General features: G+C 45.7%; 5 protein-coding genes across 12 annotated transcripts; 3 read left to right on the top strand and 2 right to left on the bottom strand.

The window, feature by feature from the left end:
• Positions 1-4266: 4266 nt before the first annotated feature.
• Positions 4267-5606, bottom strand: LOC115609603 (cygnin-like). Its single transcript, XM_030490019.1, has 2 exons — positions 5483-5606; positions 4267-4502 (listed from the first exon to the last, which is right to left on the bottom strand). The coding sequence occupies exons 1-2, from the start codon at positions 5538-5540 to the stop codon at positions 4369-4371; spliced, it is 192 nt and encodes a 63-aa protein (XP_030345879.1). The 5' UTR covers positions 5541-5606; the 3' UTR covers positions 4267-4368.
• Positions 5607-9671: 4065 nt separating this feature from the next.
• On the top strand, positions 9672-10339 carry LOC115609605 (small basic protein 1-like). Its single transcript, XM_030490021.1, has 2 exons — positions 9672-9729; positions 10184-10339. The coding sequence occupies exons 1-2, from the start codon at positions 9672-9674 to the stop codon at positions 10312-10314; spliced, it is 189 nt and encodes a 62-aa protein (XP_030345881.1). The 3' UTR covers positions 10315-10339.
• A 7421-nt stretch (positions 10340-17760) lies between these two features.
• LOC115609604 (cygnin) lies at positions 17761-19433 on the bottom strand. The gene is made up of 2 exons (XM_030490020.1): positions 19169-19433; positions 17761-18021 (listed from the first exon to the last, which is right to left on the bottom strand). The coding sequence occupies exons 1-2, from the start codon at positions 19224-19226 to the stop codon at positions 17888-17890; spliced, it is 192 nt and encodes a 63-aa protein (XP_030345880.1). The 5' UTR covers positions 19227-19433; the 3' UTR covers positions 17761-17887.
• A 14899-nt stretch (positions 19434-34332) lies between these two features.
• On the top strand, positions 34333-71540 carry MTMR9 (myotubularin related protein 9). Of its 4 annotated transcripts, XM_030489687.1 has the most exons (14): positions 34333-34386; positions 34706-34895; positions 37845-37953; positions 39756-39881; positions 47636-47809; positions 49822-50039; positions 50818-50979; positions 53502-53643; positions 54253-54473; positions 56634-56785; positions 57496-57633; positions 68030-68107; positions 68205-68234; positions 71465-71534. In XM_030489687.1, exons 2-14 carry the CDS (start codon positions 34711-34713, stop codon positions 71473-71475), a joined length of 1746 nt encoding a protein of 581 aa, XP_030345547.1. In that variant the 5' UTR covers positions 34333-34386; positions 34706-34710; the 3' UTR covers positions 71476-71534. The 4 variants fall into 4 exon arrangements, with proteins under 4 accessions (XP_030345547.1, XP_030345549.1, XP_030345548.1 ...); XM_030489689.1 differs by lacking the exons at positions 68030-68107; positions 68205-68234 and having other exon boundaries at positions 34341-34895; positions 71467-71540; XM_030489688.1 differs by lacking the exons at positions 68030-68107; positions 68205-68234; positions 71465-71534 and having other exon boundaries at positions 34341-34895; positions 57496-61420.
• Positions 71541-71735: 195 nt separating this feature from the next.
• Positions 71736-93170, top strand: LOC115609442 (L-threonine 3-dehydrogenase, mitochondrial-like). 5 transcript variants are annotated; one of them, XM_030489692.1, is made up of 11 exons: positions 71736-71845; positions 72802-72891; positions 81862-81973; positions 85399-85600; positions 85967-86009; positions 87241-87311; positions 88055-88204; positions 88294-88466; positions 89280-89370; positions 89842-90111; positions 90342-93170. In XM_030489692.1, exons 1-11 carry the CDS (start codon positions 71736-71738, stop codon positions 90479-90481), a joined length of 1452 nt encoding a protein of 483 aa, XP_030345552.1. In that variant the 3' UTR covers positions 90482-93170. The 5 variants fall into 5 exon arrangements, with proteins under 5 accessions (XP_030345552.1, XP_030345553.1, XP_030345556.1 ...); XM_030489693.1 differs by lacking the exon at positions 71736-71845 and having other exon boundaries at positions 72792-72891; XM_030489696.1 differs by lacking the exons at positions 71736-71845; positions 72802-72891 and adding an exon at positions 79508-79652.
• Positions 93171-119785: the final 26615 nt, after the last annotated feature.

Below are 119785 nucleotides of genomic sequence, written 5' to 3'. Positions count from 1 at the left end.
CATCAGAGTGAGATATAAACGAGTGTCAGGAAGGCAAGTGCCTGAGGACTGTTTTTAGCAGCTTGGTAACACATGCCTAAACCATGGTGAGATCCTCCAAAATCGGGTCAGCATGGACAATTTCCAGGGTTTAGGATGTATTTCCCTGACTATTCCTTTTATTTTCCAAGCTCTGCACTGCACAAGGTCAGGTTCTTTGCTATTGTCAGTGGCTGCAGTTCTGCCTTCACCAGTGGGTCACAGATCACTTTCACATTCACCGGATTTTAGTCCTTCATGTGGACCTAGTGATGCTAAGAGATGCTGCCTTGGCCAAGGATAAGTGGTTGAAGGGTAAGTTCCCCATGCTGCTTCCTTGGGAAGAGTCTCCTTGTGATCCAGAATGGATGCCATGGGCTATTTACCTCATCGTGCAAACTCTGAGAGTTACCCTGCTTTGGAGAAAACAGGGGCTGATGAACACAAGACTGCTGAATGGGAAAAAACTAAGTCCATCTGGGGACAATACTTAATTGCTGGTGGCAATTTGCATATTCAGAAGCCGCAGCACAATTTTTAGTCTGTACCAGCCCCAGCTAGGTCCAATCTGTTATGTGAGATGTGACAGATTGCGTCTCTCTCCTCCTGCTTAATTCTCCAGCTATTCAGTACGAAGGAGGCTGCGCTTACAGAACGCCTCTGCAGCACGGCACAGAGCTGCTCACAAAGCAGTGGTCATTACTGTATTTCCCCTCTCATTTTAGTCTCGATCTTACACCATTTAAGCCAATGAGAGCTTTGCTCATGTATTACTGACTCCAGGACCAAGGCCCTGCTGCAGTCCAAACCGAAGGCTTTAGCAGGAATTTGCTGTCTTCTGAGCTCCCTATGGACAAACAATGGGGGAAGAATGGGGGAAACATCAACATCATGGGATACAAATGCTTTAGAGAATTGGTTCCTAATGCATTGGCGGTGCAGGGGGATGAGGGCTGGAGCTAGGACATCCCAGATGCCTGGAAGGTTACTCTCATGTTGAAGACATCTTCTGAAGAAATACAAAGGGGCTTTGGAAACTGAAACCACATCACCTTCATTGGATTATGTCTGGGCTGCTGGGTCAGATTGTCTGGCCCAGAAAAAGAGGTAATGAAAACCTATATAGATGTCTCTGGTCCTACAAGGCAAAGATGGTGTTGGCAGTGTACTATACATCTTGGTGATCATAGCTTTCAGCCAATGCTGGCTAACTGCTCCGAGTATAACACTTAGTGGTTTTGTGGGACCTACTGGAGTCTGATGGCTTGTACTGCAACTTGGCCAGTAAGTAAGCATGAGCTCAGAGGCCACACCTCAGAGTTACCAATGGGGCATGTTTGGTGATGGATACAGAGAACATGCAAAGCCTTGGTGATGGTCATTGCTGATAGATCAATCTCAGTCCAAGTGTGGAACGGACCTCTGGAGGAGAGTGACAGGGCATACAGTGGATTTCTCTCTGATACCACCCCACCATCTCTGCAGGATTTGAATCACACAAAGGCACAACTTCACATGAACAGTCTACTAATAAATTCACTTATGACCCCTGTTGCGAAGAGGTTGGTATGAGAAAGTGCCGTATCTGCGTTTGACTGTATAATCTCCATTAACATGAACCTATCTAGCAAGACTTACCAGATCTTTCCTGATACTTTACACACAATATTTTGTAAGTCAATGGACCATACGCCACATTTCAGGGTGACAACTGGTATTTTTTAATGAGAGGAGCAAACTCCATTTCCAACAAACAAGAAGAAACTAATGTAAACATCACTGTCTCCCTCCTCTCATCACCAAAAATCTTTGCTCTACTTCTTTTTCCTGTGTGTCAGGCAACAGTACATCCTTCTGCAGTCTTCAGTGTGCTCTTCCTTCTCTCCTTTAGCACATGTCCTGGAACAATGCCCCCTGCAGCTCTTTTTTGGCTGGCTTTTGCCTGTAAAAGGAAAGAAAGCTACATCTGCATTGACTAATTCATCATGGTCAACAGAAATACCACCACCACCACACAGTAAAATCTCTCTTTAAAACGTGTCCACATCCACACTGATACTTGGGAATGGACCCTGGCCACTGTCAGCACTTGTCTTGGGAATGGTTTTAGTCCATGTTATTTGGCCAAGAGCAAAACTGAGCCAGTGACAGAGCTGTCAATTAAAAGTGTGGAAGATTTAGTTTGAATGTCAAGCTGAGACCTCAGTCCTGGCACTGCTGAATTTATCAGTATAGTCACACCCTGGGTATTTAGCTTGAGATGAACTGAACTCCTCTGACTCTATCCAATGACCATGATGGGACCCAGTTCATATGGAGACCTCCAGATAGGGGAGGTTCTAAATCTAGGCTGGTGTGGTTCCAGAGCTGAATTCCACTCCAGAAGCCTCATGAGCTGAACCCAACCAAAATCTCCATACAAGACTCACCACCCACACCTACTTTCCTGGGAAAGTCTTTTTTTTAACCTGAATACCTTTACAGTTCACTATAATCTCTCATTTCATCTCCATATAATTTGCCACCTTACCTGGGGTGGCTATCAAAGCCATTAGAAAAACAGCAAACACAACATAGATGATCTTCATGACTGGATATCCACCAGGGTCACAGCAGGTCTGGGATGCAGCTTTGCAGAGAAGTTGCTAAGAGAAAGGCTGGAGACCCTGATATTTATAGGCATTTCTTGACAGAGAGGACAGTGTTAAGGAGGAGTGTGACTTTGCTGTTGTACAAGGACACATTGTTTGCTGCTTAGCATGGTATTATGTCACTCCAACCCAGTGGCCATCTGACAATGAGACGTCCACTCTGTGCCCATTTGTCACTGGCTCTTTGAAGGCATCTTATGTGGCCTGTACAGGCATCTCTCCCTTGAGACCTGGACTCCTTTCAATCTGGCTGCCAACAGACAATTGGGACCATTAGCCCCTCATCAGGAGATGCGGTGTTGACTTGTAGGAATGGTTGTGGTGGACAGTGTTACAGCAACAAGTTTTAGACCTCTTCTTCTTCCCTTCTAAAACAGAGACCTGAGAGGGCTGCAATGGACATACAAGTTGTTATAAAGCTGAAATGTCTTTCCTGCATAAAAAGCTCTGACTGTCTGAAGATGAGTCTAAGCTAATCATTTGGGTCTCAATTCAGTTTCCTAAACACAGACAGCACTTCTGAAATGCCCCAAGTTTTTCCTGCTTTCCTACATCAACTATGTCCAATAGATTTGGAAGCTACTTTCTGCAGATAGCATAAATAGCAACTCATTTTTCATCTCTGAGTGTTGGACTTTGTAAACATAAATGAATAGAATATAGCAAAGCACTAAGTGCAGAGGTGACCAAAGAAGAGTGGCAAGTATCTTATGCTTTTATTGCCCACCTAAACCCTCCTTCACTACAAGCTGGGAAGAAGAATTTACATTTATATCAGATTGTGATTGATGAGTTTCTTCCCTCACTTCCTGCTCCCTTGTGCAGAAGCAAAGAAATACCACAGCACCTCCAGTCCAAGAAGAGACTGAACCCAAGTAGAGACAGTGTAGATTGTGTTCCCTGGCAATGAGTGAATATTTGAGACTGAACAATATTGGCACAGGATTATATCTTTCCCTCCAGAACTGCCTGTGAGCATGCTGGGGCTATCTGCCCTGGAGAGCAAAAATTGCAGAAGCACTTGCTCCAAGTCTATCCACCCTGAGCAGGATTAATTCAGAGATAAATACACCTGTATTCTTATTTCTCATGTGGGTGGCTCCTTTTGTTCTGGATGTCTGCACTCTTTTGATAGTCCATGGAGACCTACTCAATAAAGCCCATCGCATGAGGCCTGTGAGGGCCTATTTGCTTCTCTGTAGCCCACTCCTGGGCATCTGCTGAAATTTTCATGGAAAGAGGCCTGTCTTATGCTTAAAGGAGACATTGCTGAACTACCCACATTTTTCAAGACATCCTCATAAAGCCTGTAGCCTGAAAAAGCAGTAAAGAAATGAAAGATTCTCCCTTCTCTCCAGAGGGTTGTGTTCAGGGCCATAGAGAAGACAAGAGAGAAAAAGATACCTTCTTCCCAATTCCCTACCCCATAGACCATGGGCAGCTCTGCAGGTTGTCAGTGGATGTTCAGGCTCCTTTTTAGTGCTGATGAGCCTTTGGGCTGTGCTTGGAGAACCTGTGCTAATGCTTTATATGGGATCATGGGGACACCAGTAACCACACCACACACTGAAGTTCCATCTCCTTTTTTTCTCTTTTTATTTATAGAGAGGAGGGGGTGACAATTGGGTTGGGCAGTTGAGAAGCTGCTCCCAAAGCCACCGCGGTGCCTCCTCTTCCCCAGGGGCTTCCTTTGCAGCTCCTATTTCCCCTTCCAGCCGGGCGGGAGGCAGCAGTAGTACTTGCAGTCGGAGGAGAAGGACCACACGTCCGCCTTAGAGCACTTGCTGGAGCAGTAGCCCACCTTGGGGCAGTGCTTCCTGATCTGCCCATAGCCTGCAAGGGGGAGACAGAGGGAGAGTGGTTGGATCAGGAGAGATGTCTCTGTGCGCCACTGTCTTGCCCTCCTGTCACCTCCAGGTACAAGTGTGGCACAAGTGGTCACAAGGATGAGACCCTGCTCATGAGGAGGTCCTGGTCCATACTCCCACACATCCACATTCCTACCCAAGCCCAGCCCCAAAGCAGGAAAGGACCTTGAAGAGCACAAGCCTGAGATGGTCCTGGTGCATCTTTCTTCCCCCAGCTGGTGACTAGAGGACCAGTTGATAACACAGGTGTGGTTCTGGAAAGAGATGCTCCTAAGGAGAACACATTCATTCCCCTTCTGAGAGACAGCCCAAAAGTAAATTTCATAAAGATGCTCATCTATGCAAGACTGCGCAGATGTTGCACCTCTCTTTCAGAGACAGAATCAGTGTTCTCAGAGCAAAACAGCAAAAGCAACATCAAGCATTTTTCAAATCTTAGCTGTCAACTCAGGTCTCTGTACTCACGCTTTTAAAAATTGCCCTCTTACTCAGAAATGGCTGAAAGGATGCTGCAAAGGTCTTGAAATTGGCCCCACAGCAGCCTTGCAGTCCCAGAGACAGGTATAAGCAGTAATATCTATGTCACATCAGTAAATCAAATGTCCCCAGGATTAAGCATTGGCAGAGAAATCGATTTGCATAGAAGAGTCCCTCTGCTACTATGAAACTCTCTGAGTCCTCAAGAGAAGTGGCCACATCTAGCCTCTTGCCCAGCCTGCGACTCAGTCCCGAACTGCATGGTGAAGTTTTAACCTCAGTTACTCCTACACAAATCTCTCTAAGGTAGTCCTTATTTCATTGTCCTTTGAAACAAGTTATTAAAGTACCCATCCAGGTTATAGCAGGCACCTCAGATATTCATAACTATTTTCAGGAGCTAAAGATATACTTTAAAAGTAGCATAGAGCTAGTATAAAGCTCATCTCACCCTATTTGTCATCTTACCTGGAGTGGCCAGGGAGACCAGCAGGAAGACAGCGAAGACAAGGTAAAGGAACTTCATGGCTGGAGTTGATGCAGGATCTCAGCGAGGCTGGAGAGAGGAGATTTGGAGAGAGCTCGAAGGGAGGAGGTGATGTACAGGGAGGCTGCAGCTGCTGGGTTTTATAGAGCATCTCCCTGCAGAGTGGAGGATGCTGGGGAGACACGGGAATCCATCCAAGTCGTGCTGGACGGGCAATGACGGCACGAGCACCAGAATTGCCCATGTGTGCCCAAGTGTGAAGGCAGCCACCTCTGTCCCCCAGACCTGGTTACCCAATATCAGATACGATATCAGCATGCTGACTTTGATGAGAGCACAAATGAATAGGGGTTGTCAATAGCAGAGTTGTTAGGACTGTGCTGATGGGTCAGAAGGACCTGATGGAGATCTGCAGGTATAATGATAAGGGGAGAACAAGATGAGTATCACGGGGTTTCAGGCCTTTCCCAACCTCTGGCAGGGATGCAAATGCATGGAATAGCACTGAGTTGTGGCCACGATGCACTGATAACTCTCCCTCTATTGTCCAGACCGGTGACCATGCGGGGCTGTTGGTTTGGAAAGGACCCCTTGTTCCCATCTCCACTCGAGAAGGGAACCATGTCTGCAATATCTCTCTGATAAGTTTAGCAAACATCATGTTCAATGTAGTCTCTATTGTTGTCTCCTCTTGCCCTTCTGATGAATGACAGACAGGAGCACTGGGGCTGACAGCTCTCAGAAGCCTGGATGAGCTGACCACTTACAGACACTTTGATCATCACCTCTTCCTCACAAATCCTCCAGGCAGACCTGAGGCTTCAAATTTGAGCAGAGCTCTGCAAAGGAGCTTTTCCAACCCCAGGTCACTGGGCTGTTTAATAGCTTAATAAACAGCCAGCAAAAAAGAGAGGTGACTGGTGAAGGGGCAGAAGCTGCTGCAAAATTATTGAATACCATCAAACCCAAAACTGCGAAGGGCAGCAGATGGATCTTACAACACTGAGTAACAGGGCAACAAAATGTCAAATGCTGAACTAGTATCAGTTAGTTTAAGGTTGTGAATTTGGAAAAAATATATAATCTCTGTACAAATGACGGGTCTGAATCACCTAAAGCTGGTTAGGAAAAGGTTTGGGAGCCCTTGAAGAGAGTGCTCTGAAAAGAGAAGATGAGAACCAAAAACCAGAAAATTGTACATTAAGAAATCAGTCTGTGGGGTATCACACTATGGTGTGTGCACTGCTTATCTCCCACCCCTGATGGCCTATAGTTGGCAAGAAGAGGTTTGTCAATTTTATGTTTAAGACCTTTAGTGATGGTGTTTCCACACTCGCCCTATTCAATCTTTTCTGCTGTACAAAGGCTTTCCTATAGCTCAGGTGAGGACCTCTTGCTGTGACTGGAGTCGTGGACTTCTTTTTCTGGCCACCAAGAGTAGAAGATATCCTTCCAGTGCATTTCCTTTTCTGGATTTAAGGACTGTGATGTTTTCTGTCTTCTCTTTCCTCATCATTATTATTCCACTTGCTTCAGTCTTTTTTTGCTGGTCACATTTTCATAGAATCATAGAATATTTTGGGTTGGAAGGTACTTAAAGCTCATTCAGTTCCAACCCCCTGCCACAGCAACCTTCCACTAGAGCAGGTTGTTCCAAGCCCCACCCAACCTGGTCTTGAACACTGCCAGGGATGGGGCAGCCACAGCTTCTCTGGGCAACCTGTGCCAGGGCCTCACCACCCTCACAGGGAAGAGCTTCTTACTCAGACCTCATCTGAATCTCCCCTCTGTCAGTTTAAAGCCATTCCCCCTTGTCCTGTCCCTACAGGCCCTTATCAAAAGCCTCTCTCCATGTTCCTCGTTGGCCCCTTTAGGCACTGGGGGCTGCTCTAAGGTCTCCCTGGAGCCTTCTCATCTCCAGGCTGAAAAAGCCCAGCTCTCTCAGCCTGTCTCCATAGCAGAGGCGCTCCACCCTTGGAGCATCTTTGTGGCCTCCTCTGGACTTGCTCCAGCAGCTCCATGTCCTTCTTATGTTGTGGTCCCAGAGCTGGACGCAGGGTTGCAGGGGGGTCTCCCCAGAGCAGAGTAGAGGGGTAGAATCCCCTCTCTTGACCTGCTGGTCATGCTGCTTTCTTCTCATACTTTTGTTGTTTTGTTTCTTTTTTTTTGACTTTCTCTTTTCTTTGTCTTCTTGCTTCCCTGTCATTTTCTGATCTCTCTTCACCGCTTTCACTGCTTTATTGAAGCACAGTGTACAGAGCAAGATGGATACACTTTCCAAGGGGTGTGCAGTGCAGTGGGTACATCCCGTGTTTTATGAACTTAGCTTTTGTTTATACTTGTAGTACAGTTGGTGCTGGTTTATCAATACCATAACGTTGCTCATTTGTGCCTACCTATGATCTACTGCAACCCTAATTTTCCCTTAAGAACTGCCACACAACCATAAACTCCTTGTTCTGTGTTCTCCAGCTAAGTATTCTTGTCTGTATAGACAAGGTAGCTTTACCTATTACTTAATTTAATTTTTTTTTACTATCTCTTTAGCATGAAATGATCCACTGGAATGCTAATCCTGTCCTCTTTGCAGCCCCTTGCAACTTCTTATCTGTGAATTTAGTAAGCACACTCTAAACAACCATGCAAATGATTAGCAGGATAGAACTGGACTCACAACAGATTTCTGATCAAATGTTTTATGGCAATTCATGACTTAGCTTCATTTACATGTTTGCCTACACCCCTTTTAATCAGCATCATAGTCCTTTCTGAAAGACTTCAGGCAAAATACCCAAACATGTCTCAGGACAAATCAACGTGATGATAGTCAGGCCAAGAGCAAGGTCCTGCACCTGGGTCAGGGCAACCCCCAGTATCAGTACAGGCAGAGGGATGAAGGGATTGAAAGCAGCCCTGAGGAGGAGGACTTGGGGGTGTTGGTCAATGAGAAGCTCAACATGACCCAGCTTCAGTGTGTGCTTGAGCCCAGAAACCAACCGTGCCCTGGGCTGCATCACCAGCAGCATGACCAGCAGGTCGAGGGAGGGGATTCTCACCCTCTGCTCTGCTCTGGTGAGACCCCCCCTGCAGTCCTGTGTCCAGCTCTGGGGCAACAATATAAGAAGGACGTGGAGCTGTTGGAGCGAGACCAGAGGAGACCACAAAGACGCCCCGAGGGCTGGAGCACCTCTGCTATGGAGACAGGCTGAGAGAGCTGGGTTTGTTCAGCCTGGAGAAGAGAAGGCTCCAAAGAGACCTTAGAGCAGCTTCCAGTGCTTAAACAGGGCTTAGAAAAAAGACGGGGACAAACTTTTTCGTAGGACCTGTAGGAACTGGAAAAAGGTAATGGTTTTAAACTAAAAGAGGATAGATTCAGACTAGACATAACGAGGCACTTTTTTACAGTCAGGGTGATGAGGCCCTCACACAGGGTGCCCAGAGAAGCTGTGGCTGCCCCATCCCTGGCAGTGTTCAAGGCCAGGCTGGACAGGTCTTGGAGCAACTTGGTCCAGTGGAAGGTGTCCCTGCCCATGGCAAGGGGTTGGAACTGGATGAGCATTAAGGTCCCTTCCAACCCAAACCAGTCTATGATCTTCAAAGATGTTGCAGAGCACCACACTGGGGGGAGACCCTTGAGGAACCTCACTACCACTGTTTGGGGATGGATGCACCCTGAAAACTATTCCCCATGATGGATCTATTCCCAGTAATGTCCATTGTGTCTGTGCCTTGCAGACTGTGTCCAGGGCTTATCAGGAAGGTGCCCAGACTGAATTCCTGCACCTCTGGGCAGCAGCTCTGTTGTTGGCAGCCCCTGCTGGCACTGGGTTGAGCAGAGCTGAGCCTGGCGGCTCTGTTTGTGCTGGCGGCGGAGTCCTGGCAGCTGGATCTGGGAATTGTCCCCATGTGAGCAGTGAGGAGAAGCCACTGGAGCATGGACCTTTCTGGCAGATGCCTTTGTGAGCGGGACCAGTGGGTCGGGGTGACACTGCACACACCGGCCAGCTAACAACGCCTCCTTGGAGATGTGTTTGCTCAAGCTTCTCCTCCTGCCACACTGCTTGTGGCAGGAGTCCCTCTATAAAACCCAGGACCTCCGAAGTTCCCCACTGTGGCCATCTCACACCCACTTTGCTCCCAGTGTGCTGAGGTCTCTGCTAGCCTCCAGACATGAAGGTGCTCTGTGTGGTTTTTGCTGTGCTCCTGCTTTTCTCCTTGGCCACCCCAGGTAAGATGGCAATGAATGGGGGTGAAGAAAGTGAGGCTCGGGAATGGGTTGTTGTCCCCTCTCCAGCCTTTTTACATTGGGGTGGTGGGAGGTGGTTCATCTCACCCGGGTTTGCGGTGGAGATCAGCTACCCGCGGCTGGCTCTGGCTGATGGTTTACGCAACCTCGCACAACAGATTTGAAGTAAGATGAATGCAACACTGCAAAAGCCTGTGTGTCCTGCACATCTTGCCAGCAAGCTGCAGTGCTGACATATGTAGAGGGATGACTTTTAGGAATCCAGCTCAATGGGGACAGAAAGCATAGGTCCTATTCTATGTTGGTCTGAACCTGAAGGTACCCTGTGCATCAGTACCACCCTGGAACCAGCAAGGAGATAACTTCTGGGGATCTGCCCTCCTATGATACCTGATGTCTTCTCTTTCAACCCATTTCTCTCTCCTTCCCATCACAGGGTATGGGCAGTCCAAGGGCAGTTGTGGTGGGTACTGTTCCCACATGTGTGCCAAGAGGGATGAGTGGACTTTCAGCCAATCCTGCGGGAAGATGTACTGCTGCATCCCACCACCCAAAAAAGGAAAATGATTGTGAAAGTGCCCAGCCATGGAGGAAGAGCAGCACTCGCAGTGGAGCTCCCAGCACTGTATTCATGGTGTGACAGACACGGTGTTCACTGCTTTGAAGTAAAGATGGGCAGATACGATTTCTGTGTGCTGTGTGGTTCATTCACCTCCTGGGTGGGGAATGCCAGGAGAGGTTCTGCAGCCAGACCTCTCTGAACTGTGATCAATACACACCTCTGACAGCCCCACACCCATGACACCAAAGTGATACACGGGAAGAGAACAGGATTTAAGATTTTCCCATTGTCCCATTGCTTCAAAGCAGGGTGGTGACGAAGCCTGGGGAAGAGCCAATTGACTGATATTTTGTCTACCTTCTCCACAAATTGCAACCTAGTTTAGTTTTAGGGGACACAACAGCCCCCAAGTCCCCATCAGTCCCATCCAGCCGCTGCACTGGGGACCTCAGTCCGACTGGGGATGGGTAGAGACTGGAGCCACCGCATTCTCCTTGCACCCCCAAAATCCCATTCCTGGGGTCCCTATAAAGCATCCTTATCCCAGTGCAGCCCTCAGGTTTTGTGGTCCCATGGCAGTTCTGGACACCCTTGCATAAAGCAGGTAACAATTCAACATAGCCAGTGACCAGATTATTCCGGTGGGAGTCACTGATAATGGAAGAACAGACAAGGTGATTTCTTCGGTGTCCTGTTCCCTATGATAAACCATTCACTCCAGGCTTTCTGCAGGGAAAAATGGAGCAGTCTAGTGTTGGTTGGCTCAGAGCACCCTGGCAAAGGGCAGTCAGACAAGCATCAGGAGCAATACTGGAGGGTGAAATGTTCGTGTCAGAAAGGGTCAACTCCCTAACTGGCTCATGGGACACAAAACAGCCCTGTTTCTCTGAAACCCTCCAGGAAATAGAGTAAGTTTTCAGTCATGGGTCCTTTCAAGCCCAGGGAAAGGGTGCACTGGTATTCACTGGACTGAAGGATACTGCAAAAGAAGAGAGGAGGTACAGACCACTCCCTCTTACAGAAAGACTGCTTAATTTCTGCAGGGGAAAGGTCTGTGCCTCCTCTCTTCTGCAGCATCCTTTGTGGTCAGCAGAGATTTTGGCATTACAACCAGTACACGGGGGGGGGGGGGGGGGGGTGGTGGTGGTGGAAGTAATTTCTTCCTAAGGCTAATTTCTGCCTTGTTCAAAATGCCTCTGATTGTAATGGGAGTCTGAATACACAGTGCCTGCAGGCATGTCTTTGCTGACAACCAGAGAGGTGAATCCACCCTTTGTGTCTGTATGGGCAGCGTAACGTGCTGCAAGGGGCTCACTGCCAACCACTGCAGTGCAAATGACTGTGCACCAGGCAATTTTGGCGAAACGGATATAACCTAGTGAGCAGCTTTATGCTCCTTTATTTTATCCATAGCACATAGAATAAATGTGTAATTTGATAACTTTAAAAACTTTATCAGTTTAAAGACTGACCAGGGATACAGGAATCCTGATAAAGCTGAGGGATTTCTCTTGATATTTTTGTTCTTAAGAGGAATGAGTCTGTTTTCAAATGAGGTGCATAGTGTGAGATACTGGGTGTGAGGGGGTTAACATCTAGTCTATGGAGGCTGAGGTCAGGCAGGGATAGGCAGCAGGCAAATGTGACACTTGGGACAGGATGGCCCATCAAGAGCCACAGACTTCAAGCTTCACCTGACCCTGTACAACAGGGTATGAAAGAAGGGAAATTCACCTGAAATAACCATGTGTTAGTAACAAAAGTTCACAGACATACGAGGTTGAAATTTTGATAAAATAATAAAAATTTCAAAAGGAAACACTGAACAACAACAACTTTTACTGTTTCTTGCCTGTTTTTCCCCAAGAAAAAAGTAAGAATTATGTGAGGGAATGAAAAGCCAGGTGAAAGCGAAGGAACTACAAAACAGGTTTTGAAGTGGTGTCTCTTGCTCTGCTGCATCTCCAGGTTTCAAAATGTTTCTGCAGCTAAAGAAAGTTTCCAGCACCAGTAGTTTATTTTCAGTTTCTTTTGTTAGGAGAACGACTGTTCTCCCCTGTTACTGCCTCTGTTATCTGCAGCTGTGCATCTTCCTGGGGCACCTTGTGGCAGCTTTTGGGGAGTACAGGGACCCTCCAACTGCACTAAACAGGAGGGAAGACATGGGGTTGTTTACCCTGGAGAAAAGGAGGCTCAGGAGGGACCTTATCGCTCTCTACAACTACCTGAAAGGAGGTTGTAGTGAGGTGGGGGTCAATCTCTTCTCCCAATTAACAAGTGATAGGACAAGAGGTAATGGCCTCAAGCTGCGCCAGGGGAGGTTTAGGTTGGGTATGAGGAAAAACTTCTTCAATGAGAGGGTTGTCAAGCATTGGAACAGGCTGCCCAGGGCTGTGGTGGAGTCACCATCCCTGGAGGTGTTTAACAGACATGTAAATGTGGTGTTCAGGGACATGGTTTAGTGGTGGACTTTGCAGTGCTGGGTTAACAGTTGGACTCGATGATCTTAAATGTCTTTTCCAACCTAAATGATTCTGTGACTCTGTGATTCTATGGGTCCTGTTTTGGGGATTTCAGACTGGGATTTGACATGGGTGTAATGCAAGGAGGGAGGGAGACATGCTTCATCTTCTCCTTCATCTCCAGATCCCACCTCTTCTATCAGCAGAAGATTGGATTCTCCAGAGGAACCCAGCGCTCCCTGTAGTAGAGAAGCTCTTGAAGACATGGCATGTGCGCTAAAAATATGATCTCTCTCTAATTTAAATTTGTTCATATTACAAATTCTAGCTATGCCAAGAAGCAGATTTATGTCTTGGAAAGCATCTTTTACACGAGAAATAGTTGAATATTTATACCTTACCAAGCCAGTACTGATAATTACTGAATTACAGTGTTTTCATATGTTTACAGAGAGAAAACACCAGCTACAGTCTCACTGACCTAGCACTAGGAGACAAAGACATAACAACTGATTTCTCAGCACTGCCTTTGGTATGCTAAATAACAGATAAACAGCAATCAGTTCTGAATAACATACTGTGCTTGGTTCAGAGTTTTATCCTGGGAGAGCTACTCTGCAGCACAGATCATATGGTACTTACACTCCACATCCAACAAGGGATGAAAAGGCCACTACTTCTCTGCTTAATTTCAGTAAGGAAGCTACATAAAAATGGGGAAATTGTTAAAAAGAAGACAAAAGGGACAGCTAAAAAGACTTAAACCCTTGCAAATAGATTTTTTGCAAGCACTGTGGGAGCTATTTAAGGCCACTATATCGGAGACTCGGAGAAAATGTATGACACCTATTAAAAAAAACCCTGAGAAAGAGCAGAAGAAAAGGTCATAGCAGAACAGTGGGATGAGGGTGGTTGTTAGAAAGAAGCAGCTAAAATTGTGTCCAAACACAAAAAGTAGAAAAGATAATCAACTGTGCCTGACAAAGTGTAAAACACAATAATGCACTCAGCAGAGAATTGTAGAAAGAACTTGCAAAAGGCACAGAAACCTCTTAAAAGAAGTCTTTATTTTTCAAACACATCAGGAACAGGAAGCCTGATGAGGAGCACATAGGGCAGGAAATGGTTAGAGCTGTAAAGCTAATAAAAGCTAAGGCCACTCCATGGATGCTAAATGAAATATCGGCAGCTGAGTTCACCTTAAAAGAAAGAAGGGAAGATTTCATACTGAGCTTTCCTTTGTGGGGACTCATCAAAGGATTTGTCTTAAATGTAAAAGAGGTGGAAGAGGGGGAATAAACAACAACAAATCAAACAATCACCCAGATCTTTTTCCCCAAAAAACTCCTATGGGAATTCAAGGATTAAATAGGTGTCCTCCTGATGGCAGTGTGTGATCTATTGCTTAACAAAAATCTACTGTGCAAAGATGGAGAGATGCTAAAGTTATGAAAAAAAAAAAAACCCAACAAAAAACCCCCCAAAACCCAAACCTACACTGAAAATGTCCTACAGGATTGCAAGCCAGGAACATACCAGTTATAAATTAATAACATGGAGGAAAACCAGGAAATTCTGTCCTAAAAACCTGCTAATACTCCCTGAAGGAGGCAGTGGATTTGAGCACCAGAGAGACTGGGATGCAGAGGGCAGGGACCAGCACTATGGGGCCAAGTTGCCTGAGAGTGAGATCATGGGCAGCACTGGGGGAGGTCATTGTTGGGACTACAGTGGTAAATTTGATCATAAAAAGGTCTGGAAGAGTGGTTGAATGGGAAGGTGGCAAGATTTGTTACTGGAGCTGCATTGCTCAGGGTAATAAATGTGATGGCTATGGAAGGACCTCACTGTTTTGTGTGGCTGGCTCACAAACTGGCTGATGAAATTCAGTGCAGATCCATGTAGAGTGATGCACATAGGAAAAATCAAACTAATTTTATATGCCAAATGAATGGCTCTCTGTTGGCTATTTCATTGCCCAGTAGAGACTGGGATTCAAGTAATCAGGAGAGGAAGAGAGTGCGGGGAACGGCATCGTTACACTTGTTTGGGAATTCCAGGCGCACATTTTGGGACCCTTTATCTGCTCTTTAATGATTTTCCCATTTCAGAGAAAGTGTTTGTTTCCTTTTAATGACAGCTAATGCCCACGTGCAAGAAGAAGGAAGAGTTAGAAGCACCAAAACTTCTATGTGCCATTCCAAGAGTGAAACCTGAGGATCTGGTGATCCTTCAGCCTCCCTCATATCAGGGAAGCATCAACTAGAAAAAGCCCTGATGGGTCATTGCTTTGTTATTTATACAAGCTGCACCCCAGCAGAAAGGTCCATGTCCTAATGCAAGAAAAGCCGGTGCAGGCTCTGCCCCGATTGCAGTCTGTGACTATAGGTAGGTACGAGTGACAGAGAAGCAGATGGGCATATTAACACGAATCATTGGACCAGACGTTTTCATTATGCCTGGCATTCCTCTTTCTTCCAGGGCAGATGTACTGACTGTCGCTACAAGAAGAGACAGATCTTTAAAATCTACAGCACCAGACAATATGGTAACTCCAGATTTGTGTGGAAAGTGGGTTTTTGCTGCTCTGTGCAGCTTGTTTCCTTTAAAATGCTTCTGTGGAAGTCATATTTCACTCAAAATAAGATATAGAGGAAAGCAGTGGGAAAAAGTAATTCTTACAACCAGGATCCCATTTATTATCACCCTACAGCTTCTAGAAGAGGTGCTCAGAAAAACACCCTTTCCTTTGAATCTGCAATTTATGGTGCTGTTTTAATTGGTACTTACCATAATTCCTCAAGTTACTCTGGCTGAAAGACATATGAAAGACAAAGCGTTTTTTTCTTCAAATACCTGTCCTTTCAAGATGTGGAATGCTATGAAAGCTTCACACAAGAGGGGTGAATAAATGACTGCATTAAAGTGACGTGGTTTTAAATGAAAAACGAGCAATTCATGTTCACTTCGTTATTCCACTCCTGCACATGTTCTGTTGCAGTCTATAAATATGAGGGTTTCTCTGTTTTCTCACTGAAAAATATGGTTTCTTTTCCAGATTTGCCTGGAGCCCTGTGAACCCCAAGTCTAAAGCCCTTCACTTTTCTTTTACTTTTCTTACTAAATTCACTGGTCAAAGTAAATGTATTAGAAGGGAAATACAGATGATGACTGAGGAAGGATCCTTTTCTGAAAGAGTGAGAATTTCCACAATGATTTCAGCGTACCAAGACACACAGGTGTCTTGTAAGATACTTGGGCTCACATACACCAAATCAAGTCCTAGACCACAGAACATCCTAAGAGAGATTATTAACAGTGGCCTAATTGTCTAACAGAGAGAGCTATAGTTCCTCCAGAGTTGGTGAGAAGGTATTTTGACAACACCAAAGTTCACCAGTCAGAGCTGATGTCAGAGATGTGTTCTGTTCCCCAAATTGTTCCTTTCCTAGGGAAAATGAAGCGGGCAGCTCGCAGCCCCTTTTCTAATCTGCTGCAGAGATTTTGGTTATATTAATTCCTCATCCAAGGTCCAGAGAGTTCATCAGAAATGGTATTGGCTTTATTCAGGCTGTCTATGTATTTACTGGAAGAGAAGGAGATGGAAGCTTGCCACAGGCCAGTGTGGGTTTATCCTGCTTGTAGGTAGCTCCTTGAATGCCTTCTGCAACTGCTGGTCATTACTAGGTGGTCTCTCAGTGCTCCCTTTTAGGTCCCTCTATCTACATTTTTCACTTTTACAAGTCCCTGCTTTGTTGCATTGTGTTCCCTTATAATTCTTGGGTTTCTCCAACCTTGTGGATCTTTCTCCCCACAATCCAGGGACACCTTCAGATGCTACAAGATTTCAGCAGACCTGATCATTACCAGCACTCACAAAACCACAGCTAGGACACAGGAACATGAAACAGGACATCACTAAACAGACAATGACCCAGTTCTTTATATGGAAGTTTGTATTGGGTTTGCATGGCAAGCTTTTGGTACCAGGGGGTGCTACAGGGGTGGCTTCTGTTAGAAGCTGCCAGAAGCTTCCCCCATGTCCAACAGAGACAATGCAGCCGGCTCCAAGACAGACCCACCACTGGCCAAGGCTGAGCCCATCAGTGACAGTGACACTGACTCTGGGATAATGTGTTTAAGAAGTGGAAAAAAACCCTGCTGTGCAACAGCAACTGGAAGAGTGAGAATATGTGAGAGCAGCAGCTCTGCAGACACCCAGATCAGTGAAGAAGGAGGGGAGAAGCTGTTCCAGGCACTGGAGCAGAGATTTCCCTGCAGCCCATGGATATCCCCCTGCAGACCAGGGAGGATCCCACGTCAGAGCAGGAAAGAGACTGACCCTGTGGGAAGCTTGTGCTGGAGCAGGCTCTGCAGGAGCTGTGGCCAAGAAAGATGAGGGTGGACATAATCATCACATCAGAAAAGGCTGCTGCAGATAGGCCCTTTACATGACCTGCTAGGGCTGCTGTATTCACAGGCACCTGTGAATGACTCAAAGAGATGCTGTTGTAGGTGGTCTCGGCAGAGAAGTATCTGGGAACTACGGGACATGAATGATGCTCTCCCAAAGATCCTTTCTAGAGAAGGTCTTTGGAAGATTCTGAAGGGAGTGTGTAAGCACTGCAGCCATCCCTTCCTGCTCGTTACCCAGACATGGTAACAAGAGTCTTGCCAGTATCTCGGATGGATACTGTTTTTTTGAGACCCAGGACTAAGCCAGGTTCCTTCCCACACATGAGACCCTTGGGTTTTGCTATGAGGCTCAGGTGTGTTATTCCAACCAGACCTTTTTCACCCACCATTGACTGAATCCACTGTGGGAACCAGAAAGGAAAACTCCATATGTTTAGCACTTTTGTATGGATTCTGTACAAAAAGAACAATGAAATGAGCTGCTAATGGGCCTCTTCGGCTGTGCTTGGAGAACCTGTGCTAATGCTTTATATGGGATCATGGGGACACCAGTAACCACACCACACACTGAAGTTCCATCTCCTTTTTTTCTCTTTTTATTTATAGAGAGGAGGGGGTGACAATTGGGTTGGGCAGTTGAGAAGCTGCTCCCAAAGCCACCGCGGTGCCTCCTCTTCCCCAGGGGCTTCCTTTGCAGCTCCTATTTCCCCTTCCAGCCGGGCGGGAGGCAGCAGTAGTACTTGCAGTCGGAGGAGAAGGACCACACGTCCGCCTTGGAGCACTTGCTGGAGCAGTAGCCCACCTTGGGGCAGTGCTTCCTGATCTGCCCATAGCCTGCAAGGGGGAGACAGAGGGAGAGTGGTTGGATCAGGAGAGATGTCTCTGTGCTACTGACTTGCCCTCCCATCACCTCTGGGTAGAAGTGTGGAACAAGCCCATCCCCAAAGCAGGAAAGAACCTTGAAGAGCACAAGCCTGAGATACCCCTGGTGCATTCCTCTCCCCACAGTTTGTGACTAGAGGACCAGTTGATGACACGGGTTCAGTTTGGGAAAGAGATGCTGCCAAGGAAAGCACATTCATTTGCCTCCTGAGAGGGAGCCCAAAAGCAAAGTTCATAAAGATGCTCATCTATGCAAGACTGCGCAGATGTCTTGCACCTTTCTTTCAGAGACAGAATCAGTGTTCTTGGAGGAAAACAGCAAAAACAACACCAAAGTAGTTTAAAAAAACTGAGTTGGTGTTCCAAAAACTATGGAGGGTGTCTCAGGTGACAGTTCCTGTGGTAACCAGAAATCTGACCTGCATGTGTTAAAATAAGGCTCAAATGCCAAACACAAGGCACCAGGGTGGGATACTGTTGTCCTAAAAGAGCTGGGAAATTATGCCCAGCTATTTTAGGATATGGAAAAATATGAATGGATATTGGACTGGGAACCCTTTTGAGCCCCAAATCTCCCTTTTGTTCATTGAAGAGGGAGGCAACAACTATAACTGGAGGGTTATTTGTCAGCACTGCACTTTAAAATTACTGAGAACTGGACTGAAACATCCAGGAGGCTGGTGCCTCTGAAAAACACCCAGTTCTCACTTGATGCTTCATGGCTAAAATCATTTCAGCAGGGCTCAGCTCACCTTGACCTAGAGGTATAAAAAATTCCTAAACCATCCTAAATGTACCTCTGACAGTATTTTAAAGTGATTTTTTTCTTTAAAGACTCATTTGTCTGCACATGAACATAGAGCCCCATTAAAGACAGCCTGGGGGTAACCAAGTCATCCGCACATTTGCAGGAGACCAGCACCCATCTGCATATACAAGGACTAGACACATTTATGAAGGCAATAAAATCACAGCATTTAAAGCCAATAAAGACCAGGTTTCTTCAAGATGCCTATCGAGCATGGCTCACCCTGATTCCCATCACTCTGGTTCTCCCACCGTTGCTCTGCTCACCTTTTAATGCAATTCACCCCCTTACCTGGGACAGCCAGGGAGACCAGCAGGAAGACAGCGAAGACAAGGTAGAGGAACCTCATGGCTGGAGTTGCTGCAGGATCTCAGCGAGGCTGGAGAGAGAAGGGATGGAGAGAGCCTGAGCTGGACTCTGCTGAGTGGCAAGGCTGGGGATCCTCACATTTATAGTGTGCTTCTGAGCAGAGGATGGTGCTGGAGGAGGTCTCGCTGCTCATGGGACCTCTCATGGTTCACCGCACAGCACCGGCCCCTCCACCCTGCACCTGGGTATGTTGGCAAAACTTTGCTGTCCCCACATCTGGTATCAATACCCAATTCAAATGAAAACCACTGAGTGTGCCAGGAGTGAACAGTGAGTAGATAGAACAGATCTGCTGGGGCAGAGGGACCTCTGAGGAAACAAGATCAATATCAAAGGGCTTCAGGCCTTTCTCAATCTTTGGCAGGGATGCAATTGCATGCAATAGAGCTGAGCCACAGCCACAATGCACCGATAAAGTCTTCTGCCATTGCTTAGGCCTGTCTTCATGAGGGGCTGGACAAGCTGAGAGAGGCTACTGGTATGAGTAGCCTTGGCTTGGGAAGGATCTGATGTCCATGTATCACCCTCTTGGGAACCATGACTGAAAAATCCCTCGGATAAATTTAGCAAACACCATGTTCAATGCAGCCTGTTCTGTCACCGCCTCTCATGACACTGAGGAGCTGAGATGAGTGTCAGGAGCTTGGATGAGCCGACCTCTTGCAGACACTTTGATCATCACCTCTTCCTCACAAACCCTCCAGACAGCTCTGGGGTCTCAAGTGTGCTTAATTCTGGGTTGGAGATAGGCTGATCCCTGCTCCCTGGGGAGCTCTGATGATGACAGAAGGTGATTCAGAGCACTGAAATGAAAGCTGACTGCACAGAGTCTGCAAGGCAGAAGGATCTCAGCACTGAGTGGCAGCGTAAGCAGATGGCAAATAAGACTCAGTGATTGCAAGCTTACTTCCACCTTCCAGGAAAGAGGTGCTCCCAAAGAACACTAAAGAAAAAAAAGTCACCTCTGTGTACAGAAGCAGTTGGGAAGGAAAACTGAGTATTAGGATTTGCTAGAATGGGCACTGACAAAAATCAGTGGGTTCCTGTATCAGTTTTAAGAGCACTTCATGCTGGGTACTGTGCATGCTGCTGGTGTCCCTGTTTCCACACACATAGACAGGACAAGAAGAGGTACAAAGGGTGGTAGCAAGGATGGTGAAAACTGGAGACTCATTTTCAGACAATGAGACAGTAATTATACTGGGAATCTTCCACTATTGGAGGAGAGGAGTATGTGGGGATATATGACAGCAATATCAAAAGTGTAAATGTCCTGATGAAGAGAGAACTACGGAGATGACATACAGAAGTATGATGCACTGAACAAAGAAATTATTCTTTCACACTACACGCAACGAGACAGTGCAAATCATTGCCATGGATATCATGGAGGAAGAAATTGTAAAGGTGTTCCAAAAGCAAGAAAAGTAGTCAATCTAACTTTGAAGTTTGCTCTGCTCTGAGCAGCTGGCTGGACCACATGACCTCCAGAGCTCCCCTCCACCTTATATTATTCTATACTTCTATGGAATACATAAAATTAACTAAGGGGCATTCAGCACAATGATATGGATCCATACCCAACTCAATAACACCCAAACCTCAGACTGGTGGAACTGGATGTGTTTCCAAACACATGCTACTGCATGTTTGCCATGTTCTTCCACTCTTCTAAGAATCAGCTTTTCGCCCCTGTCAGACTAAAGACACTTGGCTAGATGGGTCCCTGCTACACAGGGAGCAGCAGAGTTGGTGAAGGGTCTGGAGCACAAGCACTGTGAGGAACAGCTAAGGGAAGTGGGGGTGTTCAGTCTGGAGAAGAGAAGGCTCAGGGGAGACCTTATCGCTCTCTACATCTACCTGAAAGGAGGTTGTAGTGAGGTGGGGGTCAGTCTCTTCCCCCAACTAACAAGCATAGGATGAGAGGAAATGGCCACAAGTTGCACCAGGAGAGGTTTAGGTTGCCTATTAGGAAAAATTTCTATAATGAAAGGGTTGTCAAGCACTGGAAGAGGCTGCCCAGGGCTGTGGTGGAGTCACCATCCCTGGAGGTATTTAACAGACGTGTAGATGTTGTGCTCAAGGACATGGTTTAGTGGTGGACTTTGTAGTGCTGGGTTAACAGTTGGACTTGATGATCTTAAAAGTCTTTTCCAACCTAAATGATTCTATGATTCTATAGCATGGTTTACTCTTCTGTGGACGACTTATACTAATAAATAAACTGCGCTGAAGCCTGACGCTGCAAGCTGGCTGCCCCACTGGTAAATTTTTAGCACAGCCCTGGCCATGTTTTTTTCTGAGGCCACTTGACACTTCTGCAAACACATTTCCCACCTCACCTCATGCGTCTTTAGAGGACAGGTATGATTTCCAACATGACTGGGATGTGGTCATCCTGCTGTGAATGGAGGAGAGTTTAGTACCAGGTATGTGGCCAGTTAAGCCCACCAGCCTCAGGACCATAGAGTGGGCCCTTGTACTATTCAGTTTACCAACAAAAACACAACCATAATGATTTGTTTTGTGTTGTTACCAAAACTGCCAGGAACCATAGATGTCCTCAAAGTCACTTCTCCACATCCCTAAGGCAGAGCTCCTTACAATCCTAAATCACCCCTCTCAGAAAAGTGTTAAACCTCTTGGGGAATACCACCAATAACTGGCCTTCTCCACATCATTCTACCTCCTTCAAGATACCTTTCTGCATCCCACTTGAAATGCCATCCTATATACAATACAGAACTTCACTGTTGCAGTTTCAGACCACTGTTTCTCATCCGAACCACCCTAGTTGTGGGAAACATTCTCTCCCTATGTACTCTTTATTTCAGATTTGAGTAGCTTTATGGGTCCCACCTCTCCCCCCATCATCTCAATTCTTCCAGATTTTTGTTATAGATCATATTTTATTGGTCTCTTAACAATCTCAGCTCTAGGCTCTCTCCAACTGTTCCACCTCATCTTGAAGTATGGTGCCCTAAGCAATAAACAACACACTACCTGAAAGTCTAGCAGTTTGGAGCAATAAATGGATTAATTTAAGTGCCTGACAAGTCATTACCCAGTTGTTCATTTGTTTTTTTAGAAATAATTATTTCTGCCTTTTCCATAACAGAACGACATCGTACCATTACGTGCACCTTGTTGCCCACTGCAGCCCCATACCTTTCCTGCAGAATCTCTGCATTGCCAGATATTGCTCATTCCACCTTCACCAATTGTTCCTGTCTTTCGCAAAAAAATGCCAATCCCCAGTGTCCCCCAGCATGCTGCAGTCCCTTTCAGCCTGCTATTTGCAAATTCAGTAAGCACAATCTTTATTCCATTATGCAGTTTGTTAATGAAGACCCTGGATAGTTCAGAACTCAGAACAGCCTTCTAAGATGTCCTTCTACCATCACCATGGTAACTGGAAATTTATCAAATCCTGTTCATAAACTGTTTTTTTCTTCATTTCCTTTAGGCCATGATCAATACTGAAAACAATACTGAAAACAATACTGAAAACCAAAATTGAGAGAAAATACCAAATGAATGTGATGAAAATGTTGCAGAGCGCCACACTGCAGGGATACCATTGAGGAACCTCACTGCCAGTACACTGGTCAGGGATGGATGCACCCTGAAAACTATTCCCATGATGGGTGTGATTCCCCAGTATTGTTCATTGTGTCTGTGCCTTGCAGACAGTGTCCAGAGCTGATCAGGAAGGTGTCCAGACTGAATTCCTGCACCTCTGGGCAGCAGCTCTGCTGTTGGCGCTGGGTCGAGCAGAGCTGAACATGGTGGCTCCATGTCTGCTGGCGGCGGTTTCCTCGCAGCCGGATCTGGGAATTGTCCTGTGTGTCCGGGTTGGTGAATGCAGCCAGCGAATGGCAAGGAGAAGCCACTGGAGCATGGACCTGGCTGCCAGATGCCTTTGTGAGCAGGACCAGCGGGTCAGGGTGACATTGCACACACTGGCCAGCAACAACACCTCTTTGTAGATGGGTTTGCTCAAGCTTCTCCTACTGCTGCTCCGCTTGTCGCGGGAGTCCATCTCTAAGCACCAGTGTCTCTATCTTTGTTTTGGATGAGCATTGCTCTTTACTCCCCGCACACCAAGATGTTCCCTGGACTCCAGACATGAACATTTTCTACAGTGTTGCCGTTCCCTTGTTTTTATCCATGCCCACCCAAGTTACACGACAGCTATGAAGCCAGATTGGACAGAGAAGAGCTAGGAGGTTAAAATCAAGAAATACCACCTTCAGAGTCTTCTTGTCTGCACAACCTGCAGTGGGACAACTTTGAATACAGACTCCAATGGCCTTAAATTTTCCATGTTCAGATTTCTGAAGAGTAAACTGGAGAAAAACCCTTCCTACTCTCTCATCTGTCACCCATTTTCCCACTTTCCAGATTTCTCCATTCCTTCTCTCTTTTTTATGCCTCACCCCAACTATTTGCCACTACATTTATACCCTCCTAGACCTCTTCTTCATTCTTTGTTTTTTAACCTTGGCTCTTCGCTCTATCTTTTCTTGCTTCCCATCACCACTACAGGGTGGTCATTTCTGCAGCTGACTATTCATAACCTTTTAAAGCTAATAAATCAATTTATTGGAATTTTGAAGGAAAATAAATTGTTACACTTCCACTAAGTATCTTCTTTCTTTTTCTTGACAAGAAATTGGGTTTTTTCAGCTGCAGAGTTTATTTTATAGATACTGAATGTGCATGCTTCTATAAATGTTCAACAGGGAATCCCTCGTTCAAGCTATTCACATTTGAATTCAAACAAACACCACCACTCATTGCTAATGTTGGCTCAGCATGAAGAGCTGCAGTGTTTGTGTGGATTATTTTTCTCTGGATGCAAAACCAACAGCTATAATTTACTCCTCTGAGTTAAGGCACAAGGCTCAGAAAGGATGAGCCTGGATGAGTCTGCAGACGCATGAAAGAAACCACTGCCGGGAGATGCTGAAGCACTCTGCACCATAGGAGAAAGAGCAGAGCTGGAGAAAAGCCAGCAGAGGAGGGGAAGGATCTTTTATGTTTCTTTACAAAACATATTTTTCACTGTATTTTTGAATTGGATATGATCTAGCCATGATGTATTTACTTTTCTCCCCCAGAAATTCTAGAGCCATTTGTCCCCAGGCAGATCTGTCACCTTTCACAGATGTTTTCATGGGGCTTATTTCTTTCCAACTTTTCCCCAGAGAGACCTTTGTGATCCTCATATTGTTTACCCAGGCTGCCTCTGTACCAGTAAATTAAATATTTTCAAGAGTGGTAATAAGAAATGAATAATCCATCATCATGATATAAATTTGGACTTATTTTCCCTTGTTTGTTACCTTGCAATTACGACTTTTTGCAAATCTTTCCCAATATGCTTAGCAGTGAACACAGACTTGGTCTAGCCTACTTCATAGTCTTAGGTATGAAGGATTTCTACTTCACACCAATGGTAATTGGCATATGAATTAGACTCATGATACCGCTAAAGAGGTTCTCCAGGAAAGGCACATGCAACAGATGCAGTTGTAGAAAGTGGGTACCTTGACAGCTCTTTAGAGATAAATTGTCCAGCAAGTTAAGAAATTATGGTCTTTGCTGGTTTTAAGCTAGACTCCTTGTTTTTTGCCTATATTAAATTGTGTTGGGCGCATTTTCAAGGGAGAAGAAGAGCAGTAAGGGAACTGTCCTGTCCTATCCCGTCCCATCATATCCTATTGCCTTTCAAGCATATCACACATGAGCTATCTGTGAAACTTCCATTATCAATTTTCACACAAGCAGATGAAAGTCCTCATCTAGTTCTTCCAACAAGATACGATTTGTTATTGTGGCTCATGGTGCCCAAAGGACCTCCCTTTTCCACTGCTCTTGGTTCATCCAGAAGAGGGAAAGACAAGAGGGTGAATGGCTCAGATAGTGAGACAGCAAAGGAAACTGAGATCTCTTGACTCCTCTCCTTTGACTCTTTGCAGTTGAAAATGTGAAGCCAAGTCTTTGGCATGTCTAAGTCAGCTGAACCTTGTTTTGTGAAGCAAGGAGATGTCGAAAGTATAACTTAGCTCAGCTGTGGAGGCAAGGACATTTGCAGCATTGGTTCATTTTGCTGTCTGTTTTTCTGCTGAGCTGATCTTCACTAAAGCGCATTTGATAATATCTGATGCTTTCTCTTGACTAAGCAACCCTATTTCATCAGGTTGGTCTGTTGAAACCTATTCAGCACAGAACTCACAATGCATATTATTTTGTGTTCTTGCTCACCTGTTTGTTCTCAAAGCCTTGCATAATATCATGATCGGATCATGCTCACCTGGATGATTTAGTTTTAATTCTCACTCTGAACTATAATACTGTGTTTGCTGTTCTCAGATTTTACAGTGGGGTCACAGACTGAAAAGACTCCTGGGAAGTTCTTGTTATTCCACCCCAGGTTTATGGACACTTTTCTGAAAGTGGGGAAGGATGGTATTGAATAAGGCTCTTCCCTTCTGTGGCACTAGCTTCCACTGGGACCATTCCCAGTTATTTTAGATTTCTGACCCTACTTACTCCTGAACACCACAGCAAAATATTCATCCGTTGACTGTGCCAACGCTCTCCACAAAGCCATTGTATTACAATAGCAGCTCTGCTTTGCCTCTGATTTTGCTGCCAAAGAGACTTTTACTCTGCTTCAGCACTGTTGGTGAGTTATAGCACAGCTTGGCTTTTTTCCAGTGCTCGCTTTCTCTGTGTCCTTTTTGATTTCTGACATGAGAAGTCATTGCTTTAAATTTATCCACTCCTTACAACAAGGAGTGGAACAAAAGCATGTTCAGGAGCATGCCTGACCCTACTGGGCTACCCTATCTCTAATCTCTTAGTCACATATAAGCATGGGTACTCTGGCCATTTGTTCTTTATTAACTGAAGCCATTAATTGGATTCTGAAGAAAGAGATTTTCACTTCTGAACATCCAGCAGAGAGAACATTTACTCTCATGCTGAGCACCCTTTTTTCCCTCACAAGCAATGCTTCAGACATAACCTCAAGCTACTCTAGACACTCAGCCTAGCAAACCCTAATTCAGCCTATTCATATTTGATCTTAAATGCTCAGCACAACCTAAGCAGTCACTGCTGAACTTACAACACCGGCATGCGGTGCCAGCTCCTGATATTTAAAACCATTTTTCCTGGTTGAGAGGTTCATGGGACCTATGGACACACAGTGAAGAGTACAGAGGTGCCTATTGTAACCCAGTGTGCACAAATCTATGGATTTTGTGGGAAAATGCAGCTGTGGGAAGCATGGCTGATATATAGAGATGTCGCCTCAGGTAGCTTGGTGGCCAAGGAGGGTCCATAGAGGAAGGTGGTCGGCTGCTCATGCTACTCTAGCCTTGTTTTCCAAAACAGGTTGTTCACTGCTCTTTCTGCATTAGACATAAGATGCCTTAGGTCTCTGTCCCCTCTCTTTGGGGAGGCTCATATGGGTCTATGAAGCCTGTAGCTCCTCAAGTCCCCATGCCTACTCAAGCAAAACTTTCTAAGCCTTTGACTCAGAGTTTCATGCAGGTGGATTTGAGCACCGAAAGGGCATCCTGGAATTAGTTAAATGGTTCCTCAGGTCCTGTTGGTGTTACCTGTTTAGCTGACTGTGAAATGTGGTCTTCAGAAAACACTTTAGTTGGAGACTTTCCTCCCTGCCCATCAGCACTGTGATGGAGAACCACTGCTATATCAGAAGTATCTGCAGCATAAACAGTGTTGGATACACAGAGAATATAAACGGGGAAGAAATGAATTCTGAAGTCCCTTTATGCAACCATGACAAGCCTGTTCACTTTGTAGGGATGAACTAATAGGCACACAGGCTGCAATTACTTATGAGGCAACTTGCAGGTTTCACCAGTTCTGATCTTCCTGCATAAAACCCTTTGGGTTTTTTTTGAAGCAGAAGCCCTGATCAAGTCTCCATCAAGTCCAGGAGGGTTTGGTTTTGAAAATATATTAATTTGCTCAGAGGTTGCCCAGAGAAGCTGTGGCTGCCCCATCCCTGGCAGTGTCCAAGTCCAGGTTGGAGAGGGCTTTGAATAACCTGGTCTAGTAGAAGGTGTCCCTGCCTTGACAGAGGTTTGGAACTAGATGATCTCCAAGGTCCCTTCTGACCCAGTATATTCTATAATGCTATGATTAATTTATATTCTTCAAGAGGCAATTCATGGTGTAGCTTTCTCAGGAATGACCTGGTAACTTCCTAAATTTGGTCAGACCCCAAGGACCGAACTTTGAAGTCATGAAGAATTACTCCAATGTAGGCACCTCCTAAGACACAGAGACCCCAACCCATATCCTATGGAAAAGCATCCAGAACTATGTTTTCAAAGAACCACAGCTTTTAAATTAAACAATTTGTTTCATCACCTCATATTATCCTCATTTTCCCTTTCAGATACATGTGGAAGAAGAATCCTGTTCACTTGGATGATATAATGATTTCTTGTAGGTTCCAGAGAAACCATAGTTGTCTCAATTGCAAACTGTAGTCACTGTATAAATGTCTGTATGATTATTTGTCCACTTAAAACCATGTGCTGGTCAAGATAATTTCATTAATGCCCCCTTTTTCCATGCTGCTGTCCAAAGGAGAACCCTTATAACAGTAGGGCTTTCTCTTCTCTGCCACTAAGATCTCTTTCTCTCTGTTTTTCTCCCTCCACACTGACAGACCTTGGGGTCCCCCAAATGTTAAATCACATTCAGAGCTAAACTTTCAAAACCACCCATGCTTCTACCTCGTAAAACAGGTCATGGCACATCAGCACTTGAAATGTTTATCAGACACGTATACAGTGGCCTAAATTAATGTTTTCTTCAGAATTCAGTATTTTTGAGTCTATGAAAAAGGTTGGGTTTTTCCTCCCTAACAGTTTCTGGAAAAGCCAAACGCAGACCACATCAGATATCCTACCCTTCCCACACAGGTAGTAATGAGTGCTGGGGCAAGTTTGGGGGACAATTTGTACCTTAGCAATTGTTCTCACTCACTCAGAATAATTGCACTGCTTTGGCAGCAAGCTGTCTGTGTGTTTCAGATGGCAGCCCTAAAGATATTGAGAGCGTAGAGACCTGTAGGTTTGCCCTTGGTGAATGCCTGGCGAATTCCATGGCAAAAAAAGGATTTTCCCAAAGTGAGAAGAAAGCCAGAGTTCCTTTTTTATTGCTCAGGCATTTCCCAGGTTGACAAATAAAAACTAAAAAAAACCCAACTTTGAGGTGGAAAAGCTTTGCAAAATACGTCACATTTTTAGATGTTACAGAGTGTCCCATGATTCCTTATGACAAAATGGAAAACATTCACCAGAAACTAGCTATTCCCTGCAAAACAAAGCAAAACAAATATGTACTCTGCTAAAAATAATTGATTATGGAAACTCAGACCTGAGGAACACTTGTGTCTGCAGTGCTGGGTACATGTCTGCTCTATCACATCCTGCCAGCCTCCTTCTTCCTGTGATCTGACTTCAGACTTGCCCACTCACTCTCTGGTTGACGCATCTCCAGTTTGATGTCGCTTTGGTTTCAGTAGAGCTAACTAGGAAGCTCTCCCACACCTGCAGGCTCCCTCCTCCCAGCTGTCAAGAGGATGAACCCGGTTTGCAGGAAACCATGTATTTCGGATAGGGGTTAGTGAAGAAGTGGGGATGGCAGCCCTTGGAAAGTGCTGTGTGCTCAGATATACTGGCAGATATCCAGTGGAAAACAACATAGCTGACTCCCATGCTATTGTAGCAAATGTATAAATAGGGTAATTTATCTGCTTCTTTATGCGAGGGTTTTGCTCTCCACATCTTTCTCTTCCAGACCCCCTGGCTACATCCACACCAGTAAATGGAGCAGTGCCAGGACCAGACTAAGACATAAAATTTAGCACAGCCTCTGGCACACTTGGTCTGGGCAAGCCTGGCTCCTAGGCAGGGCTCAAGAATTAGCACAGGGACTAATACCCAGGAAGCTGCCCACTGTGGATCCCTTTCTGGGAAGCCAGGAGACCTTAATATCCTGTGTATGGCTTGGCCATGCCAGCTGGCCTCACAGCTGCCTTGGATTTACCCCGATGGATGTGGTCACTGCAATCACAGGTGATTTCCAGCTACAAACATCTTTCACCTTGTGCTTGCTGATCTTTCACTTCCCTTCCTAGGAAAATATGAGAGGGTAAAGCAGCTGGGTGTTTGGATAATAAGATCACAATCTATTTCAGGAATGAAAACAAGCAAATAGAGAGCCCTAAAAAATACTAATGCTTGTCCAAGAGACAAATGGTCATGGGACTGCAGCATATGGAGGGTGATTCTCTGCTATTCTGGAGCCAATTACTTCTTGGATTTCACAGACAAAACCCTGCTGGTGTGAATGCATGTGGTGGAGGAGAGCTTGCTAGATGAAAAGCCTAAAATCTTGATAATCACTTCTGTTTTGGGAGATGTGGTCTCACCAGGGAGTCCAGACCAGCTGTATGCAACCAGGGAGAGGAACCTCTGCTCCTCAGGGTCTGCCCCGTTGCCTGAAGTCCTTCAGGGTGATGCAGAAGAGCAGCCAGAGACCCAGACGGTTCCTGATCCTGCTCTCCAGCCAGGAAAGGAAGACTTGGGAAGAGCCCCTTCTCCTGCTGAGGCCAGACAAATATCTTGGCAACCTCTTCAGGACACATTATGTGGCAGGGGGAAGCAGATGGCCGGGCGTTTAGGGGTCTGGCAGGAGGAATCTCTGGGCATTTGGCAAAGAGCACTGATTTAGCTGCATTCCCTTCTGCTCGGACACTCTCTAGATGTGTGTGCTACTCCTGCTTGATAGGAATGTTGTTTCTTAGGAGACTTTACCAAGGCAAGTAAAAGAATATGGTGCATGAAGCTACCTTCCAGAAGCTGGCAAACCTTCATTAACCCATTATCTGTTATTATGAACCAAATGTATCCTGACAAATACCTGTATAACTTCTTTTCCTCATTCAGGGAGGTCTGTACCCCCTTGCCATAAGGTTATATTAAAAATGTTGGAATGGCAGCTGTGGGTTTAGGAATGGGAATACAAGACAAGGATAATTTGTGCAGGACCAATAGAAAAAGTTGCCAGGCCAGTGTGGCTTTATTGCACAAGAGGCATGTTGTACTCTTCCTGATGTCCCGTACATCTTGTGTTCTCAGAAGACTGTAGTAATGTTTACTGACTGATATCAGGGCTGTATTGTGCCAGGCAGTGTTGAAATAGAGGAAGGGAAGGAACCTGCTCCAAGCATTACTGATCTTTATTTTACAGGAGGAAAAATGAGTCCAAAAGAGCAGGATGACTCTCACTGCAATATTCAGAGGCTCCTCTGGAAGAGATGAGATTTGAGCCAAATTTTTTTGAGTACCAGCCCTTCATCTTTGCCACAGAGCAGTTCATTTTCCCTAAAGCACATGGCAGGAAGACAGAAAAAGGCAGGCACTGAAGCCCATCTGAGTGCCAGCCATTTCTTGTCTTAGACACCCCTTATTCCTTTCTCTTAGTGTAATATCTGATATGCCCTCAATTGGAGGACTATTTCTGACGCTTTTTCCTCCGAGGTGGGAGAAAGACGATTCACTTCCACACATCGCCTGGGAGTTGCAGGGTCATCAGGACTAACACAGGGAAGCTTTGGGTTTATAATTAGTCCTGCAGTATGCAGCCACTGCCCAAAATTTCCTTTTCCCTCCTTCACAGAGGCAACAGTGCTGTTTCCCCGCTGGCCACAGGGCTGAAGCCTTTGCTTTCCTTTGCAGCGATTCGTCATCCTGAAAACCCATCCCTGAAACCATTCGAGGCCAGGTTGGACAGGGCTCTGAGCAACCTGATCTGGTAGAAGATGTCCCTGCTCATTGTGGGGCTTGAATTAGATGAGCTTTAAGGCCCTTTCCAACCCAAACCATTCTATGATTCTACTGAGGATGCTCTTAATAAATATAACTGCCCACAGCACCTTCAGTGAGATGGAGGCCAGGCCTCAGAGAAAGCAGCTTGTGGGGAAAGAATTGTGGGGTCTGACTGTGCTTCGTGAGGAGGGGGGTGGTGGGACCCATGGAGATGAAGGGGGTGGACCACGAGAGCCCAAGCAGTGTTTCTTAAGAAGTCTAGTATGGTTAATACCCATAAGTTGATTGCAAGGTTGCTGTATGGAGACCCCAGGCAACTCTCCTGAGGATATCCCAAAGCACTAGCCTTCCCTATGCAGTTGCAGAGGGAGGTCCAGCGCTACTGTGCATGGTGAGGGGCAGTGAAACAGCTTTTCGTCTCCAGCCAGGATGAACTGCATAGCTGACCAGCACTTAAACAGTCCTGCTCATGCCCCAAAGGTGGGAGTTTGTATTTACTTCTGGATTCATACCAAAGGCTTCCCAGTCTGAATGGCAAAATGCAGAGTCCTGTGCTGCTTCCAGGACACCCCAACACTGGAGTGAAAGCAATGTAGACATGTTTTTATTGTAAGTTACAGATCAGATTCCCATGCTCTGTTAGCTCCAGACCTAGGAGAGACCCCTCTTCTCCTTTGGAGAGGTTGATGATGTGGATCAGTGTAAACTGCTGTAAGGGGAGAATTAATCTTCCTTATTATGAATCTTTGCATGTATCTGTGAGAAGAAAATGTCATTAATTAGACTTTCAAATCATTCTCAGATATTGAAATCACCTAAACTGCCAGCATTAATAAGACATACAAGTAACAACCTGGACAAACTCCAAATGAACTCACCACCAGAGGTGAGTATAATAATTCAGGTCACCATACCTAAACACCTATTCAATCCTTCTCTTGTGCAATTGCCTAGAACAGGCTGTCATCAAAAGCAGCCTCTTTACATCTGCACAGATAGTTCCAGACTGTTTCCATCATGCAGAGGCTGAACAATCTTGAACTTGCACCATGAAAACAATCATGGGCAGGACAGTACCAAACAGCTATTCATCTCCTCCAGAAAGAGCCCTAAAAATGTCTGATGACCTGATTTTCATGCTTTGTTCTTATTCAGAGATAAAGCAGATGGAGGCTAAGGAATCACAGTTTCTCCAGGTGAGCAAGACCTGGGGTTCTGCATCAGAGCCTACATCTACCCTCCTAGCGCAGTGTCCCCTTTTAGGAAGCAATGTGGCCAGCGCAGCTTACAGAGCCCCTCTTCAGGACATGTCTGGTATTTGCTGTCAGCATGAAGAGTGTTTCGTCTTCTTACCGCTGCTTAAAAGTTTGCTTTTGCTCAAAGCACAGGGGTTTGCAGGGAGCCCTTCATAGACTCGCAAATACTCACAGGGTAAATGCTGCATTTCAGTGTTACAGCTTTGAATTTGGTTTTTAATCTTGCTAATTTACCAGTTTGGGGGAAACCCTCCTCGTGAACCATAGAATCACAGAATGGTTTGGGTTGGAAGGGATCTTAAAGCTCATCCAGTTCCAGCCCCCTGCCATGGGCAGGGACACCTTCCACTAGAGCAGGTTGCTCCGAGCCCCGGTGTCCAACCTGGCCTTGAACACTGCCAGGGATGGGGCAGCCACAGCTTCTCTGGGCACCCTGTGCCAGGGCCTCACCACCCTCACAGGGAAGAACTTCTTCCTAAGATCTGAATCTCCCCTCTGTCAGGTTAAAGCCATTCCCCCTTGTCCTGTCCCTGCAGGCCCCTGTCACAAGCCCCTCTCCAGCTTTCTTGTCAGCCCCTTTAGGCACTGGAGGCTGCTCTAAGGTCTCGCTGGAGCCTTCTCTTCTCCAGGCTGAACAAGCCCAGCTCTCTCAGCCTGTCTCCATAGCAGAAGTGCTCCAGCCCTCGGAGCATCTTTGTAGCCCTATGCCAGGGCCTGTCCTCTGGACTTCAACTTAATCTGGCTATGTGAGCTGCTCCTTGGCATTGCCTGGGTCACTACTGCCTGCTGCAGACCACATCCCTGCCTGCACCTCTGCCAACAAATTCAGTGTAGACACTTGAGTTTCAGCTGTGCCCAAGATCTGCGGCTTTCCTAATGAGGATGTACTTTACAGTGATAACCCAGGGAAAAGCTCTTGAGCTTATGCTGATTCCCTGCCTCCTCCTCACCACCACTTGTGGGATGCTGGCAGTGTAATAGGGGAAGTTCAGGTTAGATCTGAGAACCCTTCCCTGTGAGGGTGGTGAGGCCCTGGCACAGGTTGCCCAGAGAAGCTGTGGCTGCCCCATCCCTGGCAGTGTTCAAGGCCAGGTTGGACGGGGCTTGGAGCAACCTGGTCTAGTGGAAGGTGTCCCTGCCCGTGGCAGGGGACCCCCATGTCCCTTTCCACAGAGCTGCTCCCTGGCCAGGCAAATCCCAGCCTCTGCTGCGCTCCTGGATTGTGCTTGCTCAGGTGCAAGACCTGACACAACGGTAACTGAGAAGGAATGGTAACTGGGCTCCTCTGTGCTGCTCTGGATAGCAGGGCTGCCGCCCTTCACCCGCTGGGGTCCATAAAACAGAAAATCCCGGGTGTTGCCCACATGGAGGGGGCTCTGTGGGCATCCCTGCAGCGCGGGGGGCAGGCAGCTCGGGTGGGACACTCTGCCATGGCCGGTGCTCCCGGAGGAGAACCGCCTGTGCTGCTGAGGGCATTTAGAAGACGCAGGGCTGGGGCGGTAGGTCTGAATTTGGGTTCTTTTCTAGGAGGTAGAGAGGAGCCGCGGCAGGCACCTCTGCAAAGACAGCGCTTCGGTCCAGGCAGGTTCTGCCTACTGCCTTCGTGGGCAGCAACTGTCACCAGAGTGCTTCAGCAGCAGAAACACCCCGGCTCTGCCCCGCTGCCCGCTCCCCGCCAGCCCCGGCTCTGCCCCGCTGCCCGCATCCGGCCCCAGGCTCTCCCCCTCTGCCCGCTCCCGCCCGCGCCGGCTCTGCCCCCCTGCCCGCTCCCCGCCTGCCCCGGGTCCGCCCCGCTGCCCGCCCTGGACCATGCCGCCACCGTCCCGCCCGTTCCCCGAGCCCCGCCCCTCGCCGGTTCCCCATCCCCATTGGCTCGTCTCTGATTAGGCCCCGCCCCCTTACGCCCAGCCCCGCCCCTGCTCGCCCGCTGAGCCCGCGGAACGGTTGCGGTGGGGCCGCGGGGCGCGCCGGGCCGCTTGCGGCAGAGGCGTTTCCGGTAAGGACGGCGGTCCCGTTCGGAGGGCGGGGATCGGCTCCGGTGCATTGCGTGAACGGTCCACATCCGGGGACGGGCCCGTGCTCTTCCGGCACCGCGCGGCCCCGGGGGACAGCGTCCCTGTGAGGGCGCTCGGCCTCCTCCGGGCGGGCGCGGCGCTGTGCCCGCTCCGCGCTTCCCCACGCCGGGAGATGCGGCCGCCCCGTGGGTGATGCCGCTGCCTGCCCGCGGTGGCGTACCGCTGCGCCGTGCCCGGGTTCCCCGTGCTGAGGTTACCGCAGTTCTCCCCGACGCGCTGTTGCGGCTCCCCGTTCGCTGGCAAGCATGGAGTTTGCGGAGCTGATCAAGACCCCCCGAGCGGATAACGTGGTCCTGCACCGCCCGTTCTACCTTGCGGTGGAGGGGACTCTCTGTTTGACCGGCCATCACCTCATCTTTTCTTCGCGGCGTCATGATAACGCGGAGGAGCTGTGGCTGCTGCACTCCAACATTGATTCCATCGAGAAAAGGTATGCCTGCCCATCTCCCTGCCTAATCGCTTGTGTCTCGGGTGGAAAAGTGGTTGTCAGGACTGAGTTGCACCTTGGATGTCTCCAGTTGAGGTCTAGAGAGATGAAAGGGTAATCAGAGCACAGGCAGGTTAATTCTCATTCTTTTTGGGAATTGTTGTTTGACAGGGGAGATTTTTGGTCACATACAGAGTCAGAATTTTTACGTTTAAACAGCTTTATCAACAGTACTCTGTTAATTGTTTAGTGGATTTCGTCAGTAGCTCTTGAAGCACTTTATAAAGGATGCATCTTTATCACCGTTCAACGGAGATGGAAGCTGAGGCACTGATGGAGTGATTTCCTTGGGTCACCCACCACAGCTGATGGCTGAAGTGGACTCTGGACTTTCTCAGCCCCAGATCAGCCTCCTGCTGCTCAACAGCATCATCCCCTTACTTCTCTAACTGCTCATGGAAATCACTAATGCTTTAACAGCATATTCCTTATGGGAACGATGTGGGAGAGCTGAGTTGTAGCTGCAGCGCTCTGTTCTTCTTCTTGCCCATCCACTTTTGTTGCAGGGACTGAGAGATTGATCTTCTTACCATCACTTCTACCTGGTTTACTTGTACTATTGCCCCACTGTGCTACTGTCCTTGAGTGGCAGTCCCACCTCATCTGGTCATTGTCTTCTGCTTCCTTGCCTTGGTCCTTTTTTCAGTTTCATAGAATCACAGAATGGTTTGGGTTGAAGGGACCTTAAAGCTCATCCAGTTCCAACCCCCTGCCACGGGCAGGGACACCTTCCACTAGAGCAGGTTGCTCGAAGCCCCGTCCAACCTGGCCTGGAACACTGCCAGGGATGGGGAAAAATCAAGCAGCAGCAATTAAAAATATCAGATTGCCTCAGAATCAGAATGGGTGAAGTACTGGGTGCTGATTAAGTTTGTTCCCATGTTCCTCATATCTCTGAATGTTTCTGAGAAACGCTGCATCTTGGCCTGAGGGTGGAGAGGAACAGAGTGGTGGAAACCTCAGGAAATCTGTTCCTATCTAGCACTGCTCAGTCATCAGCATGGTTTGGCCTCGTCCTCCTTTCTGTGGGTACTGAACCAGCTGTAGCTGTTTTGAAAATTATTATGGCCAAGCTTTTCTTTTGTTTTTGTTTTTGTATGAGCTTAGTTGCAGTTATAATGTAAGTTAATACCGAATAAGCAGGGAACACTTGTAAGTTATGGTGAGGGAGCAGCACACTGCTGGCTCAGTACGTGATTTATAACAGGGTTAGCTACGTCTGCAGATACTTGCAGCCCTTATTACCAGCCCTATTTTCTAGAAGGTCTCTAGAGTAGACATATACCTCTGTGAGAGTAGCATTGTGTGAATATAACTGCAATGAAGCTTTCCCATGAAAAAGGGTTAGAATATATTCTTGATGCGGGGGAGGCTGGAATAACAACACTCTTAAACTGGTAGAGGTTGTAGAATGGTCCAGTTTGGCTCTACTTCAGGTTATTAGTGCACAACAACTGTGATGTTGTGCCAGATTCATAAAAATACCTTTTCCCACTTTCATGTTATGAGTGCCTTTTGTACATAACGGTGTTTTCCCTGATGATCAGATGGTCGTCAGACTGCTTCTTAAACATTTGTAGCTTTTTAAACAACTTAGATGTGACCTGTAGGGTTTGTTGAGAAGTGGAACAGTCTCTAGTGATTTCCTATAGTGTTTTTGCTTGAAGAAAACACCGCCCTGTTGATGTCTTGTAGCTTCACTGTGTTATTTCCTTGGAGATCTGTGAAACAGCGCTGCAGCAAGGGCAAACCATGTACAGACTGGCTCTGCTAGAGCTCCAGAACTCTTCTGTCAAAAGGCCTATAGTTCTTCCTTCAGCACTACCCAAATTATAATGGGTTCTGCATGTTAACCTTTGTCTGCACACAAGAAATAGGTAATGACCTTTCAGCTGTAATGACAATTCCAGAGTAAATTGCAGGCATCTCTTGTAGCACAGGTGAAGCAACCCAAAGCTTAGCAACAGGTCTCTTGGAGTGTGCACAGCTCTGCCCTTCCTTGTGCAGAGGGTCAGGCCACAAAGGGCTGAAGCTTGGTCCTTCAGGTCCTGCCTGCTTCTGCCTCTTGCATCACCCCTGGCTGCTGCAAGCTCTGCTGTGGTGTCTGGGAGACTCTGGTCCTTTTCCTCAGTTTACTGCTTTATGAACTAAAATCTGTCACGTTCCTGTGAACGCTGGTAGCTAGTTAATGCAAATGAAACACTGTTCCTGCTTGGGCATCGTCCTTCTTTTGGGTTTGTAAGGAAGACTGACAAAGCACCTGTGAGCTGTGTTTGCTGTGTAACATACAGCTTTTTCTGGGTCAACTTGTGTTGTAACCAGAAGTGATAAGACCAGAAGTGAGCAACTTCTCAGAGGTCTGCAGAGCAAATAGCTCCATAGTACTGCAGGTATCAGAAACCAGGCTTAAAGAGTTAAAGACAGGGGAGTGTAATGTAGCCAGACAGAAATGTTATCTTGAACATTAAGCTAAATTCAGATGTTTTTAGCAATCCTCAAAGTTTCAATGCATTACTTTAATGAAACTGGAAACTGCCAGCTGAAGCTTACAGTACTGCCAGAAAATACCTGAACACACCTTTTCTCTTTCATCTTTTAAAGAAAAGCTGGTAGGAAAACCTCTCTTTATCTCGTACTACTTCCACTTCCACTCACTGCTGCATCAAAGGATGGAATTTCCCTCCCCACCCCTCCCCCTCCAAAAAAAACCCAGCTTGCAAATACCAAATAAAGAAGTGGGTTTATTTAGTTTTTTGAAAGGTTATATTGCAGGCAAATTACTACTGGTGGAATTTTGTCTTGTAGACACATGTTGTAGGAAAAGCTGTAATACCTCATCTTACCTTAGATGATCCTGTTCTTAAGAGATTCTTTCTTTGTGTCTTGCTGTAGGTTTGTGGGCTCATTGGGTACCATTGTTATAAAATGCAAAGATCTGCGAATTATTCAGCTGGATATACCTGGAATGGAGGAGTGTTTGAACATTGCAAGCTCTATCGAGGTAAGAATTCATAATAATAACACCTGGGTTCTCAGATCTTGGTCTGACCTCAGCCTTAACAATGTAGCGCAGGCTGGAGAGGGTCCAGAGAAAGGCCACAAGCACTGGACAGCTGTGTAAGGAAAGGCTGAGAGAGCTGGGCTCATTCAGCCTGGAGAATAGAAGGCTCAGGAGAGACCTTATCCCCATGTTCCAGTATTTAAAAGGCAGCTACAAGGAAGATGGAGACTCTCCTTTTACAAGGAGGCACAAGGAAAAGATGAGAGGTGACAGGTGCAAGTTGCTCCTGAGGAGATTTCTCTTGGACTCAAGAGAACAATTTTTCATGATGGGAACAATCAGCCATTGGAATAATCTCCCCAGGGAAGTGGTGGACTCCCCAACACTGGACACATCTGAGATCCAGCTCGACAGGGTGCTGGGCCATCTCGTGTAGCTCATGCTTTGCTGAGAAAGGTTGGACCAGGTGATCCCTGAGATTCTTCCAACATGGAATTCTATTGTCATGGTTTAAGCCCAGCTGGCAACTAAGTACCACACAGCCACTCACTCACTTTCCGCCCAATCCCCAGTGGGAAGGGGAGGAGAATCAGAAAAAGGTAAAACCCATGGGTTGAGATAAGAAGAGTTTAATGATTGAAGTACAAGTAAAATACAATAATAATAGGAAATATATAGAGAATATAAGCAAGTGATGCACAGTACAATTGCTCACCACCTGCCCCTTCCAGCCAACTCTCCCCAGTTTCTAAACTGAGCATGATGCTCTGTGGTATGGAATACCCCTTTAGCTAGTTTGGGTCAGGTGTCCTGTCTCTGCTCCCATCCAGTTTCTTGTGCCCCTCCTCACTGGCAGAGCATGAGAGACTGAAAAGTCCTTGATCAGGGTAAGCACTACTGAACAACAACTAAACCATCGGTGTGTTATCAGCATTGTTCCCAGACTAAAGCCAAAACACAGCACTGCACCAGCTAGTAGAAAGAAAATTAACCCTATCCCAGCTGAAACCAGGACATCTATGATTCTATCAACTTTTCATCCAGTTAGAAAGGTTTCACTGATGTTCTGGAAGGCAAATGAGAGTTAGAGGATATTTCCTTCCAATTTTTTAAATATTGTTTATTGCTTGTGGGTGTGGGCTTTGGTTGTTTATTTTTGTTGCAATTGTTCTCTTTTTTTATTTTTAAACAAATAAAAACACCACCCCTCGCAAAAAAAACCCCCAAATCCTTCCCCCCCACACCCCACCAAAAAAACCCACAAAAAAGCCAAACCCACTAAACCCCACAACTTTACTTTTTTTAATCAAGTATTTTGCTGTAACGTTTGGGAAAATTAAGCTCAGCTTCGTTATGCTGGAGTATGAGGGCGTAAAACCAAATCAGACCACTTGAGTTTCGTGTGTCTTAAACAACATTAAGTGACTTCTTGAGTTTAAGCTCTGTTAGTAATCAGGTAAATGCCATGTACGATGCGTCCTGTTAGTTATACTTGTTCAATGTGCATCTTCCTCATGCTTTCGTGTGTTGTTACATAGTGAAGCCTACAGAAATTGCATCCTGTACAGACTCCCAGTTGCAATTAGATTGCTATAACCTGCTTTTGTTTGTGCTGCGGGGTTTTATGTGTTCTAAAGTACCTTGTTGGTAATTTAGTATCTCAAGATTAATGGCTGTTCTCTTGTGTCCTAAGTTTGCATCACCAATATTAGAGGAAAATACGATTTGATGTATGGGGTTTTTTGAGATAGAATAGCAGTTTAAATGAATTAAGTAGCTGTTTATTTCTCTTCCCTGCACAGGCACTTTCCACCCTGGACTCTGTCACTCTCATGTATCCCTTCTTCTACCGGCCCATGTTTGAAATCGTTGAAGATGGCTGGCGCTCTTTTCTGCCTGACCAAGAATTTGAGCTTCTCAGTTCAGTAGTAAGTTGGATCTTAAGGATTTGCACAGGCACTAGGATATGCTTATGCAAGTAGTTTGTGAAGTTCGTCACCTGATAGTGTCTGAACTGGCAATCCTGGATGGTAAAAATAGCTGTCTGGTGCCTGGGTGAAATGTGTGTTGTTCAAATACTCTGTAAACATCAGACATTTCTGTTTATGTGCTAAATATTCCTATTTAGCACTTGTGTTTCACCTTGTACGAATGGAGTTTTGAGGCCTATTTAAAGTTCCAACCTTCATGTCCTCTCAGGTAAATGTTTTTGTCCTTTGGGGATGGCCCTCCTTGTTGTAAGAACAAATTTAAGATCTCTGGCCTGGGTTTGTTGTACTTAGCTTTCATCCCACTCCACTTCAGATGCAATCTTCGTCAACCCCTTAATTGATATGAGGCTATTCTTAAAAAAAAAAATCAGTAAGGATTTCTTGGCTTTCTAGGAAGATGACAGTAGATAAAGATGCCTAATTTGAAACACTCTTAGCTCTACTTCATGCTGGGAAAATACTAAGAGGGTTTAGAAAGCAGGAAATTTCCAGTCCTAATCTTCCTGGTGCTGTGAGGACTTGTTGGTATTATTTTGGTACCTGTAGGGTAGAAATTGTTCTTCTGACATTGCCTGTTGTATCTGTTATTCAAACTTCATTTTAGGATGCTGAATTTGGTGTAGTGGGAACTGACTCGGTGTAGGAGCCAACCTGTTTTAATAGTGCTTTGGGTTGGCATCTTTGTATTCCAGGTTTTTGTTTCACATTAAATATGTGCACTTGCTGCATCATCTTAGGTTTCTGAGACCACATCCATTAGTACAGCACCAAAGAACATTGATTTTTTTTTCTTTTATCTGCAACCCAGCTTGTCTGCAGCATTTATCATTTCCTGTTTATGACTAATATCTGAATAATATGATCCGCTTGACCAGATTCATATGATGAGATCACTAGAAAATTAAAGGAGTTGAGAGATGTTTCTATTTTTGGCTCATAATTAGAGTACTCTCACATGTCCTATCTTCACCTGCTGTCAAAAGACATACAAACTGACCTGTTACAATAACTAGCACCACAGTTTCAGCTTTAATTTCAGCTGGGAAGTCAAATGTGATCAGAGTGTTCAGATCTGAAAGCAGCAGACACTTTCCCAGCTCAGCAGAGGAAGCTTGCAGGCATTTCAGTGAGAATCAAAAGGCCAGAAGCTGGAGTGCTATCTGCTGAGAAGAGTATGAGAGCAGGATTGATGCCACCAGAAGGAAATCCTTCAGAGCTCATTTGAAGATTGCAGGAGATAGTTCTGCTCCTGTTCATGTTTTGCTTTCTATGTGTAGCTGAAATAGTTTTTAGATTTCAGGGATCCAATCATTTCTAATGACTGCATTTACCAGCATGATACCTGTGCTAGCATGGCTTAAAAATGCATTGGCAGCTTATTTGTAAATGTCTTGACTTTCTGGACATATACTCCTTGGAAGGCTTACATTTAAAAACCTGATTACTTTATAGCTCTACGTTTCAAGGGCAATAACTTTAAAATAGCGTCTAACAGATGTTGAGTAATTCTTTGCTTTTAACCCAAACTTCAGATGTAACTCCCTTTTTAACAAAATGTGACAAGCATGTGACAAGCCATCATAGAATGATTTGGGTTGGGAGGGACCTTAAAGCTCATCTAGTTCCAACCCCTGCCACGGGCAGGGACACCTTCCACTAGAGCAGGTTGCTCCAAGCCCCGTCCAGCCTGGCCTTGAACACTGCCAGGGATGGGGCATGTTCAAATTATTTACATTTCCTGAACAACAGATAAATACATTGTTGACCAAGTATTTCTTCTTCTGTAATTAAACTGTCTTATGTGACAGGCTAGAACAAGTAAATGGCTGATTTATTTTTTTTCCTCCCATAAGTCAGCTGAGTAGAATACAGAAGGTTACTTCCCTCTCCATTAAATCATCCGCCTGAATCTGCTATGCCTTACCTTCCCCAACATGGTAACAACTTGTTAAAAACTGCATTTCAGCCACACTGCAGCTCTAATAATGTATTAATTCCAATTTGTCTGCTACAGAAGAGTTGTTTTTAAACTGACACATTCTATAATGGCAAAGTAAAACTGTAAAAGTTAAGATTAAAAAAAGTTCAGTAATATGTTAAAAATCAGACAATATATTATGTTGTTATACTTTATTATAATAATTTATATGTTTATCCCTTCAGTTACCTGAAGGGAGCTTACAAGAAAGCTGGAGAGGGACTTCTTATAAGAGCAAGTGGTGACAGACAAGGGGGAATGGCTTTAAACTGACAGAGGAGAGATTTAGATGAGATCTTAGGCAGAAGTTGTTCCCTGTGAGGGTGGTGAGGCCCTGGCACAGGGTGCCCAGAGAAGCTGTGGCTGCCCCATCCCTGGCAGTGTTCAAGGCCAGGTTGGACACAGGGGCTTGGAGCAACCTGCTCTAGTGGAAGGTGTCCCTGCCCGTGGCAGGGGGTTGGAAGTGGATGAGCTTTAAGGTCCCTTCCAACCCAAACCATTCTGTTATTCTATGATTATCTTTGCATATGTTGTGCCAAATGTGTTTTTCTTCCAACACACGTACCCCTTGCATGATTTCACTCCATTGCATTGATCTGACAAAGTGTCACCTAGTGTTGTCTCTGGAATTTGATAGCAAACACTTCAGCACTTTGCCCCTGTGCTCATCTCTGGCGTTAGGGAGGCTGCTGTACTGTCACAACATTCTTGCATTTGGTGCATGAAGGTGTTAAGGGAAGAACTGTAAGACAAATGTCTTTGATCTAAGGAAATTGGAGGAATTAATTTTCAGTGGGCTGTCATTTGCTGATGGCTGTTGGCATGTGTGCCACCTGTTTATTTTCTTGGGAATAACCTACAGCACAGGTCAGCAGGGCTTCTGTCACGTGACTTTCCAAGAACTGCTCTTCAGGTAAATCCGACGTATCAACAGAGTTGTTCAGCTGAGAATTAAGTCATATTAAGAAATCAGCTCAATGTTTTACTAAATGTCACAGCAAAACCTCCAAATTATTGTACTGTGAGATGAGACTTTAATGATACTACAGACAAATACATGAATGGAGTAAAAGATGCACAGGATAATTAATGTTTGCTCATCCAGCTTTAGACTGTGTTTTGTGTTTTTCTTGAGGCACTGGGTAGTACATCAGATCTGGATTGGTTATAGGTATGTCAGCTCTTCCTAGACAGTTCAGTTCAGCTGTGCTCTACTGCACTGGAGCTTCTTAAAAAAGGCTGAATTTTCTGGTTTGGGGCTCAGTTTGCGATGGTGTGGATAGCCCATATTTTGCTCTTATCAGGCAAGCATCAATCTTTGCTTGCATCTGTTGTTATGTTTCTTGTCCACGCACAATCTGTTGCTAACAGGGCTTGTTGCCTTCTGCCTGTTCCTTGGGAATAGCCTCTCTCATTGCTGCTCTGCAGGATCCTTCAAGGTCTCTGGTTTCCTAACTCTTCTTTTAAGGCTTACTAATAAAGCTTGAATTGTTTCAGACAGTTTTGTGGAAAATGACTTCTAGCCATTTCAACTTTTAGAAGGATAATAGTTGTTTTAGCCTATCAGTAACATTCAAGAATCAATTTCTCTACACAAGTACTAAGACAAGAAAAGTACAAAAGTAAGGGTTAATTCTGCACTGCGTTTAAGAAAATATTTCAAGCTACTTTCTTTTTTCTTTGAAGCCCTCTCTCCTTTATACTCTGCCCCAATTCTTTGCTACTTCTAACTTTAACTGGAATTAATTTTTTCTGATCCCTTAAAGTACAGATTTCTTGCTGGGAGAAGTAAATGTTAACTTTGTACTTTGAGTTTCCCACAGCATACTGGTGATACCTGAAGATGAGGTCCATCTCTTCTGCTTCACTACTGTCCTTACTGCTTCCCGTATCTGCATCTACTGCTGCACGTAGCTGAATTGCTGTTACCTTGCTCTTCCAGTTAGTAATGGCAATTTTTTTCTTTCAAGTTGCAAGACAACCCCAAGCAACAGCCAAGTGACTTGCACTGTCAGGTTTTACTGTCACCTGATTTGCGTTGTAGTGTATTTTAGCAGTCTGAAGCCAGCAGAGGTTAACTGGGTCTCTGCAGAAGTAGCTGCGATACAGAAGACAAATGGTGCTAATTGTTGCCTCCTTCCTGTGTAACAGTAAACTATCAGTGGGTGACAGAAGAGTCATCTGTCCTGTAGTTATAAATGGTGAGGAGAGTAGGTTATGGGCAGAGTTAAATTACCAAAGTGGGAATAAATCAGGTCTATACTCTTCCATTCATAGAATCACAGAATGGTTTGGGTTGGAAGGGACCTTAAAGATCACCCAGTTCCAACCCCCTGCCACAGGCAGGGACACCTTCCAGTAGAGCAGGTTGCTCCAAGCCCCTGTGTCCAGCCTGGCCTTGAGCACTGCCAGGGATGGGGCAGCCACAGCTTCTCTGGGCAACCTGTGCCAGGGCCTCACCACCCTCACAGGGAAGAACTTCTTCCTCATATTTAACTTGAATCTCCCCTCTATCAGTTTAAAGCCCTTCCCCCTTGTCCTATCTCTACAGGCCCTTGTCAAAAGCCCCTCTCCAGATTTCTTGTCAGCCCCTTTAATCACTGGAAGCTGCTCTAAGGTCTCTCTGGAGTCTTCTCTTCTCCAGGTAGAACAGCCCCATCTGTCTCACCCTATCTCCACAGCAGAGGTGCTCCAGCCCTCTTGTTATCTTTGTGGCCGCCTCTGGACCCACTCCAACACCTCCATGTCCCTCTAGTGTTGGGAGCCCTGGAGCTGGATGCAGGACTGTAGGTGGAGTCTCACAAGAATTCCTTCGCATGCTAGTCAGTGGCAGCCAGTGTCTCAAAAAGCATACCACAGAGTTGTGATTTTGCCTTCTCTACCTCCTGTGTGGCAGCAAGATATTTATCAGTTCTATATCCATGCGTATTTTTTTCCATTGTAAACAAATTGCACACCATTGTATGAAATTTGCTGTAATTTAATGTTAACACCCTAAAAAACTATGAAAAAATATCATTATTGGTGAATTAAAAGCATGAGCTTTTAATGGAGGACCAACCGGCCTCACTTATGTGTTCCAGAACTACTTGCATCTCCAGCTAAGACATGATTGCCAAAGGCAATTTAACTTTGCATCTGGGAGAACCTCTGCTTTTTATAAAACATAGATGTTCAGGGAAGCTGTTTTGAGTCTAATGAATAATGAAGTAAGCTTACAACAGGGACAGTGCAAAACAGGATAGGCCCCTGAACAGAGGTAGCAACTAATATTCGTGATAACTGTAACGCACACAGCGTGTACCTTTCTCGGCATCCTTTTCTTAGGCTGCCACCAAAAAGTACACTTTTGCTGTCTCCTTTGCCACTCATCCCATGTGTTGCATCTACTGCTGATGAAAGTGGTGTGAATCAGATCAGCTTTTTCATCCGATGAAATGACTTCATTGCCAGAAAACCTTTCTCAATTGATCCTAGTTCTCCAATGGGCCAGTGACCCAGTCAGATTTGTATAACCAAGTACCAGGAGGTGTAAGGCAAGAGGTAGTAGCCTCTGGAACAAAGGAAAGAGGAAGAGAGACTTACTTGTTGTCAAGCTATGTAATTAATGCATGCGAAACCAACCTTCCTGAATTCACGTGGGGTTTTGTGTATTCTGTTACAGCATAATCTAACTGTTGTGCTCTTCTCTTGCTGTCTGTGACACCTGCTTTATCCCTCTGCCTTTTTGTCTACCTGAAACTTTCTTTGAACACAACTGAGCAGAGTTTTTGACATCTCTGAGGTCTCTGCCTGCTGCAGTGGTGTGTAAATGCTTCCCAGTCTGTACCAAAAACACTTCAGCTGAGTGAGTTAAGGTCTTGTTTACTCTATGACACTTGTGTCATGTTTAAAGCACAGGAACTAGAAGGGAAAAAAAACCCAACTATGTTGAAAGCAGCTCCTTGTTTTCTCTTCAAAAGGTTTTTGTATTTCATTTAAACTTCATTGTGTCTGGAGCTTTTACAAGCAAATTTGACTGCTATTTTGCTGCTACTTTTATGAATTTAATGCTGCTGTTAAAATCAAAACATGCTGTAGGGGCTTCTGGGTCATTTTCCTCACCAAAGCTGCTGCTAACAGGTTTTGTTTGCCATAAGAAATACAGGATAAGGATGCACTGACTGATGCAGCCCAGCCACGCTATCCTACTATCACCTACTATCACCATCCTACTATCAAGGGCCATGAGCTAAGTTCCCTGACAAACTTTAGGCAAGGTTTTCGTGTGTGATATGCTCCCCTGGGAAAAATATATGCGTTTGTGACCATCTGATGTACCTAGATGATGTCCTTAATGCAGGACGCAGTGGTGTGGTACCAGCCCAGAAGCAGCAAGCCTGCCATGAAGGCTGGGTCTGTCTGAGGCTGCAGTTAGGGCAATGTCAGCTCTTCCAGCTGGACTTCAATAAATGAGGACTCTCCATCAGTGAGGCTGCTAGTTGACATTCGCCTGAGATGAGGCAAAGTCCTGTGTCTGACTCTGGGTATCAGGTAGCCTGAGTTCTCATGCCAGGTGTCTGTGAGGGTGCAGGGTGCCAATATTCAGCGCTTCTTTCACAAGCGTTTGACTGTTGGAAACTGAAAAATTATCCAACAAGAATTTATGATGAGACCTGTGTGCTTAGATGCTGTGCTTGGTTCCAGGAGGTGCTTTTGGATGAAGAGCTGTAATGCTTTACATAGAGCCCATAGGAAAGAACCAAGCTGGAAATGTTAAATTGAAATTTTAACCTCTAAGCAGCTTCATCATCTGGAGTTGGTGGACATTCTTGCCTTTTGGGGCCACTTTTGTCTTGTGGGTAGTGTTACTAACCCTGCTTTCAGCACAGGTACGGGTTTGAGCCCATGTTACCTCTGTCTAAATCTGCTGATGTGGAAACATGTTTCAGTTCTGAGGTCTCTGAGAGACAGACATACCATGTTCTTACTTCCTATGAGATTGAAGCTATCTGCAAATGCAGTTATGTTTTATTACGTACTGCAGACATGCTGCCTGCTGTGTCTGAAATAATTAAAAGCCACAATCACGCGTTTCTGACCACGTGGGCTTATTTCGTGCTGTTTGTTGAGGAAGTGGATAAGCCAGATGGGGAATGAACCATTGTTCAACAAGTCCTGCACCTCAAGGAGCAGAGCCACCTGATAATTTCTTTTGTTGCTTTTGAGCTTTATCTGCGCTCTGGGTAATGAGCTTCTGGGAGCTGCTGCAACAAGATGATGTGATTGCAGGCAGCATCAAGAGGTGTGGGGAAAAAATAATCACTCGACAGACTTATAAATGGATACTAAAAGGATTAGGCAGGGATATACCTTCTCATATCTAAAATACAGCATCTGAGAGGTAGGGGATGAGGAGTGCACTGCAGAGAGTGGGTGGGCTTCTTCGCTCTTGAATAGCATCTCTTTTGCCATTTTTTTGTTGGAGACAGGATAATAGTGCTGGGTTTGATCTGACCAGTTAGGGTAGTTATGGTATTACAGGGGATCCAGATTCCTGCATGAACAAACATGATTATGCCAGTACTGATAATTGAGCTTTCACCTGTGGTGCAAATGGAATAGATCGTTGATATAACTCTGAACACGGAAGGTCCTATTCCGTAGTATGTTAAGCTGTAACAGCAGTGATCTGTTTTCTGACCCAAAGCCTGTATGTTCTGATCTCTTTCAGACAGATGAATGGCGTCTAAGCTGCATCAATAAGGATTTCTCTGTCTGTCCGTCCTACCCTCCAGTTGTCATTGTCCCCAAATCCATCGATGATGAAGCGCTTTGGAAAGTTGCCATGTTCCGCCATGGTAGTCGCTTCCCAGTCCTCAGCTATTACCATAAGAAGAATGGGATGGTAAGCTGCATTTGAGTAATGGTTCTACCAGAAGGAAGTGTGTGAATCTCTTTGTTTAGTGAAAAAAACCCTGTGCTCTAGACTTAATATAGTTCATGAGACGTTCATTTGGTTTATTTTCCAAGTTACTAGGTGTTTGCAGTGAAACTGGTTCTGGGTGATGGAATGAGTAATCTCCATCCTAGAAAGAGCTATTAATCCACTCACTTATGGAGCGTATGTGGCATGAGCTTGCTCACAGCAGTAAGAGCAAGATGAGACTTGTAAAGCTACCGCTGGCACCCTTACTTGCTTTGTCTGCCAAGAGGCTTCATGCTGAAAGGATGGCAGAAACCACATTGTCCTGTCTCAGGGTGGTGGGCTGTCTCCTTCGTAATAGTCATGATGACAGCGAGCGTGCCCAGAGCCAGCACCGCTTCTGCTGTGTAGCTGTCGAAGGAGTGATCAGAACAATCTGTTCCATGAGCCTGTCAGTATAACATGTTTCAGGAGTAGCAAACTCTTGTTGTTGCGCAGACTTCGCCACCTTCCGACAAGCCGAAATGTAATTAACTGATATGCTATAATTAAGAAATGCACTTTATGAAATTGTTGAGAAATTCTATGTATCTTTTGCTGATGTAACCAGTTCTGAGGATGTTGGGATATCCAACCTGCAGCTTATAAACTTGATCCAGGCTTCTGAGTTAAATACTCTAATGTCTTCTCTCCTCCTGTTGCCAAGATTGTTAAGCTCTGAATTAGAGGACATCTAGTCTGACCTAGCAGTACCTTTGTGGTTTTTTTGCTTTGCTTTAAAATCAGCCATTCACCAATTTCATAAGTTGTGCTTTCTGCTTTTTCTCAGCTTGACTGAAAACCATTAGAGGAAGATTTGTTCCATTATCTCTCTGGATTGTGCACGTTTCAAGTTGTGAGGAATGTAATAGTGTTTGGCTAGGAGTGCTTGAACCTGTGACAGTAATGCTGTCTGTCACATTGTTCTCCTGACTGAGTTCTTGAGCATAGCTGGGGTTGCTGGCTGCCTGGCCTCACGTTTTAGTTATCATTTGAGCTGCTGGGATGCTTTCTGAATTGAAAGGCATTTATAAAGAGAAACCTCAGCTTATAAATCTGTGGACCTAAGGTTTATTAGTCTAGCCAGTGGGTAAAACTGAACCTTAGAGGCATCTTTAACACATGAATGACTTGAGAGTTTTAAAAACAGAGTTGGGAAGGCACCTTAAAGATGACAATCCTGAATATCTTGGTTTGTAAAGAAGCCATTAGCAGGAAGCCAGTTCAGTGGCTCACAAAGATGGTACTACAGGAATAAAGGGATAAAGCGTCTGAGATGATGTCTGTAATTTAGAAAGTGGCCTGCCAAATGATCACTCAATTAAAGGATTTCTAGTTTGTTTTTTAAATAAATTCAGTCCCTGCAAGGGATTGCACTTAAAAACTGAGGGATTCAGGGCAAGGGAGAACAGCAGCTGTAGGAAGAGCTAGAGAGACGTTTCTGTGCAGCAGTCATGCAGATCAGGGTGTTCACTCGTCTGTGTCCAGGCATGGTGGATTGAACTTGAAGCAGGTGGAAGTAGGAAGTGCAGTAGGGTGAGAGCTGCACTTGCTGGTGAAAATTCACAGAGAAGAGCTGGAGATCCAGGAGGACCCCAGTGGAATTTTACCCCTGAACTCATGGAGGAAGCTTTTTAAGGTTGATCTGTCTCACTCCAATAAGCATTGTTACAATGGCCTGAGTTGTAAAGGAAAACAGGAGCATCCTGTGTGAATTTCGGCAGCAAGCCTCTCTAGGAGATGTTCTCCGTGCCTGGAGTTGAGACACAGCCATCTCTTCCATCAGTTTTTGCAGTCTACATTTACAGACCTTGAAGTAATCCTCTAGTGAAGAGGTGTCCTTTGTATAGTGAGCTTAAATCTCCATTTTTGGCTTGGAGCCCAAGTAATCAATGTCTTTCAGTCTTAAGTCTCTCCATTTCCCGTGCCTGATTCATGGTTTTTTGTCTCTGCAGGTCATGATGCGAAGTAGCCAGCCTCTTACAGGTACAAATGGGAGACGGTGTAAAGAAGACGAGAAGCTTATTAATGCCACGCTACGGCCTGGCAAGCGTGGCTACATCATTGATACCAGGTCCCTGAATGTTGCCCAGCAGGCCAGGGCCAAAGGAGGGGGCTTTGAACAAGAAGCGCACTATCCCCAGTGGAGGAGGATTCACAAATGTATTGAGAGGTGAGTGAAATTACACAGGCTTGGCTTTGTAGGGTTACGTTGGCAGAGCCGTGCCAGCTCCATAAAGTATTTGGTTCTGTAAGAAGTGGCTCTGTATCCTGGTTCCTGTCAACAGGGTCACATTCTTATTTTGACAAAATCAGGGTATGTGGATGATAAAGGTAGTTGGCTTCGGAAAGCTGTGTTTGGTTTCTTGTTCTGATAAGCCTGCTATTGTTTCAGACATCAGGTAATTTTCTTGTGCCATCTCTTTGACCATCTATAGCTGCACTCCAGCCTTCCTTTTTGCCAGAAAACTTCTGCAGGTGAGGATTTGTTCTGTGTCAGTCACAATCCTCTTACCTAGTAATTTTCTCTGGACATCTAATATTGTTTGGTCATTTTGGAACAAGTTACTAAGTTAAATAGACTTTTAGCCTGATCTCATTCAGCTGCGCTTAAGCCTTAGTTCTAGTGAATCCTTCTCATGGGCATGCAGTAATGTTACTGGAGATACTGGAAGGCCCTACTGTTGTAATGCCTTATGAAGCAATTTGTTCTGAAAGGTAAGAGGCTACTTACATCCAAAGAGTAGTGTTCTGCTGACAGTTAGCCATGGTGTGGCATTACCAGCAAGAGCAGGTTTGCTGAATGAGGAGACACAACTTCTATATAGGGTCATACTTTTTGAAATAACTCTGTATAAATCATAGTGCTTTATTTTGAGATCAGTTAAGCAAGTTGTCCTGGTTGTTACGTTACTGCTTACGTTTTCAATAATGTTTTGCTTTTCCCAAAGGTTTAATATTCTGCAGGAAAGCCTCATCAAACTTGTGGAAGCTTGTAATGACCAGTCACACAACATGGACCGCTGGCTGAGTAAACTGGAAGCTTCCAACTGGCTGACTCACATCAAGGAGATACTAACTGCAGCTTGCCTAGCTGCACAGTGTATTGATAGGTAAATCTTCAGAAAGCCTTAAGTTACTCACTCACTCATTACAGATTGCTACCCCTATTTCCAGTTTAAATATTAGTAACTGGCCACTGTGAACTGCCTTGATCGTAACCATGCAAGATAGTGTTTCTTCATGGTTAAGGAATGTTCCTCCAGTAAATCCTGCTTGCATTTTTAGAAGTACAAGCCTGAGGGAGGAAATCTTGACTAAGAATATGTATATAGATAATCTAGTTAAGGTACATTCCTATGTCTGATGCAACCAATCTACTTTAGTTAGTTTTAAGGTTTTGGTTAGAATGTGCCCACCTGAAATGCTGTTTGGTAGCTTAGTAATGTGAGAACACAGAGAGTTTGGTTTTTTTTTTTAAAGTCCTCTGTTTTTGGCTGAAAGTTTCCAATACCTGACTTCTGGAGATTAAAACAATGGCGTTTCCTTGTTTTCCCCAGGAATTAGCCCAGTGCTTTTTCCTCTTGAATTTTTTATCCCCATAGTCTTGTCTAAGCAATCCTGTTCATCCTTTATAAGTGCTTTTAACCTGACATTTCATTAATAAATACTGCTGACTTGGCTATCTTGTCTTTAGACCTCAGGCTGGAGAGCAAAAGCTGCCAGGTGTCAGGGTTTCTAAGACCAAACGCAGGGCTCTAAATGTGATTTCTTTGTGAGTCTGAGGGGAAAGCCCTTCTCAAAATGCGGGGAAAACCTAGCTTTTCATACCAGCTAGGGAGTGTGTTATACAGATACACAAATAGGCTGAAATGCATCCTTAATGCAGTTCTGGTGTTTTACCAATAGAATATGAGCTGCTGTGCTTTTTAAAAGCACTGACAGTGCCTGTTTAGTTATTGACTCTGTCAGAAAAGGATTGCTGTTGATCTATAGTTTTATCTATAATTCTTTCCTGCATGTGTATAATGGAAGGTGTGTATAATGACTAAGATTGGTGATGAAACTCATCCGGTTTCTTTGGGCAGTGGACAATTTCATCATTTTTTAACCTCAGCTTTGCTTTTTCTGTTTACCCTGAGCTATGGCAGGCCAGGTCAGCACTGGTGCCTGGCCTGCCTCATTCAGAGCCTTGAGATCGTAGCTGAGCTGACAGGGATGGTTCAGTTATATTGGCTGCAGGGAGGGAATGACTGGGACAGATCTTGCAGCATCTTAAAGGTCTGAAGCCTGAAAGATGAAAGGTGAAAATAGTGTTATTCTGGTGTGCCCCATTTTGAGGAGAGCATAGGCTTGCAGTTAGCCTTTGCAATTGTGCTTGGCTGTTAAGCAGCCTCTTTATCTGCCACTGCCTGCAGCAGGAGAGAAAGTGTATCTGAAGATTATGTATACCTCAAAGGCACTGGGTTTGTTTTAGACATAGGACTATAGACAAAGGTGTTGCAATGCTTAAGATATAGATTCTTAGGGTTTTCACTTAAAGCAAGTAATATCTGCAGGGTTATTTGCTTGGTATATTGATCTTTCTTACGCATGCTTTGCTGCATACCTTGGATCTCTGCACAGAAACAGATACAATCTGCAGTTAATTTCCTTTCTAGGTGTACAGATGTTTGTGGAATAGAGATATTTGGTTAAGGTTTGGGAAGGGTAAGAGAGATGAATGGCATTTAATACCATCCAGTCCTTCCTTCAGGAGCATATGGATGAGATTCTGGTGTTGTATCCAAATACAGCCTAGAATAGAGAAGAGGGGAGGCAGTCAGTTGTCCTGGACATTCCCCACTGGACTGTGGGGAGTGATGGAACGTGGGCCCCTAGCAATGCACAAAACCTTCCTGCCCCAGACTCTCTGAGCTCTTCACATTGTTCTGCTTCACTTATGCTGGCTAGTGAGAGAGGAGCCTTTGGGCTTGCCTCTTTGACAAGCTTCCTTGCTCAGCACACTAATTCTGCTGCTTTTCTGGAGGCCAAGCTCTGCCTTTTCTTTCTTTCTTTATTTCTTCTGACCTGGCTTATTGGCTTACTTTTCTTTCAGTAAACCCCTATTGAGACCCAAATTCAATTAAGGTTTGAGCAAGGATCTCATAGTATTCTTTTGCATCTGGTAGGATGATACGTCTTCATTGCAGTGCTTATGGGAAGATTTCAGAATACCTGGCAAAACAATAAACGACACAAGCAGATTTTGAGATGCATTTCCATGCTATGACTCAAAGGGTTACCAATTCAAAACAGCGAGAACCACAAAAGAGATCTCATGGTGCATCTTCTGTCAGTGTGGCAAAGGGTCTTGATTTCCACAACGCTTAGCAAGAAACTAAGCCTTAAGTGATGCAGAGCTCTGGTTAGTGTTGGCAAGGATCTGGGTGGGGAAGGTGGTACAGTTCCATGCAGGGCAGGGAGTAAGCTTATGGGAAGGAAGACTGGATAAAGAGCCAGCAAAACCTCAGCATCATCAGGGTGGCAACTCTGGTGTCTGTGGGATGTAATGGCATCCATTAAGATGCATACATCCTTGGGATGTGCTCTGCTCGCTCATATTTTTATTCCTTTCCACTTTTTTCTTTCCCAGGGAAGGTGCATCAGTGTTAGTCCATGGGACTGAAGGAACTGATTCGACACTCCAGGTAACTTCTCTGGCACAGATTATCTTGGATCCGAGGTGCAGGACCATACGTGGCTTTGAATCTCTTGTCGTGAGGGAGTGGCTGCAGGTAAGACATGCCTATGGACAAAAAGGCAATCTATTCCAGTGACCGTTGTATTGAGAAATAGCTCAGAGGCAACAAACGGGTTGGGCCTTGTTGCAGCCCTGCTTAGTATGAATGGCCTTTGTCCTAAGAGCAACATCATTAACTGAATCATTTGCACCTCTGGCACTCCATGGGGCTGCTGCCTCTCATGGTAATTCTTTGGGTTGGGGGAACTGCCTGTTTTGCATGCTTAGGGTGAACATCTCTTTAGAGAACACTGTTCAGACTAAACCACAAAACCTTAGTACTCATTGTATGAAGAAACTAAAAGGCTCCTTATGGTTTTGTAGCTAATATCCTCAGCCTGGTGCTTTGAACCTACACCAGTTTGTTCTTGGTAAAATTCTGTGATCAAATATGGGGCTATTTACATAGCCTGAAACAGCCAGCAAAGTTGGTCATGGTTGCTAGCAGTCTGTTACCAGATGCTTGATGAAATTACCATTGTAGAAAAGAATAGTAGTTCTGTCCAATAGTTGCATGGATAGAACTAGCTCTGAAGTCTTTTTGCTACATATACTCACATCCCAGTACTTTGTGTGTGATGCTTTCTCTGATTCTTACGTACAGGCTGGTCACCCTTTTCAACAACGCTGTGCCCAATCAGCCTATTCAAATAGCAAGCAGAAATGGGAGGCCCCAGTGTTTCTTCTCTTTTTGGACTGTGTGTGGCAAATCCTTCGTCAGTTCCCTTGCTCTTTTGAGTTCAACGAACGGTTCCTCATTATGCTCTTTGAACATGCTTATGCTTCACAGTTCGGGACTTTCCTGGGCAACAATGAAAATGAAAGGTTGGTAAGAATGCTTGCTTTGAAGCCCTTAAATATTGGGCTGTATTCGACAAAAAAAAGAAAAGTTTTTTAGTTTGAAAAAGGGTGAGGGTGCTTGTGTGGTCTGCCTTAGCTCAGGTGAGCTTCTCGTGCTGCAGTTATGTAGTCTGATGCAATATTAGGGAGCTTGTCCCTCTTACAAGTGGGTGAGTGTGACTAAAGAAATCTGTGCCTCAGTGTCCAGCTGGAGACCAGTGGTGTCCCTCAGGGATCGGTGTTGGGACTGATCCTGTTCAACATCTTTGTCGGCGACATGGACAGTGGGATTGATGCGCCCTCAGCAAGTTTGCCGACGACACCAAGCTGTGTGGTTTGGTTGATACGCTGGAGGGAAGGGATGCCATCCAGAGGGACCTTGACACGCTTGTGAGGTGGGCCGATGCCAACCTTATGAAGTTTAACCAAGCCAAGTGTAAGGTCCTACACCTGGGTCGGGGCAATCCCAGGCACAGCTATAGGTTGGGCAAAGAAGAGATTCAGAGCAGCCCTGCGGAGAAGGACTTGGGGGTGTTGGTTGACGAGAAGCTTAACATGAGCCAGCAGTGTGCGCTCGCAGCCCGGAAACCAACCGTATCCTGGGCTGCATCAAAAGAAGCGTGACCAGCAGGTCAAAGGAGGTGATCCTGCCCCTCTACTCTGCTCTTGTGAGACCCCACTTGGAGTACTGCGTACAGTTCTGATGTCCTCAACATAAAAAGGACATGGAGCTGTTGGAGCGAGTCCAGAGGAGGGCCACGATGATGACACGGGGGCTGTAGCAGCTCCCGTATGAAGACAGGCTGAGAGTTGGGGCTGTTCAGCCTGGAGAAGAGAAGGCTGCGTGGTGACCTCATAGCAGCCTTCCAGTATCTGAAGGGGGCCTGTAAGGATGCTGGGGAGGGACTTCATCAGGGACTGTAGCGATAGGACAAGGGGTAATGGCTTCAAACTTAAACAGGGGAAGTTCAGGTTAGATAGAAGGAAGAAGTTTTTTACTGTGTGGCTGGTGAGGCCCTGGAATGGGTTGCCAAAAGAAGTGGTAAATGCTCCATTCCTGGCGGTGTTCGAGGCCAGGTTGGACAGAGCCTTGGGCGACATGGTCTAGGTTGAGGGATCCCTGCCCATGGCAGGGGGATTGGAACTAGATGATCTTAAGGTCCTTTCCAACCCTAACCATTCTATGATTCTATGTTTCTATGGTCTGCTGCTTAACTGAAGACCACTGAATGAGTAGAAGGGAAACAGAACTGCTATTACAGTTATGGAAGGCAATTTGAAACTCTCTATCAACCTCTCTGCCCTTAAAATAATGTTTGCTGAGAAGAGACTCTTCTGTCTTCTACAGGGCTGCTGAACAACTGCAAAACCAAGTTAGACTTGAAACCAATAAGATGAAATTTGAAAGAGTATAGAATGTTACATGTAATAACCTGCCTGTCACATCTGATCATGTCAGCCTGTGAGGACAGAAAATGTTTGAAGTCTGATGTTAAGCTTGTGCTGCCTGAAGCATTCACAGGGATGGTGAATCTCCTGCCTGGTGGCAGTTCAATTTGCTAGCGTAAGCAGAATGAGGTCTGCCAGAATCTAAGGATTAGAGAGCCCTGTGTAACTCCTGGAGGTGGGTTTGACCCAGGGAAACAGCACTGCTTTCTCTCTGTGCTCTGATGCTTCCTGCCACCAGAGGGACCTCATCAGACGTGCCCATTGCACAATTCCAGCAGTAACGCTGCTTTAGTGTACTCAGAATTGCACTACCATCCTTCCCTGATGCAGACTTTCCACATCCCCCAGCTCTGTCTTAACACAGGAGTTCAAACCCTTTCCTAACCTGGCAGTTGAACTGCTTTGGGGAGGTGACTGATTCTTCATCTGGACAGAAGGCAGCTAACTTCCACCCAACTTATAAATGTTATTTCCCCATCCTTTTCTTCAAAACTAATTGTAATCGGCCAGGTGGAATAAGTTGCTTTGGGTTTATACCCTCTGCCATGTTGATGAGGGGTATTGAAGGGATTAGCCTGAATTGTCTGGGCTAGTAGCACGTGGAAAAGCTTGAGGCCTTCTAGTCATCAGGATTCTGACAAAATAAGTCTTTACAGTACAGAAGTGAAAACTAACTTGCTCCTATGGGTTTGTTAGGTCTAAACTGAAGCTGCCACAAAAGACTATGTCCCTGTGGTCCTGGGTGAACAGGTCTGAAGAGCTGATAAAATTCCAGAATCCTCTTTTTGAGGCCAACAGCCTTGTCATCTGGCCCTCCGTTGCCCCACAGAGCCTGCAGCTCTGGGAAGGTAAGCCAGGCTGGCTTTTTCTATTACAGGCAATATATACTTTGTGGCTACTTGTAAGGCTTCTTAAGGGTTTGTTCCTGTTGTCTGTGCTCTGTGCATAGTCTGTCTCAGCTGATGGAGGTCTTTGAAATCTGTTCCAAAATATTTTTGGCATGTGCCATCTCCAGAGGCATGATGCTTTGTCCTTCTGAGGTTTGGTACATGCTACTCTTTGCCAGGGAACCTTTCTAGTACCATTTTACAGTACAGTACAGTATTTCTGCAGTACCTAATCGACACATGTTCTGCAGACCTCAGGCTTTTGTTCTCTATCAACCAAGGCTCCCGTTTCTCTGTTACTGTCTATGCTGGCCAGGATAATCTGTGTGCTGTAGGTTCCCTGCTGCAGAAACTTTCTTCATCTCAGGTACAGTGAAGCAAGCAGGCTGTCATGGCAGGGTGGAACCTGAATATAGATTGGTCTGACCAGTTATGAGGAAAAAGGGAATGAAATAACCTTTTTTTTTTTTTTTTTTTTCCTTTATTAAGCTTCTTTAATAGAATGGTGAACTTGGAGAGTATTTCTTGGTCAGTATTTCTAAATGCTATTTGTAGGGGAGGGTAAAATGCATAAACTGTATGTGCATTACTTGAGAGCTGGTGGAATATGAGTAATGTTTCTTCCTTGTAACAGGAAACCCTTCTGACTTGTGCTGTCTCTGGACTTTCAGGTGTCTTTCTTCGGTGGAACAGACCTTCCAAGTTCCAGGATGAAGCCCAGGAAGAAATGATCAACATTATAAAATACAACAAGCAACTTCAGGCAAAGGTTAATGCATTGAGGAGGCAGATAGCAGAGATGGGAACAGATGATAGGATGTAGGAGAACCTGTGAGCTGGCCGGGCTTTGCCTCAGGTCTTTCCTTTCCAGTCCCCTTTATGTTAAAGACTAAACATGGAAAGTGCATGTATTGCAGAGCCCTCAGGGTACAGCTGACCCTCAGTCCTCCCACTGCTGAAACCTCCACTTCACACTATGTACCTCTCTGCTTTTTGGGAGGGCATTTTGTTTTGTTTACAGCAGACATACACGACTGGGCACAGTGTCCTCCTCTCTTGGCAGCTTTTGTGTCTTGATACTGTGTACAGTGGCAGCAGAAGCTGGAACTCTTACCTCCAACCAACTGTGTGGATGACCAGGATGGGCCAAGAGACGGGATGTTTCAGATTTATTTTGGACTTATTCTGGTCTTGTTGAACTCTCTGAACACTCAGCAGGATGAAAATACAAAGTTGTGTATAGATAGGTAAAGGCATTTTGTCTGAAAGCACCTTTTCTCTCCAAGAGTAAGTAAGGCAGCTTAGTTCTTTAGTTTCCCAGAAAAACTAGAGAATGGTACAATCTATCTACAGGTTCTACCAGTCTATATGATACCCTCAGTAGCCTTCACGTCTAACACTTGGGGTTTTTTTGTTAAGCATTGGCTTGGGAGCAGTAAGTTGAATACCAAACCAGAGTGAGAAATTTCAGTGCAATACAGAACCGAAGTAGGGATTCTGCTGCTAGTGTTTAAGCCATGACCTTCAGGTAGAATTGTCCCACATGGACAAACATCTAAGGAATAAGAAACTTTTTTATTCTACCTGGAAAGCAAAAGGGTTAAGTAGTTCACAGAGGTGTTCACTTGCAAAACAGTGGCTCAGAGTTGTCCTTTTAACTAGAATCAAGCTGCCTTCTTGAGACTTTGAACTGCACTGGCTGATTTTCCACACTTGAACAGGTTCTCAGCATTGCTGGGGTGCAAGAGCAGGGCTTAACCTGCAGCTCAACAAAACACTTTTGCTCCACCTGGTGTGCTTTTCCCTTCATGCTCTTGCTATACATTTTGTGAAACATCAAAAGCAGAAGTTGGAAGTTAAGGTGATCTAACATACCAGGTAGCTGCTGCAGATGAAGAGGCCATCACTACAAAAACGCTAATGATTTAGATCATTTTTAGCTGCTAAAACTGCTTGAAGACTTCAGGGATAAGCTTTTTTCCAAGTAACTGTATTTTGAAGCTGGTCTTTGTGTTTCTGTGACTGAAGTCTGCTTTTATAAAATCAGAGGTTTTGCTAGAAATTTTTTTCTCTTAAGGAAAAAATACAGATAAGAGTGGGTCTGAATATTAACTTACCTAGGCATTTGTTCAGCTTGATTCCATTGGTAGCTGTACATGACTGAGAAGACTTGAATTAATGACAGTGCACATGGGACTGTCTAAAAGGGCTCTTGCTGTTAGCCTGTTCTACTGAAATGAATGGAGCTGCATCAGGTCAGCATTGATCTCTTTGGAAACTGTTGAGCTTCTGTGACAGTTTAAGCTCTTTTAGGAATGAAGCTGCCTTTATTTAAAAGCCACTTCATATAAAGATAGATATATGTGGGAATGCAGGATCTTTAGCTGTCATAGAAGTATCTGGAGAGTAATTGCAAAAATCGTGTAACCACTAAATATATTCTAAGGTAAGTTCTATAACCAAGAGCTATGTAAAATTATGTGGTAGTGATTAAGTGCTACCTTAATGCCTTTTGCTTCAGTCCTTATTTCTTTAATTGTTTTCTTCTCAACTAACCTAAACTTAGTCCTAAAGTCATCTGGCTTAAAAAAATAAAGATCCCTTTTAAACTGATGTTCACTTAAGGCAGAAAAGTAATTCCCCCTATTTGTAATACCAATTTCTTTTTAGGTTTGAAGAGTGACAGTCTTGTTCACTAAACCCAGCCTGACATAGGGAACGCTTGTCAGGGTAGCTGGTGACCTGTACTGCGTAACGGGGGGGCACAAGTTGGCCATGCCTTCCTCCTACCTCCAGACTCTGGCTTCTGGAGCTGCCTTCTGGGTATATTGCAAATGTAAGCCCCTAAAATTATTCCTCACCCTTCAAAATTATGTCTGTGGGATCTGCACCTGCCTGGGTGCTGTATCCATATCCAATTCAGAATTTCTACTGTTTCTGTACATCTGAAATGCATTATCGCTAGCCAGATGGGAAGGATTCAGAAGGCTTTATTTTCCCCATAATAGACTATACATAAAGCACACTTAAAGGTTATGCAATTTCCTAACACAGTAATTATGTATTGAGCTAAATAATAGAGAAGCAAAGAGGGGTTTTTTTTTTGATCTAATTGCCTGGCTGCTCTAGTCTCTCATGCAAACTGCAGGCATCTGAGGAAATTGGGTAACCAGCTGTGACAGCTAACAAAAGGCAGCAAATTCTCTCTGAGCTGGCATTTCATCCTCGATGGGTGTATCAGGACTGAATCCACACCCCAGTGCTGTGTGCTTGCCTCAGCTTAATGTGGTTCACAGCCTCTGTGTGAAAATGCTGGTGTCGGTCTGAGCAGCCACAGCGGTTTCTTCCCCGATCCTCTGCTGTGTATTGCCTTGTAGGCACTGCAAACAGCAGGAGCTGGAGGCTTGAGTTAACCTGCAAGTCACCACCTTCCTGAGACGTTACCTGGAGCAGTCCTGCAAGGTATCGCACATGATGTGTGGGCCCTTGCAGGTGGTCCTGGGAAAAGACAGTTCACAGACCTCTCATACCAGGCTACTTGCATGTTCTCTTTTAATGTTTTCATTCCCAGGCTCCAGTCTGGTAGCTACTGGTGTAATACACAGTGGAGCACTCCAGAACTTTGCTTACCTGTGTGTCCACCATATTTATTCACATATTTAGTGTTGATGATCAGCTTACTTCCTCTTAGAGGGGGATATCTGCTGGACTCTGCCCCGTGAAGTCACTGACACCCTGTTTGCAGGTCACCTGCACCTTCCTGAGCTGTAAGCACTGTGGCTCTGCAGTCCAACACTGCCTTACACTCTTGCTGACAGCTCTGCTTCTGCTCTTTTGCACATAGCTGTTTGTGTAATAAGCTGGACACTGAGCCCCCTTCCCCAGATGCTGGGGTAAATCAATGCGGACGCTCTGCCATTTACCAAAATTAAAAGCAAAAGGGAAAAGGAACTAACTTGCACAGTGTTCATAAGGGAATATGTACCTTCAATATTTTGATTGTATCGATCTAACTCTTGAATGTGGTGACTGGTTTAAGTGCACTATTGTCCATGTTGCATATGATATAACTTAAACTGCACTGTACAGCATATTGGCATCTAATGTATGCTTTGCTAAAGCCATGGGAAGTGCTGTTGTGTACAGGTTCCTGTATGAAGGGAAAACATCTCTACTAGCACTCCCTTTTTTGTAACTGTGTGACACTGAATAGCACTGTGTGATGTGTGCTATGTATCTGTTAACTAGTACAAACTTAAGTGATGAGTGCACTTCTGTCCGAACATCTGGAATTGCTAATTGGACTTGGCTGCTGCATCAGTCTTGATATCATTTTACATGAAATAAGTAACAGAGCTGGGAGTTGTGTGCTATTATTAGATGTATGCTGTATGTGTACAGAGTCCCAGCTGCTGTGGTGTTGAATATATTGCAAAAAAAAAATCACAAATCTGAGAAAAAAAACTACCATGGCTGAAATTGGGGGAGGAAAACAGACACAAAGTGGCTGTAAAGTTTGCTGTAGATATCTTGAGAACATAGTAGAAATGTCTGTTCAAATTAAAACCTTGAAGACTAAAAAACTCTTTAATTACAGTGCTGAATCTTCTTTATTAGTAGTGCCTTCGCTTTCCATTGGAGGGATGTGTGTGTGACTTGGATATAAGCTCTGCTTGAAACTTCGGTTCTTTTCAGCTCACACATGTTCTTTTACAGCCAAACACATGCTGTGGTGGTAAAAGAGGGGTTTGTGCTGCAGTGCTGCATGGAAAGGAGAAGGTTGAGACCCTGAGTCTGTGCATTGCTTGCAGAACTCTGCTGTCAGGAGTTTGGTCCTTTGACACCAGCTCTGCACATGATGGCTCAACAAGTAGCTAAGACTTTATGCTTGTGTTGAACTCTCTAAAGGAAGGTAGGCAGATGTCTTCAAAGGGAGAGTGGCTCGGAATGAAGCAAAACTTTGCAAGAGGCCCATCAGCAGGCGTGGGGTCATGGTTATCTGTGGCTTTTTAGGGGAGGTGGGGTACTTTAGTGTACTTGCCAAGGGAAGGAGTGGAAAAAGGACAAACAGCTCTTGGGAAACAGAGGCTGTGAACCAGGGAATCTCCTGGATCTCTTCTGGCTGGTGGGTCAGGAAGCTGTGTACCACTGGGCTGTCTGTTTGCCTGTGGCATCATTCTTGGTCTCTGCAACTCCCCTGCACGGTGAAGAATTCCTGTGGCTTTTGGTATTTCAGCAGATGGAGATACGTGTGTGTGCTGCACGTGTGCAGTTCTCTAATAACACAGTGAAGGGTGCTGAGGGTTTTGATGTGAAAAGATTGATTTCAGTCCCTACTTGAGCAAAATGTTTGCAAAAGTCCAAGCTGAAACAGAGTGGGTCTAGTTTAAAACATTTTTAGCTGTTATTGGAGCAGCCTGATTTGGTTTAAGCTTGCTTTTTGGAGGGAAGAAAATAACTGACCCAAGTGTTGAAATTCCTTTTTATTTAACTTCCCTTCTTGTGTTTTTATTTGAGTATGGATAAGAAGGCATCACTAGTCCAACAGTTTAAAACCAAATACATAAGGGCTCTGGAATATTTAAAAGGACGTAAAGCCATGTGCTGGATTCAAACTACAATTGAGATGCCGCTCATGAAAACACAATGACTTTAAAGAGCTTGTATGTGCAAACAGGCTGCTCAGGGCAGCTGTGACGGATTTATTCAGCCCATATTATCTGCCTGTAAAACACCATGTTTTGATTCAATGTGTGGAAACACCTTATGGGAGGGAGTGGAGAAGACAGAGGCAGACTCTGCTTGGTGCCTGGTCAGTGACTCAGTTGAGCTCTAGCCTGACTTTCTAAGCCTTTCTTTCTGAAGTTGTCTGGCATTGAGTCTGCCCATCTTGCCCGTTTATAACCTCTTCACCACCTCTGACAAGGCTTTACAAGGTAGGAGGGGTGATTACTTTCCTACAAAGCAGCCTGGCAAGGAAACAACCCCTGTGGGTGAATTGTCCATGGGCTTACCTCATGAAGTACTGGTGGTGACTGCATCATCCAAATCCCAGTATCTTGTACATGCTGTGGCATGAATAGTTCTGGAGGAAGCTAAAACTCAGCAGATTGAGGCCACTGGCATTTCTTCTTTGAAAACCCAAGTGGTTTTACTTAGTGCCATTGTAGGGCTCTCTTCCATGTTGCCAGTTGTTCCCCCAAGCAGGAAAGAAAACAATGAAGATGAACTACTATTGTGCATTAAACGTAACTCAAGGATGCTGGACTGTGTTGGGTTGCTCACAGTTTCTCCTGCTGTGTAAATGTCAAGACAAGCCTGCGGCATTTATGTATTAGAGCTGGAGATGCTGATCCTTTGATGCGCTGTTGCAAGAGTGTTGCTGATTGCTTTATCTGATGCTGCAGGTCACGCTAACTGAGGGGTTTACTCTTAAAGCTCAAAATCTGCTCCCTCAGTATCTTAAAGTACTGGCAGACAACCGGGGCGCTGCAAAGAACAGAAGAAAACCTGCTTCTCATATAAATATGGGGGGGGTTTTGGACAATTTTTGCCTGCTAATTTAGTAAGCAAAACTTGCTTGGGATAAAATGATTGGGGAAAAAAAAAGACTCAAAGTTGTTGAATTCCTAAGGGAATTCACCAGGTTGGGTGCATAAATTCACAGTGTTTGCTTCTGCTGTTTTTTAGGGAAAACGTACTTCTGTTCTCATTTACACAAAAGGAGTTGAAGTTCTTTCTTTTGTGCTGCCGTTTACCTTTTACCCAGTATTAAGCATCCTGGGTCATGGCTGTGCCGTCACAGCACTCTGCTGTAAATGCTGAAGGCTTTTCTGTTGCTGTGCAGTGTGCAGGAGGGCTGTAGCTCTGCAAATGTGGGATGCCATAAGAAAAAACGTCCATTAAATGGACCGTTTGACTTACTGTGGTAAAATGCATAGAATCACAGAGTGGTTTGGGTTGGAAGGGACCTAAAGACCATCCAGTTCCCACCCCCAGCCACAGGCAGGAACACCTTCCGCTAGAGCAGGTTGCTCCAAGCCCCGTCCAGCCTGGCCTTGAACACTGCCAGGGATGGGGCAGCCACAGCTTCTCTGGGCAACCTGTGCCAGGGCCTCACCACCCTCACAGGGAACAACTTCTTCCTAATATCTGAATCTCCCTTCTGTCAGGTTAAAGCCATTCCCCCTTGTCCTGTCCCTACAGGCCCTGGTCAAAAGCCCCTCTCCAGGTTTCTTGTCAGCCCCTTTAGGCACTGGAAGTTGCTCTAAGGTCTCCCCGGAGCCTTCTCTTCTCCAGGCTGAACAAGCCCAGCTCTCTCAGCCTGTCTCCATAGCAGAGGTGCTCCAGCCCTCAGAGCATCATCGTGGCCTCCTCTGGACTCACTCCAGCAGCTCCACATCCTTCTTGTGTCTGGGCTGCAGAGCTGGACGCAGGGCTGAATGGGGAGGTCTCACCAGAGCGGAGCAGAGGGGGAGAATCCCCTCCCTCGACCTGCTGGTCACGCAGCCCAGGACACGGTTGGTTTCTGGGCTCAAGCGCACGCTGCTGGGTCATGTTGAGCTTCTCGTTGACCAACAGCCCCACTTCCTATTTAATCAGTTATTTCAGGGAGAGAACAGCAATCTAAACTACAGTGGGGTAAGTACAGGGCTCTGCTTTCTACGTTTTCCTATGTTTGGGAAGGAAAATAAATAAATAAAAGGCCTCCCTGGGAAAAAGGTTTTCTTCCACAGATTCTTAATGGGTACTTGCGCAACATCAAATACACAAAGTACCCTGGCTGCACTGCCAGCAGTTGGCGAGGCTGTCATTTCACAATGGGAAAGGCTTTGGCAATGCTGAATTCAAATGCTGCTGTTGTCCTCCACCTCTTTTTCCTCCTCACTTGTGTCAGTCCGTCTGTTTGTGATTCCACATGGCACGTTGGATTGGAGAAACTGGTAAGGGACCCGGCCAAAGGGAAAAGCCCTGCAGCCTGAGTCAGCATCTGCGGTGTTAAACATTGCAATTTAGATGCTTTTAGTAATTGAGTCACAGGGAAGATGCGTAATGTGGTTTAATGAGCGGTCATCTAAAGCTCTGTCACTGCCACTGGATCCTCATGTGAACTGGAAGGATGATTGATTTTTATTTTTGTATTATTATTTTTATGGTTTTTTAGACATTTGACTGGGGATTGTGAGACTGAAGTCCTGGTCCTGCCACTGCCACAGATTGCTGGTGTCATCCCAAGTCATCTGCATCAGTCTTGGCTGAAGAAGTGCACTTTCTGAGTGAGTCCAGGCAAAGTTCCCTGTTCTCCTGTGCCTCTTGTCTGTTTACTCTTTGGGACAGAAACTGCTTGGCTATTGTACAGCTTTGATCAAAGCTCTAGGCACTAAGCCAGCTCTGCGCTACCAGGCATGCAGTAAAGCCCAGGTAGAGCTAAAAGGGGAGATCAGAAGGCATACCTGAAACCTTGGTCACTGCTAATCTTACAGAAAGCCGTGTATTTAGTATCTGCATGATTGTCAACAGCACTAAAAATAGCTGGTCTACAGAAATACTATACCCTGTGGGCATGAGCCTTGTATTGGGCAGAGCATTAAACCTAAGGGGTAGCACATCTCTATGGCAAGAGCTCCGCTGTGTTTCCTGCAGATGTCCTGCAAGGCCAGGAAGAGCTCCTTTTGCTTAGCTGTCCAGGAACAGTAGGTTGTACTAGAGTGGAGGAGGGAGAGTGACAAGAGCACTCGTGGAGCCATTGGCTCCATGGCACTGTACTGCCTAGGATTCCTGGGAGAGGGTGGATGGCTGTTGTCTGCTGCTGGAGACTCCCAATAGCAGCATTCCCTGGTCCTTGCCCTGGCCCTTTTGGCAGTCCCAGCTTCGAGGAGTGCCTCCCCACATGCCGTGCAAAGGATGCTCCAGAGTTTGCCAGCTTCTGTGTTCTAATAATCTGCCCCCTCCCCCTGCCCCGAAAAAGAGGATGGCCTGTACACTGCCATTGCTTGGGCTTGCGTTGTACCCGAGCGACACCGTGTTAAAATTGTTGCTGTTTTGGAACAGCTTGAAGGGGGAAAGAAAAGAAGTAGGATAAACTACCGAAGAAGCAGATCCCTTAGAGGATGGTGCATATATTGTTTTCCAAATTAGGAGCATTCTTAAATCTGTAACTCAGCTGCTGTTACAGGATGGCACCTCCTGTATGAGTGAAGACGGTGCTGTGCTGTGAGGACCAAGCTGTCCCCCTTCCTGAGTTAAAATCAACCTTTTGCTGTCCTCTCTCTCTTTCTTCAGCTCCCTGGATTTCTTCCTGATGAGAATGTTGCCTTAACACCCGGCCCAGATCTGACTTTCCCTTCCCTGTCATCACGGCCTTGAGAGGCAGAGCAGCTTGTTGGAACAGGTCCTACTCTCTTCCCCTTGGCTCTTTTAATTTGCATTTCCAATATTCCTCCATATGCTGTTTCTGAACTTGCTTTTCTTGTTGGCAGTCTTTTGGACATGGATTAAAAAACCCCAAACAAAACAAAACAAAAAATCAAATAAACACAAACCCAAAACAAAACAAAAAACCAACAAGAAAACAAACCCACAGAACCCAAAAACCTAGATACCATGAAAAATATAAAACATATAAGCAACCTAGTAGTTGGTAACTCTCCCTGTCTCCTTGGAGCTGTTTTGGGGGCATCTTTTATCATGCACAGGGACTGTGAGCAGGATACAATACAGGTGAGGACTAGCGAGCTACAAGGCTGTGCTGACCACTGAGAAAGACACCCAAAGGGTCTTTTCTGTGCTGATGGGTGCTCATCAGGCAGGAGGGTCAGCCTCAGCTGCTTGCTGGAATGGAACATCCATGCTGCTGAGGTGCTATCTATGGGGGATTGCATTTTCACCCCTTCAGGATTTTCTGCCTTCCTGTGCTGAGGTTCTTCCTCTTGCACCTTGGAGCTGCTACCTTTCAGGTCTTGACAATCTTTGACAAAATCTCTTGACAAATCTCTGTCCTTGGTTTTACCTTTGTTATCTCGCAGGGCTCTGTGCTCTTTCTCACAAGTTGACAGTCTCCTTGGTTCTCAGAGGCAGGGTTACCCAGCTGGGCTGTATCAGAGAGGCCTTGGCTCACAGTTGAACCAGGAGGACAGGGTGGCTTCAGGGTCAGCTTGCTGGAAGTGCCATATAGCTTGTGTTTGTCCCAGTTTAATGCTCCAGATGGTTGCCTTGGTGCTGGAAGAAGTAACTGGGTTATTAAATCACTCCTGCTTCTTGTCAGTCCAATGGATCTGCCATTCTGGCATGGTACTGGTCTAGAAGAGAACTTTATAGAGCCAGGCTAGCAGATAGAGCAAAACCACTACTACTCCATGCATCATCCTTCCTGAGTGGAAAAAGCCATTTGGCTCAACGTAGATCAGGGCCCTGGAGACAACAGGATCTTTTCTTTTTACCTCCAGCATGCCAGGTGAGGTCTGTTTGCCCTCACTGCAAGGCTGGATCCATAGTGCCCTTCCTGAGAGCAGCCGTGGAGTCATGCTAGAGGCTCTGCTCTTCCCTCTCCTTTGATTTGGTGGTAGACCCCTCAGTGTGATTGCTGAGGTGGTGATATGATGGAGATCTCAGATATATTGGCATGAAGAAGGTGAAGAACAACAATTTTCTCTGCCTCACACAAGAATTAAGGTGCACTAGAGGAAATCAGCAGGTGGCACTTGAAACAACCACTGGTGGCATTTGGCAGCGTGTGTGGTTCAGCTGGGAACCTCACGGCCATGGAACATGGTAGACGGCAAACATGACACGGGTTCAAAAAGCAGCTAAGCAAGGGAAAGAAAAATCCATCAAGGGTTATTTAACACAAAGACATCAGCTGTGACTCAAAGTCCCTGAGCAATATGACATCAGGATGCCAGGGAAGCATAACTCTTAGATTTTCCTCTGTGTACTGTGCCCTGGCTGGCTGCTGGTGGCCTTTGAGGCATCATGTAGGATTCAGGTGACCCTTTAGTTTGTTGAAGATACCTCTCAATCTACAGCAGGAGTGATACTGCTGATACTCCCATAGTTTTGCTTCCCCAAGGGCTTTCAATGCCTTTTTTGAGGCTTTGCAGTCTAACAAGAGACTTCTTTGTGTTTATTTTCCTGCTGCAGATTTCCCTCTTTTAGAGACAGCTGGTTTTGTGAATGGTACTTAACAATTCTTTCAAACTCAATTAGGCACTTGGGAGCCAGGAGTTGTGAGCACTCAGCTTCTCTATCCAGCAAAGGATTTTCCCCACCTGCAGCCTCTGTTACACCATTTGCATAGAATTATAGAATAGTTTGGGTTGGAAAGGACCTTAAGACCATCTAGTTCCAAGCCCCTGCTATGGGCAGGGACACCTCACTCTAGACCATTTTCCCAAGATGTCCACACTTTGTGAGCTGAGGTTTTAAAACTGGCCATTTGTTAGTGCATGAAGGCCTTGAAAAGAGTGGCCAGTCCTGCTTTGTTTCCTCACCTAACTTTGTGATGCTCTGAAACAATTTCGTTCATCACTTGCCTTTGGAGGGGGAGTGGAATTAATAAACTCAGAGTCTGTCTCACCCCTGAACTGACTCGAATCTTGTACCTATAACAAATGCCATGTTTGTTTTGGGGTTTTGTTGGCAGGCTTGACAACAATCCATTTGAAACAGCTGGATGATGAAACTGAAGTGCTTTTTCTTTCTTTTATAAGTGCATATCAGGGAGCAGTGTTTTGTGTAGGGTCTTCTGCTCATGCCCTGTAGCTGTGCCCAAGTACTGCCCAGCCAGGCATTCAGTGATGTGATTAATAGCTGTCGCATGTGGTTGAGCCTGCCTCTGATCTCTAGGCTGGGGAGATCTCATGTGCAGTGGAGGGTTTTATTTTGCTCGCAGAGCTCTGTGAAAGGTTTCTCTCTCAGGAAATTGTTTCTGATACTTTAATGCTGGTCTTTGTCCTGGCTGAGAATTAAGACCTAAAAATAAAGCATGCACACATATTTTTGTGTGACACCTTTTTTTCTTTATTTAGTTAAGCCTGACGGAGTATTTCCTTTAGGCACCTTTAACAAAAGCATTTTAATATATCAGGATTTCTTTTTGGGCTGCAGAGCTAAAGGTTCCAGCTCAGTGAGCCATATGCTCAGAGGGGCCTGGGATACTTTATGTGTTGTATTTTCATGCTCTGGACTCCTGCCCAGACAATGTCTCCCAAGAGCAGGACACTGCCATGGGAAAAAGCCGAGTTGGCTTAATGCAAGCATGTAAGAATGACCATGCTGCTCAGAGTGGAGGTGCAAGCATCTCTACACTTGGTCTCCAGCAACCAGCATCAGTGGATATGTAAGGAGGGAATATAGGGAATGGGATATTTCCCAGACTCCAGTCAGAAGCAGTTCAATGACTACTTGAGGCAGAAGTTGTATCTGGATTGTCACGTTTAATACTCACTATGGAGCTATCCTCTGCAAATTGCCTCTTGAATTCATGTTCCCTTTGGGTCTTGGTGATCAAGTGCTTGGCTTTCTTGTTTAATTTGGAAAGGCTACAAGTGTACAGCACCCAAAGCTGCAGTCCCAGCAAGCAAACAGCGGCCCGAAGTCATGCAGCTTAACAGTGATGTGACTTGAACACTTTGCATCTATCTCAAGAAAATGCTGACTTTTGATTTAAGGGTAATGAAAAAAAATAAGTTGAATGATTTAGGCAAAACCCCCTTTTTGACCCAAGGGCAATTTTAATGCATTTTTTTTATTTTTTTCTTTTTTCTTTTGCTGAGATTGCTCTTTCTGTGGATGGAAAATTCCCAACCTGCTGGAGTTGGCAAGCTCTTGTTTTTAGCTAAAGCATATGCTGATGTACATTTATATCTTACTTCAACAAAAAGCTGTGGATAAATAAAGAGCTGAAGGCAGCATGCAGTTCCCTTTTCCCTTCCAACAGTCCTCATATTGCCAGGGGGGGATGGAAAAATGTCAATTACAGCTCAGCCTGCAGGAATAACAACAAAATTGTACTAATTGAAACATGGAAAATATAATTCCAACTCCATCACCTATGCTAGAGGGGACTTTACTGTAAAGGCAGAAAGATCCCCAGAAGTTGATCTACAACACCCATTGCCTGAGAGACATCAATTGAGAACGAATGAACCGCTTCTATTTCAATCAGAGGACTATTAAACTTCAAGAGCAAAGGTTTTAAACTCATCATGCTAGATTATGGAGATTATCTAATGACTCTGTATGGAAAATGGATTTCTTCAATGCTTTTTGCCTCTCCCTCACTCGTAACACGGCGCCTCGTTACCCTCCAGCAATGGCAAGTAGCTCTTAAGCCGATTTTTCACTGACACTCTGCACGCTGCTGCTGGCTGCTCTGCTCGGTCTGAACAGCTGCGAGAGGTTGGTGAGTCTGTGGGAAAGGTGTCTGCCTGTCCTTGGACGCATCAAGCACGCTCCTAGCACTGGATAAATGATTCTGCAGCTGTGGTAGTGGCTCCATTTTGCAGAGATGGCCGCTTTAGATTCCATCTGAAATGCATTTTGACTTGTCTGTCCTGAAGTTTCCCTCCAAGGTCTTTTGCCAAAAGTCAGCTTTGTTTTAGAGTGAAAGTTTCGAGGTTAACTGAACGTCACTTTGGAGATGAGGGATTTAAGTCATGAGGCCTTGCAGATTTCATTAAATGCACTGCTGTGGTTTTAGCAGGCTTTTTGCAGGTCAATTCATGGAAGTTGCACTCTTCAAGACCAATGAAACCCAGTGGTTCCCTGGACCATAGTGAGCTACATTGCGCAGTTGTGCCACTATTCCCAGATCTGGCAAGTCACAGATTTTGGAGCATCTGAGCCCCTGACAGAGAAGCTTTACATTACATTATCAGATAAAACCCGAGTGCTTTTCATAAACCCAGTATTTATTCTCCAAAGTCTATTTAACAAATGTTCTCAGTAAATACAGTTGGGAAAGTGCCATTAACCTGATTACAGGGGTTTTCTCCTCTGCTTTGTTTCCCTACAGAAATGACTCTGATGAATGGTAGGTTGCTTTTGCTTAGCGAAGTGCCCCATCAACTGCAGGGGTTGCCTCAGGTTGGTACAGCAGATGCTGCCAGCCTCAGACGGACCCTGTTTGGTTTGGAAAGTCCTTTCCAATGAAGTCTTCCCTTTCTTATAGGGCTTGAAACCTTGCCGTGTTTTTGGGTATGCACTAGCTCAGGTACACACTGAACAGCCCAGCTATAATGCTAGAAGGCCAGATCCAGATGAACCTTGATAGAGGAGAACAAGTAAATTCATTGCATTAATGACCGCTGTTCTTTGTGCTGTGTGATAAACTTGGTGTGAGGCTTTGTCTGAATTTTTAAGATAGTCTGGGTTTCACATCTCACAGGGTACATTCCTTAACCTTTACACTGTTTTGCAACATCTGCTCATCTCTGAGACCTGTATGAGCTTGTTTTCATACCGGGTTGTATGGTTTTTAGAACATACAGACCTTTAGAAAAGCAGACCATGATTTACTGGGCAGAGAAGATTTACTGTGAACAAACTGTCTTCTACTGCCCTGATCATTGTTCGATGTGACGTTCCTGTTTAGACTGGAAACTTGTCATTAACTTCACTAATTATGTATCTTGTTTCCATAGCCTACTTGAAATGAACCCCTGTGTCTAAACCTGCACTGTCAAGACCGATAAGGAAAGAAGAAAATTGGATGCTGTGTGCATGCTAGACACTGTTAGTGGGTTGAGTTCTGCAAAACCAGTTGCTGTATATAACATTTCCATTCTGCCTTTGGTTTTGGCTGTGGTTACTTATGTTTGTTACAGGATGAATGCATTTGGCCCTTATAGAAGCTGTGAAGAGCAGGGAGATTGGTTGGGACTCACTGTTTGTGTCCTGAGCCTTCCATGTGATGTTCTCAGGAGCTCTGCTGGAAAACCTGGAAAGTCAGCAAAAAAGAAGTGAGAGTCACTTTGAATTAGGGCACCTGCCTGCCCCTGAGAGCTCTGTGCATCCACTCTGTGGTGTGAAAGCCCTGCTTAAGGGCACTCAGCTTGCTGTGGATTTCTTAGCAACATTACGGCCTCTGTACAGGCAAATGTTCATGAAGGGTATGACTTGGGCCCTGATTTTTCCCTGCTTGGCTTGTTAGCTATACATGCAAATATATCTCAAATCATTGTTCTTGTATTTGTGGTGTATCCTTCATCCATTTGTTTGCTTGAATGTGAAGCTGCGAGACAGTGGGTAAATGGGCATGTATAGGAAAGCCTTCAGGGAAAAAATGAAGCTGTTTCCTTCCCCAAAATAATAAGCACGTCTCTTCCCGAGATCTAGGAATTCCTACTAGCTGGTTGCAGCGCAGGTCAGGGCTCCTTGAGGATTATGTAATATTCAAAACTTGAATCAATGACATTTTTGGTGCATTCTCAGGATAAACAACTGTCCCCTTGCTGTTTTATGTTTCTTGGATATTAAATCACGAACCAGTCTACAGGTGACACCAGAACTGGAGGATTGCTTTATATGTAAACAGAGCTAAACGGCAAAGGCTTCAGAGCTGCAGAAGTAGCAAGCAATGGGGAGAGATTTTGATGATAAGTATGAAGAGAGGAGGTCTTTAAGCCTCTCTTTTGCCCTAAGGCAGGATCCACTAAAGGTATATCTTTGTCCATGGGGCTTACCTAACCTGCTCTTAAATGGCTTAGCAACTGAACCTCTGCTCCTTCTGCAAGTGATCTTTTTCAGGCTTGGAACTAGATGAGCTTTAAGGTCCCTCCAAACCCAAACCATTCTGTGCTTCTGTGATAATGGTGTCTCATATCTCTTGTAAAACCCCTCACCATGAGAGTGGAAATTAGCATCATGGATATAAAAAAAAACCCCATAAAAAGTATCTTGCATCAGTGCATTAGCAATATTCGTGTGTCTCGCATTGCGGTAGAGAAATGTCTGCCTCTAACGGGAGCTGCTCTCATGGGATTGCTATCCTGTGTTCCCAAAAAGATGTTGACTATAAGAAGGCAGCAACACAAAAGCATCTGGGGAGCACTGAAGGCTTTATCCTGGTACATTACTGTGCAAGATGCTGTATACTCCTCTTAGGCAGAGAAATGTGACTACAGCCACTGCAGTCACTAAGATGTGTGTACCCACTGCTGGAGCTAAACCTGATGCAGAAACTTGGGCTTTCTCTGACCATCCTGCATGGATAAAACACTACCTTTCAGGCTGCAATCTAACACAGTGTGTTGAACAGTCAGCATGTGCCTCCTCAGCCTGTCTGAAGGGCTAACATCTGTGTTTACACTTTGTGGGAGCTCACCCAGTGCTTCACCTCTCATCTAAAGAAAAAGTCAAAAAAATACAAGGCACAATCTAATTGAAACAAAGAGCATCAAGCTCATTCTTTTAATTAAAAGAATGACTTCTAAATAACATCTTCCCCATTTATTCTCCTCCAAGGAAATGGTGACATACATGTTCAGGTGCAAAAGCAATGCCAGTCACTCACAGAGGGGTAGAGTACAACTGACTTTGATCAGTACGAGGTTCTCCTTTGCCTGCCAACACAATGTGACACCTTCTTGTGCACAAGCACAGCCCGTGTCAGATCTGTTGGGGATAATGAGCATCAGGGTTAAACCAGTTCAGTGCCACAGGGAGAAGATGTTTCTTCTTTTCACATTCTGTGTGGCTGAGCTGTCATCAAAGTGAAGTTCAGTCTCCCTCCTTGGTGACTCTTTGTGGCTACCATGGCATGTTTGGACACAATAGGAACAACTCTAGAATTGACAATTCACTCAGTAGGACTGGCTGCTATGGTCTGAGGGACATAAGATCAGATAAAGTCAATGCAAAAGTCCTTGGTAACCTGTCTCTTGACAGTGGGCAGTGGCAAAAGCTTGTAGAAAAAACGTAAGAACATAAGAATACAACCTGCTATACACTGATCTTATAGTACTACGTGCCTCTTGTCCTCTGGTGATCATGTCTTATTACATTCTTCAGTTCATGTGGGTCTTCTGAGCCAACCTCCCAGCACTATTTCCAGATCAGTATGATTCCATACAGTGATGTTCCCAGCAACACATTTTCTATGAAAATTATTAGGAGAAATAAAATAAATCAGGCTGTACCACTTTTTCCTTGAGTGGAGACTCTGTAACTTCCTTCCCCTCTTATCTGAGCTGTTTTGTTTTGTTGGGTTTTTTTTGTTTTTTGTCTCTCCAAATTGCATGTTATAGTCTTCAACTGTTGCATACACTGCCTCTTATGGGAATCACATATTCTTGTCTGAGGGCAGAAATGGGATCCAAATCAGTATTCATCAATAAACATGGTGAATCATCTGCCATTCCCAGTGAGCATAGATCAGTATGGCTCTTAGGTTTATCCAAGTGACTGACCTGGTCATGGAAGAATCTGCTAGTATCTTAACTGTGATATTGCTGAAAGGCTGCATCTTGTTCTTCCTGCTTCCCATGAGCTTTGCCTGGATCAGTCCATGTGCTCAAAGCCTGTTCTGCACCATCCACACTCCTGGTCAGGACTGCAGCTCATTGATATGACTAGTTCTCCTAGGCTATATCACCCAGTCCTTGACTGCCCAGACATCAGAGAGGGCTGTAGTACCTAACCAATTTTTCAGTTGTCAATCATCACCTTTGCATTTCAAGCTTCCTCTGCTGTCTCTCCTGACAATGCATCCTTCCAGTGGCTCTTCTGCATGAACAGCCACTAAGAGTTTTTCCTCCTTTGTTAGACTGTTGTTTCCAGTGTTCCCGCTCTTACTGAAGTCACCAGCCCAGTGGCAGTGTAGGGCCCTTAGGTTATATAATATTTTTTGAGCAAGGTTGTGCTTCTTGAAAGAACAATAGAAAGAGACAGCTCCCCCTTCCCCAGCCAAGGCCAGTGCCTCAGCTATATGCAAAGTCCTAACTGGCTTCACTAACTGAGGCCACAGCCCAACAGAATGAGTCACCTGGTTGGTCTTAGGTACAGAAACCAGTGTAGGGGGGACTCCCTTAAGTCAAGAGAATCTTTGCTGCAACAGAGACTGTAGGAATTGTTGTGTTTGTGCTATCTGGACAGCCTGGCAGTTATGACACCATGCTCAAAGCTGGAGATACATCCTATCAGTACATACTCACATTTACAGCCCCAGCTGACAGCTGTTCAACAATCTCTTGTGCAGCTTCCAGCATATCGTGCAAGAGAGTCTGCTGCTGATTTTGGCAGGAGATGGGGATAGCTATTCCAAGAAGAAAACTCATCCTATCAACATGCTCTTCTAAGTAGGAGGCCATGTAGAGAGTAAGGTTAGTGGAGCTGCAGGTCCACAGCAAGGATCCCACTGAGTGTAAGACTCCGGGCTAAGGCTAAATAATAATATATTATTATTTATCAAATATTCATATACTGTTAGAATCTACATGTGAAAGTTAAAATAGTCTTAAAAAGAGAATTCACTTGGTATCAGGTATATTGAGCTGGGCTAGGATAGCACTTCCTGTTGGAGGCATTTCTTTTTACGCTGTTTTCGAACACAACTGGTAGATTTCTATATAGGACAAGAGTGTAAGACTGAATGCTTCATGGGTTATTAACCTGGGTTCAACATTTTTGGATCTTAACCACAGGAATGTGTCCTGTGAGCTGACAAGCCCTCTGAAGAAAATGCAGTCCTACATCTTCCCTTCCCATGTCCTCCAAAGCTATTTGTGCTGAGGTTCTGGAGCAGTGCTGATTGTTTACAAATTCTGCCCCTTCAATTTTCTTTCTGGGGAAATTAGCTTTGTTTAAAGCACCTGCCCAGGTGTTTCACACGAACAGCAGAGACAGCAACTTCTACACATCTCTTCCTTACACCCAGTGCACCACTGTGAAGTGGGCTCTGGGGTCTCAGATGCCTTCCAGATCAGAGAAGTTCCAAAACTTTCAGAGGAAGCCTCATCCCTGGCAGTGTTCAAGGCCAGGTTGGACGGGGCTTGGAGCAACCTGGTCTAGGGGAAGGTGTCCCTGCAGGGGGTTGGAACTGGGTGAGCTTTAAGTTCCCTTCCAATCCAAACCATTCTATGATTTAAGTTGGTTCCACATCAATAGCCATCTGTGTGCAAGGGTTCTGGACTGTCTCCCTTGCCCCAGGTTACAGTTTGCATCATGCAGTGCTGATCTCGGTTGCATTTTAGCACTGGTGTTTTTCCTTCTTCCCACATGACTGGGAGGTGCACAGGTAGCTGGAGCAAAGGGCTCCCTCGGGGGTAAAATGAGGGCCCAGAAGGATCCCATGTGAGAGCCTGGGATTACACAGGAAGTGTGTTACTTGAGGTACCAGCATCCCTGCTGGCACTTCTCTGACTGGAAAGCCATGGAGCAAAGCCCACGGTGAACTCTCCTGAAACAGCTGCTAAGTCTCCAGTAAGAAGTGACTGCATACAGCAGCCAGCTCATAGAGTCATCTGGGACCTCAGTACACTAGTTCTGCCCATTTTCTCCAATGGTGTCCTTCACTCAGTCTCTCCAGAGCTTCTGTGCACTCCTCTGCCTGCCCCGGGGCTGTGAGTCTCATCTCTTCTGCTTCTCAGCCCATCACATGCCATTCATTGTCCCCATCTGTTGTACTTCTCCTCCCCAGCCCGCCTCTACGTGGTTTACTTAGAGCAAGTGTCCTGAACTGTCTGTTCTTGTTTGAAAGCCAGCCCACTGAAAGGCAATTCTATTTGTTGGGGCTGACACGCAGACACTCCCCAAACTGATGAGATGATACATGGAGGCAACGAGGACAACGCTGCACCTTTCTTGGGGGTTAATGGCCAAACATCTTTCTAGAGAGGGACCTTACTTGGCCAAAACTGCAGAAACCCTGTAACATGTCATGGTTCAATGCAGTCCAGGTACTCCTCATTTCCTAGACAACTGGGAGGACAACATAGCAGGAGGTTCTTTACTGAGCAGCCAGGAGTACTAGGATGGGTTAGAGAACCTGGAGCAGTTTATGCAAATATTTGGGCTTAAATTTGATCCTGGGTCACACTTTCTAAAACTCTTAGTCTTGGTGTGCTAGGTTTTCCTGCAGCCGAGGAAGCAGGGCTTGGTATGGGAATCCCGCTCCTAAATCAAGGTTCTTCCGTTGTTTCTGGCTGAGGAAGGAGGTGGCCTCCGACAGCAAAAGGTGCTGCCAGCAGGGGAAGCTTGCATGTTGTTCCCCTTCTCAGGGGAGCATTGTAAGTGGATCAGTAGGATGTCCTCTGAAGGACAAAGGAAACAAGCTGCTGGTAAACAGGACACCGTGTTTGATGGATCATTGATTTGATGGACCACGGCAAGTCTTAAACAGGGATGCAGCCAGCAGTGCCCGCTATCCAACAGAAGTTAACTGAATCCTCCTTTCACTGGACTGATCCTCACAAGTCTTCTCATTGCCAGCAGCATTTGTACAAAGACCCTTCTCCTCCTTTCTTCTGTTGAGATGTACTTCCAGCAAACATCACTACTTTCCGCCCTCCCCTTATTCCAAGCACTTCTAGCTTTCACAACCATAAACAACATTAACTCCCAAGCAATCTTGAAGAACAAGGGCTTTGAAATAAGATTAGCTTGCCACAGAGATATTTATAAGACTTTTTTTTTTCCCTCTTCCCTCCTGCTTTCAAATTTCACCCTTTGGCAGGCAGGTTGGGGATTGTTCTGTAACAGCTTAGCTACATATAATTAGAGGGAACAAAATTACGTGTGAAGCAGGTATATTATCCAGTGTGGATACCACAAGCTTACCTGAGTTTGAAAAGCATATGGGTGAGTTTGTGGAGGAGAAAACCATTAATGACAAGTGACTGTAGATATACTGAATGTACAGATACCATGTCTGGTTCATAAAGTCCTTCAGGTGTCAATCCCAGAGGTCTGTGAGAATATCGTGGGGAAAGAGCTGCTGTTAGAGACAAAAAAATAATGGACTAGGATGGTCTTTGCTTGATTTGATGTGGTTGCTTTTATGTCTTTGTTCAGTTCACTTTGTGATGAGCAATACCTGCCTAACTACTGCGAGGAGCAGATGAGGACCTCACAGAGCTTTGCAAACTAATTGCTTTCTATAAAAATGCTGTTTTTCAAGGCCACTTATTATAAGCAGAACACTGAGGCATAAGGAAGCTAAGTGCTGTAATTACATTTGTTAAGTATGTGTCATTTCTGTTGGCTGGACCCACTTGATTGTTATTCATACAAAGGAGTCATTTTTGTATGGGATTGAATTTATCAGTTACTGTTTTAAAAATGGTTAGTGCTGGAGTCATGTTTATCCTCACTCTCAGCAGCACTTACTTGTGTTTGAAGGCACTCCTGAAGGCAAACTGTCCTCCTCATTTGACCTGGATTTCACATTTAAACATCTTGTTCGAAACATTCCCTATTTTTTCTGAAGTCTGTTGTATTTCACAGTGTTTGGCACATGATTGATAGTCTTTCCATCTTGCCTAATTTCTGCCCATAAATAGGTTTTAAACTCTTCATAGTGGAGAAGTGTGGACATAAAATACCTTCAAGCTTTTGCTTTTTTGTCTTCCTCCATGTAGAAAGGCAAATGTCTAATACTTTATTTATTCCTGAAGTCTTGCCATCAGTGTTCTTCCATTAATCACCACAGAAGATAGTTACCATGGTCTTAGAGATCCTCCCCTTCTATCTTCTTCATGATGGAGTTCCTGATTTTTCTTTTTTTTATTGTTTGAATACTCATTTTAACTCTGATAAATGCATCTGCTCTCAAAACTCTGTATGGATTCCTTCTTGGAGGTAGAAGAATTTTCAACCTGTATGCAACAACGACATATGTATCATCGAACAGTCTTACTCCCAAGTGTATAAATCCTGAAGAACTCACCATTTTGCCATGCCATTTTCAGCAGCTGTTAAATCAAAAGGTTTTCTTTGGCAAAATGTTCTGATTGCCGGTCCTCCTTCTCACCCAGAGGGATAACCACCAGGAGCACCCATCCTGCTCAAGGAGCTGAGCAACAGGTCACCCTGGCCCGAGAGAAGTTTATTTACCATATCTTGAATTTGTTCCTTAACTGTATCTTGACTTTTCACAGCCAGTCAGGCTCTGTGACTTTCTGACCTTGCAGCCCAATACAAAAGATGCTTTTGGTTAGAAATGTATTTTCTTTGGCATTTGCAAAGGGGTGACGCTGGGGCAGGGTGTCATCATAGAATCACAGAATCATGGAATGGTTTGGCTTGGAAGGGACCTTAAAGCTCATCCAGTTCCAACTGTCTACCACAGGCAGGGACACCTTCCACTACAGCAGGTTGCTCCAAGCCCCGTCCAACCTGGCCTTGAACACTGCCAGGGATGGGGCAGCCACAGCTTCTCTGGGCATCCTGTGCCAGGGCCTCAGCGCTCTCTCACCTGCCCCCACAGCTCTGCTTGCCTCAGACCTTCCAGACTGCAGCACGTCCTCAATTCCTCTTTGCAAACCTGACCTTGTCCAGCGCTATGTTGTGCTGCTTGTCCAGCAGTGCATCACTGGGCCTAGGTCTGCGGGATGCTCACCACCCTTACAGGAAGGGATGAGCCTTGCCGGGAATGACATCACGCCTGCGTGTCGTCACTCCAGTGTCACATCACGTCCCTTCCCAGCAGGCGGACACATCAGGCTGCAGCCCCGCCTCCCCCAGAGCCCAGGGGCTTCCCGGAAGCGGTACCCAGCGGCGGGAGTGCGGTACCCAGCGGCGGGAGTGCGGTACCCAGCACCGGGGAAGCGGTACCCAGCGACGGAGTGCGGTACCCAGCGCCGGGTGAGCGGTACCCAGCGCCGGGGAAGAGGTATCCAGCGCCGGGGAGCGGTACGCAGCGCCGGGAGAGCGGTACCCAGCGCCTCAGGAGGTGATGCAGGGCGGCGGGAGCCCGGCGGGGCCCGCCGATGAGCGAGGGGCTGCGGGGCTGTAACAGAATGAATGAGATGTGGAAGGGCGGCGGGCGGGCGGCCAGCCTGCATGACCGCAGCGCTGGGAGCAGGCACCGCGCCGGCTCCCCCCGCCACCCCGCCCGGGATAACGGCGTGAGGTGCTGCTGCCCTTTTGGGGCCGGTCGCGGGAGTGGCGCGTGGCAATTCCAGCTCTTTCCTGGCCCTTTGGCTTCTCGGCAGGGACCTGACATGGGCTTTCTTCATGTGCCTGGCACACACCCGCCTCTGCTTCATCTGCGGAGGCCCCGTGTAAAGTAGATCTTTCCTTATTCGCTCCAGGAGCATCATGGTCCCTCTCACTAAAAGAGGGCAGATTCAGGCTGCATGTGAGGGAAAAATTCTTTACAATGTGGGTGGTTAAATACTGGAACAGCTTGCCCAGAAGGGTGGTGGACGTGCCATTCCTGGAGATATTCAAGGCCAGGCTGTATGTGGTTCTAAGCAACCTGATCTAGTTGAAGATGTCCCTGTTCATGCAGGGGGGTTGGACTAAATGACCTTCGAAGGTCCCTTCCAACCCAAACTATTCTGTGATTCTGTTCTATGATTCTGTGCTGCTCAGTAGCTGGTGTATGTGATTTTTTGGGTTGCTGAGGTCACATTTCTAGTCGCTCCCTCCGTGTTTCAGGCTGACATCATCTCTTGGCAGGCTGTGCCAAGGGATACGGTGTCATCCCACAGTCTTGCGCCATCTCTGTAAAACAAGCGGTGGAGGTTGTACATGTGTCAAGGTTATTTTAACTGAGGTTAGCCAACAGCTGCCTGCCAGACAGAACAGGACGAGCCCGGTCACCTCTCTGCCCTGCCCTGGCACATTCACCATGCCAGGGGACACAGGGAGGGATGCAGTGTTCCCTTACCCCAGTCTGGGGTTTTCAGAACCAGAAGAAGCGCCGACAGAGAACGAGTGATGTCCTGGGTCTGTCCAGCTATCCAGGCTGCATCAACTGTTGGTTGATCTGAGAGGATCCCCCAGTTGTTGCAGCTTGAGCACTCTAAATGTGGTGACCTGATGGAGTTTCCAGTTGGAAGCACCAGGGAGTAAGGCTTTCCTGTGAGACACACAAGGTGGTATGTGCTTCGCCTTCTGGATGCCCATGGCAGGTGGTATCTTGTCACTCAAGCTATTCTTGATACAGATTGAAAAAATAGAGGAGCTTTCCAGTGCATAAGCCCTTCTTCTTTAGGGTCAAAGATGAAACTGGTTTTGGAGAGAGATGTGAGTTGAGAACAATAGCTGGGAGTTCAGTGTGTGGTGCGGACCATGTGCTCGTGGATGTTGGCTCTTTTGGAAGTACTAGTGGTTGAGAAGCTGCAAGATCCTGTGCCCAGAGAGTATCTTAACTTTCTTTGAAAGAAGCAAGCTCTGGACTTCTTTGCTTAGCTCTGTGGAGGAGCACCCCATGGGATCTCAGCAGCTATGCAGCCCCTGGAATGCAGTGGGAGATTTGGGTTTTGGTTCTGAACTCTCTCTTCTTCCTCTTTCCCATTTTCTTTGACATTTACTGTTGTAGGATTTTCCAGACCTAACCCATGAGTTTATTTTTCTTATCACCGTAATGTTCTATCAATAGCTAGTATGGAAGAAACTACTAACTTAAATAAACATGTTTTTGTCTTTTGTTTGAGCAACAGGTGATTGCTGCTTGTAGAACAGTTTGGAAATCCTGCAAAGGAACAGCAACTGGCACTTCACTCACTAAATATCATTTTATGAACTTGCTTCTTTTTTTCCCGGCTTTTCTTTATCCTCATGCTTTAATCTTCTCACAAAACTCAGAAATTCCTTGCTCTCAAGGGAGGTCTTTGCTTTACATTCGACAATGTGTTTGCTTCATACTAATCCTTTGTGCTGCAGCTGATCAGTTTCAAACCTGTCTTTCAGAGACGGCCCTAGGTTGTGTGGTGCTGTTAGTTAAAGGAGCCGGTTGCATAGCTTCAGTGTCCTCTGCCTATCACAAACATACAGGCATTTCAAAGCCAAATGTGAACAAATGTGAACAAAGTGATAGCCCTGGTGGCTGCTGCTCTTGTGTGCGAGCTCTTTTTTCTTTTCTTTTTTTTAAGGTGTGGGACAACTCCTACTTTCTGTCAGGTTTTGATTGGCTTTCACAAGAGGCAGTGTCCTATAAATTGCCCTCGCCAATCTGCTTCTGCTCTATCACCAGCTGACGGACAGGTGAGTACAGAAGAGGAAAAGTTCCAGCATGTATCGCTTAATCCTTGAAATTAGTGTTGGTTGTTAATTTAAATTAGTGGGGTGGGGGAAATAAATCCCGTGTTTCAGGAGAAAAATGCCTCGTTTTCCTTGATCTAGAAAACAGAAGAGCTCGTTTCTAATATCTGTTTTTGTCAGTGTGTAAACCCAGTGACTGAGAAAGTAGTCAGAAGAGAAGGGGAGGAGGAGGAATGTGTTTGAAAATATGTATGATTGTTTTTTCTCCCCAGTTCCTAGCAGTACAGAAGTATTTCTCTGTAATAGTAGGATAGAGAAAGCTATAGTTTGGGATAGTAAGAAAGACAAACCTATCAAAAAAATGAATGTTCTTTTTTTACATCAATTAAATAAATACTTTTTGTGTTTAGAGCTGTTAATAACTCCTTGAAGTTAAGTAAAATGGGAAACTGATCTAGCAGAAGGGGCTTTTCTGTCCAAGTTGCTTTTGCAAGTTAATCACTGTATTGGGGTCACCTTTATCTCGTAGTTGGTTTGGGAGACTGTTTTTAAGGTATACTATTAATTTCTTAATAGATCTGTGCATTTGTTGGTAACTTTAGAATTTCATAGCTAGCTACACCATTTCACACACACACACCCCCCTTCGTATTTGAAGTAGAAATAAATGCATGTCATAGGTGGTGATTTTTGCATGCAGCTGTGCTGCTGGGTGAGCCAGGGGGTTTCAGTGTCTGGTATAAAATGCATTTACGGTTCTTTGGAGTCAGCCTAGGCTTACAAGTAAATTCTCAGCTTAAGCCTGAGAATTTCACCCCGGGTATGTTTGGAGAAACCAGTTCAGTAGGTGGGAAAACAGCTAGCCACCAGCGTGGCATTTTTAGTAACACCTAACTTCGGTTTGTACTTTGTTTATAGAGCTCAAAATGCCTTTTCAGGTACTTTAAGAGGAAATTTTCTGCAGCAGAGGCCAGAGAGTCTCTCTTAGTACTATAAGAGCTGTTTATTGTCCCATTCTGAAAGAAGAAAAGGGTTATCATGGCTCTCTTGAAAGGCTATTACTGCCCTTTTACACTTTTACATTGATTTCATAGGAAGAAAAGTGTTTTACGAGATTGGATTGTCTGGATGTGTCTGCCTGCTGCTTTCCTCCCCTGCACACCCAACTGTTTTTGCACCTATTTGCTAATTTCAAGTAAGCTTGACAGCGAGTGAGTCTCAAAAACAGCAAGAACATGTCTGTCTCGTGAAGGTGGGCTTGCAGGGGAGGAATCTCATCGGTGACTTGGCTGAGCATCAGAGACAGGATCAGCATCAGTCGGACAGGACGTCTGGAGATCATCTGGTCCGTCCTCCCCTGCTCAAGCAGGGACATCCAGAGCCAGTTTCCCAGGACCACGTCCAGATTGCTGTTGAATATCCCCAAGGATGGAGACTCCATCACCTCTTTGGGCAACCTGTGCCAGTGCTTGGTCACCCTGACAGTAAAAAAGTGTTTCCTGATGGCCAGAGGAACCTGCTGTGTTCCAGTGTGTGCCCATGGCCTCTGGTCCTGGCACTGTGCACCACTGAAAAGAGCCTGGCTCCCTTCTCTTTGCACTGTCCCTTCAGGTATTTAGATACATTGGTAAAATTTCCCCAGAGCCTTCTCTTCACCAGGCTGAGCAGTCCCACCTCTCTCAGCCTCTCCTCATAGCAGAGATGCTCCAGTCCCTTCATCATCTTTGTGTCCATCAGAAATATAAACTGAATGAGCGGTAGAGGATCAAGATAGGAGAAAGATGTCATAACCTCTGAGATTGGGTCCTCAGGAAATGGAGCTTCTTCACCTTCAGCACTCAAGGAATAGCTTGCTTGCTCTATTTTATAGGTGGAGTTAGATGCAGGTATGTAGGGTTGGTGTGTAGCAAGGAATTGCTAGAGACTTGTTCAAAGCCTAGCAAAGATAGAGTGACTGCTTCTGTGGCACTGTGACAGGAGAGATGTGGCTTTAATACATCAAGCCTATAATCAGGGAGACTGACTTCTGTAATGGGTTTGTGGCTGTGAGGTGCAGCAGAGGCTTGGCTAATTCAGCGGGATACTAACTGGCCATGCTTCTCAAGGCAATAAAGTGAGCAAACAGTTCTAAGGGGGGTGTGTGTGGAAGATGCATCTGAGAATAAAAATCTTTGATCTGTTTAAATATGCAAATTTTCTTTTGAATACTGCACTTTTGAGGGGTGATATCTGCATAAGCGTATGATAGGAAGTTTAGCAAGTTTTCTGTATTTAAATAGCAGAACTCCCTGAAGTATCAGAAAATTCTCAGCCTTGTCTGTTGCTTGAAAGGAGCACCTACATTGATTACTTGTTTGCTTTTCTGTGCAGTCTAGAATTGGTACTGCTGGGATCCGTCTGCAGCAATGAGCCAACATCATTTCTTGTTGTGGCCTTCCTCATCCCTGACTCTTCTTACTATAATATATGCCACAAGAACACATATGAGAAAGGACTTGTCAGCGTAATCGCGAGCAAGCTAGTTTGATATATGTTTTCACATGAGAATTGACTTATTCTGGCACTTTGTGAGAGTTAAAAGTTGTTTGAAGGGAAATAAGGAAGAATTTCAGTGACTGTGCCTTAAAACTCTATTTGAAAGAAGTAAACTGAAACCTCAGAAAAGACCGGTTGTGGATGCCCATATGATTTATTTGGGGTACGTCCTTCTCTATTTCTTTCCCCAATGTGAAAGATTTAGAGGGAAATAAAACTAAACTTGCACATAGCTCAGGGTAACTTAGGGATATTTTTACAGTGTATTATTATGATCAAATAATTCTTTTCTTGTGAAATAATTAGGACATTTTCATGACTCCTGGGTAGATACAGCTTCTCCTTTGTTTGCTTCCAGGAACTGTCCAGCATGTGTATTAAGTCTGAGCAAAGTAGTGTTCTTGAAAGTGATTTAGTGCTGCCTCTGTTGGCTTCGGTGAATCTTGCTGATGCGGTACTAGGAAGGTTTGCTGCTTCATGGCAGTCTACAAACCTTTCACTCAAAAGCACCTATAGTGAAGCTGTGTAATCATAACGGCCAAACTTGCTGAATTTTTATTTCAAAGAATATTTGTTGTCTTTTGTACTTGAAATCCTAGTTTCTAGTGACTGTTTTAAAAGGATTAAACTTGAACTATGTTCTCATTCTCCATTATACTGGACTCTGTGCTGGGGCTATGGATATTTTCTTGAGCTCACTCTGGTGAACATGTTACCTCATTCATATTACTTCACAGGCTGCGTCTAATAGACAAGGCTCTCAGTTGTCACATCGGCTAGGATGTGGATTACATCAAAATTCCCTGAAACCCTTCAGACTTTTCTAAGGAGGTGTTTAAAACGTTTAATATGGTTGAGTCATTTGTGACTAATCTTTTCTGCTGTTCTCACAGCATACTGGAAGGAGGAAGATGCCAATTGTCAGAAACGTGAGCCGAGCTGTCAGCCGGCTGCTACAGAGCCCTGGTTGTGGATGCGGGATTCCCATCATTCCTGCTCGATGCATCGGAGTCTCGCCCCGCCAGGTGGCCTCCGATGCTAGCTTTCACTCAGTTTCCTTTTCCGACTCTGATCATCCTCGGGTGCTAATCACAGGTCAGCATTCCTGTCATAACTGTACTCCCACTCCAGCTTCTCCGTTGAGTCCCCACTCCCCTCCTACCTGGTGAGCAGAATACTGAAGCAAAACTACTCAAAATACTCTGGAATTGTGATGATCTTTCCCATATGGCAATAAGATCGGAGCCCCATCTCAGTAGGAAAGTGAACTTTCCTACTAGTTTTATTCCAGACATCTACTAAAACCAGTTCTTTGGTTTTTTCTTCAGAAGAAAATATAAAAGCTTTCTGACTCACTGAGAAAAACAGTACTCATTTCTGATGTGATATGTATAATCTTGGAACTCTGCCTTTTGATAGCACTTTTCCTCTGATTTTTGTCTCCTGTGCATTGCATTTTAGGTGGTCTTGGCCAGCTTGGAGTGGGACTTGCTAAGCTTCTGAGGTACGTCATGATTCTCTGACTTGCTATTAGTGAGGAATTCAAGCTTTAGCCATCACTTCTGGAAGCAATAATTTTCTGGAAAGTTGATTAAAAAGGAACCTAGTGATGATTGCAGATTTTCTCTTTTTTTGGCCTTGTCAAATAAGGCTGGATTTGAGTGCTCAACAGAGAGACAAAGGCTGTGATTTTGTGCAGGTACTACAGGAGAGAAGAAAGTACAAACACTCACTTGAAAAAATACGTAGTCCTTTGCTAACTACCCAGCTGTTGGGCTTTGCAACTGCTGCCTTTTACCTTTCTGAGAATTTCAGTTAAGCAACTTCTGGAATAAGTTGCCCCATTTGGTAAAGTACAAACAAAACCAAAGATTAGGATACAAGATCTTGAAGTTTTTGTGATTTGCTGAAAGATAAACTGATGCAGCAAAAGAAATAAATCTAAAATACATTTCTTTTGGCTCTTTCTGTTCCTCTGCCGCACATACACAGTTACCTTATTTTTACCATGGTATCTCTCATCAATGTAAAATGATCTGAGAGCTCTCCCTGGTCTATATCATTGTCCATATCCACTCAGCTCTAGAATATTGTTTGCACGTAGACAGCGTTTGTTGCAGAGGATTTGGACTATGACCAAAAGTGAGCAAACTCACTGTATTCAACACCTTGTTGCAATTCAAATGTTTTCTACTATTTCTATGATATATTTAAAAATCATTCAAGTAATGGAAGGCTGGAATGTACTTCAGTGCTGCCAGACTTGCTCTCTGTGACAGCCTCTTATTGCTTAAAAAAGCACAAGGCAGAGATTGCTCAGTTGTATTTTCTTTGTTGATATGAAAGTGGCTGCAGTTACAGCAAGCCCAGTGGCTTTTTGTTGTCTGCAGAGGAGTGGGTTATCTATGGGTAAAATTTTGAGAAGGGTAAGGCAGGAAGGTCTGTCTTCTCAACATATTTTCATTTACTAAAATATATGTCTTGTTCTTATGCGGTCTCTCACTGCTACTAGAAGTAGTTTACTAATTTCCTAAGATGTTATATCAACATTTGAAGGATCAGTAGGTTTAAAATATTTAAAATATCAAAATATTGCACTATTTTTTAGTGCAATAACTGATTTCATTGTGGAAATTATAGTTCTTCTGATATTGCTCCAGCAAAGCAAAGCAGCAGAATAGCAACTTATGTATTATCTCAAAGACTCACTGTACCATGTGGGTATTTTTACACAGGAAACGCTTTGGAAAGAACAATGTGATCTTGTCTGACATTAGAAAGCCTGCAGATAATGTTTTTTATAGTGGTAAGTGACTGGGGAAGCATATAGGGAAAAATATCTTGACTTTGATGTTGATAGACTAATTAACAAAGTCTAAATGTTAAGTGGATTAAACTAAACAAATTGCTGTTCGAAACTTCTGGATAATGCTTTTCTGCTTTGAAATCTTGCCAAGACATTGATTTCTTATTCCTTTCTTCTAAGTATTTTTCTTTGCATTTTTCCACTGTGTCTTTGCCATTGACCAGAATAACTACTTGAGTCATGTTGAGCTTGGCTGTTTGCTCCTGCTGTAAATAGAGATGTAGTTACTCTTTTGGGGGGAACAAGTTGGAAATCAAATTTGTGCTTTGTTTTTCCATGCTCAGGCACTTTTTAATGGTATGATGGATGTAGAACAGGATTTTTGGATCCTTTTATTTTCATTAGGAACTTACATAAGTTTTTCTTCATCATTACTGTTTAATGATGTATTTAAGTATTTGAATAGTGTACACTAGGTGGTCCCTGCATTCATGCTGTTGAGTGGATGAAACTAGAGTTCTTGCATCACCAGTCTGTCGTTGAGGTAAAGGTAGCAGTTGCCCTTCATTTGTCCTCCTTATTTACTAATCTGTTGACCACTGATGTTAGGTGTGCATTCTGCTGCGTAGACAAATCCTCAATAGAGGTATGGTCAAAAAGTAGCAATGTGAGTTTCATGTAGAAGTTTTCTTTACATCTGTTCTTCTTGGTATTCAATGTCCTACTGGTTCCATTTCTTCTAGGTCCTTTTATCTACGCAGATATCTTGGACTACAAGAATTTACGTGAGATAGTGGTGAATAATCGGATAACTTGGCTGTTCCACTACAGTGCTTTGCTCAGTGCTGTTGGAGAAGCAAACGTCCCCTTGGCCAGAGCTGTAAACATTACTGGTACATGATGAGGGTTTCAAGTTCATGCCTCCTACACAGGCTTGATAAGGTCCAGTGAATGTTCTGATAAATCCTGTTGTTTGTCCCAGGTTTACACAATGTTCTGGATATTGCAGCTGAGCATAATTTGAGACTCTTCGTTCCAAGCACTATTGGAGCCTTTGGACCCACCTCTCCTCGAAATCCAACTCCTGATCTCTGCATTCAGAGACCAAGGACAATCTACGGAGTCTCCAAGGTTCACGCTGAGCTCATGGGAGAAGTGAGAGTTTTTTATTTTACTTATTTCATGAAAATTCTGGGAGAACTTGATTGCTTTTGCAAGATTCCTCACTGCAGTGTTCTTTTCCCCACTCTTTCCTTCCTTCAGGCTTCAGTACTCAATAGTAGTCTGAGGGAGCTCTTAAGGACAAGTATCTTTCGAGTTTTGTTAGAAAAAGTATGAAGAATTGGAAGCTGGCAAAGATTTCAGTGTAATTTCTTCCCCTGATTCTTTTGACTTTGGCCTAATCTGCCAATACAAATGACATTGCCGAAATGACAGTGTACAAAACCTTGCGAAAGCATGCTGGGAAATGATGACTTTTGGTCCTCCCTTTCCCACACAAAAAGACTCTAAAGTCCAAGCCATGAGAGTCTGTACACGCACAACGTCTCTTTTGGCTTTGTAGTTTTTTATAAACATAACATTGTTAAAACTGATATTTTTATGTACCTTTTCCTCACGCTTTAAATTTATGAAGGATAGTGCAGGTCTAAAGACTGTATTAACCTGGAAAGTCTTGCAAACTGATGAATTTTCTGTTTCTGAACACTAGATCTAAATCCTACATTAGAAGTCAATCCATATCAAGAATCCATATCTACTGATATGGATGCAAACTAGAAAAGAGCAAGCAAGGACATCAGTTACCTGATAGGGAATTGAGACTGTTCACTAGTCCCTTTCCTTTCATCTCTGTCATGGGATGGCTACAGCACAAAGGTTTATCCTGTGGCAGATTTTTCCTGTGAAATCGAGTTGTGAGGCCTTAGTCTTGATGCATAAAGCTGTGCTTCTCTCCTCCCTCCATAGTACTATCATTACCGGTATGGCCTAGACTTCCGCTGCCTGAGGTATCCAGGAATTATATCTGCGGACTCTCAGCCTGGTGGGGGAACAACTGGTAAGTGACTTGTGCACAGTTCTCAGGCAAGAACTGCAAAACCAAGCCAATATACAGTCATTTATAATGTTTTTGTAGAAATTTAATGTGTGGCAGTATAAAGCATCAGGATAGAGATGCTATTTCAACAGCGTTACAGAACTTTTGTCCACTCCACCCTAGGGCATAATGTCATAGTCTTTGCCTTTAAACAGTATCTGAGATATTTTGGATTATTTGCACTCACTGAGATGATTTGCTTTAAAATTATTTTAAATTCTTCCATGTTGCTGCGGTGTGCAAATACTGGAATAACATCAGGATAGTTCAGAATGACTTACACTTCTGCTGTAAAATGTAAATAATGCGCAATCCTGTGGCTAGATTTTATACAAAAGACACTGGGGGTGGTCTGAGGATTGTTGACTGTCATGAAGTGAACAACAGGTTGAGGCAGATGAGCACACCCCTCCCCACTGGTCTTTTCTATAGATTATGCTGTCCAGATTTTCCACGATGCCATGAAGACTGGCAAATTTCAGTGCTACCTAAAGCCAGACACTCGTCTCCCTATGATGTATATTGATGACTGTCTGAAAGCAACTCTAGAAGTCATGGAGGCCCCTGCAGAGGCACTGAGCATGAGGACATACAACATCAGTGCCATGAGCTTCGTTCCTGAAGAGCTGGTGCAAGAGGTGCAGAAGCATGTTCCTGAGCTCCAAGTGACCTACAAAGTGGATGAAGTCAGGCAGGCCATAGGTTAGTATTGGCTTCTTTGGCAGTGGGTAAGAAAAAAACATTAGACTGCTATACGTTAAGAGCAAAACAAAGTTTCTTTTCTTTGTAGGTGCTTGCAAATTGCTTCTGTACAGTTCAAGTCTTACGGATTGAAATTCAGCTTTAGTAGTTCAAGTGGCCGGTGATGATATATCTTAAAGAAATTCTTCTTAAACCTCATGCTCCTTGTTTCTTCTCTCTTTTCACTGCAGCTGACAGCTGGCCGATGAACTTTGATGACAGGAACGCCCGGAGAGATTGGGGTTGGAAACATGATTATGATCTCCCCGAGCTGGTGACTACGATGTTTAGCTTCCTTGGGTCTGACTCCAGGATTGCTCAAATTAACTGAAATACTTTGTAAGATGCTTCCAGATTTCCACAGAGGACCAGGAAGAAATGGCTAAATTAGTTTATATTGTTCTGAGTCTTAGAGCATGTCAGTTGTTAGTTTTCATAAGTAGCAATAGAGTTGGGCAGAAACATGCTGTGGCTGGAATGTACTATTAGATAAACAGCATTGTTTGGTACTGTCTGCAAGTAGTCAGCACCGAAGACAAACACAGATTTCTTGAACTTTCACACTTAAGCAGCTATCAAAAAAGGAAAAAAAAAAAGCACTTACGCCTGGCTATTGACTCTTCAATCATTCCTGCTGCCTTCATCATTCCTTTCTTTGGCAAACAACATGGGGCAGTACTGTCAAACCTGGTGTGTTGGGCATATCCTGCCAAGTTAACGATAGGTTTCTCATTTTTCCTGGTGGAGGATGTTAGATCATAGTAAAATACAATGCTTTCTACTCTTTGCTTACAAAAGAGAGCTCAGAAGAGCTACTTCATGTTTCCAAATTGCAGAGGTTGTTCCAATTTTAGTTTGAAATCAAACTTCCGTCATAGTTCCTTTATATATATATGTATATATACTGCTGTAAACATGTTTCTATAGGGCATACAAGGTAACATTATTCTTATAATGCTTATAAATATTAAGGGGAATAGGACTTGAATTCTCATTATGCTTTAAAAACCCAGAGTTTACAAGCTAGGATTTGTCCTACTCTGAAAGTGCTGCTGCCTCCAGTTTAACCTCAGAGGAGCTGTTACATGTATGTGAATCTGGGGCATATTTCAAGCAGGCAATGCCTATGTATGGGTTTATTACTAATTAGCAACACTTTTGGTCATCCCAGTTGTTTGCTGTGCTAGCATGATGACATACTGCTTGGAGCAGGTTTTCAGAGTGGGCTGATGATGGAACCTTATGGTAGAGTCCTGTCAGTCATTGTAATCTGTTTGTGTTCACTACATTTTCCGCGTACACTGTAAGTGTATTTGTAGATGCTATTTATGTCTAACTGTTATATGCTTTTATACTTTAGAGAGGGATCCAGAAGATGAAACCACTTTCTAGCTACAGTTAAGGGCTGTTCTGCTCACTGAGTTTCATGCACAACAGATTCTGGGATTAACAAGGGAATCTTAGTAGATATGCAAGGAAGATATGTTGATTCAAAAGCTACTTAGGAGACATTGAGAAATCACAAACTGGAGAGACAGAAAAGCCAGTTTAGGTAAAATATCCATTTCCATGGATGTGAATCTGAGCCATTGGCTACTATAGCTATAGCACGCCTTGAGAAACAGTATCTGGGAACTTTGGATTTTATTTTTTTCAAAGAAAAAATATCTTTCATTCTCAAAATGACTGGAAATTCCCTATATGAAGCTCTCCATCTTTTTTGTCTTGTATACTCCAATAGCGTGTGTAGGTAAACGTGTTCAAGTCTTGTTTTTTGCCTACAACTTGTTTGCTGTGTTTTCTGAGACAATGCTTTGGTAGTTGCGAGTTTTAATCTCTCTGTAACCCTGAGGTGTTTCCTCAGTGAGTAGATAACTGACATGACCAGATTTCTGTCTCTTTGTGAAGGAGTCTGCATGCTGCAGGGAATATGTTTTCTCATGAAAGGAACCTTCAAATGAAGATCTGTGGTGAAACCCAGTTATTTCGAATGTTTGTTAAACTTGTTTCTCTCGGGTTTGTTACGTATTTTGCTGTTTCATCTGCTGGCAAAGTATGTGTTTACCAGGTCCTTAAGCTCAAAAACCTCTAGGGTTTTGGCCTGTTACTGAAACATTTTTATATTCTTTACATTTCTGAAAAGACAAGTTTTTAAACTTTGTCCACTGTTGTAACTATCATGTTGTTCAAGTGTAGTATTTGGCTCAATGGGCCAGCAATGTTGTGGCCCTCCATTTGTACCCTACAAGGAAAGACTTGCTCAGGTTTTGTCCTCTGCCCTGCCAAACCTCTCCTAGTGAACCTTACACTGAGCTGTCAGGTGAAGACCTTTATGAGGTCAAGTGTCTTGTCCATTCTAGCCTTTCATAATTCAGACCCTGAGGACTCCTCATTGCCTCCATTCCACAAGATGTGCATAATAGTCCTTGATGAGTCTCATTCCATTTCGTTACTTCATTTAGTTGGTTTAGGAGCAGCCATTTAAGAAATTTATATTTTGCAAATCTGAAATAAATCATCTTACAATAGAGAGTTGTTTGGAGGTAACAGTGCAGTGTTAATCAAGAATGTGATTAGATGTGTCTAGATATGTCTGGAAGGTCTGATTCCTGTTTGAAATTCTGTTTTTCAGCCTGTGATGCATGCATTTTTTTCCACATCTTCCCCATTAACTTCTGTTGTAACAGAGTCTTGAGCAACGTGGTCTAGAGTGAGGCATCCCTGCTCATATCAGGGGGTTGGAACTAGATGATCTTAAGGTACTTTCCAACCCTAACTATTCTATGATTCTATGATACAGTATTTTCTGTATTACACCAATTTGATGTGGTATGAAATGTCTAACTTTTGCTACCAGTTTGAAGTTTGACTTCTGGGCAGAGACTTCTCTCATGACACTCGAGCACTGTAGCTGTTAAATTACCTATTCAGGGAAAAAAAAAAATTGTTTAAAATATTTTTTTCCCAAATATTGTCAGTTGCGGATGATGCCTACTTTAATAAAATCCTATGCAGATGTATCCTTGTTTTGCCATTCTTGTTTAGAGCACGTAAGAGTAGTGATGAAGGATGTCAGGTAGTGCTGAAGCCTTTTAATCAGCTGCAGAAGTGATGCATGATTTTAGGCAGAGAGACAGATACAGCCCTTCCTGTCTGTGTAGTGACTCTCAACCATTTGTATGACCCACCTGCCTTGTTAATTTGTGAATTAACACTTTCTTCAGGTTAAACAAGGCCTTTTCCTCCTCCTACACCTCAACTTTCTAATGATGGGAAACCTTCTGGTGGAGGAAGCATTCCACTTGACCACGGTTTTATGACTAATGCAACCATTGTTTCTTGCAGAGCAGGTGAGGGTGTTACAGCACCATGCCCTTCCCAGCTGCTTCACTTTGATAATGAGTTGACTCTTGTTTATACATGCTTAGTCTGGCTTCTGTAAGTGCTATACATGACGGTGCTTCATCCACAGTTGCTGTAGCTGGGGAGAGGACCAACATTACCTACCAGGTCCTTAAAGCCCTACAAAAACCAACTATTCTACTTTTCACATTTTCTCTCCACCCTGTTCTTCAGATTTAAGAATATTTTACCCTGTAATCACATTGATGCAGCAGAAACAAAAGCCTCCTAATCTGTTTGCTTTTAATTCTCAGATTTACATCTTGCTGGCTTGCCTTGGAGTCAGTAATGGGCTTTGTTGTCTTCACTTTGCTTTTCTCATGTAAGAGGGAATGCATAGAGCTGAAGCAATGATGATGCCGCGGCTATCTGTAGGTGCACACTAAAAAACTTTAAGGGAAGGTGCTCTGCTCCTTTTCAAGGTCCCAGTGCTCATGGAGCATGCACACCACTGAGCAGATAGAGGTTGGAAAGATCTTTGTGGCTCTAGAGTTTTAAAGTCTCATGGTATGACAAGAGGTAGATATAGACAGATGGAAGAAGAAAGGACAATGGACTTGGAGTCATGGTTGGAAGCAGATAGAGTTGGATGGTTTGAAGACATCTCTGTACATCTCCTCAGCTCTTCTGAAGGTTAGTGTAAAGCGGAACAGAAGACATCTGAAGGAGGGGTTGTTTCTTAGCACAGGCATAACCTCAGGTTTCTCAGCCAAACTTTCCCAGGGGAGCAAATGAGATTGTGGGGATTGACCCTTGCTGGACACCAGGTGCCCACCAAGCCACTCTATCACTTCCCTCCTCAGCAGGAAAGGGAGGGAAGAAAATAAGATGGAAAAAAACCCCTCATGGCTCAAGATAAACGCAGTTCAATAAAGCAAAAGCAAAGGTTGTATGTACAAGCAAAGGAAAACAGATTTTTTCTCTACTTCCCATCAGCAGGCGATGTCTGGCCACTTCCTAGGAAAAAGGACTTCAGTACGTGTAGTGGTTGCTCCAGGAGGCAAACATAAATAACAAGTGCACCCCCTCCCTTCTCCTTTCTCTTAGCTTTTACTGCTGAGCAGAATAGGAATAGGAATAGGAATAGGAATAGGAATAGGAATAGATCAGGGATTAGCCCAGAATAAAACCATACCCAGCAGGCAATTTTGATGCTGTGACACTGTTTTGGAGAGCAAACAAATCCAATATATGGTTACAGCAAGGCTGTGCCAGCCAGGGAGGGCTCAGACTCTGCTCAGGTTGGACATGCAGTCCCTTGTATGGGTGTCTCAGTATCTGGCACAAGGAACCAAGAAGCAGGAGAGATGTGGCGTAGCAGTGTGGATCCCTAGTGTGGTCTCACACAAACAGGCCTGGCCATCTCCTTTCCACCAACATCCTGGGACTTGGCCATCCAGCCATGCTTGAGGAGGTTCTTAAATATCTTCCTGTAATCAAATTGTATGCCCCCTGTTCAATAAAGTTAAGTTCAAGAGATATGTCCTCCACTTCGCTGCTGGTTCCTCAGCATGTCTCTGCCTTTGTTCCTGGTCCTGTGGGCCTCCTCAATGCCCTTCTTGTCCAGGGAAAAAGGCTAGGACCATGCTCCTGGCAGGATAAACACATCCCCAGTAACTTCCCTCCTGAAGTGAGGTCACAGCATGTTGTTGGATGGGTGGGATGACCTTTAGACCAGCCCTCAATAGAGGAGGTTCTTGGCAGGGGATGCTAGAGTGCAGCTCCAAGGGCACCAGCAAACTGATCATTTTTTGGCAAGAAAGGAGTGTTGCTGCAAGGATGATCTCTCCTTACCTGTTTGGTGCAATAGGTCCCTAATCTCTCCAGCCTTTACGTAATGCCAGGGTAAAGACCCAACATCATCAGAGCTTTTGCCAAAGCAATGTGTCAGAGGAGAGAAAGCAAAGTCCAGATTTTGTCCATTAACCATCCACTTCCCCTTCAAGCAATGCTCCTGGTTCTTTGCAGCTGAAGCCAAAGATTCATGAGATTTGGCGCATTTTTTTAAAGCTCTACCTCCTGGAGTCTTGTGATTCTGAGAGCCTCATATCAGGTTCCGAAACAATCCGTATCTTTCTAATCCTTATAATTCAAAGGAAAAAAATAATCTTCTGAAAGTGAATATGAACTGTAGGAGCACAAAAACCTGTAATTAATTTTTAAAAGTGCAGAGTTTTAATATTTTATTTACAATAATTGTTTATACTTTTATTATCTATCTTGCTTAATTTCGCAGTTTTTCCCTTTATGGCCACAGCAATATTCATACATTTCTTTGGTAAATCCAGGAATTACACTATTATTGCTCAGGTATGGCTTGCCAACATTTCCTAAATTGTAATAAATTGCTAAAATCACATTTTCTCTAAGAGTGTCTTATACCGAGCTCATCACAGAGTGTCTGAGTGTGTTTAGTTACACAGAAACACCACCCCAAGGATGCCGCTTCAGGGAATAAGTGGTTTATTGAGCTCCAGCACTAGGGAAACCTGGTTTGGTATGGATTTGTGTCTTGCAGCTGATTGATGTGGGTGTCTAATAATGAAATAAAAAGTGTTCTTTTTGCAAATAGATGCTCCGTCCCTCTGCCTGAGGGACAGCCTCATGGCCAAACACACACAACCCTCCATGCTCTTCCCCATTGCGCTTGCCTTTGGCGAACACAAAGGGAGGAAGAGTCAATAAATGAGCAATTTTCTTCTCTTCCTGTTGCTCCTGTTTTACATCGTCTCTCCTCCTTTCACATCTGCTTGCTTTTTTCAATAGTTATGTGTGAGTTAACCAGGTTTGAAGTTGTGTCAGGGTCCAAAAGGTGTCATAGCTGGCCCTATTGAAGCCAAATGTGCTTTGGAAACAGGGAATAACTCCAATTCCTTCTGCAATCTCTTCCCCACTTGAAGATGAAAACTGGCATATATATATATATATAAGAAAACTCCAAAACCTCCCAATCAGGTAGCTGCCATCATTACCAGTGCTGAGGGCAGGAAAAGAATGAGTCAATGAGGTGCAGACCCTGCTTGTCCAAGCTCAGGACAGATGACCTCCTGGTTTCCCCACCAGACCAGGCAGTAGAGGAGCTGCTACTGCTGGAGTATGCTGATGGGGTCCAGAGCGGTCATATAGCATGTGGGTAGATAATGAACTCTGGCAAAATCGAAGCTCTTGCCAGGAACAACAGGCTGGCACACAGTCCCTAGTGTTCACTAGGGACTTAGCATGACCTCATCACTGCACTGCATGCTCAAACTTCCCTGTGGACATCAGCTTCCCACGTCCAATGACTAAGGTTCATCCCTTGATTTTCACTGTGGCACCATCTCCTTCAGCACTTGTCCATGAATATTGCTTCCTCCATTAATTGTGGAGGACTTGCAGAGGACTCCAAGCAGAGGACAGAGTCTACCCAGAGGTTTCAACTGCTTTCTCTGCTGGCTAGCTGATGAGCTGCCAAGAAAACACTAACACCTTTATTTCTTCATCCAGCTGATCCGGAGGCTTGCTGTCTTCTCGCCCATTCTATGCACAAGAGCAGCAAGGTCTCACTCAAGACACACACTGTAGATGGTAGAGCTTATGTTTGAACTGTTGATGACCTGTGCCTGTCCAGGGGTATTTGCTCTCTTGGCAGAGTGTCCCAGAATCAGTGCCAGGAGCACGTATTCCACCTCCAGCCTTACCCTCCTGGCAACAGCAGCTGGGACGTTTGCCTAAGATAACACAGAGCTGTGGGACAGAGAGGGGGACGCTTCCCACCCGTCCCCAGACACGTATGCCTGTTGGTGACCCCAGCTGAGGGGCCAGCAAGATCTGCATTGCATGGGAATGGTGGTACCTCGGTCCCTGGGGACACACCATGGCCCCATCCAGACCCTGTGTCTGTGCAAGGGTCCAGGGGAGTTTGGAGAGGGTTTGATTCTCTAGAGATTGCAACAGACCTGCAGCCACCGTGGTGAAGGGGGTTGTGATGGAGAAGAGCAGCTGCACAGGAGAAAAATGTGTCATTGGGCTGGGAATCCAAGAAGGATGGGGGACCCCAGTCCACAGCCCCTAAGCTGTTTGTTGAAGGCTGCCACCCACCACCATTGGCTTGCCCTTGAATGATCCTTCTGGGGCTCAGACATCACCCTGGTGTGCATCTATCTGCCACCTCGTTTGAAAGAAACACAGTAATCAAGGTCTCCCAATTGCTTGAAACTACAGGGGACAAGCTCTCTGTAAACCATTCAATACTCAGTGGACCACCTTTTAGGTCCACTCTTCAACGCCAAGTGGAGAAGGTGTGTAGGCCTCATGTAGCCTGGGCATTGTGGAACCCTGAAGCTGGCCACAACTGAAATGAGTGTGCAATGGGGAACCTAGAGAGGAATGCAAAGAGGTGAGAGGCGGACTTGAAATTTGTTTGTCTGCCCCCGCCCTGGTATTTTGGATTTCCCTTGGAATGCTGTCTAGAGAGAACATAAGGATTTGGCTTTAAGATAGAGCTAGAAGAGGACAGATTTAGATTAGGAAGTTCTTCTCTGTGAGGGTGGTGAGGCCCTCGCACAGGTTGCCCAGAGAAGCTGTGGCTGCCCCATCCCTGGCAGTGCTCAAGGCCAGGTTGGACAGGGCTTGGAGCAACCTGGCCTAGTGGAAGGTGTCCCTGCCCATGGCAGGGGGTTGGAACTGGATGAGTCCTTTAAGGTCCCTTCCAACCCACACCAGTCTGTGATTTGATTATTCTGATTTGAGACCTTCACAGGGAGTTTCTGGGACTTCAGGTGAGCAGTGGTATGGGGTGATCAGAGCTCTCTGCAAGATGTCGTTCCCAAAAAACAGCCACACGCAGTGTCCCAGCTCCACCACGCATGCCACATGATGTTGATGTTGGCTCGTTTCTGTTTTCTGTTCAATTCTCTGATGTTCTATATTTACTTCAAAATTTGGAATTTAAACAAACAAGCAAATAAACAAGGTTTGGCATTTTTCTTTCTTTCCTTTTAAAAAGAAGAAATGCAGGGTCTTACTAAGTTAATAAGTAAAAATTTTCAGGAATAGTTTTTCTTCTTAAAAGTACTCCCATCTCAATTCAGGACCAGGCAGCATTTTTGAAACAAAGGCGCTATTTAAACTCCTTGAATGCAGTGACAGGAGTGTCACTCACATCGGTGTCAATACTTCCGGCAGCCCCACTTGGAGAAATCAAACCCCAGATACTCTTCCAACACCTTGCAGTTACTGTCAAGATGTTTCTCCTCATTGCTCTGGATGATGTTTCTTCACAATGGCTCTTTTTCTCAGGGATGGTGATTAGGTATTTGCTGAGCTTGAGGCATGAGCTGCTCGCATGCCATTTTCCAAATCCCTTTCCACCATAGCCACCTGCCGTGCCCCAAGAAGTGACATCTCCATCTCTTCCAAGACATGGAGTGTGTTGCAGCTCTATTTGCCGTCTGGCCAGGGCAGGGGTCTCCATCCCTGCTGAGACACTCATTGAAGCGGAAAGTTTAATTTAAGGCTTGACTTGTCCTCTCCCCAGAAGCCATTAGTTAATTAGTGCTGGTTTTGGCCAGGAGGCAGAAGCAGAGGTGGTGAATGCTGCTGCTCCTCTAAGCATGGGAGACACTTGGGTGTGCAGCGATTGCCCTGATTTGGCATGTGCATGAGGCAAGCGACACTGCTGGAGCAGGGGAAGTATTTGGAAAGGGTTTTTCCATGGCAATGGTTGGTGTCAGAGGTACATCTGACCCAGGTCTCTTCTGTCATCCTAGAGAAGCTGCTCAAGGAGTGATTTTGGAGAAGCAGGAAGGTGGGGGATTCTCCATCCTCAGACAGCCCAGGCCGAAAATGCTGCTTTGCATTGCCATATCCTCTCCCCTCTCCACCTGGATTTTGAAGGCCTTGTGCATGATGTATTGCAGGGGCTGCTGATGAAAAACTTCCCAAATATTGGATTTTGTTTGATTGGTTTGGTTTTTTTTAAGGGAAACTGATCATAACGCACAAGTAGGATGTGGATGTTTATGTGAAAACAGCTCTCCCCTTCCCAACAACTTTTTAAAGCAAACTTTGCCAGGATATTCTCTGCCTAATGCTGTGAATCTGCATTTCAGGGTGAATCCAACATTCCTCTATAACCTGAGCAGTGCAGTTACTCTGCAGCGCAATGCATTTTGCTTTAAGCTTTCTTTCCCCCCTGAATCTCTGCTACATGCTGGTGAGGTTAAACGTGGATGTCTGATAAGGTCCATGTGTGTGGTGATAGCTTGGGGAGCCCCAGTCACACTGTGGCTCTTGCAACCCCCAAAGTGACTGCAAGCACTGTTAGGGGATAGCAAATGCCACGCTGCTGCTGGGCTGGGAGAGGTTAACAGCATGGTCCCTGGCCCTGGGGAGAAGGGATTTCCTGCTCTTAACCATTCATGATGCCTCAGAAACCCATGTGGCCCCATAAGCAGGAGGGCAGGAAAGAGAGGAAAGTGGCCCCTGGAATAAATCCCAGGTGTATTAAAAATGGGAACTGGTAGTGAGTGAACAAAGTCTTCCAAGAAGGCCAAATTCAAGCAGGGAACACAAACAGGTGATTTGCGAGGGGGTTTGCACGGGGCTGGCATTGTTTTTTCAGTTATTTTCTAAAGTATTTGAAATCCGGCCATTCTCCCTTGCTCTTCCCCAGGCTCCAGTGCCACAGGCATCTTTCAGCTTACTTCCTAAGGAAATGAAGAAATATGCTGGACTGTTTGCCTGCCTGTCAGCACTTCCCCAACAATTGCATCCCATGATTGATTTCAACCAGGCTGCACCAAGAGCTAGAGAGACAAGTGCCAAGTCTGTAGAAATCTGGGAGCCGGGACTGCTGGAAGGAGTAAGAGAGTTGCCACAGGGTGAGCTGAACCCCATATTAGACACCAGAGAAGCCCCACCCTCGCATAGGTCTCTCTCCCTGGGGCTCATGGCTGCTGTCACCTCAAACGCGGGCTTGTCTTGCCATCTACTGGTGGGAGCGCATCAGAGGAGCAGGGGCAGAGGACAGCCAGCAGCAGCAGGCTGGAAGGGCTGAGCCCTGTGCTGATGCTGGCACCCCGGGAGGTGACCAGCTGGATCAAGAGGGAACCAAGCACAGCATTGCAAGTTAATTTCTTGCTTTGCAGGCGTCTTTCCTTGCTTCTGTTGGCTACTAATATCATAGAAACATAGAATGGACAACCTGTGCCAGGGGCTCACCACCCTCACAGGGAAGAACTTCTGCCTAAGCGCTCATCTCAATCTCCCCTCTGTCAGTTTAAAGCCATTCCCCCTTGTCCCGTCCCTACAGGCCCTTGTCCAAAGCCCCTCTCCAGGTTCCTTGTTGGCCCCTTTAGGCACTGGAAGCTGCTCTAAGGTCTCCCTGGAGCCTTCTCTTCTCCAGGCTGAACAAGCCCAGCTCTCTCAGCCTGTCTCCATAGCAGAGGTGCTCCAGCCCTCAGAGCATCTTCGTGGTCTCCTCTGGACTCGCTCCAACAGCTCCATGTCCTTCTTATGTTGGGGCCCCAGAGCTGGATGCAGGACTGCAGGGGGGTCTCACAAGAGCAGGGTAGCGGGGGACGTGTATCAGATATGCCCATGCTTGGCACGGTGCTGGTGGTGCTTTGGTTTGGTTCAACACCTAAATATCATTTTCTGGAAGAAGCTTTGCTGCAGCACATTGCACCCAGTAATTCCTTCAAAGATTTCTGTGGGTGAGCCATCAATAAAACTGGATTTTGAGGGATGCCTGATCAACTCGGTGGTTTTGTTCATGTCTGTGGCCCAATACTGATGAGCAATAAGCAACCCCAGTGCCTTCCCCGCCAGCTTTTATGAGGATGGTTGGGCCAGTAAAAGGTGTCAGGAGAGGGAGCCAGAGCCTCAGCTCAGAGCTCCGAGCACTGCCGGGAGTGTTGCTCACCGCTATAGGGGCATCCCAGCCTACAAAACCACCCCGCTTTGGAGCTGGTCCCTGCCATATTTCAGGATGCTCAGAGCAAGTCCAGCAAGTCAGGTCCTTCAGGGCCCTAATTTTTGGAGGCCGTCCTGGTTTCAGCTGGGATACAGTTAATTTCCTTTCTAGTAATTGATATAGTGCTGTGTGCGTGGTTAAACAACAACAAAGACACATCCTGGTGTAGTCATAGAATCATACAACGGTTTGGGTTGGAAAGGACCTTAAAGCACATCCAGTTCCAACCCCCTGCCACAGGAAGGGACACCTTCCACTAGAGCAGGTTGCTCCAAGCCCCGTCCAACCTGGCCTTGAACACTGCCAGGGATGGGGCAGCCACAGCTTCTCTGGGCACCCAGTGCCAGGGCCTCACCACCCTCACAGGGAACAACTTCTTCCTAAGATCTCATCTAAATCTCCCATCAGGTTAAAGCCATTCCCTTTTTTCTTGTCCCTACAAGCCCTTGTCACAGGCCCCTCTCCAGCTTTCTTGTCGGCCCCTTTAGGCACTGGAAGCTGCTCTAAGGTCTCCCTGGAGCCTTCCCTTTTCCAGGCAGGACAAGTCTGGATAAATCAGCAAAAGGGACCAGTGCAGTGGGACAACAGTTTTAAGCCCTGTGAGAGTTTTGCCTTGAATTTTAATTGCACTGAGTGCTGTGAGTGCTGTGTGCTTTAGGTGGGATTTCTCTTTGCCTCCTCTTCTGCAGTGTTAGGAACCTACATTCATCTGCCCATAAATACATTCTGCATATTTGAACATGTTGGTGTATTCCTCTGTGTCAGCATGTGGTGCTGTGGCTGTCAATGCACTGGTCCACGCACATGGCCATGGGGCCACATTTAGATATGCACTAAGCAGGGTGTGACTGAGAGCTCATCCAGGTGTGTATGTGTGGTGGCTGCATGAGAGAGGCAGAAGACACTTGGTCTGTGTTTTCAGGGTGTGCTGATATCAAAATTGCTTGGATTTTTCTACCTTAACCCTCTGTTTTGCTGAAGCTAAGATGAGGTGGGCACATGTCCTTCCGGGAACTGAGCTGGTGGGAAATGCATCCAAGGATAGATTGAATTCCTAAATTAGCAAAAGATGCCACCTGTGCTGTTGCATGAACTTCAGCTTCAGGCTTTTGCCTTCCGGTTTTCCTTCTCCTTACTCTCTCTGGATTTACGGGATGCTCCGAAAGATATGACAGCCCCATCTCAGCATCTCAAGGGTGCTAAGAGTGGAGCATTTCTGCAATGCCATAAAATGCACTGTGCTGTACGGATACCCTAACCCCAACCTCACATATAAAACCCTATCCCCACAAGCTCCAAACCTTACTCAGGGTACAGGAAAGCACAGAGGTGAGTGTGGGAAGAGGTGATAAACGAGACTTGTGTCTTTTTCGGGAGGGAGAGCCTAACAGCAAGCTGGAGCCTGGTGGCTTGAAGCCTGGAGAGAAGCAGAATCCTACCACCTTCATTTGTTGGTGTAACAGAAGAAAGGCTGGGGAGCCTGAGTTTGGTGTCTACCCCTTGAAATACATGGGTGACAACACTGCATCTCATGTGTTCGCCCGTGGCTTGGCTACCCTGACCCCAGGGACAGATCAGCACTGGGTGCTGCAGGGGCTGAGCAAGCACTGTCCTGCATCTCATCTCCAGCTCAGTTTCAGAGCTTCCTGAATTATTGATGGCTCTGATGCGTTAATCTATAATTAGCTCCCCAGGCCTTTTCCCCATGGGCTGGAACTTGGAACAGATTTTCTTTCTTCTTCTGTGGTTTTACTCTGACTTGGGCAGAGTGGGGAGGGAGGCGGGAAGCAAGGGATGGTCAGGGGCCTTGGGCAGTGTCAAGAGACGACCAGAATAGCTTTGAATGCATGGGGTGGTTTAACAGAGTGGCCACCCTCATTGCAGTCCACTAGGGAAAGGGACCTTGGGAGAGCCTAGGCTGTCTGAGGGGTCTTAAACCCAGCTTGTACAGAGTGGAGGCTGTGCCAAGAGCCAGGAGAAGGCAACGGGTCTTCATGTCATCCTTTGGGGCCTCCACAGCCACAGCGCTGGTGGGCCTGCAGGTCAGAGGGAGAAAAACACTGAGCCCTGGCTGCTAAGAGAAAGCCAGACTTCATCTTAAGAGGACAAAGGGCGATGTTTGTATGTTCTTCGATATAGAAAAGGATGGGTTAGAGGCACAGTGAGGCAGCAAAGGGGCTCTCCCACTAGCAGAGAGCAGTCCAGTGTTAGTGAGCTGTGCTTTAAGAGCTATTCATGGTCTAAAAATGGCTTCAGTCATTTCCAGGAGGTCTGAGTGCGTTAATGTTCATTCCTCAAAACTGTAAGTCCCAATCAAAACAGGAGCATAAATTCCCTATGGCTTTGAGGTCAGAGGCACTAGCCCTCAAGTTTAACTCTATGTACTGCTTTCTGAAAAACACACAGTTGGAGCTGCAGAAAATAGTGCTACCTGCAAACTGTCTTGGCTCTCAAAATCCTAATTCAGGGGCTCTGTAGTTATGCTATAAAGACATTTTGCTTATAGAGAGAAGCAGAGCATGAGGCCCTGCTGCTCTCCTCTGCTTTGCTCTCCCTTTTGAGCTATAGAGGGAGCCCTTCGTTCCCACTGACCCAGTACCTTGTGCCATCATCTGGGTGTGCAGGAGATGTGAGTCTTTACATGAGGCCAAGGGGACCCCACCTTGGGATGTAAACCAGAAGTAAAGGAGCTATTAAATAATCCATTTCACACGTGCAGCTTAGGGCTGGGTTTGTGGGAAGGGATTGTTGCAATAGCTTGGCCAAATGTCCTTTCCAGCATGAGGTCTCCCTTTTTCAGCTGGTGGAAGTCTCACTCCATGGTGTCAGTGGGAAGGACCAGCATGTAAATAAGGGCAGGATGGTTCTGATTGCAAGATGGACTCTGAGACTGAGTCTGACTCCCCTTGCAGCCCTGGAACCTGTGATCGCCGCGGCTGAGCATGGCACAGATCTTCCTGCAAACCCTTCCTGCAAAACCTTATGCATGGGGCAGAGATTAAGGCCAAGGCCAGAGCAGGAATGACTCACAGTGAGATCTGTGCTATTGCTGCCAATGCTGTTTTGGGTCTGGGGGTGATCACAGCATCAAAGACTTGGCAGGAGAGCTCCCATTCCCACATCTTTGCTCCAAGGTAGGATCACATCATCTAAACCCATCCTGGCAATTATTTCCCTGGCCCACTTTAAAAAAATGCATGGAGATTAAGGAATTTCCCTTCTTGAATGAGCCGTCTGGTGAGAAACCCTTTCCCAGTCTCTAATCCTCATCAAGGGACTTGCCATTTCAACAGGACTCACCTCCCGGGGAGATGCAGCAGGTCAAAGGGAGGCATGGCAAGCAGCTGGCTCATCAACAAGGAGGAGGTGAGTTGACCCCAAAAAGTCTTGGGTAACCACTTCCCAGGCCACAGTATGGTGACAGGGGCTCTGCCTTGGTGAAAAGCTGATTCTGGGTCAGCTGTGCTGAGGACCGCTCTTGACAGCAACAGCACATCCTTCACTCTCCTCGGCTTCATGGGGACTTCAGCGTTAAGACCTAGCTCAGGCCTTTAAAATAGCAGCAAACTGCATCTATTTATAGCATATTTGCACAGTCTGTGGCAGGGCCTGACCCATGGCTGTCCCTTGTATCCCTTTCATGGCGCAAGCTGAGCAAGAGGCAGATCCAACTTTTCTACCATCACCACAGAGGACCCACCCTGCCCCGGTCCCATCCCCTTAGAGATGCCTCACTTGGCACTGTGAGGTCTCACTGTCCCCGCCACACAGCCTGCCTCGCTGTAAGTGCTTGCTTCAGGATGTACATTAAACATGTATTTAAGCACATTCCCTAGAAAATTGTCCCTTTTTTGGGAAACCTGGCATAATTAAAGTGTTGACTTAGTTTCAGCTGCATGGGAAGGGCTGCAGGCAGGCTCACAGCTGTATTCCTTCCGTGCACCCACTCACCCGCTTGGCTGTGGGCATAGGTTTGGTTGGGATGAGTCCTACTGACCCAGACATGCATCGTACATGTGCGTGTGGTGGTGGTGGACTAAAAAAATGGTCTTTTTGGAGAAAGGAGGATTTTCCAGAAGACACCACCAGGACTTGGATGGAGATGAAGAACGCTGCTACCATCCTCTCTATGTCATAAGCATCATCCTGTGGTGAAAAGACAAAGCTAAGGGATGGAGTAGGGTCACTGCGGCATGCAGAGCCATGGGACCAAGCAGGGACAAAGAGCAATCTATGGCAGACAAAAACCCAGGGCAAACGGGACACAAGGTGAGGTACACAACCTAGGTGATATTTGATGAGACCATCAGATAGATGCTGTCAGCACTGATTTACATGTAGTTTCTCCTCCTACAGAGCAGGGCAATGATCTGAACAACCTCTCAAGGCACTTTCCAGACCTATAATCTGCGTTTCCTAAGCTTGCTAACCAACAGACTGACCTTCCCTTTTACCCAGTGATGCAAAAACCCAGAGATGAGTGGATAAGAGAGCAAAGAGGAACATTTAAGTTCAGGGCACAGGTCATGGGAGCCTGTCATAAATAAAGAGGGCTTATTTAAGAGATGATATATGCTGCTCTAGTACTGTTCCCAGTCTCCCACTCATCACTGCAAGCTAATTACACTTCCTTGAGCCATCAAACTTTTCTTTGCATTTTGTATGCCAGTGCAAGGACCTGGATACAACCTAGTAGCTTGGGGTTGGGGCTGGCCCTTCTGTGTAGGTTTCTTTTAACTTTTCTTCTGTAATTAGTCATGCAATTACACACTAATGAACTGTGTCCTGGCCCCTGAGGAATTCCGGGTCCCTGCCACGTTCCCTTGAAAGAACATGGGGTTAATATGAGGTGAAGTGCCACATCAATCTCACATAAGGTTTTGCGTAAAGGGATGCAGACTGAAGTGGCTTGCATTAGCTGCATTTGTGCCAGCAAACAGGGTCCCTGCAGGTCTCACTCACTGGACCATGGCTACCTCCATGGGGTTGTCGTAGTCACGGTTTTGGCCCACTGCTTGCAAAATTAAGAATTTCTATCTCAAATCTGGAAGAGAAAGGGTTAATGGCAGGATGGTGGAGAGACTGGGAACAGTGGCTTCTTCCCCGGTGTTTTTATGTATGATCTACGAGAGACAGAGGTCCTCTGCCAGGGGTCTGCATGCTCGCCAAGCCAAGAGCTCATAGAATCACTGAATGGTTTAGGTTGGAAGGAACCCCATAGCTCCTAAGAGGTGGCTTTGAAACATGTCGTTGAGGACTACAGTCCTCAAGGCCAGTTCAGAGGTGCCTTGGCTTTGGGTGGTGGGTGCTGTGAAGTGCCCCTTGCCCTCATCCAGGGTTCAGGACAGCTACAGGGATGTGTGTAATCTTTAAGATGCTGCATGCACCCCTCAAGCTTCAGCAGCACCCTACAAAAAGTGGAAAGGGTGTCCAACAAAGCAGGGGGTGGATAAATTAGGGGTAACTCCTTCTCTGAGAGGAGTGGAAGGTGCTGCCAACTAATTTACCAAAGGATGAGCCCTGTGCCAGGGCTGGCCCCAAGCACGCCCCTGCCCAGAGCAGGTTGGCTGTGTGATGCTGGGGCTCAGCCCACTCTGCTGCTGTCAGTCTCCTTGTGAAATGCCTGAGAGGCTCATGCTGCAAATCCCACAGGTCTTTTTTCCTCCTTCTTCCCCATCTTGCATTCATAATTGATCAGCAACGCTAATTCTGTCAGTTTGAAACTGTGTCCAGGCACAGTGAGCTGGTGCAGGTAATATATCAATATATCTGTCATTGCTCTGACCCACAGTGTCAATGACGTTTTGAAAACCAACTTGCTGTGTAGTAAGTAGGATGCAGCAGCTGGGCACAAATGCCTTGATTTTCTATAGTGTCCAGAAGCTGATGCCTAGAGAACACCATGAGGGTAAGGCTAACTTAAAGTACCCTTCCCCATGGTACTCTTTTCAAATTCGGCTGTGCCTCAGAGTGTTCCTGAATTTGTCTGTGGTTTCTGTCTTTTCATTTACCAACACTAAATTTCACTGTCACAATATAATCTGGTCTCTATCAACTTCATGCCAACTTTTAGCAGCAATGTCTTGCAGCAAGGGGTTCCCCAGTTCTGGTAACCAAATCTATTTATAAGCACTTTCCAAATTGAATTGAGCCTCGGTGGAAAACAGAGTAACAGTTTCTCAGAAATACAGACACCTCCTCCAGCTTCTGGGTGCTTGCACTGGCTTCTGTCTGTAGAAAATGCTACTGCCTTTGAAGCAGAGATGGGGATAACAGATCCTTTCATACCTCAGTGGAGAAAGGAGCAGGGCCACAAAGCAAAAGACCCAGATTTTCCGTGCTTCTGGGCCAGACAGGTGGAAAACAGTACTGCCAACAAAGCAAAGAGGGAAACAAAACACCTTAGGTGCAGTATTCCATGGTGCTCCAGCCAAATTTGAAATTCTGCCCCCTGAAGGTTTTAAGATTACTCTTCCTGAGGCTGAAGATTGATGGGCTCATTCCTTCCTTTCCCAAGAGTCATTTCTCTTATTCTGACCTTATTCTTAACAGCTCCAAGTGTTTAATGTCTGGGATATTTTCCAAATAGTTTAAACACCAGCTTCAATGGCTGACTTGATGGTTTCCTGCTTTAGTGTGTGCTGCAGTTGGTTGTCATACTGGATGCAGGTGATTTCTGGTCGGCTTTCTCCATAGACCAGCAGCTTCCACAGGACAATGTCAAATTGCCTCTCCTCAGAGTCTGGCTTACCCTTTCCATATGCAACACCTGCTTTGCTGTTTGAAAATTGCTCCAATATGCAGAATCTGAACAACCCCCAGGAGATCCCCATTCCCACCTTTGAAGATCCTCCTGCAGGGCTCTGTTATGACGTTTCTGGATGAGTGGTTCACATCTATTGCAGGGATTGGTGTCACTGATGTCCAAAAACTATCTGGAGAAGTTCACTTTAAAAAACCCCAACCAAACAAACCCCACCAGATGTAGCCCCCAGGGGTGAAACTTACTCCTGGACTGGTGACTGGTAGTAATTATCAGTTTATCAGTATAGATCACAGCAGGAATTTAAGATCATGGAATAATTCTGGTTGGAAGGGACTTCTGTAGCTCATCTCATCCTATGTCCTGCTCAGTGCAGGTCTGATTAAATCAGGTCACTCAGGGCCACATCCAGCTGAGTCTTTAATACCTCCATGAATGGACATCCCACAACCTCTCTGGGAATTTGTTTCTGCTCCTTTTCCATAAGCTATTGCCTTGTAGCAAAGCCAATAGTTCCCTTTCACAGACTGGCACAGCAGCAGCAACCTGCCTACCGGCCCGGCTGGGACAAGCGTTGACAGGGGTCTGCACTTGTGTCCTCTGCTTTGGGAGGTGTTTTGCTAAGTGTTGTCCACACTGTGGCTGTTTCAGACTCACAACCAGGGTGAGCATGATGTGAGGTGCTTGTCCAGAGCTGTGAGTGTTATTTACACCATGCTTAGGCCCTTGGCAAATGCCTGGAGAAACCTTCAAGCACCCACCCTGTGTCACTCCCCAGTCTTACCAACACAGAACAACCCGTTGCAACATCTGCCTTCCCTTTTTGGCTTACGCACAGTGCTTGTCGGCTATAGCTAATTTTTGCATGGGGTACTGAGTATGTAGCAATGTGCTGGTTATGAGTAATCAAAGCCCATGCTGCCATGCTTTGGTGCTAGGAGGCCAAGAAGGGCCTGGCCATGTTGTGTAAAGCTTTGAGGCAGGATGAGAGCCTCTTCCCCTCATATGAAATAGTCTCCAAACCACATGGAGGGCTCATCTAGCATTGCTACAGACTTCTGCAGTCACTTCATCTCCCAGAGATGAGCCTGAGATGCATCAGGCACCATGACCTGGCACGAGTCTGCCTCCAGGAACCACCATGGCCATGGCTGAAACCATAGGTGTTAAAAGTGCTTTGAAGCTTAGCTGGGTTTGTAAATGAGTTAAAGGAATCATGAGCCTGCACAAGGGCACTGAAAGGATAAAACAGAGCCTTGCACTCACACTGAGCCTGGTTTTGCAGTAGCAAGTCAAAGTGGTCCTGCACTGGCTGGAAACCCGTCAGCAGAGCGGAACAGAGCCCTTCCAGTCCCTGGGACATTTCACGTTGGAGTCAGCCCCCAAGGTGCTTACGTGCTCCATGGGAAATATTCCCTAGTGTTTAGCCAGCCACGGGCTGGACAACCTGGCCCAGAGCTCTCTCCCAACAGGAGGGTTTTCCAAGGGCTATGGGGGAGGAAGGGGTGTGAGTTGCATGTTTTGGATGGGAGCCACCGACCTCCAGCCAAAGGACACTTTCTGCTTCACCAATCTGTTCCCTCTTTTTCCTCATTAATGCTACTTCCATGCTCGACAGTTGTGATTTGAATAATTTGGACTGATTAGTGTTTACATAGCAACATTTGGAGGAAATGAAACCACAGCACAGCCAACAGCCAACTCAGGGCTCTGAAATGCTGTTTTGTTCGGGTTTCTAAAGAAAGGGGCTTGCATGACCATGCAGATCTATGCCACCTACTTGTCTGCAAGGTTAGTCAACCTTGCAATAAGTGACAAATCACAGCCACATCTGATCTAGGGGTGCAGGTCTCAAAGATATTTGATTCTTGCAGGTTTTTAGTTTGCTGGTTGGAGAACAGGAGATGCATTACTGTTGGCACTGAAGGAAGGGCAGGGGTGACAGAGCCTCAGGCTAGTTGGTATCCACTAGAGCACAGATACAGCAACCAGGTAGTGCCTCTGCTCTCTTGCTCAGCACCTGTATAGCTCTGAACAAAGCCAAGACATGGTGTATCCACAGCCAGAGGGCCAAGGATGGGTATGAGACAGGGGGATGGGGGAGAGAAGGAAGTGGAATTATAGCACCTGGGAGATCAAGGGAACATAGGAAGGAGAAATGAGGGTTATGGGATTGTCTGGAAGTCTTGTGCAAGTGGATGAAAGAAGCCTAGGAGCTGTGGGGCACAAACTTGAACGCTGTAAAGACGCATCCATTGCGTGGTGCTTCTTTGCCTTTTTTCCGGATCAAAGATCATTTTCAAAGGTTGCTGTGGATGCAGAAATCCTTTTAGTGAATCCTCTGCCTTCATCTCTGCAGGCAGAGGCCCTTTCTCTGATCTGTTTCTGGGAATGGATGTCTTGCCGCCTCTTTCAAAGGTGCTGGTGGAAACTGTGATCCTTGAAAATGTTATGCGCAAGGCCGGGAAGGTTCCTCCTTCCCAGACTGCTTTTGGCAATGGCCATCTCTGCTTTTTGCTTGTCTCCTTGGGGCTCACCAGTTTGCTTGAGCTGACGCAGATGACCCCAGGAGCGTTCTGGTACCTCCAAATTCCCTGGAGGAACAGTTGTAAGAAGGATATCTGAATGCAGGGGAAGACCTGAATGACTTCAGTGGGGCTTTAAAGCTCTCCCAGTTAGCAGGGGAGATCTTGAGTGCAGCAACACTGAAGAGAAACAGGATTCCCCACCACAGAGGAATGGGACTAGCATTAGGTTTCAGGGATCCTTTTGTGCTTTGGTCCCTGCAGTATTTACCCCGCTCTTCCAGGGTAAATACTCTCTTCTAGCCTGCAACTTCCCACACTGGCATTTGCCTGATGAGGGCATTTCCAACTACCACCCCTCTCCAGTTAGCCCTTAAGCAAACAGGAAAATGAGAGGATTTAACAGAAACTGAAATAATCAAGTCCCAAAGCCCTTCTCCAAAGCTGATCTTTTATCTGCGGAAGGGAGCTGCTCCCGAGGCCCCTAGATGCCTGCTGGGAGTTCAAGCTGAGAACTGACTTTATTCAGGAGATGTTCTGGTCTCCAGCAGTGAGCTGAGGGTAAAGCCCTAGGAGAACTAAAACTTCCTGTATTTACTTATTTAATGCACACGTGCGCATGTTTGTTTGTTTGTATAGGGACTTCTAAATGAACACAGGGCTGGATTCCCCTGCTGGTTGGTTTTGGGTTGGTTTGGTTGTTTTCCCCCTGAAAAGGCTAAAATACACCCCTCTAGTAGATCTGAGTGTTGGCCATGACCGCACACACTCCATGTGCTTCCTCAGTGTCTCTGTGGATGGTTGAGAAGAGCTGGGTGTCCATGTGCTCTCTAAATGTGGGAAGAGCTGACGTTTCTGCCTTTCCATTTCCTGCCAGCACATGATACTGCCAAGGAAAGGCAAATATATCTCCAGTTTATTGAGACAAATGACACCCGCCTCTCCATGTTCACGGCTCAGCAAAACCCGATGCTCAGCTCTCTGGCACTCCCAGCTTTGCTCTGCATGTGACACAGATGGAGATGGAGAGCTGCTCTTTGAGGAAAATCACCTCTCCCAAGACCCCAGTTTCCTCTATTTTCCATGGTCTCTGTCCTTGCAGGACCTCTGGGGACTGTGACTCTCTGCCTCCTCATCTGCCTCCCTGCTTCCCAGCTGGCCTGTGGGCTCCCTCTGGGTGTGTTTGCACAGCACTTTGAGCAAGAGGCATCAGTCCCAGGAGGAACTGTGAGGATCTGGGTGGTATAAGCAGAGGTGGACATAGGAAATATCTCCAGGGGTCACAGCATGGTCCCTTGAGACAATGCAGACCAAAGAGATGCTTTTTAGGGAGAGCTCCTGAACCCAGCAACTCTCCATGGGTCAATCCTTGAGTGCTTCCTCAGCATTCTCTCCCCCTGGGGTTAGGGACACTAGGGAGAACATCCCAGCCTATTCTTTAACATCCATTTGTGGCCCTGCTGCCCACATCTATTTCTTGCTCTTTTCCCAGCATCCTTATAGTTTCTGATGCCCACTGTGCCAAAAGCTAATTTGTGCTATCTGTTTTAAACTGATTCCCTGATGGTTTCATCACTTGCTCGCTAGGATTTAGTTAAAGGTGGGTTGGCAGTTGTCATATTCACCACCTTCATGGCCACTTGATATGGCCAGGGGTGCTTTGGGATGGAAGACAAGTCCAGGCACTGGTTAGTTCACTGGTATGGAAATAGTCTCAAGCGTGTCCTCTGCTAGATAAATACACTGATGGAAAAGCAGTTGAGAAACATTTGTGGGAATGTGACATCCCTGAGGTTCACTGCTCTGTCAAAGGTGGCAGGGATTGAGAGGTTCCAAAGTTGTTTGAAAGGAAGAAGAGGTGGACAACAAACGGATACAAAGTCGGCATCATTCATAAGTGTTGTAGGAAAAAATGCACCCCAAAGCCAGTTGTGCATCAACAATCAGAACTGATACCAAGAGAAGGAAGATCAGGACAAATGGGGATATTTTATAAGGTGTAATTAATCAGATCGACCAAATAAAGCACAGCTTTGCCTCCAAGGAAGCCAAAGAAGCAGAGAGGCATAAAATGAGGCTAAGCCATTCTCTGTCTCCCTACAGCCACTGTGCAAATCCATCCTGAGCAAATTCTGGAGCAGCAGCAGGTCAGTAATTGATTTGGAGACCCACGTTTCTGACTACATCACAATGCAGATGTGCTTCCCAGCCTGGCTGGCGGCTGCACAGCTCCCACTGCAGCAAATGAGCTTGGAATATGAATAAAGAGAAGGGGAAGGAGCACGCTCTTCCCTTGACAAGTGAGCAACAGGGAGACAAAAAACCCTTCCACGCTGAATTAACCCAGTTTTGTGTCAAACTGCAAACCCCCTCACTGCCTCCCTTTGCTCCCCAGAGCAAAACCCCTGGTCAAGGTTGCCTTGCAGGAGTGAAAGGAGGCAGGAGGAGGAAGAGGAGGGGATTCATCTGGTTTTTACTTGAGCTAGAAGCTCCTTGCTTTAGAAATGATGTTGCAGTTTCAATAGGTAAAGTGGTTCAGGTCCTCCCCACAGCTCAGGCATCCTTTGGGAAGGACTGAGTGTGTGATGAACCTCATCCTGGGGCTGAAACCGTGATGGTGCAGTGGGGAATGGCTGCTCCTGCCCATGCATGCGCAACAGAGACGTCTCCCAGCCTGGACTGGAGCATAAACCTTTGGGAGCCCTCAAAAACCTTCTGACTCCTGGGCTACTGCATCCTCTCCTGCTGAGCCCAGGGGGTATGGAGATTCAAGGAGGGGATAAGAGAAATTCCTGGGGGCTTGAGCCATCCGTAGCAATTGAACACAGTCTCACTCAGGAAAACCTTACACTGGTGGCAGAAGCTTGAAAGTGTGGCCCAGGATGAAGATGCATCCTTAAAGTGAGATCCTGATGAGGGCAGGTGCTTTCATCCTTTGCCAGTAAAATCCTGTGCCCACTTGGTGCTTGCGATGACAAGGATAACCACTGCCATTGACTGGACTGATGGGCTGGTAAGGGCTCTTGGTGTGATGACACCCATTCTTCAGGGCCTGGATGGGGCACCATGGCTTTGTTTAGGGGATCTTGCAGTTCCAAACCAGCTACACCTCTGCTTTATGGGCTCTGGTACCTGAACACCACAACCTCAGAGTATAAAGCAGATGCCCACAGAAGTGACCATGTTGGGAGCCTTTGCTGTGGTTTTAAAAAGTTCAGAGGTCCTCTAAGCTCAGGTTTGCAGATTTTAAGCCCATCTCATGTGCTTATGAGCTCTGAATTTTGCAGCAGCGGAGGTGGGTAAGTATCTCAAGAGTCACCATGAAAAACCCAGGAAAACAAGGAAGTTTTCTGGAAGTGGTGCCCAGAAGAGCTCTAGAAGCAGTGCATGCATGGATTTAGCCTCAGCCTGTCAAGACCTCCTGAGGTGGACATGGTGGACATGGACAGCTCCACCCAGAAAGGGACATACCACCAGGAGGGCAGCTGGAGCTCCATCCCCTCATCATCCTTGAGGAGCAGTGGCAAGATCAGCTCCTGCCTGCAGCAGACTTGAGGTTTGCTTGTATATAGTGCTCCAAGCCCCACAGAAGTCAAGAGGAGGGGTCCCTTGGATACAGCCAGTGCAGGATGAGCACTAACAACTGAGCAGATAAATATCTGGGAACACAACTAAACAGTAAAGCAGGACCAGCACAGCTTTTATTTATGTCTTCGTTAATTATGTCCTCTCTCTTAATGAGACCTACACCAGCACAGGGGACAGATGGGCTGGGTGAGATGAGGCCATTTTCTTCCCCTCCTCCCTTATTTCTACAGAGAGATGCTGCAAGGACAGGCAAATATTTGACTGTTTGGAATGTGAGGGAAGGAGAAACTGAAACGTGAGCCCGCAAATGGCTTCTTATTCAAGCAGGGCTTCCTACGGCACTGTCTCTACACTTTATCTATTGGAGGGGCTGGAGTAGGAGATGCTGGCAGCCAGCTGGAAGGCTAGACTGAATGAAGAACATCTGCATTCTTTTTGAGTGGTGCCCTTATCTCAGTCCCACAAATGAGGGCATTTCAGGGAAATAAAGGTTGTTGGAAGGGATGCTGAGGAGGGGAGAGGAGCTGGAGAACAGCAATGAAAGGAGCAGGCTAGGGAGATTGGTGTGGAGTAGGACAGGTTTGCAACCCCATGCGTTGGTGTGTTCAGCTCTGGATCCCAGCTTTGCCCCTCAGAGCTCTTCAAGGGAACATCCTGAAAATGAAGATTAAAATGAGCTGCCATGAGCCACATGCACAGTACCAGCCCTATGTTGTGCTCACACAGTGCAACATGGGGCACACATTCATTTGCACATACAGTGGTACACATGCAAGGTCATGTGAATGTTGTGCACATGCTGTGTGGTCTACGTGTATCACATGTAAATAGTTTTCACACACTGCTGTGTTCAAAAAAGAGGGATACACATGTGCACAAGCACTGTGGTAAACACACATTGTTTGTCATCACTTTACTATGTTTTGAACATGTTACCTGTATGCATACACACATGTAAGAGTCTGTTACACATGAGCACGTTTAGCGTGGTCAATAGCAAGAACATACCTGTGCCACACACACACATGCCAACACACACGTGCACAGCAGCACACACACGCACCATTCCACACCTGAATACTGATACATCACTCTCCTGGAAGCTGATCTGCAGCTAGAGATCTCTTTACATGTCTGAGGACAATTAATGGGATTTGGCAGCCATGTTAATAAATTATAATCCTTTTATAACAGCACAGGGAGCCCTCAAAACCTCAGGCTTTGTGACACGTGATTGCCTTCCTGAATGCTTGATGCCAGCTCTGACTCCTCATACTTCACTGCGAGCATCCTCACCTGTGTTGGCAGAGGCAGCTGCACTCTCAGGGAAGCCAGCATTGCATTTAGCCTTACTGGAGTGGCTTTCCTGATGCTCTCAAACCCAGGGCTTAATAAAAAGCAATCACTTGGAGGAAGTGAGGTTTAGCAGAGATGTGACACCCTCTTCCTGGTCCAGGTAGATGACAGCATCCTGGATGTCAAGGTGAGAAATGTGCTCGTGAACATACACCCTGTGACTTGGAGACAGATGAAATCTGAGGAGGGACATTTTCATGTAGGGCGGAGTGTTAATGTCTGCACTGCAGGAGAACAGAATGGTTTTGGAGGTGTGTCTGGGGTCTGGACATGTCCTGCAGCTCACATCGGTACCTGAAAATCCCAGCCCCCTCATCTGCTCCTGCAAATCTCCCCTTCCCATCACTTGCGCTGCAAACACAGCATGATCCGGAGCATGCAGGCTGCTGGAGAGCACGGCCAGGTCTGACTGCAGCCAGGAGCTCAGCAGTGTGCTCTGGAGCAGGGACATCACCTCCTTATTTCCTAATATGTCCTATACCAGCAAATTTTGGCCCTTCAGCCTGGCACAGCCACTGGGCAGATGGTCACAGGAGACAGCTCAGGTAGGAAGGCAGCTCCTCCATGCACAAAACCCTCCCTTTTCCCTCTGCTTCCAGGCAAGGAAAGGGACGATTAGCACAAAATCCATGGCAACCCGGCCAGCAGCTTTGGAGCCAGCTCCTCGCTCCCTCCCCTCTCCTCAGTGCCTTTGTCTGCTGCTGCCACATCCCTCAAGCCCTCATTTTTCGCTGTGCTCCTTGATTTCAGAGGGAGCAGCTTTGTTTTCCTCTTCCCCCCTGAGCTGTGCTGGCGAGGGACAGAAAACAAAGGTTTTCCCATCCTGCAAAAGACTTACCTGCAAGAGACAGCTTTGCTCCTTTTCCCACTCCAACAGCATTACAAAACCCACCAGCAACATGCACAGGCACTCGCATGTGGCAACAAGCTGGCATGGGCAAACAATGTGAGTGCACATAAACCAGCAAAACTCCTGGGAAACCTCTCTGCAAGAAGCTAGGCAAGGGCTTATGCTATTGGGATTCAAGGTTCGTTCTGGAGGTGGGTAAATAACCTGGACTGCCATCCCCAAGCTGATCATTTCCACCTGCAAACAGCCCAATGGGAAAAATATCAGGCTGTGACAGCACAAATCTTGACAACAGCAACTTGGCAATTACAAATCAGGGTGTTCCCCTTAGAAAAGACCCTACAATAACACACAGGTATAGTTTCTTTGAGGTTAGGGGTATTCCTGCATCAGTGAAGCAGTGTGTTTTCCTCTCTGGCACCCACGGAAAAGAGCAGAAAGAGCCTGTGCTCAGCTTGCTGTTTGTGAGCAGCCCTGCTAAAACAATCCTGGAGTCAGTGACTTGCATACTTGTCTGCAAGTGCAGCCTAGTGAGGAGAAACCAGGAGGAATGGGGAATTTGCCACCTTTCCAAGCAAAAACAGGCCAGAGGGAATTCCCTCAAACCCCTCTCTGAAACCCCTCTTAGTGAGCCCACTCCAGATATGAAAACCATTTTGCCTTTTTTAAGAGCAGCCCTTGAATCCCCTCATCCCCTTCTCTTCTCAGACAGCTTCCCCAGGGAAACAGCCTTCTCTGCAATGCATGAAAACCCCGCAGGTACCTGGGCATGATGAATTGAATCTTTGCATCCCCAGAGGAGTTTTGGCACTGTGCTGTTGCCAGAGATTCCTGCAGTTCTCCCTGCCTCCTTCGCAATCACCCTGGGAGAGTGGGGTGAGCCTCTGAGGAATCCTGTGTTGGCAAGAGCCCCCCAAAGCCTGGCCAAGCAGTCCGGCATCTTGCTGGCTGGTGCCAGTAAGTGATGGCAGACATGACAGCAGGATCATCATTCCCTTTGCATTGCCTTGCTTGGAGGCCTTATGTTCCCGACCCCAAGAGCAGCGTGGAAAAGGGGTGACTGGTTGCATTGTGTGTTGGGGCAGGGCATTTCCGGAGTGCTGCAGGAGGAGCTCAGATGCCTGGCACGATGCACTCCTCGTCTCGGTATGCAAGTGGTCCTGCTGAAGCCGGTAATGCTGCTTCTGCTTAAAGATAAGCATGTGCTTGCAGCCCGTGCTGGCTGGAGCCCAGAGCCAGCACAAAGAGGGCTTTGTATGAGCAGGATGCACAAGGGGACGGGACAGAGCTGCTCTCTGAGGGTATTGGAGGCCCATAGACAAAACGAGCCCCCAGGGAGAAGCTAAAAGGGGACCTTTCTTCCTTTGCTTTTCGCAGAGGAGGAGGAGAGCCGGGCATCGCAATTAATAAGCCGCAGGTGATCAAACCCCTGCAGCCGCTGAGCATTGAAAGGGAAACAAAGCGGTGCAGCGGGGAGAGGGGAGGCGGGAGTAAACACTCCGCAGGGTACCACTGGGAAAGAAAGGCGAGCTAAGCTTGGAGGGGTGGGAGGCTGAGCATCTCAGATCCGCTGGGATTGAACTCATCCAAAGCCTTACTTCCTATGGGCCATAATGCTGGCAGCCAGGCTTGACATAATAGACTCTCCCACCGGTTAGAGCAAGGGGAGAGGAAGGCAGCATGGTATCAGGGGAAAAGCATGCCCCTGCGCTTTTACAGGACTTAAGGTCTTGGGCAGGCCCGGCTGGATGTCTGGCCAAGCGGAGGAAACACAGGCTGGTCTGGTGCTTTGGGAGAGTGCATCTGCAAATCCCACTTGGCGCAAGCATTGGCTGAAGCACTGCAGCTGAACCTTTTACAAATGCAAGACCTCGGATTCAGGCTCTGTGACTATGTCTGTATTAGTAAGTAAAACAGGTCAGGAACTACACTCTGTCCCCAAGAACCATGTGGCATGGTATAGATGATGCCATCCATGTGATGACATCCATACCATAGCTAAACATCCTTCCTCTCCCAACAGGGCAGCTGTATCAGACTGCTGCTGGAGATGAGCCAGTGCTACCATCAGCTCCGAGGTGTCGTTTGGGAAAGTGCTGCTGGTACGTGCCAGGGAGCACGGGGCTGGTTGTGAGGCTCACCCTTAGTTGTGTTTTCTTTGCAAGATAGGCAGAGTGTGTAGCTCCGCTAACAGCACAAGCTGGTGCTGAGGAGTTGTGGGCTCCTGCCCTTGTCATCTTCTTCCTAACCCTCTCGTGTACTGGCAGACACATTTGTGCAGCCATATGCAGAGCTGCAGTGATGATTTCAAGTACATTTTAACTAATGTGGCTAAACCATGCAAAAAACCTGAGGCATAAAGTCAATCCAGGGTACTTTGCCACGCTTGGGTCGTTTTAGGGGAGAGAAGGAAATAAGGGTGGAGAGTAGTAAGCAAGCAGGTAGGTTGGCACCTGGAAGAGATCCAGGCCAGTTCCAGCGAGAGCAGGACTGTCCCTGTTTCTAACCCAGTTTTCCAGGAAAGAAAAACTTGCACCATCAGGGTCTGTCATCCGCCTTTAACTACTATGCTTGCCTTCCTCTTGCTAGCTTTTAGGTGTCTTTGATCGATGCCTGTCTGCATCCATCAATGTGCTTGACCTGCTGCTCATAAATACGGAAGAGCAGAGAGCAATGGTGGTCAGGGGCAGCATCTTGATCTCTCATAGCTGTGAGATGACTGGGTTCTGGAGGTGTCGTGTGAGATGACATGACTCTCCAGATGATGTATCTCTTCATCTGGAGAGAGGCTTGGGAGGACAAGCTGTAGACTGAGGACTGGACCTCAGAAGAGTTGACTTCAGCTCATTTGGGGAACTGGGAGGTTGCTGTGAGGGGAGAAGGTGTCCAAGACAGCTGGCTGTTTTTTTTAAAGAGAACTTATTCAGAGCTTGGGAACAAACCCTGCCTTTGCACATGAAAATCAGGAATTTCAGCACAAAGCCTGCTTGGCTAATTAAGACACTTCTTAGTGAACGGAGCTGCTAAAAGGGAACATAGAAGAAATGGAAATAAGGAGGGAAATGAAAGAAGTGTGCAAATGCATGGCTGGGGTACTTAGGGATGAAAGCAGAAGGGCTAAAACCAGCTGGAGCAAAGACTGGTTGGACATGCTAAGAGTAACAAAAAGGGGGTTTGTAAGTATTTCAACAGCA

The sequence above is a fragment of the Strigops habroptila genome, chromosome 6 (assembly GCF_004027225.2).
Source record: "Strigops habroptila isolate Jane chromosome 6, bStrHab1.2.pri, whole genome shotgun sequence".
NCBI lineage: Eukaryota > Metazoa > Chordata > Aves > Psittaciformes > Psittacidae > Strigops > Strigops habroptila.
The sequence above is the reverse complement of the archived record's forward strand: the minus strand, read 5'-3'. Positions and strand labels throughout refer to the sequence as shown.

What these genes read in the sequence shown, in the direction of transcription:
- LOC115609605 (XM_030490021.1), top strand. Translation starts at nt 9,672, where the DNA reads ATGAAGGTGCTCTGTGTGGTTTTTGCTGTGCTCCTGCTTTTCTCCTTG. An exon ending in TTTCTCCTTGGCCACCCCAG is followed by an intron (nt 9,730 to 10,183) that starts GTAAGATGGCAA and finishes TTCCCATCACAG; the next exon opens with GGTATGGGCAGTCCAAGGGC.
- LOC115609442 (XM_030489692.1), top strand. Translation starts at nt 71,736, where the DNA reads ATGTTCTCAGGAGCTCTGCTGGAAAACCTGGAAAGTCAGCAAAAAAGA. An exon ending in AGCTCTGTGCATCCACTCTG is followed by an intron (nt 71,846 to 72,801) that starts TGGTGTGAAAGC and finishes AGCTGCTCTCAT; the next exon opens with GGGATTGCTATCCTGTGTTC. An exon ending in CAGAGCTGTAAACATTACTG is followed by an intron (nt 88,205 to 88,293) that starts GTACATGATGAG and finishes TGTTTGTCCCAG; the next exon opens with GTTTACACAATGTTCTGGAT.
- LOC115609603 (XM_030490019.1), bottom strand. Translation starts at nt 5,540, where the DNA reads ATGAAGTTCCTTTACCTTGTCTTCGCTGTCTTCCTGCTGGTCTCCCTG. An exon ending in GGTCTCCCTGGCCACTCCAG is followed by an intron (nt 4,503 to 5,482) that starts GTAAGATGACAA and finishes TCCCCCTTGCAG; the next exon opens with GCTATGGGCAGATCAGGAAG.
- MTMR9 (XM_030489687.1), top strand. Translation starts at nt 34,711, where the DNA reads ATGGAGTTTGCGGAGCTGATCAAGACCCCCCGAGCGGATAACGTGGTC. An exon ending in ACATTGCAAGCTCTATCGAG is followed by an intron (nt 37,954 to 39,755) that starts GTAAGAATTCAT and finishes TTCCCTGCACAG; the next exon opens with GCACTTTCCACCCTGGACTC. An exon ending in ATTCACAAATGTATTGAGAG is followed by an intron (nt 50,040 to 50,817) that starts GTGAGTGAAATT and finishes CTTTTCCCAAAG; the next exon opens with GTTTAATATTCTGCAGGAAA.
- LOC115609604 (XM_030490020.1), bottom strand. Translation starts at nt 19,226, where the DNA reads ATGAGGTTCCTCTACCTTGTCTTCGCTGTCTTCCTGCTGGTCTCCCTG. An exon ending in GGTCTCCCTGGCTGTCCCAG is followed by an intron (nt 18,022 to 19,168) that starts GTAAGGGGGTGA and finishes TCCCCCTTGCAG; the next exon opens with GCTATGGGCAGATCAGGAAG.